Consider the following 138,715-nt stretch of genomic DNA (forward strand, 5'->3'; position numbering starts at 1 on the left):
CCGCCGCTGCCGCCGCCGCTTCGGTTTCACACTTCCTGAGTCACATTTCTCCAAACGGGCGATTCTCAAAGTCTTTCTGAAAAGTTTACGGCCCGACGAGGCTTTTACACGCCATGAACGAGGAGAGGGAACGACATTTCAAACAGGATCATCACATCAAACACCACCAAACCTCTGAGTCTTTACACTGCGTTCACCAAACTGAGAGGAAAGAAGAGACAGACAGACAGGTGGGACACCGAGCAGAAGACTGGTGGCAGGTGAGGAAGGACGCGGCGTCCCTTCCTGTCCTCAAACGCTCACAGGAAGTCTGGACTTCCACTTGATGCAATGAACACTGAAGTGTGGACATGTCTGCAGGAGACACTGAGGCAGACTGAAGGACATGTTTGAAGCTTGCTGTGTTCTGGAAGTCGATGCTGAGACGTTTCTCAGATGTCCAGCTGTGTGAGGACAGATGAGGAGCTGAACTCTGAAGAACCATCATCAACCTCAAACAGGCCAAATATCCCCCGAACACACAAACCCGACAACTGTGCTGGAAACAAATGACCAAAAGACAGTTAGAGATGGATAAAATGACACAAAGGACGAGAGGACAGCACCACAGTCTTCCTCCCTCCTTCATCATTTATTTCAGTTCAAACTGGTTTCTGTTGTTTTTTAATGCAGCAAATCTTTATTTTATGGAATAAATCAAATGATCTTTACCTCGAAGAAGAAAGTAAAACAAGCGAGGAAGACGAACAGAAGGTAAACTGTGGAATCGTGTGTGTGTGTGTGTGCGTGCTCGTCCTCTCAGTCGATTGTCTCCTCAGACTCAGAGACGCCGTCCGTCCTCCTGCTATGACGCTGATGTTTTCCAGCTCCACAAACATCAGATGAGCAAAGAAGCTGCTGAGTTTGCTTTGAGCCGAGGGGAAATGAGACAGAGGAGGAATCTTCTTCTTCTGTTAACCTCAGCGGACCGATGAATTAATCGTTTATTAGTCCTAAACGGAAATTTGTCCACTCCTCTCAACTCTTCCTCTGATTAGATCTTCTTCCTCCATCATCTCATTTCACCCTCTTCAACCTCTAAATCCAAATAAAACCTGTTTGAACAGAAGAACCTGACAGAGATCAAAGTTTACATCCTCAAAAACTGGAATCAGCGTCCAACAGTGACACTGCATTTACATCCACGTCTGTCCACTGAGAGACACGCTGTCTCCACCCAGAGACGGTTTGTCCAGAGGACTGATGGAGAGCTTCAGCGACAATCACCTGAAGATCAACATCAGCTCACAAGAGGACAAATCACGTCTTTAAAACAGTTTGATTCACGCTTGTCTGGAACTTCACTATCATTCATGTGTTCATTCATGTTCCTGCTGGTTCATGTGTTCATTCATGTTCCTGCTGCGTTCATGTGTTCATTCATGTTCCTGTGTGTTCATGTGTTCATTCATGTTCCTGCTGGTTCATGTGTTCATTCACGTTCCTGTTGCGTTCATGTGTTCATTCATGTTCCTGCTGCATTCATGTGTTCATTCATGTTCCTGCTGGTTCATGTGTTCATTCATGTTCCTGCTGCGTTCATGTGTTCATTCATGTTCCTGCTGGTTCATGTGTTCATTCATGTTCCTGTTGCATTCATGTGTTCATTAATGTGCCTGCTGGTTCATGTGTTCATTCACGTTCCTGCTACGTTCATGTGTTCATTCATGTTCCTGCTGGTTCATGTGTTCATTCATGTTCCTGCTGCGTTCATGTGTTCATTCATGTTCCTGCTGGTTCATGTGTTCATTCACGTTCCTGTGCGTTCATGTGTTCATTCATGTGTTCATTCATGTGCCTGCTGGTTCATGTGTTCATTCATGTGCCTGCTGGCTCATGTGTTCATTCACGTTCCTGTTGCGTTCATGTGTTCATTCATGTTCCTGCTGGTTCATGTGTTCATTCATGTTCCTGTTGCGTTCATTCATGTTCCTGTTGTGTTCATGTGTTCATTCATGTTCCTGTCGCGTTCATGTGTTCATTCATGTTCCTGTCGCGTTCATGTGTTCATTCATGTTCCTGTTGCGTTCATTCATGTTCCTGTTGCGTTCATGTGTTCATTCATGTTCCTGTTGTGCTCATTCATGTTCCTGTTGCGTTCACGTGTTCATTCATGTTCCTGTTGCGTTCATGTGTTCATTCATGTTCCTGTTGCGTTCATTCATGTTCCTGTTGCGTTCATGTGTTCATTCATGTTCCTGTTGCGTTCATTCATGTTCCTGTTGCGTTCATGTGTTCATTCATGCTCCTGCTGGTTCATGTGTTCATTCATGTTCCTGCTGGTTCATGTGTTCATTCATGTTCCTGCTGTAGATGTTTCAGCTCACTGAACTCCGATCACGTTTGCAGCGCGGCGTCCTGTGAGAACCACGTATCTCCAAAAAGAACAACAGGCTGTTTTCAGCTCTGTGACGAAGCTTTTTCAGCTGATCAAGAGGCTTTTAAAGAGTTCATCGAGCTGAAGAAGACATGGAGGAACTCTTCATCGTTCAGCTCAAACATGTGGAGATACAAGGTTTTCACTGACAGCAGTGTGAACAGCTGTGATCTGTGAAGCTGACAGACGAATGTAGTGGAGGAGAAACATTTACCTCTGAGATGCTGTGCAGGAGAAAGTTGTATAAAACACAAGTACTCAGTGCAGTACCTGGAGTTTAAAGTACTTGAGTAAATGTACTCAGTTACACTCCACCTCTGGCCAGATGTGCTTCCTGCTGCGGCTACGGCTGCTTTGACCCGTTTGGTGTAAACGCTGCTTTGAGAGCAGGAAGCTGAGCTGTGACGTCGGACTCTGCAGCTCACCTGCTGCTCTCAGCTCAGGCTTCACCTGGAGGCTCCGGCTTCCTGCTCAGTCCCGCTGTAAACACACCTCAGCTCACCTGCTGAGGGACAGCGACACGCTCACACAGGCCACACAGACGACGGCGGTGGTTGTACTTCAGTTTTATTGTTCTCAGAAAATCAACTCCAGGTAAAAAATAAATGACTTCCTTGATTTTATTTGTCAGACGTGTCCTGTCAGAGGCGTACCTGAACGCCTCACAATCGCTGAACTGAAAAGCTTTACAAGATATTTGGGAAAGTTAACGTGTGCTTGAAGCTACATCGCGAGGCTGTTTCAGATAACCGAACTTCCCTTTATGAGACCGATCTGTGAACGAACTCAGACTGATTTCAGCTTCGATTCTGCATAAAACCTGACAAATGAGAGCCGGAGAGGTTCGTCCTGGAACAGGTGGCAGCTTCTGATCAACGTTACAGACGGAGGCGGATCGATGGGAAGGAGGAGGCAAACACAGAGCGGGAAACAATTCATTTTTCACACGACCAGCAGCTTCTGTCATTACAGCAAGAGACCTCACAGCTACAGCTAAACCCACGTCCTAACACAACTCGTCTGTCTGACATCAGCCGTTCCTCTGATCGACCTCAAACAGAGCGACATCAGTTTGAGCTTAACACTGTTACAACACCTGCAAACGAGTCCGTTCAGCGAAAGCTCTGAAGGAAGAACAAACATCTTTAACAGTAAAACGCGTCTATGAGGCTAAACTAAAGGATACATCGCGCTAAATCAACGAAAACATGCAAAACTTTACAGAAACGACTGTTTGTTTGGAAACTACCTGGTTGCAGTTTGGGAGCCTTTGAAGCAAACAGGTGGAGGTAACAGGGGCGCGTACAAGGCTTCAGCAGTGACTGCAGAGCAGGCGCACACAGACAGGTGTGCCGTGAAGCTAACGTTAGCTGCTAGCACGAATAACAGGAAGCGTGCTCAGTCCCTGACAGACGCAGGAAAAGTCAAAGTTTGAGCTACCACTAAATCCTGTAGTGACGACAGTAAAGAGCAGAGAGTGACGCTCCTGGTCGTCTGGTGAAGCTTTGCCTGGTCTGCAGCCACTGTGACGCCGCCGTGGACACACACCTTTAACTGACGGTGGGTGAAATGAGAAGCTCTGTTTTCTGAATGACGACGTTCGCAGCCATGAAGCTGAAGGTGAAAGGAGGATGAAGAGGGATGTGACCCGCAGGCGTCTCTGCGCGTCGATGCTTCGCTGCAGCGTTCGTGTTCTAGCGACAGGTAGGAGGCACTTAACCAACCAGGTAAAAGACAAACAGCAGACGGGACCGGAGACTTTCCTCCGCTCAGATCTGATGACGAGACGCTTGAGAAACTGGACTTTGATGACAGAAGCAGTTAAACTGTTGACGGACAGACGTGAAGTCTGAGCTCCGTCCATTAAACCATCGTCTGAGACAAAAGCAACAGAAACAAATCAACACAAACCTGTTAGCTTGAATTCAATACATGATACCCCCCACCCGCCCCCCCCACGATGTCCATAAGAAATCCTCTACATCAGGCACTTGTTGATTAGTCCATAACAGCTCCAAACCGCCCAATCAGAAACGGCGAGCGGCCCTCCGTCCTCCTCTCACGTCCTCTCATTTAATTAGTCCCGACGGCGTCTTCGCTCCTCTCTTTAGCCTCCTCTTTGGCCCGATTACCTCCTCATCTCCCTTCAGGCCGCGGGCGCTGCGCTGGGACCTCAGGTCGACGTCGTCCAGGCTGAGCGCGGGGTCGTCGGGGGCCACGGGCCGCGGCGCCGGGTAGTTGGGCTGGTAGTAGCGGTACGGGTCGTCCTCCTCCACCTCGCCGTAGTTCTGGAAGACGTTGGACGGCAGTTGGACTGCGGGGACAGCGCCGCCATCAGTGAAATCCTCGCCCTCTGCGATGCCAACCAACCAGGCAGCGAGCCGAGCAGGTGCGCCAGTCACACAGGCAGACAGTCAATGAGCGCCCAAAACAAAGATGGCCGACCCCACCACCACAGGAAGCAAGGTTTTGGATTGGTTTGTCAGGTTTCGATTGGGTTAGCGAGACAGGAAGAGGGGGGCGGGACAAGAAGGAAGAGCAAGAGACACACAGGAACAAGGGTTACCAAGATTACCAAGGGTTGCCACGGGTTACTGAGTCAGGGTTACCAAGGTTACGGACTGAGGGTAGAGTTAGAGGGATGAATTTAAGATTAACAAGGAGAAAAGTTTGAGTTTTATTAGAGAAACCAAACTCTGGAGATTTCAGCAGGAAATTAATTCTCTTTTAATTCACATTCAAACGTCACAATTTAGGCCGTTTTATGGTTTCCACGACATTTTTTGGACACTTAACATTAAAACAACGAGCAGAATGTCTGCCGTCGCACAGGTGAGCGCTAAGGCCTCAAAAAGAGGAGTCAGGGGAGGACGAGCGAGTCAGCAAGAGTCCGTCCAATTCAAAGACACGTCTGACGAAGAGGCTGACGAAGAGTCTGGATTTCTCTCATGAAGAGACCAAAAGGAACAGTGAGGTGGTCGAACTCACACTGGAGTTTATCCTGACTCACTGTGTGAGGGAACGACTGAGGCTTTTACAGGTTTTGGTCTTTTCATGGGAGAAACACGGCAGCTTTGTCCTCTACGGTGTTCGATCGTTAAAGAATATATTAAGAAATATAAAAACTGTGTAAAACTTTACTGTGAAGAAGACGGTACGACTGAGAAACGCCTGAAGAAGACAAGCTACAGAAAATAATGCAGTTTGTTTAATTAAGAAGCAGCGACTTCCTGTTTTTCTGGTCGGTTTCGGGGAAGTCAGTTCAGCCTCGCGTCTGACTTCCTGTGTTTTTCCCTCTAACCCACATTTTGAGATGATGTCATATTGTTAATGTCCATCACGTGAAGGCAAAGCGAGCTGAAGCCGGTCAGCTGATGCAGTGAGCTGCAGCAGTTAGCAGCCTCTGCAGCGGTTAAAGCTAATGATCCCGTCTGTGGTGGCTTTCAGAGGCTCAGTAGTCACTGAAATATGGCGCTGAGGGTGACGAGGAGGAAAAGGTGCGAGGAAGAGGCAAGGACGGACGGACGGACGGACGGACGGACAGACAGACAGACAGACAGGAGAGACAAACACAGACACAGGAGTGATTACAACATGCAGACGTTACTCACGTGACGAGCCTGCAGGCTGCGAGCTGCACAGCACCTTTCAGGCCGCTGCGTGACCTTTAACCTCAGCACACGTCAATGTTAACAGTCATGCACGTCAGGGCTGAAGATGTCTCGTGCAGGGCTTTCATTTCAGCTCATTTCTAGAGTTTAAAGGCTGTTTGCTGCGTTAGCGTGTTCAAACGTAACGTCCCGCACGTCCTTTCCTGTGACGGCTGACGAAAGCTGCCGGCAGCAGACTCAGCAGCTCAACTCTGAGGCGAATCTTGTAATGATGAATGTGTGTGTGTGTGTGTGTGTGTGTGTGTGTGTGTGTGTGTGTGTGTGTGTGTGTGTTTAATATGAACGTGTAGAGGAAAACCCTGCACGCAGCATCTTTCCATCAAACCCACCTCACAACAGAATGATGTGACAGAAGTCATGAAACGTTCAGATGCAGAATTCAGTCTGAGGTGAGCAGCAGACCATCAACCAGATGCTGCAGGAAGACACTGAGCTTAAAGGGCCAGTTCACCCAGTTCACAATGAGAAGACTTTCTCAGTCAGTGGACGATTTCTAATCAGAGACAACACTTAAAAACCCAGTGAGACGAAACATCTTTCAGGGTTTTGTTGAGCGATCCTGCATGAATTCACTTTAATAATAAAAAGCTCATATGTTTAGCCTGTTAGTAACATGTGCTAAGGTGAGCGCAACAAGCTGATTGGTGATTTATCAAATCATTAAGGACGCTAAAGACGATCTGACCCGTCGTTTCACCGGGTCTTGAACAACTCAGCTGTCGTGTCTCTGAACTCACACGTTTACTGGACTGATTTGAAGTGGAAAATATTCACTTATCTTTTCAGTGGTTTGGGTGAAGCGGCCCTTTAATGTGGTGACTTTAAGACCAAAGGTTGAAGGTTTATTCGTTGTTGTTCGGATGTTTACGTTCATGTTCCACCAAAAACAAACTCAAAGTATCAAACGATGGTTGAAATCGTACCAAATTTCAAAATCACAACGCTCAACTTTGAATTTCCTGTTTCTGTGAAGCAGAATCCTGCATCCGAGCGGCGGCTGTATTTCAAGGTGCTCCACCTTCAAATACGCCGTACGAGTGTCTGACGATGGCTTCAGCGACATGCAGCCTGTTCAACTCAGCGGCAGCTTTTCAACATGAAAAGGAACCAGATGAATTAAACATTTCACTCGACGACCTTCAATCCAAAAGACGCCAGAAAGCTTTCATGCTCAGTCACACGGTTCACACACTGAAACAGGCCGATGACTTTAAGTCACGCCAACACGCCGTGCGTGTTGTAATTACATACGAGAAGAAAGATGGAGGCTCAAACGTGATGCGTGATGTTTATGTTAAGAGTTTAAAGTCTGTTTCTTCCTCTGTGGTGTAGCTCAGCAGAACATCTGAGACGATGAATTCAGTTAAAAGGAGTCAAATTCTGTCTCCCAGATCGTCGAACACAGACTGATTAATAATACTGATGACAGTTAAGTCTTCAGATCTCTGTCCTATCAGTGTTTTCACCTGCTGCCGTATTTTAGGAACCTACGTACCTCCGACATTGTAGCCCACGCAGGCGTTCTGGTCGCAGTAGCCGGGAGGCCCAGCGGAGCCGACGGGTCCGGGGACCCCGGGCCGACCGGGGGTGCCGGGATTCCCAGGTCGCCCCGATGAACCCTGGCTGCCAGGTCTGCCCTGCCCCTGAGGACCTGGGTGGAGGAAGAAAAAACGATGAGGAGGAGCAGGTTGAAAACGTCTGTGGAACGGCTCTGCACGGCTCAGACGGGTTAACTCACCGGGGGGGCCTGGAGGTCCTCTGGGGCCCTGGACTCCAACACCTTGAGATCCTTTCTCACCCTTTTCACCGAGTTGACCTGGACACACACACACACACACACACACACACACACACACACACACACACACACACACACACACACACACACACACACACACACACACACACCAGTTGCTCCGTCAGTATCACCACGTGAACCCTCTTCACCACCTGTGATTCTCCGTCCAGTGTCTCTGCTGTCCACTGCTGGTCTTCACCTCTTTCTCCTGGTTGTCCGTTCTGTCCGTTCTGTCCTGGGAAGCCGGGTCTTCCTGGGGGTCCCTGTTCTCCCTGAGGCCCCGGAGATCCCGGTCTGCCGGGCTCTCCCGGGGGTCCCGGCACAGTGCGGATGGAGACCGGTGGACTGGGTGCGTGGTTCAGGATGGTGTTGTAGCGTGCCATGTGGCCTGGAAACAGGAAAAGAGATCAACTTCAGGAAGCTGAACTGGAGGAATTCGAGTTTCCCCATCATGGCGGCGAGGTGTGAAACTGGCTGTGATGGTGATTAAATGAACTCTGTCGGCTTCTTTCAGGAGCTTTTAATTAAGGGGAATTTCTCATTTCAGAGAGTGAAGCTGAGAAATAAACAGGAAGTGATTTTACTCACTCTGAATCAGCTGCTCACACACCTGCCGGGCGATGGCCTGAACGGACGCCGTCGACTGGAGGTCGCCCTGCAGACACACGTTTGATGTAACTACGACCGAGGTGTCGTGAGATACGAGTTTTTAACAGACGCTGACGTACTCTGCAGTTTCATGTCTATGTGAATCAACAGGTCTTAAATCTCTGTCTGTCTGTACAGAGTTTGTTTTAATTAGATAAAAAACATTTCTCTCTGGCACAAATGACTCCTTTTAGTTAAAGTCTGGAGAGCAGAAATGCCTCAGGTGGGATTAACCTCTGACCTCCACTCAGGACACCACGTCCATTATCTCTGAAGCTGTAAATGAAGACCTCACATGTTGTGTCCTGGCTGACGTGTGCAGGCAGCATGAAGCTCAGACCTTTAGTGTCCGTCATCACAGGAGGAAACTGTGTGTGTGACGAGGATCTTTGGTCGCAGGGAAGTGTGTATACAAACGCTTTCATTCACATTTAGATTTCCATTTCACATGCACACAGAAGGTGATAGATGACTGCAGGCTGAGGAAATATCACAAAATATTAACCCCACAACAAAATAAATACCTGAACATGTCTTCAGCAGAGCCTGATGGACACTTACCCGTTCACCTTTGTCCCCTTTGGTTCCCGGAGGACCCTGCAACACAGAACATAACACAGTCTGTCCAGCTCATGGATCGTCTCTCTGAGAGGACGATGAAGACATGAAGGATTCTTCAGTCAGGACAAAGCAGACTGTCCTCTCTCCACCTCTAACAGCCCTACAAGGCTTCGGTTCTCCTTTTTCTGCTTAATTCAGGGTCTCGGGGATGTTCTGTTGGCTCCATAATGAAGGAGCTCTGGATACGACACGCTAAAACATGCAGCCAGCCAGCCGAACTTGACGTCCTGGTCCTGGACTGAAGCACCGTGACCTTCAGCTGAGGTCGTGCCGCCTTCACTGCTTTAAATCAGTGCACTGAATTCAGCCTTCAGCCTCACAGTGAGACGAGTTTTGCCTTCATCAGACAGAATCCAAGCTTGTAAAACACACAACAGATGGTAGAAAAGAAAGAAGTTTCAGCTTTTATCTTAACAAACCTCTCTTTAACGCTGCATTTGAGCCATTAGAGAAACTATCTTCATGCAAACGGCGTCATTACCGAAAAACGAGCTACATTTTCCTCCAGTAAGTTCACATTAAGAGCTGCAACTGACAACAGTGTGGTAATTAGTTAAGGAGGGCTCTTTGCAGTCCACCCACGTCTCTGTAATTACATGCCTGACAACAGTTTTTCACAGCGATGCAAAGTCATTTGTCAGCAGTTTGTTTCACCTCCCACAGAATCTCATTTCTTCTCTGGCGGCACAGTCGAAACGAGATTTACTGTCTGTGAACATTTCATTTAATCAGCAACAAATGCCAAAGCCCGGAGTGGTCACATCCTTAAACACGCCATCAGTACAGAGAACGCACTGCTACACACACACACACACACACACACACAGCACACACACACAGCTTACACACAGCATGCACTAAACCAGAGACCGTACCGTACCGTACTCAAGTACTGCAGTACGAGTCTGAGCTGCTCGTACTTTACTCTGCATGTTCACTTTTCACTGCACTACATTCATCTGACAGCTCGTATCTCCAGATGTTTGTGCTGAGCTGAGTTCCCTCGTGTCTCAATAAACCCTTTGAAAAGCGTCTTGATCGGCTGAGAATACATCATCACAAAGATGTGAATCCACAAACAGCAGAGAGAAACACACTGACAGGAACACTTCGCTGACACACCAGTAGTTTAAGTACTGTAAGTACTTTTAACCGATGGTACTTCAGTAGATGATGTGAACGCGTCCTCCTCATTAAACACACATTCAGTCAGCAGCTCAGAGTTCCCGGCTTGTTCTGGATCTGGTGACGTCTGAATCTTCATCTAAACGTTGAACAGCTGGAGCCACATCTCTCCCTCTTCAGCCTCCTCTGCGATATATAATAACAATGCTAACAATGCTAAAGGCCACAAGGACTCTTCAGCTAATCAGGCATCGAGTCTCTGAAGAGAAAACCATCATGCATCCATGATTCTGTTGTTTGTCCAAACCTCAGCTGATGGACGAGCTAAGATCAGCTGGAAGCTGTAAAAAGCCTCCATGGAGGGACAATCAGACGGACAGACAGGGGAAAGGTGGAGGCAGGAAGGCGGGCTCAAGCTCTGACAGGTGTGTTATTCCCCTTCAATTGGCCTCTCCTCAGTGTGTGTGTGTGTGTGTGTGTGTGTGTGTGTGTGTGTGTGTGTGTGTGTGTGTGCGCGCATGCATCAGGCAGGCCGTGACCCTCAGACCGGACAGGAAGCTATTAATCCTGCCGTCAGTCTCTCTGCTCGCTGACAGACGCCGTTAAGCCTGACTGACACGACTTCCTGCCTCCTCCTGGATGTTTCCACATGCAGCAGCTTTTGACAGACAGGTGAGGAAACACACAAAGCTCCTCCCTCTTACAGGTGCAGGACTGGGCAGGAAGAGGCAGCTCTACTCACCGGTGGTCCCAGCTCTCCCTGTTTTCCTGGAGGGCCGGTGGTACCTGGGGCCCCTGGGGCTCCTGGAGTCCCCTGAGGAGACACGGACAGATATGAGCCAATCAGATTCAATCGATCTTTATTGTCCAGGGGTGCTGACACAGTGACATCAGGACTCACACAGACGTAACCACACAAACACACAGCTGAACCATGTCACCATTCAACAATCACTTACGATGGTCCCCGGGGGACCCTGCCTGCCCGCCGGGCCGTCCTTCCCTGGCAGCCCCTGTGGAGGGAAGAAGACATTTTCGATGCTCATCTTGCTGGTTTGGACTTGATAAACACATTTTGTCACTGAAAACTATTCAGACCGCTAGGAGACGCAGTAGTGGTGTAAAATGAGAGCTAGCAGTGGTAGAGCCAGTGGGAGCGGTGGTTCGCTGTGTGCAGCCATTACTACCACTGCAGCAGTACACAGAGGAGGGGTACTACAGCCCCGCTTCCAAAGGATTTGAGCGCTGTGTAGATAATTAAGATATGTGAATTTGGATATCTGCCCATAGCGAGCACTGATCAGGCCGCAGTGTGAACCTTTTGAATGCAGCGACGAGTTCATGAAGAATTAAAGTTTCAGCGTAAAACATCACAACTGCATCACATGAACAAAATGCTCTCATGCCAGGAAGCCTCGTGTGACGGCGTCCTCTGACCACTGTGGGGCGCTGTAGGTTTGTGGATGTTAATAAAGCACACACGGTGTCTGTAACGTCCCATCTGCTGTGCACAGTGTTAGCATCCTCGGCTAACACATCCACATGTCCCATGCCATCGTCCTGACTTGATGAGACGCTGCTATAAAGTCTAACAGCTCAGTGTCTTCTTGTCCTTCCTGTCCATCCTGCAGCCGGCTGACTGAACGTCTCCATCCAGACACCAAACGGCAGCTCAGCAGTAGATTCAGAGCGTCTGTCTGTCAGTCGTCCTTGCTTCGGCGGCTGGCTTCAGCCTGTCTGAGCTCAGCTACATCAACAGCAGTTTTGTCCTCAAAGGACAAACCTTCTGCTTGTCAAGAGGACAATCTACACTCTAAAAGCATGAAAGAGCAAAGCTACAGAGACGTCCTCTGAGCCGTCTGCCAGCTCTGAAACAAGCTTCTGTGGCCGATCATCCCAAACCTTTCTGATCAGCACTGATTGGCCTGAGTCTTAACGACATCAGGACGTGTGGCGTTACCAGGAGCGCCATCAGTGCTGGTTATTGACGGTAATATTTGAGGGGACTCACTCTGGGTCCTGCGGATCCTTCTCTGCCCTGAGCTCCGGCTCTGCCAGGAACGCCCTGAAACACCAAGAGAGCAGAGGTCAGTGCAGGTCAACGTTCACACCGAGGCGAAGCCATCACAGACTGAGGCGACCACAGAAAGACTTCAGTGACGGGACGCGAGAGGCTGCGTTCACTGCTTCCATTTGTATTTTTCATTATTAACACACACACCCATTATTCAGGGATGCAAACAGAAATAACTCTTCATAGATCATGAATCTGTCACGTCTCTGGTGTGACTCCAGCTGAAGACCTTCGTTGCATCACTTTCCAATGAAGGCAGAAGACAGACATCATGTGACTGTTGTTACACACTGAGCTGCTTTTGCTGCACTGACAGAAATACATCGAAACCACTGAAATCAACCTTTTGCAAATGCCACCATTATTCAAAACCTGTCAACGCTTTGCTTCCAGAAGGTCGCATTAGTCCTGGTCATTTAAAGTCGAGCAGTAATTAATGACGAGAGGCTCTTTTCACGCGGCACAGACACTAAAATGCAGTTCTACGACCCGAACATGGTGGAAACCTGCATCATATAACCAGCAGAATGAAAACCTATCAGCAATGAGAAATAAGCACTGAACGGTAGGCTGAACGCTGCAGTGACACAGAAACCTGCCTGCAATCGACTACAAGGCCTCAAAGGAGGGAAATCTGAGCTTCTGGTCTCGCGCTGTGTGTTTGTACCTGTGTTCCTTGTTGTCCGGCGTCCCCTTTCTGTCCTCTCTCTCCTGGAGAACCCTGCAGACAGACATTAAGACCTGTTTTTCTGTTTGTTTGTATGTTAATATGACATGACAAACTGTGCTGCAGGGAACTGATCTGATCTGAATCACACTGCCAGTGACGTGGACTGAGCTCTGCAGTGACCGTGGTATACTGTGTGTGTGTGTGTGTGTGTGTGTCATACTGGGGGTCCTATGATGGAGCGTCCACTGGGTCCCTGTGGTCCTTGGGGTCCTTGAGGTCCTGGTACACCCGTGTCACCAACTGGACCAGTCGGCCCCTGGAGAGAGACGAGACACAAAAGTGAAACATGAAGAAACGTTAAGTTTTAACAGAAATACTAAAAGCTTCAGCATATCCAGAGCCAGCACTTACTGGTTATTATAAACCAGTACCCATGGCTGCGACTACGAGCCCAGACTGCTGACCGTGTGTTTCTGAATGACCAGTGATGAGACGGCACACACGATGAGCTGCCTTCACCAGCAGCCGTGCTGAACTCAGAGGCTGCAGGGAGGCTCTGGGGTCTCAGAGGGATTTACAAATGCCCTCCCAGCAGAAACTGGTGAAAGCAGTTGGACTGGTTACAGTCTAGCAGGTGAAATAATGTCGTAAGAATCATCAGAAACATCAACTGCGAACACGTCCAACGTGCTTGTTTCACGAGGAGACGTTTGCTTTAACAGAAAACCAAGTTTGGTATATTGGTGCTGCTGTCTGCAACACCTTTTAAATGCTGAATAATGCAATGAAGTTTACAGAGGAAGGACGTGAGGAGCTCTGCTCTTTGACAGGAAGAGGAAGTGCTTTCTGTGATGAGACAGCCTGATGAACGCTGAGTAACACATGCGAACACGCGTCCACACGCCATCCTCCAGCTGCTCTGGCCACAAACGATTCTCTGACAGCAAAAGTAAATGATTTGGTTTGTGAAGCTTCATCAAGCTCAGCTTTGACAGATTTTTCTGATTATGCTCGAGCTCAAATCTGATTTTTCGGAGGCCCGTTTCATCGATCTGATAGCGTGAAAGGATGGCAGTGACGATAAGAAGACGTCACATCCGTCACAAACACTTCACTACAGCATACGTTGCCTCAGGATGTCATGATGGCCCTGAGCTCCAGAAATAAACAGGACGGGACCATTTGATTCATGTGGTGTTTGTGTTCAGAGGTCACACATGAAGTCTGGTTCCTCTGTGGCCTCTTCTGTCAAACCACAGCAGCAGCAGTGACACTTTGACATCGAGCTCAGCGACAAATCAGATTTCTGTGGACGCCTTTGAGCTCGAGCTTCCGAGACAAAGCACAGATCAAGAACAAAGCTGATGGACTCTCAGAAATGTTTGTTTAGTGAAAAACAAAAACAAAAACAAAAACAAATCAAGATTGAAAAAAAATGTAAGTGCCCACTTATTACAGAGGCTGACATACAGAGATGAACGTGTGTGTGTGTGTGTGTGTGTGTGTGTGTGTGTGTGTGTGTGTTTTCCTGCTACTACTTCCTGTCCTGATCAGCACATAAAGAAGCAGAGACAGAGAAACCTTGGCACAAAACACCAGCAGCATCAGAACAGACGACAGTTATATTCAGCTTTAAGAGACGTCTTAAAATGTCGTCCAACGACCACGAAGACCCAAATCTGACAATGAGCGCGAGGGACAGCAAAGACGTCCGAGAGGACGGAGGAGAGCGAGCAGAGAGACTGCTGGACATCAACGACAGCGCCGAGCATCGCGTCGCTGTCTCCACGCGGGACGGAGGTATGAAATGCTGAACATGAGTGGAAACAGCTGAATGAGTGTTTTTGTGCTTTTGGTAACACTTGCTGGCTGCAACGACTTAATTTCTCCGGTGTGGGATCAATGAAGTCTTATCTTCTTTCATGTGTAAACACTGTGTTTGGGGTCGTTTCCTGTAGTCGTCTGCGATGGTGGTGTCACCTCGAACATTGAGCCTGTTCACATGATCTAAACGAGGGAAAGCCCCATGAACATGTGCCCTCTGTGCACTTTTCCTCTGCAGGAGCACACACTCACCTTCCACCGGTTCAAAGAAGCCTTTCATGTGCACTGATCCTGGGTCTGCTGCTCATAGTTGGAGTCACCGTCCTGTCCAGACACTGTGAGGACCTCGTCTTCATTTTAGCGCCACTGAACACCTTTGTCACATGGTTTGATTTCACATCACTGCCCTGTCTCTTTTTGTCGTTTTCACCAGATATTTCACTCATTTTGGAAAAACATCAGCTGAGTAAGGACTATAAGGAGCTGCAGACCAGTTATGAGAACCTGAGCAACGGTTACTGCCAGTCACAGTGGACAGAGGGCCAGACACAGGGCAGCGTCATCCGTGAGAGAGGTATGAAACCAAACAGCAGACTGATGGAGTCTGATCTGAAAGCTGTCACTAAAACTCTGACATTGTTTCTTGAAGGATGGAAGAGATTTCGGTGCAGCTGTTACTACAAATCCACGGAGAGGAGGACCTGGACAGCCAGCAGGAGGTTCTGTCAGAGCAGAGGAGCAGATCTGGTCATAATAAACAGCAAAGAGGAGCACGTGAGTGTTTGAGGCTGAGCGTGGACAGCATTTCTGCTTTGTGTCCTTCAGAGATGAACACAAACAGACTGAATAATGATCTGCTCCTCTGCTCAACCATCAGGACTTTGTCAGGGAGCTGAATGGAGCAGGAGCTTCCTGGATTGGCCTGCAGGCGGTGAAAACAGACGAGTGGCAGCAGGAACTGGAGTGGAAGTGGGTGGACGGGTCAACGCCCACATATCTGTGAGAAACGTCTTTTTAGCCACCACATACCCAGAACATTGTTTTTAGCTAAAGAGTCCCACCAATACTGAATTCCTATTTTATCTGGCCCACGGTTTTCAAATATCAAACTTTTGAGCTGAATATTCTGATCAGATATTAATAATCACTGAAGAATTCAACTGCTGTTAACTTGGTTTGCAGCTGCTGGGCTGAAAATGAAGGTTTCATTTAAATATGAACACATTTTTCTGAATTCCAAACAGCTGGACCTGAAATGTTTTGTACCACCACACTCACAGGCTGAAGCCACTGATCTCAGCTCAGGATCGAGCACTTGCAGTCCACAGCTCTATCACAAGGGGGCACTAACACACTCATATTGATCCCCTCATCACTGAGGACAGAAGAAAACAATAAATCTTCTGGACTTTAAAAAGAAAAGAAAATATATAAGTAAATAAAAAAATTGGAAGTTGGAAGACAAACCACACATGACGCTCTGGAGCAGAGTCAGTCTACAATGAATGTTGTTATGAGAGTTTTCCAAACACAACATCTGCATGAATAACCTCATGATGGCAGCGGCATGTGTTTTGTGGACGTCAGCCATAACAGCGCAGTGCTTGTTGTCCAGGGCCTGGCACGCAGGAGCGGACGTGACGCCTGCGGACGGGGCCACGGCATACATGGATCCACAAGGATCAATCAACCACGACAACAATGGATCCAAACAATGGATCTGTGAGAGCCGGATGTACTGAGAGGTTTCCTCACGCTCCAACATGTAGCGCACCTGTAACTGTGATAAAAGGACCTTTGCTGCAATTTATTTTATAATAAAGGCAAACCTGTCAAAGTGAACTGTACTGCGTTACTCACATTTACACAAAAAGTACAAAAACGCTAAAATGTTCAGGCCTTTACTTTGAAAATAACGCGAAAAGAACAACAAAGGAAGACGATTCTGCTGGAGGAAAGGTCAAAGAGCGTCCAAGCAAAAGAAGGATGAACCTTCAGCGAGGAGCACACACCACGTCTGTGTGTGTGTTTGGTGACCAGCAAGATCTGGCTTGATGTGAGGGTGTCACCGGTCGTTTTCAGGGCAGTCTGCCCCCCAGGGGTGACAGCACAGTACTGTTACTCCATGGCCTGACAGGACGTCTATTTCAACTATTTTCACATTTCACAGGAAAACTTGGTCATCTGTTTCTCTGTGAGGGAACAAAAAAAAGTCACATTCATTTCCTGTTTCAGAGAGTTTTGTTTGTGTGTTCAAAATGACTTTCATTTTCAGAGTTCACTGGATTTACAGTTCAACCAATGGTTTTATTAATCCAAAGATCGAACAACGCCGACTCCAGGACGAAGTTAAGAAAACCAATGAGCTGGAGTTACGAGGTTTTAGTCCAAAACAGTCAAAATGAATAAAAGTGTGCGTGTGTGTGTGTGAGTGTGCGTGTGTGTGTGTGTGTGCGCGCATGTGTGAGTGTGCGCCTTTACATGCTGGTACTTCCTCAATGTCTCGACTGCACCAGACAGACGCTGTGCCAAGTATCACGGAGAGCAGCTTTACTGCAGGATATAATCTCAGATATATCTTAGGAGTACTGCATACTACACTAGTACACGTTAAAGCTTGACGGCAGCGTAGTAACCGGTCCACACGTGCAGCTAGTGTTCAGATATGTCTTCAGATATTTACGCCAGACCAGATCCATCAAAGATGCTAAAATACAAGAGAGGGGACGAGAAAGCAGAGTGGCAGGAACAGGAGGTGGAGATCTACGAGAGCGTCGACGCTGTTGGAGGTGATGACGCTGAACTCGATTCACACGAAGCAGGTACGTGACAAATGATGACTTATAAAAAAGATCATGCTCGTCTCGGCAGTGTGAGCCTCTAAAAGGCGGCAGACCAAAGACTCAAAGCTTCCTCTCAGCTCAGTTTGTTGAAGTCTTTGTTAAAGCTCTTCAGTCTTGTAGTCGGATTACGTTACTTTAAAAATGAACCACAGCTCTCTGCGTCGAGCACTCTGTTATTTTTTAAGGCATAATTTTTCTTAGTGGCTGTGGGAACATTTAAAGGAGCACAGCGTAGGATTCAGGGTGATAAAGTACGTTTTCATCAGTGCTTACGAATACCAGCACCATCATGTTTCTACAGCAGCCCTGAACGGACACACCAAACACAGAGCGCCTTCTGCTTTTTCACATCTGTAGCATCCACTGTTGATTCTCCGACATGCTTGTAAAGGGAGGGGTGAGGCGAGGGGTGTTCAGTTAGTTGCAGTCTGCAACCTCACCACTAGGTGCCACTAAATCCTTGAAGAGCAAAGCACCGTTCCTGCGGTCTTTGCTCTTTGCAAAGGTCTCCTCTGGTAAAGACGGGGTCTGCTGATGGTCTCTACAGATGTGAACAGATGTCGACCGCCTGTGTTCTCCTCATAATGAACCCGCTCTGTGTGTTCTGACACCTCAGGGCTGCACAAACAGAAGCATCCTGCAGACGTCCACAGACGACCTTTCAGCGCCGCTGTGGTGTGTTTAGGAGTGCTGTGCTTCCTGATGCTAACTGGAATCATCCTGTTATCCATACACCGTAAGACCACACACACACACACACACACACACACACACACACACACACACACACACACACACACACACACACACACACACACACACACACACACACACACACACACACACACACACACACACACACACACACACACACACACACAGTACTGAGCCTCTGTCTGACGTTAGAGGAAGTGCTTCCTCCTGTCCATACTGCCTGCTGAGGGGTGTTAAAGAACTCCAGAACTACTCAGAGTGTTTTTAGTTGCAGTAACTGGTTGAGTGGTAATTCAGTGTTCCCGTCCTCGTCTTTGCTGCTGTGTGTGTTCACTGAAGTGCAGGTTTACGCCCTGTCCAGGTCCTCACTCCACTGTGGAACCTCTGGACCATCTGTGGTCTGAGATCACCCCCCCCCCCCATTCACTCCATTTAAGCACAGATAGTAGATGTTGGTGGTCTACTTTTTGGTTGCTGTTCACACTTTTTACTTCAGTGTCATTTATCTTCTAGTTACAACACTTTCTAATGCGCAGCAGGTTACAGGACAGGTGCATCAAAGTCAGTTCTGCACAGAGTGACTGAACTCAGTCTTCAGTTTAAGGGACAATGAGCTGGTCTTGTTGGTCTGTTTCTTCACTCGTTGTGCCTCTCACCAGATATTTCAGTCACTTCAACAAAAGACCAGCTGCAGACCAGTTTCAACAAGCTGAACATCAGTCATATGCAACTCCAGGGAAACCACTCAGGTAAGAACGCTTTCAAACCAGACCACAGGATCCAACTCCACACGGCCTGTGAAGCTCATATAGGGTTAGGACTTGTCCAACTGTTTAACCTGTTGTTGTTGGTCTCAAGGCATGGCACTCAACAACAGTCGTTTACTGAGCAGTTATGAAGCAGTGAGGAAGAACCACAGCCAGCTACAGGAGGAGGTAAAGCAGCTGAAGGGAAAGATTGAAGGTGAGTTTAAGAACTAACAGTTAACACCAGCTTTACACCAACATGCAGGACACAACTTCTTTCATGCTGTTCAACTTGCTTTGTGTGGATATTAAGACATCAGACACTTTCAATGAAGACACAACATCTGAGAGAAGAAGAGAGAGACGTGGGGAGGAAGAAAGACCTCAAACTAAACTATGAAAAAACAAGTCGTACGAATTTGACACAGAACAACAGATTAAAACACCTGCTTGACATTAAGGGAGGAGGTGTCCTGACGGATGGAGGAAATTTGGATGCAGCTGTTACTTTAAATCCAGTCAGAGGAAAACATGGTGGGGGGACAGCAGAAAACAGTGTCAGAAAGACGGAGCAGATCTGGTGGTTATAAACAGCGAAGAGGAACGGGTGAGTGTGTTTGTTCATCAGTGTGTGATCACGCTCACTGTCATGAACAGACAAATGATTATCGTCTCTTGTCAAACACTAGAAATTTGTCATCGAGCTGAGTAAGAACGACGAGTCCTGGATTGGTCTTAGCCAACAATGGAAATCATCACGTCAGGTTTGGGAATGGGTGGACGGATCACCGCTGACACAAACGTGAGACATTTGTTGTTTCCATCACAAAACTTCTTCTGGACTCTGTCAAGCAAATGTGGTTATTACAGCATCTGTCCCGCGGACATATTAAGACAGCTGGACAGTCTCCTGTAGCCAACAGAAATGTGTCCTGACGTCCTGAAGATTTAACATTTGGGAGATTTTCAGACATCTGAGCAGCAGCTTCTGTGTCTTAATGTGTGTGATTTCATTAAAATGTCAAATTTACGGGACGCGGTGCGCCGTCTGGTGTTTGGTATCAGGATACCCATAATCCCTTGTTTTCTGGGGTTGATCCTGTAAAATTCCGCAATTTACTGGAAACCTCAATGAGATCACTGAAAAAATTTGATTATTTAATTGGCATTAAATGAGTCATTAGAAACTTTTCAATTACAAAGAAATATTCAAATTCAACATCTTATTTCAAATTGGAAATAATCAGAACAAAACATTTTCTTTGTCCGACAGGTTCTGGACATCAGGACTGCGGAACGAGAGGGAGGAGTCCGCAATATGCTGTGATCAACAAGGAAAACTGACGCAAAGAACAAATTATGATTATGATTCTAAGAGCTGGATCTGTGAGAAGTAGACTTCAGAGGGGTGTGTAGGTTGTTAGTGTTTGTGCTAAACTATCTGGATCTCACACACACACACACACACACACACACACACACACACACACACACACACACACACACACACACACACACACACACACACACACACACACACACACACACACACACACACTCTGACCATGAAAAGAAAAGCAGAGAAAAGCAGAACTGCTGGTCGTCTTCAGTTGATTAACATGTCTGCGTTCACTTGGAATCGGCCTGCATTCATCGTGTGAAAACAAGTTCAGTTTTCCCAGCGTCCCCTTTGTGTGGCGGCGCTCTCCGCGGTGCTGATGCTGCTGCTGGGAGCAGCTATGGAGCTTCTCCACCCACAGCAGAGGAGAAAGCTTCTACCAGCAGGAACTTCCAGCCAACATCCTTCACGTCTAATCATCGTCTTCACCTCTTTCACAGCCTGAAGACAGCTGAACGCTCCCCTCTTTGACTTTTCTCAATCTTGAATCTGCTTTGTAGCTTATCTTGGTGCTGTTTGTTGTTTAAAGCTCCGCAGTTTGACGGCTGCCAGGTGACCGATGGTTTTGTTGTTTGTGGTGTTTGTTTTTGTTTTAAGAGAATAAAAGTCCTGAGATGCTGCATCAGCTTCCTGCCTCTCTGCTCTCTGTCACAGTGGTCAACAGCTGCTAATCATCACCTGAGAAGCATCACCTGGAGAGAGAGACACACACCTGGAGGTTCATGTTGGGCCTCTTGAGTCTGTGAAATGTGCCCTGGTCCAACTGCCATCAAATAAAGCCAAATAACTGTTTTCAAGGGTCCCAGATCTGGATTGAATCCAGGTGTAATTTAACACAGGTTTGGTGACACCTTGTCACATTATGAGTCTCTGTTAGCCACCTGACAAATCAGGCCTCAGGGTCGGAGCGACCCATTCTTTCACAAATGTTTGTAGCAACAGTCTGCATGTCTTGGTGCTTGATTTTAGACACCAGTGGCCATGGAAGTGATTGGAACACCTGATCAATCCATCCATCCATCCATCCATTATCTATACCGCCTATCCCTTTCGGGGTTGCGGGGGACTGGAGCCTATCCCAGCTACAATGGGCGAGAGGCGGGGTACACCCTGAACCGGTCGCCAGCCGATTGCAGGGCCACATACAAGGACAAACAAACATTCACACTCGCACTCACACCTACGGACAATTTAGAGTCACCAATTAACCTAATGAGCATGTTTTTGGTCTGTGGGAGGAAGCCGGAGTACCCGGAGAGAACCCACGCATGCACGGGAAGAACATGCAAACTTCACACAGAAAGGCCCCGTCTGACCCGGGGATCGAACCGGCAACCTTCTTGCTGTGAGGCACGCGCACTACCTGCTGCGCCACCGTGCAGCCCCCTGATCAATCCACCTTCAATCATTTGGATGGGTGAGTGAATACTTTTGGCAATATAGTGTATGTTTAAGGAGGCTTAACAAGCAGCACTCTATGTAAAAAATGATGCCACTGAATGAAATCTGGTGTCCGACAGACTTGTTCAAAAACAGCATTCAGCCAGAAGACAGAGCTGACTGAAAAGAACTGTCCAGCTACATTACATTTCCTGTTTCAGAGGGGTGTGAGTGTATGTGTGTGTGTGTGTGTGTGTGTGTGTGTGTGTGTGTGTGTGTGTGTGTGTGTGTTGAGTCAAGTTTAAGTTAAGTGGCTCTTTCATGTGTAGCTGTGGTTGTGGTCGGCTCTGTTGCCACTTCCTGTGCTGAAGACTGTCCAACTCAAAGACAAACAGACAAACAGACAGACAGCTGCTGGAGAACAGCTCAGGTTCAGTTTCGGGCTTTTCAACATGTCGGCACGTCATTTCATCGTGAATGTGAGATATACCAGAAAAGTCCAGCAGAACAGAAGAGAGGAAGAGGAGAACCACGGGGAGATCTTAGAGGATGAAGAGCCTCACGCTGATGTTGGGTCACAAACAGCCAGTAAGTCTGAAATAATCGGATGATAATCTGATGAATACTGTGAAAGGCAGCTTCATGTCAAATTACAATTAGATACGAGTGAAAACTCATCAGCTCTTCATCAGGCACCACTGACTTCAGCTCATTATCAGCTGATCTAATCTGGTGCAGGCTGACTAACAAACGCTGCTCGGTTAAAAGCGGCTCCTTCACACCTCAGATAAGCGTGATCAATATGTTTTCTATGTATGTCTGTAGGAGCACACGCTGAGAAGAAACCTGCCAAACCGAGGTGTTTCATAGCCGCTGCGGTGGCCGTTGGAGGGATGTATCTCCTCATATTAGCTGGAATCTTCCTGCGCTGTGAGTTTTTAATCCCAGCTCTCGTGTCTTAACAGGTTTGCAGCTTTTTTCCATTTAGATAACATAATAAACTTCATGCCACTTTCTTCCTGTGATCAGTGACGTCCACACTGGTCCACATCGTAAACCGATGATAGAGGAGGAAGATAAATGCATTTGAAAACACTTCATCATCAACGTAACTCCCAAAGATGTTTGAAATCTTACTGAACGTCACATATCCGTCACTTCCTCCAGGCTGCCGTCACTGTGCACCTCAGTATGTTTTTCTTTGGTAGAAAATGTAAAAAAAAACAATTTCTTAACCACATGATTAAGCCAGCTTTACGAGGAGATCCTTATCCTCAGGAACCAAACTGAACAATGAATACATGAACATGCTTGAAGCAGAGCTGAGCTGATAGAAAGCAACTCATGACTTTGGGTGTGGAGGCAAAAGTACTGTGTAGTTCCACTGAAATGAGGAAAACCAAAAGAGGAAGTCACGTCGGCCACGATCTGAGGCCTGACATCGCAAAGAAACACTTTTCAAAAAAGGAAAATTCTGCAGTCAACACAAGACAACAAAGCAAACTCGCACCGGGTGACTGGCCAGACTACAAGCATGACGCCGATCGACTGTGGCACGTCGTCAGAGGCGTTGTGTGCGATGCCGTGATCTTGTGGACTGAAGGAAAAAATGGCCGTGGATGCGCTATAGCATTAAAATCCAATGCAAGAGGCGAGTAAACTTCAGCCCATTCAGTCATTATTTATACATCGACTGTGTCGCATCCAGATAACGATCAGGACAGGTACAAGTTTCACATGCAGTCATTTTACTTCCAGAGTTATTCATGCTACAAGCAGCAGGACTGGCTGCATCAAACAGGACACTTCAAGGTTTGATCTGGAATTAGTAATCTTGAGCACTTTCCTGCAGTCAGGACCGTGGACAATGTTATGAGCACGCAGCAGCGACTAATGAGGAGCTTCAACTATTTCTCGCCAACATTTGTCTTCTTTTTTGGAATCGGACTTCGTCCCTCGAGGAAACCTCAACTAGGCAGGGGTCCTCTCTTTCATTGTCCCACCTGACAGCAGCAACCTCAGCATCCCTCCTCCTCCTCTTCACCATGTGACCTGATTGGTCAAAGCTCAGAAAGATGTTGTGGGAAATGTCACGCTAGACGAGTCAAGACAAAAAATTCTGACATGCTAGTCTTTGCGTTGGGGTGTCGTGGGGCGTCCCAGAATGCCGCTCGACAGGTCGTTTATAATGTCACACTACACAGGTACAGATGCCCAACTGTTGGTCATGATTGGCCACAATGCTGGTAGTTCCTCAAAGACAAGATAAAGACAAAATCCTCTCAAAGTCTGGCTCGACTCGTCTAGTCTGATCCAAGCGTTAGAGACTTCGGTCGGGGTCGTGAGTTCTTCTTCAAGATATCTTAAAAGTTCTGAAAGACAACTGTCGCCAAAGAAATTAACATATCTTGGGGCTTATTTCTTAGCCACAAATTTTAATCAGGAGCACCATACCAAGAGCCCAGATGAGTCAGAGGAGAGCTGCTGTCAACAGGCGTGGCTGGTAACTGTACTCAACTCGACTCCAGGGCCGTTCAGTCAGGCGCAGCATCAGAGGACGAGGGGTAGGCACCTGGACGTAGGCAGTTACAAGCTAGGCATGTCTCCTCACCACCAGCGGACAGTCCTCAGTTAAAACCTATTAGGGTGAAACTTTTGAGGCCTGAGGATCAGACCCTTTAAACGAGAGCTGGTCCAGTGCCTCCTGCAGAGGATGACCTGGGATCTGACGCAACACCAACAAAAAGGAACAGAGGCAGAATTGCTCTGGATGCTGACAACTGAGGCGTAGAAATGTTCGCTTGAATGGAAAATGTTTCAACTGCAATAACGACTCCATGAAGGCAGGACAAGGTTTTAGAGGAAGGAGACAATACCTGGAGCTCCTGCTACGTTCTGACATCAGTCTGAGACGTCACACTGCTGCTGCTTATTTTCACACCAAATGGAAACGTCGACTGTTTGTGGCCAAAAAATGCAAAGTGAAAAAACACAGCGGTTAAATTGAGACGAAAAACTCACTTTGAATCTACACATCTGACTCAAACTTAATCATCGTGCATGTTGGCAATGTATTTTCCAAGAACTGTAAATCACAGGCAGCAGTTTCTAACTGGCCTGAAACTTCTGTTCCTCGTCTGTGTCTCTCAGTCGATTTCAAGACTCGACTTAAAGACCGAACCTGCTCAGGTGTCTTTTCAGCATTGAGAATGTTTCTGAGCGTACCATTTCTCCATATTTCAAAGTCACAGAATTAAACTGCATTCAGTAGTAGATACATCTTCTGCGCCTCCGTTGTGCCTCTCACCAGATTTGACAGTCACTTCAGAAAGAGACCAGCTGCAGAGAAGCTACGACAGCCTGCGTAACACCTGTATGCAACTCCAGGGAAACCACTCAGGTAAGAACGCTTTCAAACCAGACCACAGGATCCAACTCCACACGGCCTGTGAAGCTCATATAGGGTTAGGACTTGTCCAACTGTTTAACCTGTTGTTGTTGGTCTCAAGGCATGGCACTCAACAACAGTCGTTTACTGAGCAGTTATGAAGCAGTGAGGAAGAACCACAGCCAGCTACAGGAGGAGGTAAAGCAGCTGAAGGGAAAGATTGAAGGTGAGTTTAAGAACTAACAGTTAACACCAGCTTTACACCAACATACAGGACACAACTTCTTTCATGCTGTTCAACTTGCTTTGTGTGGATATTAAGACATCAGACACTTTCAATGAAGATACAACATCTGAGAGAAGAAGAGAGAGACGTGGGGAGGAAGAAAGACCTCAAACTAAACTATGAAAAAACAAGGCGTACGAATTTGACACAGAACAACAGATTAAAACACCTGCTTGACATTAAGGGAGGAGGTGTCCTGACGGATGGAGGAAATTTGGATGCAGCTGTTACTTTAAATCCAGTCAGAGGAAAACATGGTGGGGGGACAGCAGAAAACAGTGTCAGAAAGACGGAGCAGATCTGGTGGTTATAAACAGCGAAGAGGAACGGGTGAGTGTGTTTGTTCATCAGTGTGTGATCACGCTCACTGTCATGAACAGACAAATGATTATCGTCTCTTGTCAAACACTAGAAATTTGTCATCGAGCTGAGTAAAAACGACGAGTCCTGGATTGGTCTTAGCCGACAATGGAAATCATCACGTCAGGTTTGGGAATGGGTGGACGGATCACCGCTGACACAAACGTGAGACATTTGTTGTTTCCATCACAAAACTTCTTCTGGACTCTGTCAAGCAAATGTGGTTATTACAGCATCTGTCCCGCGGACATATTAAGACAGCTGGACAGTCTCCTGTAGCCAACAGAAATGTGTCCTGACGTCCTGAAGATTTAACATTTGGGAGATTTTCAGACATCTGAGCAGCAGCTTCTGTGTCTTAATGTGTGTGATTTCATTAAAATGTCAAATTTACGGGACGCGGTGCGCCGTCTGGTGTTTGGTATCAGGATACCCATAATCCCTTGTTTTCTGGGGTTGATCCTGTAAAATTCCGCAATTTACTGGAAACCTCAATGAGATCACTGAAAAAATTTGATTATTTAATTGGCATTAAACGAGTCATTAGAAACTTTTCAACATCTTATTTCAAATTGGAAATAATCAGAACAAAACATTTTCTTTGTCCGACAGGTTCTGGACATCAGGACTGCGGAACGAGAGGGAGGAGTCCGCAATATGCTGTGATCAACAAGGAAAACTGACGCAAAGAACAAATTATGATTCTAAGAGCTGGATCTGTGAGAAGTAGACTTCAGAGGGGTGTGTAGGTTGTTAGTGTTTGTGCTAAACTATCTGGATCTCTCACACACACACACACACACACACACACACACACACACACACACACACACACACACACACACACACACACACACACACACACACACACACACACACACACACACACACACACTCTGACCATGAAAAGAAAAGCAGAGAAAAGCAGAACTGCTGGTCGTCTTCAGTTGATTAACATGTCTGCGTTCACTTGGAATCGGCCTGCATTCATCGTGTGAAAACAAGTTCAGTTTTCCCAGCGTCCCCTTTGTGTGGCGGCGCTCTCCGCGGTGCTGATGCTGCTGCTGGGAGCAGCTATGGAGCTTCTCCACCCACAGCAGAGGAGAAAGCTTCTACCAGCAGGAACTTCCAGCCAACATCCTCCACGTCTAATCATCGTCTTCACCTCTTTCACAGCCTGAAGACAGCTGAACGCTCCCCTCTTTGACTTTTCTCAATCTTGAATCTGCTTTGTAGCTTATCTTGGTGCTGTTTGTTGTTTAAAGCTCCGCAGTTTGACGGCTGCCAGGTGACCGATGGTTTTGTTGTTTGTGGTGTTTGTTTTTGTTTTAAGAGAATAAAAGTCCTGAGATGCTGCATCAGCTTCCTGCCTCTCTGCTCTCTGTCACAGTGGTCAACAGCTGCTAATCATCACCTGAGAGGCATCACCTGGAGCGAGAGACACACACCTGGAGGTTCATGTGTTGGGCCTCTTGAGTCTGTGAAATGTGCCCTGGTCCAACTGCCATCAAATAAAGCCAAATAACTGTTTTCAAGGGTCCCAGATCTGGATTGAATCCAGGTGTAATTTAACACAGGTTTGGTGACACCTTGTCACATTATGAGTCTCTGTTAGCCACCTGACAAATCAGGCCTCAGGGTCACCCCACACTCCCCCCCCCCCCCCCCCCAAATTGGAATTGTCCAAAATCTCTTGGTATCCTGAAGCATTCAGAGTTCCTCTCACTGGAACTAAGGGGCCAAGCCCAGCTCCTGAAAACAACCCCACACCATAATCCCCCCTCCAACAAACTTTACATTTGGCACAACGCAGTCAGACAAGTACTGTTCTCCTGGCAACCACCAAACCCAGACTCGTCCATCAGATCGCCAGATGGTGAAGCGCGATTCGTCACTCCAGGGAACGCGTCTCCACTGCTCTAAAGTCCAGTGGCGGCGTGCTTTACAGCGCTGCATCCCACGCTTTGCATTGCACTTGGTGATGTCTGGCTTGGATGCAGCTGCTCGGCCACGGAAACCCAATCCATGAAGCTCTCTACGCTCTGTTCTTCAGCTAATCGTCAGTGACCTCTGCGCACGACTGGACTTGTTGCCCAGCGGCATCCTATCACAGTACCAGGCTGGAACTCACTGAGCTCCTGAGAGCGACCCATTCTTTCACAAATGTCGTGCAGTCTGATCCTGGCATTCCTGAACGTTCCACCATGGATCTGATGGAAACCACAGGAGCACGAACAGCAGAGAACTTATTCTGTCTCTTGTCCAACGACCAGGAGTTCGTCAGAGGGCTGAATGAGCCGGGAGCCTTCTGGATTGGTCTAAAGGCTGAGTTCACACACAGAACTACAGGATGGGAGCCAAGCTGGGAATGGGTGGACGGATCGCCTAAGGTAAGACACTTGACACGGCTTGTCTTTAACCTCCTAACGGGGTCAAACGTGTCAAACTCAGCAGGGTACAAAAGAGGGTCCACAGAAGACCGACCTGGACCCAAACGAGATGAGCGGAAACATCTCATTCCCTCATGAAACTGACTGAACTGTGGTTTAAAGCTTCGTGCAGAGTGTGTGAACACCACCTCTCAGCCTTGACCTGAAAGCAAAGCGATCACACACACTGAAGAGGTCTTAACATTTGCTGTTGGACAGATGATTTTAAAGGACAGGCTGATTTAAAATGATGCGATTTTGCTCTGCAGGTTCTGGGAGACAGGCCACTCTCAGAAGACCTGGTTCCAGTACGCAGAGTGCTGCAATAAATGAGGAAAATGGACACAAAGCAGATATTTTGATTCTAACAGCTGGATCTGTGAAAAAACAATGTCTTGTCTTCTCTGTTGATCGAGACGTCCGCATGCAGAAGACACCGTAATGTGACGGACGCCACATTGTCCTCAGTCAACAACCAAAGCATTACTCACCCCTGGTACTAAAACAACAAAACTAGGAAAAAGACTGAAGCTAAAGACATGAAACGGACCATAAAGCTCTGTGAAGCCGACGGGAGTTTCTTTATTTGGACATCGCAGATTCTCCTGAAATCAAACTCTCAGATCCACTTTATCAGCAGGATCACTGTTTCCTGCTCGCTTTCCACCATGTCAGAGCTGCATCACGTTACTGCTGATGCCTTTCCAGCCACCTCAACCTGAACCTGAACCCTGGATCATTCTCTGAGTGACTCGTCCTGTCTGTATTTGGGTCCTTCAGCTGCTGCTTCGCACACCCCCACTTGACAATAACGTCCAGTTCGGTTAGATTTGCTTAGATTTACACGGTGGCAAACACAAATAATGTTCTATAATATTTGTGATGTTCAAGTATCTTGAGACAGTGGTGCAAATGTGATTTTCATTTTGAACCATTAAAGCATGACCTGCTTCCTGCCTCGTTACTAAACTGTTCCAGTGAACGCAACACCAGATCAAAAAGGACAGCTGCCACGGTGCCTCATAGATTTCTATCTATGTATATTTTTGTCACACTGGAACAAATGCGTTGATGGTAAAAGGCATCTGAGGTTTATCTCGCTGCTACTTCCTCGATGCTCAAAGCTGCCTCGCTCAGACAGCGAAGAGCAGGTCACTCCTCTCACCTCGCAGGATGTCCACAGGTGGGAGCCTGAACGTGCGATACAGCAGAGGAGACAGCGCGGACGGAGGCGAATCAGAGGTGGAGATCCTGGTGGAGATCTCTGAGAGTGAAGACACTTTGAATGACAGACAAACTGATCCTGGGTCCCATGAAGTCAGTGAGTATGAAACAACGTCAGCAGTAGACTCTGATGTTTGAGCCTGTTTGATTAAATCCTGAACGATGACACTTTTAATCAGACGATGCAGATGTTTCTGGGATGGTCTGTGCTGTGGACTGAGTTCTTATGAGCAGACGAGATCAACTGAAGGATGAAATAACCCAAACAGCCAGTCCAGACGTGCATCATGAAAAGGTGTTTGACTGTTGTCCGTCTCTGCAGGACCTCTGGGTAAGACCAGCTGTCTCTCGGCCGTCTGCAGAAGCCGTCTCACTCCTGCGAGCGCTGTGGCACTGCTGTGTCTTCTCACGTTGGCGGGGATCTTCACGCGCTGTGAGAACCTGTTTTTCACTCCTCTTGTGTGACGCTCTGTCGGTCAGTGTGGTTTGGTTTCCCCAGCATGGTGCATGGTGCACAGGTGGGCGGAGAACTACGTCGGTTTGGATGACTTTCTGTGGTTCATTGGCTTTCTCTTCTGTTTGTGCTCTCACCAGATATTTTAGTCACGTTGGATAAACAAACCTTGATGGCAGAAAGAGACCAGCTGGACATAAACCTGAACCAGGCACAAACCAGGCTGGACAGTCTCGCTGTGGAGACGCAGAGGCTGCAGACCAGAAACAACATCCTGACGACACTATACAGCCAGGCAGAGAGGAAACAGGCCGAGCTGGAGGCCGAGCTGGCAGGTGAGCCTGGCTGTTAAAAACAAAACATTTTGAAGCTCATCCATCTGACATTCACTCACCTTTTTCCTCTTCTTCTCCCTATTCGGAATAGGCTGTTCCAACCCCCCCACGCGCAGGCCGACGTGAGATAAATCACATACAGTGATGATCAGTGATCGCTTCAATACATACTGTCACTGACTGGATTTCTCAATAAAACCGACTGAGGGTTTCAGAGCGTTTCGTCATGGTTTGGTTTCATTACAGTTAAACTGGCTTGCATCACGTTCTAACGAGGGCGAAACTCAAAAGATGTCATTTCAAACAATAACTGAAAACAGTCATCACTGATTAAAAGCTGCTTCAGCACAACTCTTTCATTCAGATTTGCTCAGACAGCAGCAAACCTGACAACAAGTGCAACACATCCTGATCGTTCTGTCTGTGAATATTCAGCTCGACTCCACGATGATAATCCTGCACTTATCCAACAGACTGAGAACTTTAGAAGAAACTTCTGGAGATTTTGTTTTACTGCAGCTTTTAAATGGAAGAAAACTGCTGCACCTACAATTGCTGCTCGGAGCGGAGAGTAACACTGAAACCATGAGATGATTTTAGAAGAAGTGGAGATATAGAAGAAGAAAACTCAGGACGGCACTTAAAGGTACAAAGCGCTGGGACTGGACACCTGTAGAAGGTCATCGAACAAACAGCAAGCAGCACGTGACCAGAGTGAGCAGACAAAACCGGATCAGGACCGAAGACGACAGCTGAGGGACGCCGTGCCGAGGCCATTTTCAGCGGCTCGGACCTGAGCGTGGAAAAACAGCATCAAGAGCCGCACTACTTTCACATCTAATTCGCAGAACTGAACCAGCATTGGTGAGCGTTGTAACGGTGGAAAGACAAGGCAGATTTGGTGGGTTTTATTCAGTCAAGTTTGAATGAAGAGTGCTTTAAGATGAGTTTGCGAAGTCTAAGTCTAAGCTTGGTGATTACGCTCGTCTTCGTTACACGAGAGGAAGGGTGTAAGGATGTTTCCTTTCTGTTTTAATTTATTTCGTTTATTAATTAGACTAAAAAAAACATGTTTACTGCATACATCTCATCATATACTGTCGGAATATCACCTCTTCAGGTATTCTGATAACTGATTATCAAAATAGCTGAAGATTAATTTTCTTTTGATCCACTCAACGTTTAATGGACACAGACAGACAGACAACAGTGACGCCTGGTCAAAAATAACGTGGTTAACTTTCAGCAAGATGTCCACAAATATCCAAGCTTAAACGCATTTGAGTTTGAATGTGAGGAAGAAGAGCGAGGTGGAGATCCATCCATGAAAAGTGGTAAAGACAAAAATATGCAAAGGCCGAGCAGTGACGGCCCCGATCCTTTTCTCCTCAGCTTTTACATTATTAGAAGTTGAAGTCTATTACTCCTCTGGCCTGCAGACTGAGGCCTGATTTAAGCTTCATAATATGGAGCAGTGCAAATGTCATTATTGTCACTGAGCAGATGAGCTCAACTGCATGAACAAACCCTCAGCAAAGCCACTTCAGACAGGCAGGATAAAAACACACTTTGCCTCTTCAGGTCCACACACTCCCTTCAGAGCGCCTGCAGTGATCCTGTTCACTCTCCTGACGTGGGCTGAAATCTTCATTTGCTGTGAAGAGCCAAGTTTTTATTCCAAAACGGCACATTTAAAGTCCTCTTCCAAACGTGTTTGTGTCTGTCACCTGTTTGTTGGAGAATCTCTGCGTATTTTAACGCCGTCTTTTCTCTCCTGGACGGCCTTCGCATGGATTTTTCTTTCATGTATTTGTGTAACTGTTGTGCAACATGCAGGACGACAAAAGCACAACAAGGCCGCGTCACAAATCCTTGTGAAAACAACTGCAGTCTATGAGTCTTTTTGATTTCTAAAGGCTCATTTGACAAAGAGACCGGCTCAACATTGCATATAACCAGCTGGACGACAGGTGTGTCAACCTCTGCGACAGATACAACCAATCACAGGATGAAGAAAAGCAGCTGAAATGAAAGAGAAGTTTCAAGAAAAAGAGCAAATTCTTTATCTTCAATTTCAACATCGAGTTCTTTCACTGTTGTTGCTGTAACAGCTGGAACACAGCAGAGAAACTGAGCAAGAAGCAAACACGAGTATGACCAGTCTGACGATGAATACTCATACCACTCAGGTGGTACTCAGGAAGGAGGTGACCAGACGGATGAAAGAGATGTGGATGTCACTCTGAGTTCACTGAGATGACAGCAGGAGAAGAGCGCAGAGGAGAAGGTGAGCGTCTGCACTTCAGTGTGTCTTTCACTGCAGTCGATCAGATAAGTGTGGTGACGTTAGTGTGAGTGGAACAAATACCCGCAGCACAAAATGCAGCGTCATCCTCACTGCTGACAAACTGTGTGAGACCGACGCCTCAGTGGCCTCTTCCTGTTTAACCAAACGGCAGCAACTAGAAGAGCAAATTCTCTCTTCAATCTGATCACGTGCCATTTTGCTGACAGGTAGAAATGACATTAGCGGGATGAAACGCGCTCGTGGTTAACCTCCACAGTCACAGAACAGACAACCTATTAATTACTCTCACATGTTCATGGCGCTCAGTGACTGGCCTCTGTGTGTGCTACCAGGAAGTTATTGCAACAGAGTGTTTGGTTCTCAGTGAACGCATGAAAAAAAGAAAGGTGAGGCGGCCTCTGACTGGACGTCCATGACACACAACACACAGACATGAAGGAAGCTGCTGGGGGTCGGCCCTGTCACAGCCTGATGACAGCTGCATCCAGAGAGCAGAGAGTGATGTCACTTCCTGCTGTGCTTGTACCAGAGTGACTTTTCATTCTGTTTCCATTTCTCAGCATCAAAAAGAGACTGACGACTTACCACCGGGCCCGGCTCTCCACGATCACCTCTGGCTCCTCTGATTCCAGGTCCTCCCTGTTTGAGGAGGAGGAGGTGATGAGGAGCAGAATGAACACATTGAAATGGACAGTGTCTCACACAGTGGTGACAGATATGTGCATGTGAACGCAGAGGACACAAATCTGGATCAGGAAGTGCTCTGGTTTCCATTTGAAGTGTGACGACTGGGATTGACCGATCACATCTGAGCTGCCGTTGGCTGCATACAGGTAAACAGTCCACGTGGAGGCAGAATGCACTGTCCAAAATTAAATCTCAAACGATGAAAAGACGTGTTAGTCGTATCGTCTTCATGTCTCTAGCTGCTAATCAAACCGCCGACGGGTGACAGGTTCTCAGATTCTGCCTGCTGAATGAAATCTCACAACCACAAAGCTGAGATAAACGAAACACGAGCTTTAATCTGCCAGACTGAGCAGTGAGGAGAAGGCAGTACTGAACGAGCTCAAACTGTGCATGAAACAGGTGATGTGCAGGTGATCCACCCATGCGACTGCATGCTTGAACGTGTGTGTGAAGCTCAACACATCACATACGCTGACACCCGATGATGCAAAAATGTCACGATATGTAGCATGAAGCAGAAAACAGGTTGAACACTTTAAGTTAAACAGTCAGTTCTTCCAGCGGAAGAGTGCTACAGAAACCTCTGCTTTTTAATTTGAACTCTGGACTCGATGACAGATTTTCGTGAGGTCTGACGAAACATTGGCTTCACTTCAGTTTATTTGCTCTGTGCTCTGAACGCAGCATCGCTGTGCGATGAGACGCTTTAAGCAGGGTCAGGGTCTCGCTGTGAGTGTGTATGTGTCTGATGCATTTGTGTGGGGCTCACTGGTGGTCCAAGAGGGCCGGGGGGGCCTTTGCTGTCCTGGGTGCAGGTGCAGGCTTTGGGCAAGGCCGGGCAGTCTGCCTCCTTCCTCTGGACGAGGGCAGTGCGATGAGGATGACACAGAGACAAAAACAAACGTAAATAAATAAACAAAATGAAAGAAAGACACGGCGATGGCATGAAGTGAGAAAACAAAGCAGTAAAATGGAAGTGTGACGTTTTAATCCCTGTAAGATGTGAATCTCTGACGTGTTCACATTGATGTCATCGTCACTGAAAGTACTTCATAGATAACACTTCTTCAGAGGTACTTCTACTTCAAACAGGAAACAAACAGCTTTAATGGTCTGAGGTGTCATTTCCACTTCTCTGATAGCGACACGATGTTTGCAGGAAGGAAATGTTAAGAAAGTGATGCATTTAAGCAACTTCTGAAGCTGGGTGTGTCACACAGCACACAGAAAAACTGACTGACTACCTCTGAGCACCAGCGTCGGCTCTGCGGTCAGAGTTTAACAGAAACATGATGTGAAAAGCACATTTTAATGCACACAGTACAGACAGAGGAGCGGAGAACAATGAACTTTGACCTCACCAGACCAGGGAGCTCACAGCACTTGTCTCTGTTGGCCCAGGACGTGCTGCAGACGATGTCGAAGATCTGGAGCTGGAACTGCAGGAGGACCACAGGGGACAGGTTTCAATACCACCACCCGATCGGCGACGTGGAGCAAAGCATGCGACGCCATTCTGACGTCGAATGAGACGATTCAGAGGCGGACCGCTTTGGTTTTCAAGGACATGACACTACTGGCCCTGTTTCATTTGTAACTGGCCACTCAGGGATCTTTTCATACAAACACCCGAACGTTTACCCTCCCGTCAGTCTCGGCGCTCACGTCACGACGACAGTTTTCATTTTTACACCAGAGGGCAGGAATAAAATCACTGATGATCTCGGCAGCTGCTGCGAATCACTAGATGTCCTGAGCTATTTCAGTGCTAAGCAAATAAGACTTTTAATCATAATCCTGTCTCTAATGGCAAAAAAAGAGATTACTTCAGGTTTACAGATTTCCTCTGAACCCTTTAGCGAAGGTCTGTGTTTTCAGTTTGGCTAATGAGGCGTGGTGAAATCTGAAGTACAGAATTAGAATATTAGTCAGGGCCGCCGTGTGATTCAGGAGGTTTAAAACACACTGGGAGATTATAGGCTGCGTCTTGCATGAAATTATTCAAAGAACCAAAGTGGAGAGCAAAAGACATACGAAACACCGAAGTATGAAAGCCACTCGTCCTTCATGAGAAACCAAATCTGCTCTCGATGTGCTGAGACGCTGCAAAATCAACAAAAAGAACAACCTCTCAAAGGCCAATATCTGGCCTCAGATCAGTAAAAACACCAACTTGCTGCTCAGTTTTGGCCGCACACACGACTGTGAGCCATGGAGAAAAAGTTCAAAAGTGACACTGGTGAGGATTATTTGACACACGAGTGGAATCCTCCAGCTTCAGAGACGAGTCAATGTCAAGGGTTTCCTCTTCAAAGGGAGATCAAACCAATCAGACTCCCACTCTGACACTCTGCTATTTCTGGAGGAGAGCGACTGGAAATTGATTTGTTTGCATTCATAAAGCTGCTGAAGGACGGGCTTTGATAAAAAACTAAACGGAGAGCAAACCTCTGCAGCAGGGTGAGATCAAATGCTGTCAGTCAGAATTCAGCAGTTCTGAAGAAAACATCAGAGAACATCGGTGGGAACGAGCCAATCAGGTCAATCTGACCGTGATGCTTCTTTCCAAGCAGTCACTGATGCACCACAGCGGTCACAATGAACGTTTAGCTGCTGTTAATTCATGCTTCATCGTGGTGCCCTCTGGGCGCTGTGCTCACCGGGGCAGAGTTGTCCTTGTTCCCTCTGGAGCGGACCATCCTGCCCAGAACTTCCAGTCCGTCTGTGGTGATGTTTCCCGCGGCGTTGATGGTTTTCTCGGCCACCATCTTGCAGTCGATCACCACCCTGGCGCTCGTCTTGCTAACGGCAATGTGGAGCTGCGTGAGAGAAAGCATCCGACATGTTTAAACTCAGATTTAGAGCTTTGAATGCACCTGAAGCTGAGAGGACGGTTTATCACTTTCACCATGTCTGGAGGAGAACTAGCATACATGCTAAACAGAAAAAAATAAGAGGAGAATCAGTGTGCTGCTCTTTCTTCTATTTGCAGCCTTTATCTGCTGTGGTAGAACAGCGCCCTCTACCTGCAGCGCTGGGAGGCTGATGATGGCTGACAGTCCAATTAGACTACATTGTATGAAAAGTGCAAAATGAAAAATGAATAAATTTGATTTGATTTGATTTAAGTGAATATTATTTGTCTGGGGACACTGTTGGATTGATGATAAAGACCTAAAAAGTCATCTTAACACACACAAACTAAACTATTTCAACTGCAAAACAAGTGTGAGTTCGTGCTAAAAACCAGTGTCTGTGCAGTTTTCTGACAGAGCACATTTACAGCTCCACCACCTGCAGCAGAGCTGGAACCAGGACAGAAATCAGGAGAGCACGTGGAAACCAAACTAAACCGCCTCCCTGAGAAACACCATTTCTAATTCCACAAACAGGAAGTGCTGTCAGCATCACGGACGGTCGAGTGCTTCACTGCGAGGCAATGAAACGCCTCCTCGACACCGTGAACGCTGCTCTGCTGCAGCTGGGAGGGAGCAGCTGTCCCTGATGAGGCTTCCTGTTAGCAAAGCTGTGTTTGATGGGAATGAAGAAGAATTTGTGAAAGCTCATCTGTTTGGTGCACAGCTGCTGTGATCACAGAAGAGGCCAGCTCACTTTTCTTGGGTCGTCTGTGTGCGTTGGTCTATTTTATTTAAATCTCCATCTTCAATAGGCTACAATTAAAACTCACTACAGTACAAATTATCCTCTTAAAATGCTCCATGTTTGTCCTGGCAAAATATTCAAAACACACAGCTCTGGGAAAAAAAAAAAAGCCATAAAGCTAAAAGTCCGCTCTCTAATTTTGGTTCTATATTTTCTAGGTTGGCACGCTCACATGTTCCATTCATGCTTCTTTCTTCTCGACGCTGAAATCGAAAAGTTTTTGGACTTTATAAAAATAAATCCAGCGTTCATTTTGGAACCACTGCTCAGCTTCCACAGATGATTCCAGTCTGCACAACGACACCGTCTCACACACGGCCGGACGCTGACGGCTGATACCCCTGAACACTTCATGGCTGTAATCAGCCTGTCAGAGAAGATGTCACACTTTGACGGCTTCATGTCTCCTCTGCTTAACGTTCTGCTGGAGGTACGATCAACATTCAACTAAAATTAACTGACTAACATTAAACTGAGGAGAGACATCGCTGCAGTTCACCTGCAGCCACCTCCTGTGCCACGTTTGATGCACAGGTGATTCACACCTGTACTGAAGACATGTCTTATTTCACCTGTCAGCCAGAGAGAAAAACAAGTACAACTGAAACACATTAATACTATCAAATACTTTACAGCTTGTTAAATAATGCTAAAAAGTCGCAGTAGAGGTCATTTAAACAGCAGTATTAATCGCAAAAGTAGTCAAAGTGTGTTGGAGGTGTTTCAACTGAATCTGTGGAGATAAAACACATTTCATGCACGATATGCAGGAGCAGCAGCAGCACTGGTGGTAGTGGTAGTAGTCTATAAATGTGACATCAAAGTAGTAAATTGAAGTTTACTCCAAAGCTGATGAACATAGTGAAATTTTACTTTTAAACAAGTTATTTCTGTAAAATATACAGAACATGTTCATCTGTATAACAACAGTGTGATCATTACTCACTGGTATTCACACTGGAGACATTAAGCGTAGCAGTATCAGTATTAAGGACGGACGCAGCCGTCGCGTTCAGGTGTATTTGGTCAGTGTGTTGTGTTTAAGTTCACTGCTGCTGTGAAATTTCTAAATGTCAAACTGTGATGAACTGAGACAAACTGAGTACTCACTCACTCACACTCACACACACACACACACACACACACACACACACACACACACACACACACCTGGAGTCACGGAGGTATCCTGTTACATGAAGTTTAAAGGCTGTGATTTGACTGATTTTTGTACAAACATTACTGGTATCCAACACGACTGCAAGCCGGCTGAAACTGGTTGAACTTGGGTTCATTACTGTGATCACAAAGTTGTTGAAAGTCATAAAAAATATAGTTTCTAATTCCTATTTCTGGATGCCTGAGGTCTGTGCTGACATTAACGTTTGGATTAAAGTATATCTATTAGCGCGGCTGCAGCTGAACTCAGCTCAGTGAAATTTTGGAGTTTAAAATAAAATTTAGCTCATTGTGGCTTATTCTGTATCAGGACAGCCAGCTGTAGAGCTGTAATCACCAACTGAGGCTGTAAAGAGCTCTGTGTGTGTGTGTGTGTGTGTGTGTGTGTGTGTGTGTGTGTGTGTGTGTGTGTGTGTGTGTGTGTGTGTGAGTAAACACACACTGTACACATTTACAGGCAGTGCAGACGTCCCTGCGACCTGCATTAGTGCCGCAGAACTGTAATATAAATCCTGTTGAGAGTGTGAAGTGTGAAGTGACACTACTCTATCAGTGTGAAAACCTCGCTAAAGGAAACTTCTACACGCTTCCAAGATGTCAGCTTTTCAGGAACTAAAGGAATATGACAGCCAGTCACATTCAGAGTTTATCTAACAAATGTGAAAAGCGCTAGAAAAGCTGAGGGAAATGTGAACTACAGTAACCCACAGGGACATCTTTAAAGTTAGCTCAGACGTGACAGAGATGGCCATCATAATCCACAATCACATAAACTTATACAAATGTCAGTCCACACACACACACACACACACACACACACACACACACACACACACACACACACACACACACACACACACACACACACACACACACACACACACACACACACACACACACACACACACACACACACACACACACACACACACACACACACACACACAGCAGAACAAAAGGTGGAAAGGTAAGCAGGATAAGCTCTGCTGACAGCCAGCAGACAGAAGTGGCTGCAGATCAGTCAGCGAGTCCCCGAGCGCTGACACACTGACACTAACACAACATGACTGCGAGCAGGTTCAGGATCAGGGCACAACTCAACCAGTCAGCCTGTCAGGATGCCAACCACGGTCTCCCTGCTCAGCCAGGGCTTAGATAAGAGGAGGACGAGTGCGAGGGGGGGGATGAAGAGTCAACTGAGCAAATACATGAACAAATGATCTGATGAACCACTGGACCACCTCGACAACAGAAACATGAGTGAAACAGGTCAGTGAGTGAGTAGATCTGATCAGTAAAACAACAGATAATTAATCAATCAATCGAATCTAAAGGCACAGTCTTCACACTGTATTTAAGCAGCACATCGAGCGTCCAGCAGAGCTTACAGGAGCAGAGCAGCACTCAACACTCGTCAAACTGCTGACTCTGCATCACCGTCCTGGGAAACAGGCTGGAGTGTAAATCGGTCTCTGCCGGTCACCCTGACAGACAATCAGTCAGTCAGCATGTTAGGAATCAGCCCGTCGGCCCGTCAGATCAAACGGGACACGAGCGATTCTGACCTTATGGAAGCTGCCGTAGAAGAGCTTTTTGATTTCCGGCCCTTCGAAGGTCACCGTCTGGAACTCTCCTTTGTAGTCGTTGTTGAAGAACGTCAGAGTTTTTCCTCCATCTGCAGGAAGACAAACAAACTGCACGTCAACAGGACAAAGGAAGTGCAGCACTCACACAGATCATTGCTGAGAAAGTGGCTTTTGTCCAGCACGTTAAAAACTCTTCAGTCTACAGGTGCGAAAAGCAGACTCACTGTCGAGAATGACGCCCACCAGCGGCTCGTTGTTCTTGTTGAGGATCTCCCACAGAGCGAAGGGCTCCTCTGGGGTGTCGGGCAGCAGTCTGAACAGCAGGGTGACGGTGTAGTCGGAGGGCAGCCCTTCAGGGTGGATGTACCTGTGAGCCAGAGCAGACCCGGGTCGGTTATGATCTCTGCTGAGGCCGGACAGCGTGGATGAGGTCAGAAACGTGTGCTCGTACCTGGTTGGCTGTGCCAGGAAAGCGTCACTGTGCAGGTGGAAACAGGGGAAGGTGTTGAAGGTGCCGGGTACCATCGAAACGCCAGAGACACTGCCGTACCGACTCTCCACCAGCCCGAACAGCTCCATCATCCGGAAACCTGATGACAGATGGAAGGAACTTTATCTGCTCAACAGAAAGTAGGAACCTAAATCCAACAATAAGATGAGCTTCTGAGGATGTTTGTTTGTTTGTTTGTTTGTATGTATGAGGGTCACTTCAGGGCGTCCTGCCCGTCCTCGGGGTACAGAGGACTCTTAAACAGTGTGCACGCCATGTGAACACAGCTGATGTTCTCTTTGAGTTGACGCTGAGCTGACGTGTTGGATCTTTACCTGGTGTTGTGCTGCCACTCATCGGCACAGATGGACAAGCTGCGAAGAAAAAGAAGGTTTGTTTGATTAAGTTTCCGTCAAACACACCAGAGCCGTGTAAACACAGTCAGCCATGTTCAGTACTGTCACTAAGAGACATCTCGTTCCAGTGACCTAAGATGACTGAACCTCCAACCACCGACGAGCTCTGGTCACTCACTGGCGGTGGCGGCCTCGCACACGAAGGTCACCAGCTTCTCTTCAATCTTCTTGAAGGCGTCCAGGTCGTCCACGAAGAAGACATGTCTGTCGCTGGGTTTACTGGCGATGCTCACCAGCTCCCCGTAGTCGGCATCAGCGAAGCCGATAGCAAACACAATGTAGCCTTGACAGGAGGACAGAGAGAGAGAGAGAGAGAGGCTGATGGTCAACCAGAGGAAGAGTGTGGACTCTCACCTGTCCTCCGTCAAAGCCACAAACCACGTGTCCTACAACCAGACACAGCTCTGACCTTCCATCTGCATCTCCTTGGAAACCTTGTTGACGTCGTCCTGAGATCGGCCGTCGGTCAGGACCACGAGGACATTGGGGATCCCCCTCCTGACCCCGCCCGCAGCCGTGAAGATGTTTTCCTTCACGTGCTGGATGGCTCGACCTGATTGGACAGAAGAAACAGTCAATCACAAGCCTGTGTTTTCTGTGTTTCAGACGCCGCCTCGCGGGCTGATGAGGCTGTGGGATTGTTACTCGCTGACATTTAAACCGCTGCGTCTGAATTTCACGTGCCAATAAACTCTGCAGTGGGTGGATTTGCGACCTTTGAGTTGCTGTTCTTGGTGTTTGCTGGAAGATCTGTCTGCCCTCCACCTGAAACCAGCCGCCTGCTTTATGGCGCAAAGCAAAGCCTCATTAACAGCTGAACTCCAGGTTTTATACTATCCGCTGCGAGCTGCATGAGAGCGGGCCAGCAGGGGGGCCGCAGGGCCAGCAGCCGACGTCAGAGTCCATATCAAAGACTGACGGCTCGAATGAGGACAGTCTGTCTTCTGTGTCTAAGACGTCAGGAGTCTCAGTACGGAGACGGCGCCTGGGATTACACACTCACTTAAAAATCCAATTCAGCTGTCTTCAGGTGACAGCTGGAATTGAGGACTGATGCTGCTCACGTTGGCAAGTGAAATCTGTTGTTTCTCAAAGAGCAGAGGGAGGAAGAGAAATCAGAAACACCTCCACATCGACATGTGGCGGAGTGTGTCTGGTGCTGCAGCCGTGACACTCACCACCGTGACACAGTGTCGAGGTCTGCGATGAAGAAACCAATGAAGAAGTGTGTTGGACCAAATAAGACATTGGACCTTAAAGACTATATTCTATTCTTTGAAATTCTTTCATTTGCTGCAGGACGGACCACAGAGCGGCTGCACGTCACATTTCAATAAGCAGATCCAATAATGAAATACTCCTCGCGCCTGTGGGGATGCCGGGAGACGGAGTCTTAATTGCAGTGTGTACAGCGAGGTGAGCGAGTGCTCTTAAACTCCCCAAACTGCTGCTTCCTGACAGAAAAGCAGGATTAGTGTTTTACAGTGTGACATTAGCGGAGGGACAATTCCTCCCCAGCAGTGACGCTGTTACAAATCTGTTCTCTGCAGACTCGTCCCTGCAGGAGAAACTGCCTGCGCTGCTTTGTAAACACTGATTAATGACTACACACACACACACACACACACACACACACACACACACACACACACACACACACACACACACACACACACACACACACACACACACACACACACACAGGCTGCTATGCACTTCAGCACGTACAGGACTCTAATGCAAACGTGCACATTATTATGCATGTTTTACATGAATGTATGCATGAGGACAGGTTCAAAGGGACAAGACATCTGATGTGCACGCACAGACAGACAGACAGACAGACAGACAGACAGACAGACAGACAGTGTGTGCGCATGTGTGTGTGTGTGTGTACATGTGAGACTGACTGGCCTCACACAGGTGTCTTTGGGCAGCTGCAGTCACAGAACTTGAACACAGGTGTTTGTGTTACGGTGCTTTCAGGGACACATTCTGAACTTGTGTTCACTGAACTTCACAGCTGTCCTCGTAATGTTGCGCCTGCGTCTTCCTCAGCAGCGTCTGCTGTGGACTCACCCGTCTTGGTGTTTCCTCCCTTGTAGGAGATCTTGTTGATGGCGTCCAGCAGTCGCTCCTTGTCACTGTACGAGTTCAGCTTGAACTCAGTCCGGGCGTCGTCGCTGAACTGGGCGATGGCCACCTGTCAGACGGCACAGGGACATAATTAATCAGTAAAGTACAGTTACAGTAAAGTCAAAGAAAGTAATCAGTAATTAGAGGCTTGTCTCTTTCAGCTTTGTTAATCATATTTCATGTTAGCTGTATGTGTCCAGGTGTGCCAGGGGATTCTGGACAGGTCTCTGTGTGCGCGCCTCAGTCTACATCAGGAAGGTGCAGCATGTGCAGTTTACTTTCAGGGCACAGATCTCAGTCAGTACTGACAGCAGCATCGTAAACACGCCGTGGATTCCCACTGATGCTCTCTTTCTTTTGGTTGCTCCGTCTCTCCCGCCGCAGCGATGAACGCCACGTCGCTGAAACATGAGGCAGCCGCACGCGTGTCAAAGCCGCTGCGCCTCAGGAAAACACCTTTTAACTGGCAGCTTTTTCAAAGAAAACCAGCTTCTCTGTCTCAGCTCACCTGTCTGTCAACAACCTGTCAATCAACCTACCTGTGTGCCATCCGGGCCGATCCGGTCCAGAGCTCCGGTGGTGCTGTACAGGAAGCGGATGATCTTCAGGAAGTTTTCGTCACCGATGCTCCAGGAACCGTCAACCAGGAAGACCAGGTCCGCCCTGGCTGCCTTACAGACTGGAGGAGGAGGAGGAGGAGGTGCAGGTGAAGGAGAGGGAAAAGGACAAAGAAGAACAGGAAGCTGACGTGAGCTTGTGATGCAGCTTTATTATAAATACTTCTCTTAGATTCTTATGTGCCTCTCACTGCTATAAAAGCTTCATGTGTGATGATGTAAATGCTGTTATTCTACATTAAATGATGATGAAATGATGAAGATGCTCTCAGACTCTGGACAGTTGAGGATGATCGTTCAAATTACAGTGGAGCACTTTCTCAAAGCTGTTTCCTGTTTGGTGGACTTGGTTTTGTTTGCCCACAGGAGGATGATTTGAAGTCTCATTTATTTATCATTTTATTTCTCTTTTGGCTTCTTGACTTTGTTTTACAGCTCTGCTTTCATCTCTGCTCAAACAAACAAACTTTCATCTGATTTTGATGGATGACGACTCAGGAATAAAAGAAAACGCGCCGTTGACCGATCGATCAGATCTGAAAACGTCTCGACTGGTAAACTTTGGAAAACGTGTTAAACTTGTTAAATTCGAAACACAAAGCTACCTCCGACGCTATTCGCCAATCACTTCCTCTTTTCTCCTCTAATAAAACACACTTCAGCTGGTGTCGCATTGATCTGCAGACACCTTTAATTCTGCTCTTAATAAACCACAAAAAGGCGAAAACAAACTGACGTTCTTTCACAATAAAAGTCCGCCCAGCAGCTTGCATCAATCATGCGTATATTCAGGCCATCGTGAGGCTGTAATACACCCTTTTTGCACATATTAAACCTGAAACTAACAGCCTATAAGACAGTTTTTATCTCTACAACAATATTAAACATTAAATACATGAAAATCAGCTGCATTCATTTCCTCTGGCTCTGTATGCAGCTCTCCCAGAGTCACAGTGCTTCCTGTCATGGTGTCCTAATGTGCTAATGACTGACAGGGGACAGTGGACCAAGCGTCCGGGCTCAGGATCAGTGTTAGATGCCAGATGACCAGGGAGAAGGTGCTGCTCGAGCATCAGGAACATGCTGATGAGACACGAGGACTGCGTACGCTGCTTCCTGTACTCCGCCTCTCCCCTCACAGACAAACATTGATCGTGTGGTGGAGGCGACAGTATGCGAAGAATGTCAATTACATGTTTGTGGTGACGAGAGCTGCTGTGACAGATCCAGCACTCAGCAGGTTTAATCCTCAGACGTGTACTTCAAATCACCCTCTGTGAAGATTTACCTCTGTAATTGCATGTTTTGTGCGTGTGTGTGATGACTGGAGGTGGAAATTATCGCTCCTTTCTTCACCACATTTAGACATCTTTGAGTCTGTTTTCATATGTCAGAATCAGTGTGTGTTTGTGTGTGAGTGGGAGGAGAACAGTTGAAGCTTATTTACTGTGCTCGTACAGCGTCTGACACTAAACCGCCATCCTCACATGTGCACATCTCAAACTCCACCAGTCGACGAGCGACATGTCACACTTTGTTTAAGAAAACAGTGCGTGGGCGGACAGCGAGCGAAAGTTAGCCGCTGCGTCCGTGAATAAAGAATAAAGTCAGTGCAGTTCGGCTCGGGTCTAAAGATGTCTCTAGCTGGTCGTTGTTGAGGAAACAGCTGATCTGATCCTGTGCTCACACTCTTTGTTCAAAGCTATCACGTGCATTGAATTTGTCTGGTTAATTAACAAAATAATTCACGATTCTCTACTTTTCATGGCTCTGCTGTGATGTTGGCGCGTTGAACGAGCGACAGCTTTGTGTTCATCAAGTGGTCATTTTTATTCTTTCATCCTCAGTCTGAGGATCTCCTGAAGTCTAAATTCAATCTGGATCCTGCTGCAAGCTCCTTTTAAGCTCCACAGCCGATGGACACCTTATCCAAACTTCAGCTGCTCTGTAACTCTGACCTCTTCACCCTGTTTCTGACGCACACAACCCAACCAGTTGTTAGAGGAGGAACACGGCGGACTGCCCTAACTCTTCAAAGCCGAGCAAACACCTGCCCAAGGTAACATTTGAGCGGGTACAAAGGAGGGAACAACAAATAAAGCCACTGTCCAACATGTTTTTCGATATTTTGCGCCTCCTCAGTGTGAAACTGTGTTCTGTGACCATGTTTTTGTTATTTCCACTGTGTTGTTTTTGCATTTCAGTGGTTCAGGTGCTAAATACTGAGTGAAATAAAATCATTTCGATAAGACGATTCTGTCTCTCAGGACAAAACTGCTCACATTGAAGCAAAGGGAAATAATAAAGGCACACATGGCCTCAACTGATCATTCAGTAGATTTTTATCAGTTCAAAGCTGCCATGAGGGTTTTTAAAATGATCCATAACAAGTAAAAGTTATGCATTGGAAAGATAAAATTTATCTGAGTTAGTTTAATTCCCGTGCATCGTACTTTAAATGATGTTCAATTGATTAAAAAGTAAATATGGCTGTCAGTTAGACGTCATGGAGCACAGACCCTCCCTCTAAAGCCCAGTTCCATCAGCAGTGACAGTACACCAGTGTTTCTACTGTGAAACCGAAAACACAGACGTGAACATCAGGAAACAAGGCGACTGAAATCAGCTCTTACCTTCTTTGGCAGCGGGGATTGTGGGTAGCGGCGTGGTGGTGGGGGGCTTGGTGGGCGCCGGGGTCGGGATGGGTACTGCACAGAGAGCGCGCACACACACGCGCACACACACGCGCACACACACGCGCACGCACGCACGCACGCACGCACGCACGCACGCACGCGCACACACACACACACACACACACACACACACACACACACACACACACAGAAATGAAGACCTGGAAACTTAGAATCACAACCACGTTCTTCGTAAACCAATCACCACGCGCTAAATAATCCCTGAATTAAACTCCCCCCCCCCCGGTCAGACACACGACACACAGAATGTGTAAAATAACCACGTACGCTCGGCTCTGTGATTTCAGCTCCTGTGTAATTTAGACTGATCACAGCGTCTGAAAAAACTCCAGCCGTCGCTGCTTTCAACTCCTTACCTTTAGTCTGTGTGGGGGGGCGGGAAACCCAGGCGAACCAGCCGCCCCCTCCCACACACACACAGTTTACTCACTCGGAGCTGTTTAGGCAGTAAATCAGCTACCTGCGGCTGTGATTACTGGTGATGGCAGGTAGGGAGCGTTCAGAGGCGGCTGCCTGCAGCGATGGGGAGAGTCATTTGGAGAAAAGGCTCCGGCTTTCATTTGCATCAAAACAAAGCAATAAATCAGCGTGGAGGCTCTGCAGAGCTGCAGCGCGAAGAGGAGCAGCTTCAAGCAAACAAATACCTGCTCAGGGAACAACAGCCTCTCTTTCATGGCAGCCTTTCACTGCTTCAGCCTGACGTCTCCGCCTCTCTGCCTCCATTCTCACTTCCTGTCTGTCATTTTGTCCCCATCATTTCTCTTGCTGTCCCCCTTTTCTTTGTCCTCACTTCATTAATTTCAGCACACCACGGAAATGAACAAACACACTTGAGAGCTGAATTTGCTCATGAGAGGTAATCCATCTCAGGAAACATTTCGCCTGCTATTATTTCTGTCAGACTTTCATTACAATTGTCTGGCAGAGCAGCACAGACTTTACCATCAGCCTTTACCATCATCAGCGCAGCCGGCTAACGCTAATGACACGCATGCTAACACGTTAACATGCTAACGTGGCTTCTGGTGGTTACTTATCGAGTGACTTGCTTTCTCACATCCTGTCTGCGTGTTTTCTCCATCAATCCTTTCAGCTGATTGTCCAGAGAAGGTGTTATTTCATCATGTACATTGACACTGAAATATAAAGTGACTTCATCAATGAGGTTTTTATCACTATCATCTGCTCCTGATTTAACGCAGCGTCAACAACAACCACAATCATTAGTTCTCGGAGATCTCCAACATGGCCGCCAGGAGGCGCGTTAAACTGAAAACAGCGTGATTCATAGAAGAAGATAAACTCTTTGTGCTGTGACAGTTCACAGCAGGAAGAGAGAGAGGAGTGAGGGAAGCTGGGTTTTACACAGTTTTACATCCCTTGGACATAATAAGACACTCAGGGACGCTGACACTGACTGTCTGAAGTTTGGGTGGCTGGGTTAAACTTCAGTGTCCCCGTCTTTGAGGTGAGTAGAAAATAATCAAAGCTAACAGAGAAACGGCTGAAATACGAGTTAAAAAAAGGGGCAAGTTTACCTTTTAACGCTGAGGATTTCACTGCACGTTAACGATGAAACCTTAAGACAAAGCTGGCCCACCCACCCAAACGCCCCCCCTCCCCTCGCCGTCTCTAGACAGCAGGTCTTGATGAGTGTTCGGGGGCTGCCGGTGCAGAACAAACGCTCGCTCTGAGAGGGAGGACGGGGACTGGGCTCGCACCGCTGCCACCAGGATAAAAGATGCTTTATGCTGGCGATGACGCGGCCGTCCTCCCAGCCTGCAGTGGGCTTCCTTTGTACACAGTGACAGCTGACAGCACTTTCTGTTCCACAGTGTGTGTTTGTCAAGTGTGTGTTTCTGCCATATTGTTATTATGACACGTGTATGGGCGCCTTTAAATGGCAGTTTGGCACGTTGTATGGGGGAGGTAAAGCACTCGAAGCGTCAGCGTCCCGGCGCCTGGAGTCCTCCACCTGTGCTCAGATTACTGTGTGTGTGTGTGTGTGTCAGTCCCTCACTGTGACGCACACACACACGTCCACGCTCGAAGGTGTTCGCTGTGGGTGCGTACTTACGGGTCTTCTCAGTGACGACGACGGCGGGCCCTTCGGTCCCGTCCAGCAGCTGAGCGTACACGCTCATCTTGTACTGCGTGTTGGGCTTCAGGTTGTTGAAGCAGTGCCTGCTGGTGCCGCCGCTCAGCTTGGTCTCCTGTTTCTGACCATCTGCAGCGAAAACACAAACATTGTCACCATTTTCACCTGATCCTGAGTTTGTGCTGCGGAGGAATGTTTCATTTGGACAAACAGAACAAGAGAAGAAACAAAGCTGTGTAGGTGTGTTAGGCTATTTATAGACGTCTCACAATCAAGTCAACAGAACCCTCCCGCCGGCCTCTCATCAAAAACGCCTCGTTTCTGTCTTCGTCTGTCAGCCTCTGAGGTGGATTCTCCCGTCAATGAGTGTTATGTATTTTCAGATCATGTTGCCTCACAACATAAAAAAGAAACTCCTCTGTCGTTCGGTCCACTCTCACATCACAACAGGCTCAACTCCCTCTGCTGAGCGAGTAAAGGCGACTCATGGATTCCTGTTTATTCCAGATGTACCTGATAATCATGTGAGCGTTAAACACAGAAGCATCAGCTGACTCACTGGATCTCTTCAGCATCAGCAGTTTGTATTTCGTCATCCACATTAAACTGTTCACAGTGAATGAGTGATGAACCAAACCCAAACTGAAACAATCAGAATGAGTGTGTCGGGTGGTTACTGGCACCCGTCACACACGTCTCTAAGAAAAACATTTTATCCACAAAACACTCAATCCTACGACTTCATAGCGGAGGGCAGGTGGGACATTTTAATGAGTGGAGGAGCTGGAGCTCTGTGCTGAGTCGATCATTATAGCCGGGCTTTCTAACACACCGCCAACACAAACGGCATCCAAATGGACTCGTTCTGATACCGTGCAGGTATGTGAGCGGACACCGAGCGAGGGGGGTCAGTTTAGCTGCTGCAGGACGGCAGCAGGTTCAGCACCAAATATCGTCCTGATATTTGGTGCTGAAGAAGAATTCAGTCAGGACTCACAGTAAAAGGAGCATTTAATCAGTGATGTGGGAGTAACAGAATACTTTAACTGTGGCAGCCCGAATGTGTGTGTGTGTGTGTGTGTGTGTGTGTGTGTGTGTGTGTGTGTGTGTGTGTGTGTGTGTGTGTGTGTGTGTGTGTGTGTTATGCTGAGGAAGCAGACCTTATTATCCTGCACAGGGAGAGGTCGAGGGTTGATCCGTAAACTTCAATAACAATAACAGACAATAACTGTGTGCTGCAGGAGGATTTCTGAAAATATGCTGTCGACTCTTCGTGTATTGATCTCTTTCCCTCCCCCCTTTATTTCCCACCCATCCACACCGAAAACAGGACAACTGAATCCCTCTCCTCTTCCTCCTGCAGCAAACACACTCCTCAGGTAATTATTTACCAGCTGTGCAAACATAAGTCCTCGTTTAGCTCTGCTGTGTGCTGGGAGAGCCGATAGCTCGCAGCTCCCTGAAGAAACACGGGGGAGCCTCCATAATGTGAGTCTTTTATGTGATGTTAATGATGGCAGTGCTGCTGCTGGAGGCCTGAAGGTGATGAATAACAGCCATTACCTTCCTATGTGGTGGATGACAGCTGTATTAAAAGTCAGTCCTACCTTTGAGGTGGCGACTGAAAGGTGGACGCGTGCGATCGAATCGGGGCCGAACCATCTGCTGTTTGATGTTATTTTGGTGTGTTGTGAGTGTGTCATCAGTTTCAAACAAATGGGAAAATACGCCATTATTTCTGCTGGCACTGATCCAGCTGGCTGCAGAGAATCACAACCAAGAATATAACTGCAGTAACTGCAAGATGTTTTATGGAGGTGACTTTGGATTTCTGACAGCTGAAGATGAATACATCAAAGCACATCAAACACAAATGATTTCATCAGGAGTTTAACACAGACTTTGGAGCTAATTTGAGACAAGCTTAAAGTTTCCTACGGGCTGAAAGAGTCTGCTGTGCGATACCTCTGACTTTTCCCTTCAGCATCAAACATAGAAAGTTTAACCGTTACAGTCACTGAGAGATCCTGAACCAGGATTAAAATCATCGCCAGGCACAAACATCTCCACTGAAACCGAACGTTTGCATTTCAGTGCATCTCCTCTGGATTTCTGTTTGTGGGATTAAATCCATATTTTTACAAGAAGCTGCGAAAAGGAAAGATCGCAGCAGGAAATGATCATTCTGATGGATTAATCACTGACAGCAGATGTGCTAAATCACATTCAGAGTGGACAAACTGAGAGCGTCCACAGTCCTCCACCTGTGACTGTCTCCATCAGAGACACAAATACAGCTGCTGTCCTCACCGCAGAGGTCACTGCAGAAGACATTTAAACAGTAACGTTCAGAGACTTGGGTTTGATTGTCAGACAGCTGCTTCCAGCCTCCACTGATTTTCACACTCTCCCACACACGGCGAACCTCCAATAGAAGCTCGTTCTGCTGTTTCTATGAAACGACGGTCTCGCAGTCAGAGAACGTGCTGCAGGTGCAACCCAAACTTCTGAGAAGAAACTGAGAAGAAACTAACGCTTCTCTGCTGCGAAAAGTTTACCTCTCAGAAGAGACACAGCCAGGCATAATTACTGCCATTCCTGTAGCATCTCATCCCAACGCACTTGGCAGGCATCATACCGACCTTTTGTCTTTTTTCCCTGCGTTTTACCTCACGCAGCAAATGTAAATGTCACCCGGGCTGCGGTCCGTAAGCCTGCCTTGTCTACAGAGCGGCTCAGTGTCTGATCACACAGCTAAACCTTTAAGACTGTCAGCATGTCTCTGAGGGGATACAACAATATCTTTGTCATCTCGGGCTGCTCGAGGATTCAGAAAATTGGACAGTCTCTGCGCTGCATACTCAAACTCCCACTAATGAAAGCATGAGAGTATGCATGAGGCCCCTCCTCCTACCAGCGCAGACATGCAGCATAGGCGTTTGATTGGAGAAGTGAGGAGAACCACAGCTGCATACACAGTAAAATGAATCCTGCTTTTGGGCTGATAGAGAGGTCGTGATGCACAGTCACGTTCAAGAACGACATCAGCCTCCACCAGATAATCCTGCCAGCCGCGACTGTGGCAGGAGAGGCCTGAATATATGCGTGCGTGCATGTTATCTGCATTTGCACGCTTCTTCTCGACACAAAGGTCCAGGTGATCTTCGTCTTCTCAGAAAAAGAGAGCGAGGCCGTTAAAACAACGATCATACACACCAACAAAAACACATCGACTGCAGCAGCGCTTTCTTCAAGGAAACATCTGGGGAAATAAACTTGTTTACCATCTTTCCCAGATTCAGAACTGAAGATCAATATTAGTTTTATCTCTGCGTGCCCACTGCAGACATGGCTCCAGTCAGCTGAGCACAGAGGTTAGAGGCATCATACGTTCAGGAGGTGGAGCAGGCAGAGGGTTGGTGGTCCGATCTCCAGCCCCTGCTGCCTGCATGTCCAACTGTCCTGGGAAAGAGTCTGAATCCCACATTGCTCCTGACGGCGGTGCCACCAGTGTGTGAACGCTGGTTTACGTTGTGAAGCGCTCTGATTGGTTGAAAAATGCCATACAAATGGAGTCCATTTCCCACTGGAGACGCTGCATGCAGCCACGGCCAAGCTGCACCTCCAGTTCAAAAGAGATCCTAAAATCTTTCTGAACAATCAAAATGGGACGAAGCATCAGCTGCACCTCCATCAACAAGACTTCAGCTGGTCCCTGGTCCTCATACAAACTTCACTGCGTGGATCTATTCTCAGGGTTTTCTGACACCAAAGGAGGTTCAGTCACTGAGCTTCAAGTTACAATACTGAAAATTCATTTCAGCACTGTTGAGAATGAGGGAAACATATCAAAAGGAAGAATAACACCTGTGTCACATGGACGGGGTCTGCAGACGAAACACTGAAGCGGACCACGCTGCTGTATGTGTGCATGTGTACTCACTGAGCAGCGACTCGATGACCGCTCTGTAGGTGCTGGCGTGTCGGTGAGGCTGCCACTGGGTACACAAGCTCGTCATCCTCACCTGATACGCATTCAGGTTAGTCACCCCCAGGTACACTGCAGGAAGGAAAGAGAGATCATTCATCAAGTGTTTTTCCTCGAGGAGGACACATTTTCAACAGTCTGCATGTGAGATCATTGTCAACAGTAAACACATTTACATGCAGAAAATTATTGTGGAATCCAGTTGTTGAATTCTCCATCCACAGTGGGTTTAGTCTGAACGGTGAACATATGGCCCTCAATGGCAATGTTAAAGATGAATGCTCCACAAAAGGGACAGTAGGGCTCATACAGTGTAGGGCTGTCAACAAATATTATACATTTCAACTGGGAATAAAAAGCAGCACCACCGCAGCAAAACCAGTTTCTGTTGTCCAGTAATTAACTTTTTGTTTGTTTTTACCAGGAAAATCTATTTCAGTCCCTCATATTTAAATCTGTCCGGTCATCATGTTCTGTGTTTGGTAGATAATATTCTGGTTCAACACACTGCTCCTCTGATGTCCGCTCTCTCTCTCACGATTCGGTGAAATGGGAGTTTATTTCAACCAGTTCAGAGTTAGTGGTGATTGCTGGAACAGTGCAAAGACAAACCAGGAATGTTCTGGTTAGTTTTACTGCGTTTCTGTCCCGTTTGAATGAAGTGCGTTTTACAACAATAAAATTGCTGTTTTTGTGAATGGAGTCTGGTCGCTTTGGCCAGAGTGATTCAACAGCTGCTCCTGGTTAAACAGAAAGGACTTTACTCTTCAAAGGGAAAGTATCTCTGCAGGGATCCTTCCCACAATGTTTTCAGACGCATTTTATAACAATCTGAGTCTGTCAGTGGCAAAAACAAACACTTTTAGAGGTCGTACATTGTCGGTGCGCAAACACCAGGAGGGATGACACGGCGGCCGGTTTCGTGGCTGCCGGCTGGGTGGCACGGTATGTTTGACTTTTCCTCACCGCCTATCACAGTCATCTGCGCTGGCTGCTACGAACACATCCCATTTTATTTCCACCCTGCCTTGGCCAAATGTTGAAATTATGAGCGAAACACTGACAAAAAAAGCATTGAGATGTAAAAGCAAAACCTCAGCTTGTTCTGAACTCTAAAAATATGCATTGGAGAGTTGTAAGCATTCTTCTCTACATCAGATCAGAGGAACCACACGCCATCGTGTTTCCAGATGAGACTTTAAATGTACGACCAGTTGGTTTAAGGACATGAGTTATTTACAGAGAAACGTAACTTCACTGACTCATGCAAATGCAGCTTCTGCACACGCACGCACGCACGCACGCACACACACACACACACACACACACACACACACACACGCACACACGCACACACGCACACACACGCACACACACACTTCATTTATGCAGATAGTATATATTCACTTTTACTGGCCGACTTTGAAAGCATCCCTCGTGCTGAGTTCAAAGACATTAGCATGCATGTCTCTGTGAGCTGGTAATGGCCTTGTACATCACAGCATATTTTACATTCACTCTGACAAAACAGAACATTTTCCAGTTGAGCCAAACATCAAATTTGCATTATTTTGGACTCTGTGGATAAATGCATAATGCATCTCTGCATAATGATCTCCCAATGTGATTTAATTAGAGGACACGAAGGGATTCTTAATGGAGCATCTGAACAGCATAATGCAGACGGCAGGAGAGAAAACATGACGCTGACTGAGGCTGAATACGTTGTTTGGATAATCTGAGTCAAATCTAACTACTGCTGCCCGGTACAACAACAGCAACTCCTTGAGCAAAGTCTTCAGTAAAACTATTATCTTATCTTATCTTGTCTTCACCCACACCCTCTGACAGTCTAACACCTATAATGTGGTGTCCTTAATCATTTTAGTGGCCTCACAATGTTGAATACTGGAAACCTGGAAGAGCTCAAAGCCTCATCAGTTTCTCAGGACCTCAAAGGGCCCACCGGCGCCTGTAAGGACATTTTTTTGTTGTTTATTTTTCTTCCCGTCAGTTGACGCAAACGCAACGTTCACATTTATACTCATATTAACCATAGTTATAAAGCTAATACTGGCATGAGTCGACTTAAGCCATTTCAAGATACAATCACTACAACAGGCTCAATACACGCCAACAGCAGGCAAAATAACGGTTTTTAAAACTGACGCAACTCTGAGGCAACTCATCAATTATGTCTCTCAGTGATCCACAGACTGATAAAACTCCAACAAAAACGGTCCGATAACATCAACGAGCATGCAGAAGATCAACCGCAGTAAAAATATTCAGTCCAAAACATGAGAATAATCCACAAAAAGACATTTTCTCCTTTCAAATTAGCCGTTAGCATGCTAGTCCACTTGTCTTCCGACGTCACAACTTCGAAAAAAAAAAAAAAAAAAAAATAGGCCGACTATTTACGGGCCTGCAGAAACAAAAACACTGAGACATCAGCTCATTCAAAACTCTGCAGCTCGACTATGAAGCAGAACCAGGAGCAGAGAGCACATCGTCCAGTTTCAGCTGCTCTGCACTGACTTCCTGTAACACAAAGACCTGAACGGACCAAGCTACATTGCTAACATTGCTAATATGATTTCTTGGTGGTGTGAAACGAATCGAGGTTATTCTTCTTATTAACGTTCATCCATCGCTGGCTGCTAACCTACGTCCACTCACTCTGAAGCTGGATGCTAATGCTAAGTGAAAAGGTATCACAGGGAAGTCAGTCTCCTTTTTGTCCTCAACAACTGTGGAAGTCGTGCTGGTGTGTGACATTGACGCGTCAGTCCACTCATCTGTGTTTGGTCCATTGGCTTCATTAACATGCTGCTGAGCAGGATGACAGACAGACACTCAACTCCTGGGATCCCACTGGCCTCATATCATTTAACGCTCTTTTACAACTCCACCCATCTCTCCATCTTTCTTCTTACTTTACCCACCTTCTTCAGGTTTATTCCCCATCTTCTCTCCCCTTTTTCTTTGCCCCATCTCCCCCCAAACTTGTCCTTCAAATCAACCAAGAAGTGCTTAATTATCATGCAGGCGAAGAAAGCTGCGGCTGGGATGCGAAGCGACGCCTGCGATCCATTTAAAGCTTCGTGTTCGGGCGTTCGGCTGATACTTGCATCGAGGGCTCTTACCCAGAGAGGAATGAGAACGGATGAAAGGGTTGAGGTTCAGTGTCCTGTTCAAGGACACTTCAAGAGGACATGTTTTTTGTTGGTGGCTTTGGCTGTCATGGAGATCAAACCAGAGACCTTTCAGATTGAAATGGGTCATTTCAGCGAGAGGCCGGCCCGCGGTGAAGTGGTTAATTATCATGCAGAGGAGGGAAATCCAGGCTGCTGCTCAAACGATTGTACTTGGGAAACAGCGATTGATCGAGTGGGGGCCAGACACTCGGAGAGCCTCGGGAAGGGTCCACATCTCCAGCGAGATCTGAGATCTGTTGAATCTGCAGTTCATTCCAGGGTCGGATGTAATTAGGCGAAGCTGCCACTGAAGGTGTGAGACGGATATCAAGATACCGACGTCTGCAGGCATCTGGCTGCTTCTCCCGTTACATCAGAGGAGATCGATCACACGTTACGTGATCGATCAGGTTTAGAAAACGCCAATCAAACAATGAAGTCACTGACAAGAAGAAGTTCAGAGTTAATGTCGTCTGTTTCCCCTGTTGCAGGAAACTTTAATCAATGCTGGCATGAAGAGAAGTAACATCTATTTATTGAGTTGATTTATTTTGGTTAAATTGAAATGAACATCTGAAGATCGTGCTGTGAGGTTTTACTGCTAATTAGAGTAAAAATAGACAGAGACACTTTTAAAGCTGCACAAACACACAGAGCACCTGCTGATGATGGAAAACGAAGAGTTTGTGGAGAAATACACCAACAGTCCAATCCATCCATCATCCAGCAGAACAAAGAGAAATAAAGCGTCGCTAATGAGGCAGCAGCTGAAATCTCCTCCGTCAAAGTATTTTAATCACATGGTCACAATAAAAACTTCAAGTCTCTGTCCTCTAATTAGCATACGAAGGCGTTGACAGCTGAACATCTGTCTCGAAGCAAATCTTTAAAATTTAAAGGACATTTCGCAGTTTCATCCAAAAGTTTGTCTCCAACCGCAGCTGGTGCTGTCACGGAGGTGCAGCCAATAATAATCTTTTTAAAACAAAGGTTAAAATGAGCAACAGCTGGGGAAAAGGAGTTATGATATTATTTGCAGCTCATCTAAATGAGACAAGATGTGCAATTTAGTCATTTAAGTGCGGTTCAAACGGACACAAATTTGGAGTTTCATCTAAATAGAAATGACAGATGAGGTTTGGGTTTATTATTCTCAGATCAAACATGTAGTTACTTCACTGCAAACTAAGCGCTCACTGAGCTGAAGACACAGAGATGCACTTACGGGTCTTGGCCCTCCCTGAAAGGGCCTCGCTGGATCCCGTGGTGTACGAGGCGATGACCTTGACACTGTACTCCGTTCCGCTCAGCAGGTTGACGATCAGCATGGTGTTCACGTCCTCGCCCACGAACGTCTCCAGAGCTGCTCCGGGGGCTGTGGAGGGGCGATAATTGAGGTGAAACGTCAAGGAGGAGCAAATGGTCAGTGGAAGGAAGGAGCGCAGAGGAGCGGGCTCCGACACGATCGTTAGCTTCAATTCCAGTCAGATGGAGAGGATGGAGGACGACATGATGCAGACAGGAAGACAAAACCCTGCAGACTGCAGCCTGACCAGAGGACGCTCTCATTGTTTGGATTCATCAGCATTACGTTCTGGTTAGTTCAGTTTCCTGAAGACGTACCTTCACTGAAACCGCCTCAGTCTTCTGTCATTATTACTGACTGAAACATTCATCTGTGTGTCTGCACGGACTCCAGCTGCAGCTTTGATTTGTTTTTCATCCTTAAACTGAATCAAACGTGAAAAAAAAAAACCTGCCCTTAAAGGCACAAACACAAAATCAACACCAGCTCCAACAGAAAAACGAGTTTGGCTTGAACTCTTGATACAGATATTGATCATCTCGAGGACACATTCAAATCATTGTGTTGTCCCCCGACCTTTAGAGCCACCGTCAGGACACACAGGGAGGAAAGAGGTAGAGGGTGGAAGTAGGTAAAGTGTGTGGATGATTCTTTTCTTTTTAGACACTCATCTATCTTTGCCAATAAGAAGAAAATACGACATCCAACAGATAAACACTGTGTGTAATGAAGGCTCGTCCTCAGGAAACTTTGACTTTCAACTTACTGAAGAAACTGAAAAACAGCTTGATGCAGTCTGTGCGTGTGTGCGTGTGCGTGCGTGTGTGTGTGTGTGTGCGTGTGTGTGTGTGTGTGTAAAGTACCAGACACGGGCTGGTAGACGACTCTGTAGCCCATCGTAGGGGAAGGTGGAGAGTCCCAGCTGATCCTGAAGCGGTTGTACCATTCCTCTGCGACCCGCAGGTTCCTGGGAGCTGAGAGAGGAACTGAGGAGGGAACCAGAGAGGACGAGAACCAACATTCAGAGAGCATTTCAGCTTTTCAATGGATGAGATCCATATGTATCCTGTACTGCTTTTATAAGCCACTATGGAAAAGGGATGAAATCAAATGAAAGTTAAAGAGAAGATGGTTTAAGGAAAGCAAACGGTCATGAATGCGATGAGGGCAAAACAAAAAGACGCTGTGTAACAATGCACTGGAGCACAGTCAGCAGCTATGAGGCAAATCAAATGGAATAAAAGCAAGTCTGCTTTCCAAAAAAGTCATTCTCTGCACGTCACGATGATTAAAAAAGTGCTTTATTAAAGGAAACCGTCATCACAGAGCAGAGGGAGAAAAGTACAGCGAGGAAATGGAAGGACAGAAACTGAGTTGGCAAGAGGAAGATAACGAGGAAGAGTCAAAGCCGGATGAGAGTTTGATAACACTTAATGTAATTTCAACAGTCAGCACGGCCGTTTGAGTCTGTCAGAAAGACACTGAAGCCAGAGGAGTTTTCACTGGGATGGAAAAGAAGAGGAGTTTGGGAGATGAAGCGAACGGCAGGAGAGTTTAGAAAGTTTCTCTCTCTGAGGAGTGTGTGATGACACACACGTCTGTAACCTCTGTGCAGCCCGCTCTGCTCGTCCTGAGCCCTGATAGATTCAAATCCCCCCATTAATGGGAAACCAGAGACTTCCTCAGGTCTAAATCCCCGAGTGATGCAGCCGGCTGTTCTGTTGCACGTTTGAAATGCTAAAAACCTCCGATCGTCTCCGTGTTCCATCAGTCCTCCCTGAGCATCCATCCTTCCCACCGTTTTACCAGCTGAAACCCAGATTATGGCAGCTCTTCTGCCTCATTTTCCCTCTTCGTCTTCCACCGTCGTTCACATTAAATAGCCGATGGTCCTCTCTGCGTCCACCTCGGAGCATGTGCTGCATCCTCATCTGTTCAAATCACTCGTCTCTGCTGGAGCGTTGTCCATCTTTTCTGTGTCTTCACTGGTCCAGAGAAAATCACTACCACGCTCTGAGCTGCCACTCCCCCAGTATGTTGTCACCCTTCAGGCCTCATGCTCAGGAGAAACTGGAGATTTAGTGGTCAGGCCACTGATGGCCAAAGAACAGCACAGGAACATTTTTCAGAACTCGGGTTCTAGCTCTGCGTCTCCTGCTGGGGGAACTTTGGACAGCCGAACAGTTTACAGCATCACAGAGTGTATCGTCTCATCTGTAATTGAAGTCTCAGAGGAGGCAGTCACCCTCTGATCTGACGCTGCACGACACTGGAAAAAACTGACACTGCTGCATAGAAACTGCAGTATGAAAAAACACAGACACATGAGCGCTGAGTGTTACTCCTGCAGATACACAATTGACAAACATTAGCTTCATAATTCACTCTTTAAAGTCTGTCCTCCTCTTACATCTAGCACACATGGTTCAGCCCTCTGCCACCCCTCCAGAAATCAGCGTGGACTGCTTGTGTGATACAAATGAACTTGTGCGTCAGTTGTGTTATTTACATGAAAGCTAACAGTTCAAACCTGCATGGAGAAGATAAACAGGCGTCTCAGCGCAGCTCTGAAACAGCAACACACAGATGTCTCTACATGTCGCTCGGAGGTCAGAGATCGATCTGGATGCTGCTGGTTTTCGTGTGTGCGTTGATTTCTAACACTGGGGCATGAACCAGCACTGGGACCAGGCTGTTAATGGGAACTCTTCCACTCAGAAGCCACCTTCCATTAAAGAACACAGGCAGCATCATCTGTGACAGCAGCTGCATCGAGTGCATGTTTGCATGGCCAGCCGTCAGTTCTCTATATGAACGGCTGCATCAGATCAGTTTATCAAACAGCGAAACAGGCGGGGCTCATTTTCAGGTTGTGGTTGGCAACTGGTGGGACCTGCTGTGGCTTAACTTCCTCTTTCACCACTTAAAATCCTGGTGAGTCTCATCCTCTGCGCATCTTTTTCTGCCATTTCTTCTGCAGAGTTTTCCATCTGAGTCCATACAGAGACCCGAAGTCATAACATCAATGTGACCCTCTGGGTTCTCTTTCAGTGACCCACAGATTCAAACCCTCCAACACCAAGAATCCTGTTTCAGCTCGAACTCCAGTGAGACATCAGATCGTCACAGCTTCAAATCTCCAGATTAAACTGGTCACAATATGTTGAAGGTATGGAAATCAAAGAGCTTCTGGTTCTTATTCGTCCCTCAGCGCTCGACTCATCCGTCATTCAAACTGATTTCTCTGACACGTCTGTGTTTTTACCCTCTCCTTCCTCTCAAAGCTGCTGCGCCTCCTCTCTGTATTCCCCTCACACCTCTCCCAGTGGTCACTCCATCCCTCCGTGGATCAAACTCTCACTTTATTCTGCCTTTTCTGTCACATTATCTATCTTCAGTTTGAGGCTAAAAACCCATCATCCTCTCTGCATTCCTCGTCACGCCTCCCTTAACGGTCACGCCATCTCTCATAGGTTCAAATCCCCAGATTACACCCGCTCCCTTTGTCACATCATCTATCTTCACTCTAAAAAACCCAATCATGCCCTCTCTCTGCGCTCCTCCCCGGGCGATCATCTCATCCCTCACCTGCTAACAGGACCATTCATCTTCAGCGGGCGTCGGAGGCGCCGTCGTTTAAAACCTGGAGAACATCGTTAGCGTCCGTTAATGTGTGTAATGCGCTGCACAGGGACACACGATGAGACGGAAAGGAAAGATGAATGGCTTGAATTTAACGTTTCCTCCTCGCTGAACGTCGAGTGTTCGCACTTGGCAGCAGAGGAAATCATCGGCCTCTGCTGGTGCCTTCACAGCAGCGTTCAGTCACGTTGAACAAAAGGGGAAAGAATGCCTGCGACACGCTCCGTCTTCAGCGCCACGCTGAGGAAAATGGATGGCGAGCAATGAGCCGCCCAGACAGGCTGCTATCTCTTTTAACTTGGCTGAAACTGTCCTGAGTTAATGAGCTGCGCAGAGACACAGGAGACACAGGACAGGTAGAAAGCACCTGAGGACGACATTCAGCAGGTGAGGGAGGTGCTGCAAAGACGTACCAAGAAGTTCTGGTGGGGAAGGTCGCTGCAATTAAGTTTCCTTACAACCATTCAGACTCTTTACAACAGATTTCATGTCGACTTATTGCTTCAGAGCTCCAATTTTCCCGGCAGAATGTCATGTAGTTTGAATTCTTTAAACTCAGCAAAGTTGTTTTTCAGCTGCAGAATGAGGTCTCACATGAACTGGTTTTCCCACGCATTTCTCTGTGGGTTTACAGTCTCACACAAGTGAATCCTTTTCACTGTTACTGGTGACAGGAAGAACTCCCTCTCCATCCGTCTCCACGTCCCCTCTGGCAGCAGCTTTGTTCCACTAACCAGACGTCCTAAAGAAGATGAACAGCTAAAAAGTTTCTGTTCCACTTAAGCTGCCATGTTTGTTTCAGGGTAATGAGAGTTCAGTCTGAGGGGGAAGTCTTCCTTTCATCTTCATCTAACTTCTCTGAGGAGCCCAGCACTCTTTACTCCTGATTCCTGAACCACTTGTTTTCAGTCCCAGAGCGTCAAATACCACCGCTGTCTCATAGAGATGGACAAAGTACTCTGCAGTATCTGTATGAGACACACCGAGCTGTCCAATGTAAAGCCCTCAGAGGTGTGTGACGCTCAGAGCAGCAGCAGCAGCAGCAGCAGCAGCAGCAGCAGCAGCAGCAGCAGCAGCAGCAGCAGCAGCAGCAGCAGCAGCAGCAGCAGCGTTGTGAAACGGCTGCAGTTTGCTGAGGTTCAGGCACCAAAACTTCCTTCAACCAAAAGGAAAAGACTGTTTTGGTGTCTCAGAGGAAACAAAGCCTGGTCTCCTGGGTGAAAGCTGTGTGTCTGTCCGACCCATCATCCACCCCGCCTTCCTCCATGTGCATCACATGGCTCTGAGTGTCTAATGCAGGCGGTTTACAGTGGACTGAGCCTGGATACAGACACTCAACGATACCTCGAGCTTCTGTGCGAGACGCCGATGGGCGGACAAAGTGGGAGTGTTTGACGCTCTGGGATTGAGACCAGGCTCTAGTCCAGTATTTACTCTCTTTACGCTTCAACTCGAAATCCTTTAGAGAATGATTCAGCTCATTGTTCAGCTGACCAGACAGAAACTTTATTGTTTTGGCTGGCTGTAAAAAGCCCCTGTCCACCACCTGCTCAGCAGACAGACACAGTCAGAGACGGGCTGGTGAACACAGTGGAGCATTTAGCAGCTAAAGAGCCTGATATTCCCCTCAGGAGCTGGAGGAGCTGAAATGAATGATGATGATGCTCTGTAACTGCTGGATGTGGAAAAAAAGCAACTGTTTGCAAACAAGTTCAACATAAAAAGGTGACGACACGCAAAAAAATCTCTTCAGTCAAAACAAACTGAACGTCACTTACGCGTTCGTGCCATCCGTGATATTGCCGGTCCGTCTCCATCAGGGTAAACAGGAGTGATGGTGACTTTGTACTCGGTGTCTGACAGCAGGGGCTGCAGGACCAGGCTGTTCTGGATTGTGGGCACGGTCCTCTGCAAACACAAATTCAGTGAGGTTTTCAAACCAAATATTCATTAAAGAAGAAACTGTTAGAAAGTTTGGCATCAACGGTGTAAAACCAGTGTTAGCGACAATCAGCACAAATGTAATGACTTGATCAGGATGTGAGGGCAAACAGAGTGTGTTTAACATGGTCTATGAAGTCTTTATGGGACAGGCTCAGGAGTGGGTCATCCTCTAATCACAGGGTTGGTAGTTCAATGAAGAAGCTGGACCAGCAGGACAGTCTGAGCGCTGGAGTCTGCACTGTGTAGGTCAAACACATGCTGACACCGTTAATAAGATCTTCACTGGCTTCTACATTTTCTCAGGTATTTGGTCAGTTTTTAGGATGAATGAAAATACACAATGACTAAAAAACAAGCGTCCACGTTCCTGCATCCCTGAAGAGAAGCATCTGAAGAAACCTGATTTTGGTGGATTTCCTCTTTAATATCTTTTTTTCCTCTGGGATTCACTCTCAGACCAACTCAAAAAGCAAATTAAAATTTCATTAGTACCACGTACCAAAACTCAACACATGTATTAGCCTGTTAATGGAGGTGAGGCGGGGGGCTGCTGCAACCAGGCTCTGAGCTCTCAGGAGCTGCAGAGGTTAATTGTGTCCAGGTTTCTCCCTCACCTGTCTGTGACCTGTGGCCTTCTGTTAAAACTGATCCCTGTGGCTCATTCGTCAGGTGAGCTGCTGTCCGCATCTGTGTCTTTACCCTGCAGGCTTCTTTCCTCTCCTCTCTTTCTTCTTCTGGTCCTCTGTGTCTTTCTCTGCCTTTGTTTCCCCACACACTGTCTCTCTCTGCATCTGTTCTGAATGAATTACTTCATTATTTCTCTCTATAAATCAGTGTTACAATGAAGCTGTGACAAGACTGTAACTCTGTCTGGAAACTCAACTGAAATAATGTCTGTTTTGGTAAATATACTGAATTCAATAACTGACAAATGAAGGTTCAAACATCAGACCTCAAAACATCTGGAGATGTCTAAGAATGAGATTCATGATCGCTTCCTTGTCTGCTGTCTCTCTCAGTGTTTTGCTTTATATGAATATATTTTAACATATTTGTTTATCCATTTTTATCTTCTCTGTGTGTGGATCTTGTGTGTCTTTTCAAAGCTGCTGTATAAATAAACCTTTCTCTTAACTTTCGAGCATTTCAGCATCCCGTGCTTTTATCGAAAATCTTGGATGTTCGGGGCTTCATACATATGTTTGAGCTGCTTTTGGCTGCTTGATTCCTGTTTTTACCTGCTGATAAATGGTGCCACAGCTGCTTTGTTGTGGGTGGGAGAAATCTCTTAATATGTTAAAGGTTGCATTGGTTGTGTGCATGTCTTTTCATTCCTCTGTCTCTCTACCACCGTCTGTCTGTCTGTCTGTCTGTCTGTCTGTCTGTCTGTCTGTCTGTCTGTCTGTCTGTCTGTCTGTCTGTCTGTCTCCGTCTGTCTCTCTGTCCGTCCGTCCGTCCGTCCGTCTGTCTGTCCGTCTGTCCGTCTCTCTCTCTGTCGGTCTGTCTCTCTGTCCGTCTGTCCGTCCGTCTGTCTGTCCGTCTGTCTGTCTGTCGGTCTGTCTCTCTGTCTGTCTGTCTGTCTGTCCGTCTCTCTGTCTGTCTTTCAGCCCAGTTTGCATTCTGAGCATGTACAGTCTAGTCTGGCTTCATCCGCAAACCCTCTGCTTCCCCCCAAAAACACACTTCCTCAGACGTGTCAGTCAGACAAACACTGTGGGCCTTGACAAATCAATTTCAGCCCAGTCTGATGAAAAAGGCAGCAAGTCTCTAAACTGTCACCAAGCTCCACAGTTGGAAGAAACCACCTTAAGCTACACTCCTTTTACTCCACTCTGTAAATGCAAACATGGTTTCATGAAGTATTTATAGGATCTAGTTTTGACAGAGGCTCTGTGCAGGCCCAGAATATTAAGTCTGATCCACCTGAGACTTTGCTGGAGCTACGACGCTTGGAGGCAAACTGCACGGGGAACACAGCACACAGAGTCAATTTAAGGTGACTGTAGTCGTCGGCAATGTGACAATACATCAGTTAAACTGCAGAGAAGTGCAGCCGAGCAAACGCCGCTCCAGAAAGAAACCTTTAACCCTCCTGACGAACTGGAACCACTTGAAAGAAAACACACCTCATCCAGCAGGTCCAGGTCCAGACCGCTCTCCGGGCCAGTGGTTACAAGGAGCGGATGATGAGAATCGCACGCTGATTTCAGACCAGAACAGGCCCCTAACTCAACAGGGACCACCGGGGGCTTCCCAGTGGAACTCCCTTAAGAGGCCGCCCGCATCACATCACAAGGATTCTGCACTAACCACAAACCAGTTAACAGCACAAGACCTCTGCTGGCCCACCCTGAAGACAGGACCCCTACCATGAGGACTGGAGAGGTCTATGATGGCAATATGCCAGAGTGATAATGAGGGGAACAACAGACCAGCAAACAGCAAGGACCCTCACAGGAGACTAAACGAACACCAGGACACGACCCACACTGGTCACAGAGTCCACATGGACAAGGTCAAAGGTCATCGACTAAGAGCCAGTAGTTAGGACAAGGCGGACGTTCACATCCACGGCCAAAGACCTTCATTAAATAGAGTTCAGGACCCCTGCCCTTTAGGACCACATGTGACAGGATGTCCTGTTCCATGAGAGGAAGAGGAACGTGAGGCGTGTTTGAAAGCTCCAGAAAGCCAGAAGTGGACCCTCGATCTGAGCTGACTTTTCCCAAAGGTGAAGAACGAACGTCCAAATCCAAACACAGATCACAACATGTCGGACAGCTCGGAGCAGATCCTGTGATTTGCGGCTCTTGAGGTTGTGCTGGATCCAGCAGGCTGTAATTAGTGTCCTTGGCAGGTTTATTTGGGGTTTGACACCATCAACAACATTTTTCCTTCACACCTCTGAGACTTCTCCACTTCAGACAATCTGATGAAACTATCTGCGCTGTAATACTTTGACATCATAAATAAGCAAATGTTCTGATTGCTAAGGTCAAAGCCCCAATAAAAAGGGCAATAACATGTTTCACCTGAGCCGCTTAAAGGTAAAAGTAAAACATCATCATCATTCACATGAAGGTTGGCTAAAAAAAAGTCAAACTTTAAGACAGGACCTGGATTCTTTGCCAGAGTCTCTATAAGCTACAGAAAATCTGTGACAGAAGGAAAACCATGACGCCTTAAACTTCCTAATCCTCCCATGACAACATTTTTATCTCCTGGAACAACATTTTGTTGCCGAGCAATAATAGCCAAACTCTGTTTACACACAGTGGAATTGCACTTGATGCCCGGCAGCTTTGCTTTATTGGACGCCGAGCGAAGCAGCTTCACCGAGCTCAGCGTCACAGCTGTCTGTGGACAGATGGCTGCAGAGCCGAGGCGCCCGGCGGATACGGCGCAGACGCTGACATCTGGTGAAACAGTGGCAGAGCGATCTGAGTGGGCACCACCATTGAGTCCTGAGTTTATAAGCCTGTAGAGAGGAATCCGCTCAGTGACAGAGGTAAGTGTGCTCTGAAGCTGCAGTAGCCTCAGAACGTTCTGGATCAGGTTTTAAAAACTCCCACTGGAGTCCTGCTTGCATCCACCTGATGAACATAAAGACGAGCTCAGACTACAGAGTTTTTGGGGTTGGTCTGGGACCTCGGTCAGTGCTGGATTATCAGGTACTGTGAAGGGTTTAAAGCCCAAACTGCCCGCAGACTCATCAGGTTCGATTGTTTGATATTCACGAGTTAAAGTCTGGATGACTAGCTCAGTTCTTTTTTGATCAGGACCACAGTAGACAGTACACATTCTAACCCTTGAGGCTAACGTTAGCTAGCGTACCACTGTTGACAGATATTAAAATCCCACTTCCTGTTCTGGCTGAAGATCAGGCGACCCGTGTTCTGCCTATCGTTTGAAGCAGACAGGAAATGTGCCATAAAACTAAAACTATGAGCCACAGGAGGCCAAAAAGCTCCTGTGAAGCTGCAGAGATGCTAATAATGTTCAGTGGATTTGTCACTACAACAGACCACCTAAATTTACACCAATTACCTCTCAAACGATGTGTTGAAACTTTCAATGAGGAGCACTGACAGGCGACAGGCGCGTCCTCAGGAGACTTAACTGTCTTCAATTCAGGCAGCACTGAGTCGATGTGATGAAATTTAAACAGAATCTGGAATTTTTCAGGTAAATGTGAGCAAAACTATGTGGAACAGCCGGTTGACACAAATCAGGAAGTTTCAGGGATGAACGCAGCGAAGACAGAAATCACAAACTGGTCAGCTCAGAAGAAAAAGCCGATAAGACTGAAACAGAGACGTCCACAGAGAACGTTCTGGACTGAGTCGAGCCGCTGTGCTGTTAGAAAAGGCTCTCAGTGAGCCAACACTCCGTCACTGTCAGGGCCTTTAGCACTCAGGACAGGATGACATGAACACCGAGGGGTCAAAGGTCACATGGAAGCCACAAAAAGCTGCACTTCAAACACCTTGTTTCTCCGTTTATGATGTTTAAGTGTTTCTGCATGCTGAACAAAATGTGCTTTTTGATTAGATTTGGTTACGACTGCTGAGCCAAAGTGAGACTTGGGAGCAGTTTAATGGCAGATTCCATCAGTAGAGATGAAGATCACTGCCAGGCAGAAATGAACCCACCGTGAACAACTTGTTCTTCAGATTCTGTTTCCTTTTTACTCGCTGGTGTCCTCCCCTGGCAGCCCCCCCCCCCAGAAGATAGTCATCTAAATGTTAGCTACTGAGGGCAGCTGGCGCCTCCTCATTGTCGGGATGAAAAGGCTGATGTGGGACCTGTGGCCAGAGTCAGCGACTAACGGTGTGGTGACACCGCAAACCCACAAACACACACCTGACAACTCAGACTGTGTGTAATACAGAGCATCTCTGGAGAGATTTGACGCTTGTTAACCCGACAAACTGTTCACACCCCAGTTTTTAACATGAGTGATGAAGAGCAGGGTAGAACAGGACAGGTTAGCTCCAGCTCAACTTTGAGACATTCTAATAGGACGCCTGTCTTGTCCTCTGGTGTCTCATTTGAGTTACACATCCGTAATAAATCACTGCTAACTGTCATGACAGGAAGTTATCATACGAACATTGACATACTGACACGTGCTCAGAGGAGAAAGTGATTTTCAAAAACAGTTTGGTCTTTGTCTAAACATCCAGATGACAGAAGATATTCTCAGTTTTCAGCCCATCACATCAACGTTTACTGAGCATCTTAATGTCTGTCTGTCAGCCATGTTCACGCACACAAAGTCCATCTCCGCCGTCCTAAAACTGCCTGTTTTTGCATCAGTGTTTGTTTTCTACACACCAGTCTTCTTTATCTGTCTGTCTCTGTCTTTGTCTGTCTGCTGTGGCTCATTAGTGTGAAGACCTGCCATTCTCTCTCTCTCAAACTCTTTGAAGATCTGCCACCGTTTTCATCATCATTATCCTCATCTCCCTCTCTCTTCCTCCCGACTCCACTCTGAAGGCCTGCCATCAGCTTCAACAACATTGTCTTTGTCTCCCTCCCTCTTCCTCTCCACAGAGGACTTTTAATCAGACGGCCTGCCTTCGTCTTCATCAATAATCTCCCTCACTCCGCTGATGATTGACACGTCGAAGCTTTGGCTGTCTTTACCAACATCTTCTTCCTTCTGTTCTTTCCACGACTCCCCAGCCACCTCGAACAGCTCGACACATCGGTCTAACTTCAATACAGGAGCAGCCGAACTCACCAAACCTTCCACAGGCAACACGACTGTCATCACCGCTTCATAAACCAAACCAATAATTACCCCCCTGAGACCATAAAATGGGTTGAAAAGCATCAAACGTCTAAAGGAACATCTAAAACACTTGATGATCCACTTTTTCTCTGCTGCTCTGTATATTCAGGGTGTTCCACACGGCAGTCGCTTTGACCAGAAATCACTTTAAAAGCCAGTTTGGGTGGAGCTTCAGAGCTACAAAGACGTGACAGAGGCACAGCATTTAACCCTGTTATGGAGAAACTACAGCCTGAGCCTTGGGGTCGTACTGAACTCAGAGATGACCGGTGGACCTGAGAAGACTCTGCATCTATACGTGTTTTCCTTCAGAGAATAATCCATGAACATCTAAATGAAGCAGTTTCCTCTGTAGTGGAGCAGATGACTTAAACGACACGTCTAACAGGGATGAAGTCCATCAGAGACTTCCCACACAGCTCGACGTGCCAGCAGCAGATCAGCTCTGCTCATAAACATCACCGTCAATCATCTAAAAGCTATAAAACCAGCGGTCTGAAGGTCTGAGATGATCCATTATCTGATTATATACCAGGTTTGGTTGGGGGGAACAAATCTGAACTAGAATCTGAACCAGAAAAATCAAAGATAAAAGCCCACCATGTGACAGACAGGAGATCTAAGATGAAAGAGAAGAACAAAAAAGCTGTAAAATAAAAGAAAATCTCAAACCAGATGTCCTGACAAACGTCCCTCAGCCTGAAGCTACAAAGCAAACGCTCGCTCTTGTTCTGCCTCACCGTCTCCTCCGCTCGGTCTCCCTTGGAGCTGACGTAGTTCAGCCGATAGTGTCGGACGTTTCTGGAGTCGACAGGCTGCCAGGCCACCCGCATGCTGAAGGTGGTTTCCTCATCGATCCTCATGTTCCTCACCCCGAACCGTGGAGCTGCGAGACGACAAATCACAGATCGGTGAGTTAGTTAGTTAGGACAGAGCGACGTTTTCCATTTTCTATCAGGAGCTCGGATCACATGAGGACGTCACAACTGTCATTTCATTTACTCGCTTCTCCTCTGTCGCTACAAATCTGACCATCTTCATGACGGATGACACAGCATCCACCTAAACACCTGCAAAAGATTCATACACTGTCAGTGAGACTCCGCCAGCAGACCTGCAGTCAGATACTTTCCATCTGATGTTTCCTGAAAACCCTGTTTTTCCTCCACAAACGTTCTAGTTAAAGTATTTAAGTTAAATTATTTTCTGATTCAATTGTTTGATCTGTAAAAATGTGCCCACATCCTTCCTGAGGAGCAGCAGGATTAATCTCAGTGTGTAATTTGGTCGTCCTCATGCAACAAAGTGTGATTTTACTGTGCTCCACCTGCTGGGGAGCAGTCAGACATGAGGAGGAGACAAAGGGAGGAGGAGGGGGAGGAGAAACAAACAGCAGGATGAGTATTTACCTTCTGTGGTGGTGGTGATGGTGGCGACTGTGGTCATCCTTTCAGCTGGAAATCAAAGAAAAACACTGAGTTGATCTGATTGATGAAACATTCACATGAGAGCGGAAAACAAAGGTTTCAGAGAGCTGCTGAAGCAGCCAAACTCTCTCAGACACGAGGATCCGGTTGGCTTTGGACTTACCGGTGGACTCCACGAGGATGACCTCGTCGCTCTCCACCTCGTTACCGTAGATGGCAGCGAGCAGAACCTCGTACTCTGTGGAGGCGCTGAGTCCTTTTATCACGTAGGTGTTAATGTTCCCGTTCACCAGAACCTGAGACGGATGGACAAATGGACAGACAGACGGACGGACGTTTTTATTTGCAGCTAAACACAGCTTCACATTTCAGATGAAAACACAGAAATGAAGCAGCAGATAAACGAGAGGAAAGATAACACACGTCTTGTTTTTGGGATTATCACCTCCCACAGACAGACTCATCACAGAGTTTTATCTTTCAGCGTTCACCTCGACTCTACTTCCTATCTTAACCGAATCTGGAGGTGAGATAAAATGTGGCTCTGTCTTTATCAGGAAGCAGAAGAGAGACGGCGCTCAGTCATACGTGTTTGTACGCTGTAGTTCAGGTCGCTCTGGTTCACTCGTGAGGGCAAACAAACAGACACTGTGGAGAAGATGATTCTGAAGGAGAAGCTCTTGATTTAGCACCTCCTCTTCAAACCAAAAGGAGACAGAAGCCACCAGACAGAGTTTCTTTAGCTGGTTTTAACCGTGTGGCTCTGCGTCCTGTCAGTCGAGGAAATCAACCAATCACGTGGACTGAAGGGCTGAATGATCAGAGTTTGTTTCATGTTAACAGTCAGGGAATATTTCAAAGACTTCTTTCCTGAACTTTCTCAACTTTGTCAAGAATTCTACACCTTCTACATCAGTGATGTCCCCACACACACACACACACACACACACACACACACACACACACACACACACACACACACACACACACACACACACACACACACACACACACACACACACACACACACACACACACACACACACCTCTTCACTGTCTCCTCCATCGGTGGGCATCCAGGTGAGTCGGTACAGCACCACATCAGAGGCCGGGTGCTTCCATGACACCCTGAAGCTGTCTGTTGAGATGTCACTGCTGCTCATGTCCAGCGGGTCTGGAACAGTCTCTGCACACACACACACGCACGCACACGCACGCACGCACGCACGCACGCACGCACGCACACACACACACACACACACACACACACAGATGCTTACGGAGACGACACACCAGTGATACCTGAGCGTTTTTTAATACAGGTCTGTAATTTATTTCTATTATTTATTTCAGTCTTTTATTTTGATAATCTAAGAATGCCTGTGTGTTATAATCCACATCCTACTCGTGCTGAAGCTGTCAGTCACGGCCTCAGCCTGTCCCTCATCGTAGATGGCAAAGACGCCAACTGTGTACTCCGTCAGGGATGTCAGGTTTGTCAGCAGCCAGGTCGTCACACGGCCAACATCCACCTGTGGACACACGAACAAACGTCAAACGTGTGTGTGTGTTCTTCCTGTTGAGCAGCCTGGATTCAGAGGGATCCTCTCACCTCATTGGTCTGGACTCCATTGGTCTTGACGTACATGATGCGGTAGCCTTTCACCTTCCTGGACGTGGACTCCCAGGCGAGCCGAGCGGTGCTGTGGTCCACGTCTGAGAAGCGCAGGTTCCTCGCTGGCGTCAGCGGCACTGAGGCGGAGCAGATGTTAGCACACAGGGCGAACCTCAAACCCAGTCGATGCCGACCGACCGTATTTCTGAATCTTTGAGCCCGAGTAAACTGAACACACAGCCGCTCTGTTTGCTTCATACCACAGAAACAACAGACACGAAGCTTCGTCCAAACATTTGAAAATGAAAAAGTGAGACAGCAGCAGATACGCAGAAAGGGAAAATGATGAGTCATGATTACGATCAAACGCCGCAACAAACAGAAATACTTTTATCAGGGGTCAAAGGTTAGTTGAGTTTTGATGTGGTAAGTGATTTCACACACACTCTCTCTCTCTCTCTCACTCTCACACACACACACACACACACACACACACACACACACACACACACACACACACACACACACACACACACACACACACACACACACACACACACACTCTGATGGGGTCTGAACCAGGGTTATTGGACTCCACTACTTTAATTATAAAGTGGACAGAAGCTCATTACACGACTCGCCCTCCCTCAGGCTTCCTCTCTCTCTTCATTTGTTCTCTCTGTCTCTGGCCCTTGGAGGTACCGCGAAGGGCTGAAGAAGACGAACTTTTTTAATTCAGTCGGGAATCTGATTTACTCTCAGCAGCTCTGAAACTTTTATGCTTAGAATTACGGATCTGTTTCCTTTTTGGAAAAAGTCCTGATAGCGCCCACCGTTGGTTCACCTCAATTATAGCGGGGGGTCAGAGTAAAGAGAAAGCAGCAGAGAGGGAGAGAGGGAGACAGGAAGGAGAGAGAGAGACGGCTTCTGCTTCACTGTGAGTCAGTCAGGGTCAGCGCGGGAGAGAGGATGATGGGAAATTAAAAAGTTTAGAGATAAGGAGTCTGAAGTTTCCAAAGGTATGCGTCCACATGAAAATGTGTTCCTGTGGATCTGAGATGATGCTGAAGATCAAGAGTTCCACAGAAAGTTTAGAAACTGTCTCACTGTGCAGTCAGAGAAGGAAAGTTTTAAGGGAAGGTTTCTGTCTTCGTTCTACCTCCATGTTTTATTCCTCGCTTAAAGAGAGAGACAGAGACGTGTCGTCTGTTGTAGAAGAATCGTGACGTTACGATCCTCCTGTGCTGAGTCAGAGATGGACGCAGCTGCTCAGAGCTGACAGCGCTGTGCTTTAGGCTGACACGTTAAACCTGCTTCTGTAAAATAAACTCTAAATAAACATGACGTCAGACTGAATGATGATACAGAAACATTTTGATCAGACTAATGAAAAAACGAAGAATTCAGGATCTAACAGTCCGTGTTTCTACTGCTTTTAACTGAATGTCTAGAGAGCAGAGCTCAGTCAGACTCTAATCTTGACTCTCCATCATGCTGCTCTTTTTCTAAAGGTCCTTTTCTTTGGAGCTGCAGTGGCCTCGTTTCACCGCAGACATCATTAAAACACATTTTATCTTAACAATCAAAGAGAAAACGGTGAAATAAGTGCACGAAATGAGGGACGGGAGACAGAGACTGGGTCAGACGAACACGCTGGGTGAAAAGCGCATCACGCTAATCTCCCACATGTCCAGATGAGTCACGTGCCGTCGCAGAAGACAAGAAATTTGTGACCACTGGCTGGTGGTTAGCGCCGGACAAATATGAACTCCACAAACGTCTGAATGCTGCCAAACAGAAATAAGATTGTGAGGATCAGAGCAGCACATCTGACTGTCAGAGGTGACGAATGTGGATATTTTCTTTTTGCACTTCATGAATGAATGATTGAAAACACCTAAGGAGAAATGAAAAGGCACGACGGATGATAAAATCTGTCCTTAGTTATTTTACCATGAACAGTCATTTGAGAGACCTCAACCCCCAAAAACAGCCAGCGCTTCCCTTTAACAGCCGCCAGCGTCCTTATCTGACCTGCACTTGAAGCCTGACACGCACCATAAAGATATAAACATGCCTTGACTTAAAGCCGCAAGCCACTGACCTTAAAGGAGACTTCATAAAACGTTAATTAGTGAGCACGCTGGTGGACTGTGGAGGGCAGAGAGGGGAGGCGCTCGTCAAGGCTTCAAAACTCTTCAAAATGAAAGTGAGGTGCAAGAAATAGCGCTGCGAGGGGAAGCTGGAGGCTGACGCTATGTGCTGATTTTGGCATCGCCGGTTTGCAGTTTTGTCGGGGCGGAAAACGTGCCGGGACACGACTCGAACATGCTGCAGCTGTCCTGGAAAAGCCACGTAACTGCGGCAGAAAAAGTCAGAGTAGCTGCAGCAGCTGACTGGAGTGATGAGAGCAACTTCAAGCTGAGTGAGCGCTAATCACAGACATGAGCCGCTGCAGTGTTCGCAGTGAAAAGCTGCTTCCTCTTCCCTGCTCCTTCATGCAGTCCCATGATACTCCAGAGCTTTAGAAACTTCACCGCACAACTTCTAAACCTAAGTGCCCGTCACGCACACACATCCACATCTTTTGGGAGATGTGAGGTTTGCTTCCTGCAGAGCATCAGGAAGCTGTGACTAACATGTGACGAGGATGCTCAGACGTCTGAACCCGTCAGGAGTTCGTAAAGCTTTCGTGGTGATAAGACATTAAGGTTTAGGTTAAAGTCAGATGTGTAGGTGTGATGGTCAAAGGTCAAAGTTCAGGTGTGCCTTTACTTGTAGCTATGAGGAGTTTCTAAACCTGCGTGTTGAAATAATAAAGACTGTGTTTTAACAGGTAAAATGTGAAGTAAATCCAGGTATCTGAGTCCAAATCCACGTTTGATCCAAGAGGGATGGACAGAATGTGGACGGTGGGACCGTCTGAGGGTCTTTTCAGGGTGCAGTCAGGAGTTTAGAGAGCGGGTTAATGACTTTCTCCATGGATTATCAATGAATCGTCTTGTGTGTGAGACTCACATGTGGTCTGCTGGCTGGTCATGGGATCGCTGGCCTCCTCTCCGTACATGGCGTACACCGTCACCGTGTACTCTGTGGCTGGAGTCAATCCCTCGAGCTCCACCTCGTTCACAGAGGCTGCCACCTTCACCTGTGTGCGCACACAGACACACAGTTTGAGACAGTACATGTAGGTATGTGCCGTTAGCAGAAACAGATACATTGCGTTAAGCTGACATCCTCTCTCTCTCTCACCTGTCCACATCTATTACATCATCTACCTCTCTGCATATCTACTCTTCCATCGCGCCTTCATCCGTCCACATTCCTGTCCAGACAAGCAGACGATCAAGCTGTGATCGCCCAATTAGATGTCTGAATGTGGCTGAGCTGTCTGTATTACGTTCAGCAGCTGAGACCCACCAGACTCCTCAAAACCGTGCGCCTCATGTTCTGAGCTGCGACGTCAAAGGACGGTCCTGCGATGATTAACTACGATATTACAGCTGCTAACAAACCTTGAACTTCACCACCTTTCACCTTCTGCCAAAGCAAACAGATGGCAAAAATATATAAGTCTGGCAGAACAGAGGCACTGACGAAAGTTTGCCCATCTGCTCTTCTTGTCGGCTCAGGCCATTAATTAACAGTTTTAAAGACCATTTATGATTTTACTGACCTGATCTGAAGATGCAATGAGTCAGAATTGGCAAGATATCAGCAGAGTGACCACTAACTGCTACTGTGTGGCTATTTTTGGCTGTGACTGCCATTAGCTAGTTAGCTAGTTCGGTTAGCTGTGCAGCAGGACGCCCCATTAGCTGACAGGAGTCTGGCCTGACCGAGAGCTCGGAGCACCGGGGGATTGTTGGTGTTTACACTGCAGCAACAGAACCAGGCTCCCAGTGAACACATCCAGATCAGGATCCGGATCAGGACTGAACACAGCCTCTGAGACTGAAGGAGGTCAGTTTAATAAGGGTCGAGGTAATTTACAGCAGCTCCATCCAGGACATGAAGACATGGCAGGCTGGGACAAGAGCCGTGAACCAGGAGGGTGTTTTATGATGAGTTAACTGGTAATAAAGTTCATCTTAATGCGCTAAAACACTTCAATTCAGGAGTACGGATGTATTTTTCTATCTAACATGAAAATCCATGTTAGAATATTTAAAGTCAAGCTGGACTGGATCTGAATCTGGCTTTGGCCTACACGAGTCTCCACATGGTTCACAAGCGAGCCAGCAGAGCTCTGCCAGCAGAGCCAGGCTCATCCTCACCGCTGCAGAGCATCCTGATCACAATCCCTCCCTAAATTCTCCTCAACGCTTTGTGTCTGGAGGGGAACGTGACGGCTGGATGTGCCCTTCACACCTCTCCTCCTCTACCTCGTCGGTCTCATCGTATCTGCTGATGTCACCTGGACCTGCATGTTTTTATCTTCATGTGGTTTTGATCTGTAGAGGTGTGTTCGTCTTTCTTTTGATCAACACCAGCTGATAGCCTTTCTTTAAGCTTTGCCCTCTGATTGCTCATTTAACAGTTTTCAAACTGAAGCAATGAAATTGCGAGGGTTTCTTTTTCCCTGTTGTTGGTGTTACTGGAGTCTGGCACCACAGGTGTCTGTGTCTGAGATCCTCCACCAATCAGACCAAAGACAAAAAAGTGCAGGTGAAAAAAAAGGAGAGAGAGAAGCATTTACAAGGTCTGCAGTCAGGAAAGAGTAAAATGTTTGCTGACTGAAAAAGAGTCAAAAGTGGCTGAAAAACTTCAGCAAAGCTTCTGCATGATTTTCAAACAAAGAGATAAAAGTGGATGTTCCAGCGCAGCTCATCCCACATCCAGGCCAACGCTGAGCTTCTCTTCACTCAGACACACAAACATCCAGTTTCTGAGGCTCACTCTGACCACTGATGGTGCCTCAAATACTGTTTCTGCCCTCCAGATATTTAGAAAATAAGCGACATTTCCATCCGTTTCTGTAAATGGAGTCTGGTGCCTCAAAACTGAACCAATTTGAAAAATTGTGTCTCCATCAGTCACTTAGACACAAAAACACGGGAACACTAATGCACATTTTCCCATGACTTCCTGTTTGAGCTCATTCGAATCGTTGCTTTTCTGTGAAACTTGGGTCGGTTGTAAAGTTTAATAAGATTGGACGTCTTAATAAATGAAGCAGGAATGATTTATGAAGTACTGAACAGAAAAGAGACTTTTTGTTTGATTAGAAACACACACACACTCCTCACCTCCTTCTCGTCTGCGGGGTCTCCCTCAGTCAGAGGGGCATACAGGATCATGTACCCAGAAGCCCCGGTGGCGGTCCTCCAGCGGACCCTCATTGTGCTGTGAGTGATATCGAACAGCTCCAGGTCGTTGACCATGGGCAGCGCCACTGCACGACACAAACACGGTATTCAGCTTTGAAGGTGACCACAAAGAAATCCTTTAGTTTAGAGGGAGTTCAAAGGTTTAAAAAAATGTTAGTTAACTCTTCACTTAGTACGTTCATTATTTTCCTCTTGTGTTTAACACCTGCTGACACACAGAAAGCACCTCATGTAAAAATCTGTCTGTGTTTAGCGTCACGTTTCCTCTGCTGCCTCAGCCGGTCCACCTCGGCCAGCAGCCGCAGCTAACTGCAGCAACCAAAGCCCATTAACTTTGGTACAAGGTCGACTGGCAGCTTAGCATTCATCCTCTACAGACGGGAGGAATTCCCTGTCATTCATCAGCGAGCGCGGCGCCGAAAGAGGCCGAAGAACCCTGCCGGGCTGCCGTGCTCTGGTTCAGTGTTTCAGACGTCGTGACAGGGCCTCAGGCAACACAACCAGAATTAGAGCTCACCACGGGCGTCCTGTCAGAGGTGGAGGATCGGGGCTCTAATGCATAATGGAACACCTGTGCAGCTCTCACGGCAAATCGCTGTCACTGTTGTAATACGACACATATCTGCTGGTCCCTCAGTGTTTCTATGGAAGATGCTGAAACTGTAATGAACTGCAGACTGTATGCTGTCCTTTCTGTTCCCTTAGAGCAAAGGAAAGAGAGCTAGATCCAAAATAAAACTAAGGTTAAAGAAGGATCTGCTGGGTCACGCTGTGGTTTGTTGTTGTATCTGTCATCCTCCAGTTGGCGCCTGGTCATAAACACGGACAGCCTGGTGTCATGTTCAGGTATTCACTGCAGCTCCAGCAGAGTCTGAAACACTTCAGCTGTCTAAAACACTGATGGGTATTTCTACTCAACAGCAGCAGAAGAAGAAGAATGCAATGCAGAAAATTAGCAGGAGGTCCCAAAAATGCAGAAAATTAGGGAATTATTGAGTGAGCAGACAGTTGAGATGCCCTCCATGAGGTCACTGGACAGTGCTAACAATGCTACGCCATCACTGCAGCCCTGTGAACATAGAAACTTACATGTGGTGGCGCTTCCTCTCAGGGCCTCGCTGGCGGAGCTGCGGTAAATGGCGAAAACAGCCACCTGGTACTCGGTCAGAGAGTTCAGGTAGTTCAGCTCCACGCTGTTCTCTGTCCCACTGACCACCTTAAAGACAGGTCACACCTGGTGTTAGCCTGCAGCGTTAGCCAGCGTTACTTTACATTCAAGTCCAGATTTATTTAGCATTTATGTAAGTCAGCTCAGGTTTCTACCTGAAGCACACCAGGTCTGTTTGTCATGTTCATTACTGTACGTGTGTGCTGGGGGCTCAGTCTCTGACACCATTATTATTCAAAAATAACTTTAATTAGCTGTGATTTTGTGGTCTCAGTCACTTTGTAAGAGACAGCAGCACTTTGCGTGTCACATTAAAACATCCAAAAAGACTGTTTATGAGGCATCCACAGAGCGCACAGCTGAAAACGCACCACATGTTGCTGTAGGCATTCAGCTCTTCTCCAAAGAGATTAAAACTGAGTGTAACTAGATCAGATTAGCTTTGATGAAACCTCAGCTTTCCTTGTGGGGAAACTGGGCCGTTCCAGCTGCAAGTTGCAATAAACATCAAAGAGAGGCTGGATAAAAATAAGAGGGAAGTGTATAAATATAATTACCAGCTGAGAAAATTACAGCACTGCAGGTATAGTATGTGTAGTTATATAGGCAGAGAGACGTCAACCTACAGCACAGGCTGTCAGAAGGTGTTTATCAGCTGTGTCACCTACAGAATACACTCCCAGTTTATCAGGTCCACCCAGATTAGATTAGATTAGATTAGATTAGATTAGATTAGATTAGATTAGACTGGCCTTTGTCGTCTCCCTCAGGACAAATTTGTCTGCCAAGTGTGAGACTCAGTCGAGGCAGCAGCACACACGAACAATCACACCCAGATCTATAAACACCAGATGATACACAACAAGGATGCTGCGCGATGCCCGACACCAGGATGAAGCATGTTTTCCCCTAAAAGAGCTGCAGTGCAACAGCTTTTCTGCAATAAATCCTCCCTTCGTGATGCAGCGCCTGACTCCATGTTGGCAGCTGTGGTGTTTCTTCATGTATTTATATCTTTTCTTCTCCATTATACACGACAGCTATGATCAGAATACACACGGGGATGAAGTAAACACAGATCAGCGTTGCTCCAGTATCCTGGAATCAGTTTCTATTACGCACAGACCATCTGTCAGCCTCCAAGTGTTTACGTTCCCTCTCAAGCCCACCGCCCAAGAAGCACAACGCCGGCTGGCTGAGCAAACTTCCTCCATAGGAAGCTCTTGATCAAAAAAGTAATTCTTAAATGAACTGCCGAGCTACAAACAGCCAGTGAGGTGGGCCACATGTGTCGGTAACACACTGGATCACTTTTACTCCTCCAGAGAACACCTGCACCCTTTGGACACTCAGATCACTGCAGAACACAGCAGCTGAGAGGGGCCGAACCATCCAGGACCACAGCAAGGCCATGGAGTCCAGAAGCACCTGACACGCTTCAGGACAAGAGTCTCTGAGAGGCCCTGAGCAGATGTGTCTCCCTACCAAAACCCTCATAAAGTACAATAACCACAGTCCTGGTTCACCAATCAGCTCAGGGGAGTCAGGTGCCACAAAGAGCAGGCATTCGGGGGGGTGAAACAGACTCATTCAGGCAGACAAAACCTCAGGAAGGAATACAAAACCAGACTGGAGCGTGATTCAAGCCTTAACGGACCTTGCAGCCTTCTGGGACACATTCAGGACAATTACAATCAGAAAAGCCCTGCAATCACCTCAACCCCCCCGAACCAGCTGATGAACTCAAAACCCTTTACACTCAGTTTGAGAAGTCCCCTATCGCCTACAGAGCCAGGCGCTCCATGGCTGATCTGACCACATGCTTCAGCACCTGGACACACCCAGCACCTGTATCACAGCTCTGTTTGTGGGATCCAGCTCAGCCCTTAATGCTATCCTCTGACCGTCCGCTACAGCTGCAGGAACCCTGCCCACCTGCGACTGGATTATAGTCTTCCTCACCAGCAGGAAGCCACGAGTGCAGCTTGGTAGCCACCTGTCTACCCCCCTCACCACCACCCACACCTCCAGCCAACCCTCCATCAGGCTGCTGTGAGGGTGGTGGGCTCATGTCTCTGAGTGAGGAGAAGGTTCACACTCAGTGACGCTCGGTCTTATGGTTTTACTGTTTAATAAGGCATATTATACATTTCATTACTACATTCTCCCACAGCGTGAGGAGATGAATGGCTTAACGGTCGCCTAATTGTAAACTCTGTTGCCATCTATGATGCAAATCACTTTGAGAAATTACTTTAACTTGCAGAAATGACCCTACAAGGATTAGGCCAGCATCCTTAATTAAAGCGCTGCCATTGCATCAGTATTTGAGCCTTTTGTTTGGCCTCTGCTGGGAAATCAGGAACAAGTTCCATCGATTAAGGTGACAAAAGGAAACCCCCTCTTGTCTCGATAAGGAGGCAGAGAAACAGATGAACCACTTAATAACCAGTCGATTGGATTCATTTAAATCTTGTTGGACAGCTCCAATAAAATCATGTATTCCAGTATTACATTCAATGCAGCGAATAACTTCAAGGCAAGTTTCATTCTATTAACAACCAAGAGCAAGACGTGTGAGCGCTGGAGCCAAAGGACACACGCAGACTGCAATGACCTGGTCAGGAAATCTAACAGATTCATTTTCATGCATGTTCTTCTGGTGAAAATCAAATAATCCAGATACCTTTTCATCTGGCTGTCCTCCGCTGGCCGGGTAGTAGACCACGCGGTACTTCTCCACCTGGCCCGGCGCGTGGGTCCACCTCACCCGGAAGCTGCGAGCCGTGATCTCGGATGTGACCAGGTCCCGCGGCGCGGCCACGGAGGTGGTCGGGGGGGCGGGTCCTCCTCCCCCTGGGGTACAGAGAAGGGAAAAGAAAAGACAGGACTCGCTGCATCAATGAAAAAGTTGTCTGAATTCGGCGAACAACCTAGGTGTTTTAACCAATCACTTCTGCAAGTGCAAGTCAAATTCTCTCACTGCCCCATCTCAAAGTTACACTTTGTGTAACTTTGTAATTTCTTGTTCAGAGCAGTCTTGTTAAAAAAAATGACCCCCCCCAGTCAATGGGAATACAAGTTGGACCACAGTATTTGTATTATTCCAGGTTGAAGAGGGCAGTGTGCCATGTCTACAGGGTCTGCCTCACTCTTACTGTACATCCAGTCACAGCGGCAGTACACAGAAAATAAACAGATGACCTGTGAGGAAGCAGAATTGTTTTATTGCGCTTCATCTAGCACACTGTAGGGATTCATTTTTATATGGTTTATACAAGTATGGTAAGTCAGTCACACATTCTCAGCCTACTGACTAAATGCATAGTTCAAAATCCATGACAGTATCATGAAACTGAAAATAAAAGACTAAAATGTGACTTAAACCAACTACAATTTTCAGTCAAGCTACTAAGACTAAAACTAAATGTAAAATTCTTGTCAAAATTAACACTGGAAGTAACCACACATCACTTCACAACTTCAAACTCAACTGCTGTTTTAAGCAGCGTGTGTGCAGGTACATTTCACGACGGAGGGGGAATGTCTCGGCTTAGATGAGACTGCTACATGATATTAGACAGGGACTGGCCTTTTATTGCTCAGGGATCTCCTGCAGTCATAATTATAACCAAAGGCATCAACAGAGTAATCACAGCACAAGCTGTCGGCGGGGTCACGTGACTCCGCTGAAACGAGCCGCCGTTCAAACCTTTCAGCTCCTTGTCGAGCTTCTCCACTCGGTCACAGACGGTCTTGGTGAGACCTTCCACGATGTCGCTCATCACGCCGAAGTCCGCCACGTTATAGACGTGAGTTTCCTCAGGAGGAGAGGCGATGGCCTTCAGCTCGTTCTCATCAGCATTTTTCACGCCTGGAGACAGACAGACAGAGAGAGAGAGAGAGAGAGAGAGAGACAGACAGACAGACAGACAGACAGACAGACAGACAGACAGACAGACAGACAGAAGAACGGACAGACAGAGAGAGAGACAGACAGATGGACAGACAGACAGAGAGAGAGAGAGAGAGAGAGAGACAGACAGACAGACAGACAGACAGACAGACAGAAGAACGGACAGACAGAGAGAAAGACAGACAGATAGAGACAGACAGACAGACAGACAGACAGACAGACAGACAGACAGACAGACAGACAGACAGACAGGAAGTGGTTACATGAAAGGTGTTTGAACAAAGGTTTGGATGATGCAACATAATGAACACATATAGTCTTTAATTTACATCAGAAGGAAAAATAATGTGTCGAGCTGAAATGAGTTCCCTCCAAGCTCATTACTTATTGAAGAAAAAAAATGAGCCAAGCTCTAAACTTGGCTTTCTAAAGGTAATTTTCAAATTAATGTGTCACACTGTGTTGACCTGCGTGCTGACAATTACTGAAAATCCATTTTCAGACTGCCGTGCGTCGCCTGCTGCAGGCTGTGTGCACTGCCAAAAACAACAAACTGACTTCCAAGACATCCTGAAACGCTCAGAAATTAGTCTCTAATTAAGGTTTACCAGCTGAAATGTGTTAAAGACACTGTGGCAAGTTTTAGGCCAATAACTCTAAACAAGCATTTTCACTGCTGACTGTTTTCCACAGATTTCAGACTGATTTCGTCCTTCAGGCAGCCGTTTGTTTCAGCTCATCGCAGTGAAATGTGAAAATCAACTTGTGGAGAACATGCTCTCACCTTTATGTTCTCCAGGGTTGCAGATTGATTAAGCTCTCAATATTGAAAAGGTTCTTTCACATCTTCCCACAGTTCAAAAACAACATCTTCAAACTGCTTGTTTTTACTGATCAACAGACCAAAACCAACTTCCAATCATTCAAACAGCAGCAGATGAGAAGCTGTTTGATGGTGCAGAGGAAGGAGGAACCTCATTGGTGCATTTTCTGCCCCACGATTAATAAACTGACCATCTCAACACTACTGTTACAGGAGAAGAGCGGAGCGTTTGGAAAACCTTGAAATTAGACAGCGACTACACAGGATCAGAAACACGTTTCACTTAATGGATTGCAGCCTTGAAAACTCAGAGCTGTCAACAGACAAATGGAATTATAATCTAGACTGGACTCGTTGTGTGGTTTCAAGCACTGATCTCTAAATACGATGGGTCGAACAATCCGAGCAGTCAGATGGCCGTCTGTGGCTTTTTTAGCATCAGTGATGGCTATAATCCTTCTGAACACACCGCTCCCGTGTTGACGGCATCACTAAACATCTGGATTGTCAGTCGTGTGTTGGTGCATCGTACCGATGGCAAACAGCTCGATCCCAGCGTCCCTCAGGCTCTGGGCCGGGGGTATTACATCATCCTGTGACTTCCCGTCAGTGATCAGGATTCCTATCTTGGGAACGCCGGGCCTGGATCCCGACTCTGGTTTGAAGCTGTTCTCCAGGATGAAGGTCAGAGCCAGACCTGGAAGGACACAAAGACGGGAAACAGTGAACACAGAGTGACGCAGGGTGCAGCTCTGGACTGAAACACTGGTGCTGCTCCTCAGACCTCCACCTCCTCATGATGATGGTCTGACAGCGTAACTGAAGACTGACACAGCAGCTGTCGGTCTTAAGACTACACTCACTCTCATACTTGAGTGTTCAGACTTGAACTGACTTACAAAGACCCTCTGACTCACCGTCTTATCAGCTGAAGGCCTTAAGGTCACACACGTACTTAACACCAAGCTGAAAGGAGCTGCGCTGGAGTGAATTTAATAAGCTGGCTTTGGTCCAAGACAACCCCTGAGCACTATCTGCTAACTGTGATGAGCATGGAGGACCTTAATAAGTGGGGGGAGGCTGGGGCTTTGGCTGGCAGCGCGCCGCACCTGTCAGTGTGTTTCCTCCTTTATACGGCAGGTTCTTCACGGCATCGATCACAGCCTCTTTGGTGGTGTGAGCGTTCAGATGCCACTCGATTCTGGGGTCTCCGCTGTACTGAGCCAGGCCTGCAGACACAGTCAGTCATCGGCTAAACTTCATACAATACAACATGTTCTTCTGACTCATTTTATGCAAACTCAGATCTCGACTATCATTTTAAATAAATTCAATGCATTCAAACTGTGGCTAGACAGCAGATTTGAGTGTGGCTGCAGCTCAGTAAGGTTCTTTAAATGATTATTTAATTAAACAAAACCAGGAATTCAAAACCTCCTCACCAATCCTGGTCTTGTCAAACCCCACATTGAAGGCCCTGACCAGGTTTTCCAGGAACGTCCTGACCAGCCTGAAGTTGATGCGGCCGATGCTCCAGGAGCCGTCCACCAGGATGACGATGTCGGATATGGCCAGGGTCTTACACATGAAGCCCTCTTCAGCTAAAGACAAACAAAGATAAAAACACTCATTTACAGAAAACGGTCCAAAGTCTCCTGGCCTGATGGTGACAGTCTGGGGTGCAGAAACATACTGTAACATGATTAAAAAGAACCTCCATGCTGTAAAGCATGAACCAGATAAAATGGGGTAAAGCCCACAGCTGCACACAGCTGCCGACAGCACACACACAGGATGAATGTGCAGCGGGGAAAGTAGGACAATGTGATGTGCAGCTTCTGTCCCAAAGTATTACAAAGTGTTTCATTAATTCTAATTCAGTTCAACACAGTATAATTAAACCCCGGAGGAGCGAGGTACTTAGTTTTAGCAGATGAAAAATAACAGCCCACTCTGTTGTTGTGTCTCAACAGTTTACTGGGGGATAAAAACAGACCAGACTCTAATGAGGCAACAGCAGTTCATTTACAAAAGCCAGTCCGGCGCACCGCGAGCCAAAGGCCAACCAAATGAGGAAACAACCATATTTCTATCAGCCAATTATCTTTCACACGGAGCTCAGAAATCTCTGTGAGCTTGGGTCTCTGTGGAAAAACAATGGAGTCATTAAGGGCACTGGTTTTAATCCCATTAGGTCCAATAAATACTGCCAAAATGCTGCTGAGCAAGGCACTTCAACTCCCAGCACTAATCTGCTTCAGGGCATTTTATTGAAGTGTAATCAGTGCCCATGAGTCACTTCAGTGCCCATGTTAAATTCTCTCATCCATTTGGGTCAAAATCTCTTTTTTTTTTTTTTTTGCACTTTACACATTCATGTCAAGGACAGTACAGCAGGTAAGAGGTAAGGTCAGCTGGAATCAACCCGAGGACATTACGCTCATGTTGTGTGTGCCTGAAGTGCGACCAATACTTCTTTAAGAGCATGCAGTGTTTGAGTAGGAGAGATACTCTGCCTCTCAGTGGCTCTTGGGTATGAACTGAACTGAACGCCACTATTTCTGCCTTTATTAGACAGCTGATATTCAAGAAAAAGGCAGGACATGAGGAGGGAGAGAGGGAGGGGCATGTCACACCACAAACTATTTTTAAAACGTATTTCATCCCAAGTTTAAAACCTGATTACTCAGCACGTTCGTCTGAGATTCAGAGGCTGTGTGATGTGAAACGGGTCACTCAAAGCAGCAGAATCAACAGCTGTGCAGCTCGACAGAATCTTTGTCCTCTTTTAGCCTCGTTTCGGTTTCACAGCACACTCACTGTACGTTTCGGTCTCATTACACCTCAACAGGAAGCTGTTTTCATGCTCTGATAAACGCCCCGGCAGCACAAACTGAACTTGGCGTTTCATTTTCCTTTCTACTGACGTGCTCCTGAAAGACAAACCCGACGTCAAAGCGGTCAGAAGCCGACAGAAGCCGACAGAAGATGCACTGGGAGATGCTTGGGTGTCGATGCTTTAAAATAAGTGAGGTGGCGCTGAAGAGCCCTGCGTGCCCAGCAACCCTTCCTTGAACAAACAAAGCTTAAGAAAACACACACACAGACTTAGACACGAAGCCATGAGGCAGTAATGAAGACAATAAAGAGAAAAGCCCGATGGTTTACCTTCACACTGGATTAAGCCAAAGCTGTCAGAATAACACTTTATTGGTAGGACGCTCTGCATTAAGCTTCAGCTTCAGCTCAGACGTGACACATACTTGGCCCGGCGCTGCCACGGTCTGACGTGTGAGACCCGCCAGCACACAATTTCTTATCCTCCAGATGTATAAGACAGAATATTTCTTTCAGGTTGCAGCATGTTCGAACATCTCGGGAGGCTGAAAGGGTTGTGTGTTTGAAGGGGTGGCGAGGGCATTCTTCAGCAGTCATTTCATTCATCATTGACAGGAACTAAGAAGTGTATCACTCCTTACAAGTCTCTACAGTGTCGGAATTTAGCCTCCTCCTCGGTCGACCGGGTCTCGGAACCGCTACCCAACGCCACTTCAGTGGGCAGATAAAAGCTGCGACACGTCACGCACAGTCACTTCAGCGCTCTGGAAAGAGCTCGGCCTGAGCTCGGCTGTGATGACCGGCTGCTGAGCGGTGAATTGATGAGAAACTGAAGTCACTTTTTCTCAGCATGTTGGTGATACACAACGTTCCCGCATGTGTGTTTGGTGTCTTACGCTGAGGAATAGTTGCAGGCATCAAACCACAACAGCAAACGTCACCTACGAATTAAAGCAGTAAAATGAGGCAGTGCTGCAGACAGCTGGTGGAAGAGTCCTGATTTGTCTGATCGTTGGCTTTACTGTGATTTACAGGAGGAAACTGTAGAGAGCATTAGCTTCCAGCTGACAGATTTATGTCACCAAACAGCCGTAAACTGCTTAATATCACTATTATAATGTAGCTTTGTGAGGGAGAACTGAACTGAACGATCCTGAGAGGTTTCACAAGACTGAAGTTTATATAATTAACTTTTAGTTTCACAAACAAGTCAAAGCTCAAATCAGACTAAAATTGTCCTTTCAGCTTCCTTTTCTGCGTCTGCACCTTCTGAAGGACACATCATGCACGTTTCTGTCTGCTCGTGGTATCTATTAAAGTTATTTTCCTCATTAATTATGACATACATGACAGACTTATCCGTAAATAATCAATTAAGCACTTTTGACATGAGGACGTGAACTCTAAGATATTCAATAATACAATATTTGCAGTAGAGCGCAGTACAAGGACACCTTGTTTGTGGCACATTCTGTGTGTACTGCAAGTGTGTACCACTAAATGTCTGCAGGTTGTCCGCTGATATCTGTATTCACGCCATTACTGCATGTTCCTTGGAACTCAGAGATGCAGGTGACAAACCCTGAATGATGGATTTTGTGAAGGGGAAGGGTTTAGTGGATTTAAGGACGGAGAGGAAGGATGGTTCTCAGTCAATACAGGAAGTGAAACTGAAGGGCAAAACGGTGCCTTTGAGCGGCGAGGGAGGCAGAACCGGCTTCCTTTTAATAGCACGTCGGGGAGAATAGCAGCACCTGGACAGATGGCAAAAAAGGAAAAAGGACAGAGACAGAAGAAGAGGCAGCAAAGGAAAAGGCTGTAACTGATGCATATTAAAGGCTGTAACTGCACAAGTGAGTCTGCAGCGAATACCAATGTTGTGTTTCTTTCTGCTTGATTTCCTAATCTTCCCCTTGGCATTTGTTTTCTTTTATTTCTTATTCTCTGTGAGCTCTCCTTCCTGGTTCTTTTGGTTTCATATTATCTCCAGCACTGCTCCGTTTTATTACTTATTTATGCTGCAATTGCAATATGTGTCTGTTTTCACTTAACGGCCACACATAGTAATTATACAAGGGTAAAAGAAACAAGATAAAAGTAAACAGGATAATGAGGAAGAATAGAAATAATGGAACGGGGATGCTGGAAAGGAAAGAAAAGACAGAGAGAGAGAGATAAGAAAAAGAGATCAGCTCAGCTCAGCGGTGAGCTAAACCAGAGGGTGTGGTCCACTAAGACAACAATGGTCCCACTCAAAGACGTGATCCCCATAATTTCTGTGCATTTTAATGTCCATGTTGTGATCCTACATGACTTCTGCACAGGAAGTGATGGCTTTGATTTGTGGTTTGCTTGAAATAACAGAGCAAAGACAGTGACCTAAGAAAACCAAAGAAGAGCCCAGAGAAGAGGCGACTGGAGGACGATGCAAAGGGACGAAACCACTTCAGTCCAGAATCTCAGTGACAAGCAGAAAATCTCCAAATAAACCCCAAAAAATCAAGACTGACAAAGACTCCCACTGACGGCCCTGTCCATGTTTCTTTGTGCATCATCACGCAAGAATTTAAGAAGTCATGGATTGCAATGGCGTAGCAGACACACCACACAGAGGTCAGTTTTAATCATTTTTCTGAAGACCAAAGACACATTCGAATATAACACAGCTTTATGGACTTTCGTAATATGAGTGTGGGGTTAAGTGATGTGTTTGAAATGTACAGTATATCACAGGACTGCATGCAAAATTATATCAATCTACTCTTCAAACAAGCTTCAAATAAATCAAAAACTTTAGTCATGAGCTTTATTTAGCTACAAGTTTACAAACATTTGTAAAAAATAATTTGACATTATCATATAATGGACGTTTGATTCCACTGAAAGAAAAGTTGAATTCCTGGAGCTGTTGATTACCAAACGTGACCGCTGTGACCCAATATGAAAAGGATTCATTCATTGACTGGTTCAGCTGTTGAGCCATCGGTTGTCAGCTGACAGTGCTCGCTTATGGAGATTAGCTTAGTGCTAACCAATAGGGCTAACTAACATCACAACTCAGCTGAGGAAGACGCTCTTAATGTTTACATTCAGCACGAGCCCGTCGTCCACAAGTCGTCGTACAGCTGGCTGGTGTGCTTCGGTTAAATTCAATTTTTGCACATCCAAATGCTTAGTATATGTATATATATTTGTTTTATTGCTGTACATTTTATTTTATTGTGTTGTACATTTCTTATTTACATATATCCTTAGTATTAATACTCTTTTTTTATATTGCCTTTACATATATATATATATATATATATATTCCTTCTTGTTCTTCTTTCTAATTCTATTCTAATCTATAATTCTATTTTGTATGGAGCACTGCTACAAAAAACAATTTCCCCTCTGGGATCAATAAAGGAACTCTGAATCTGAATCTGAAAAGAAAGGTTTCTACAGGAAACTGGTCACAACGGGGCCTGATGGTTTGATGTTCCATCTAGTTCCATTAAAGTCGAGACGAGGCAGACATCTCCACAGCCCATATCTCCAGAACTCAGCCTCTCACACCAAAACAATGTATAGGTCTACAGCGAAGAGGAAAAACTCCTACCTGAGCTGTCCTCTAATATGTAAGAGTAAGAAACTTCTCAGATGTGATCTGAAAGGTCCAGATGAGAGACAAAGTGGACGGATGTTCAAAGCATTGACGAACTAAGACAGAGGACTCGAAACACCTCAACACTTCTACCACGTCCATGTCCTAAATTGGTGCGAATTGCCCTCTGGAGGCCACAAAGTCTTAAGACAGGAGGGATGAAATGCGTGTGAGGGAGGCGAGGAAAGAGTAAAGGGAGAGAACAGGAGGGAGGGAACAAAAACTTACAAAAGAGAGGTTTGTTGACAGATTCTTCAACCACATAGCTATTAGCAGAGAGGCCCCTCAGGCAAAGTGTTTCTCCACAGGTCGAAAAGTCAAAGCGGCGCAGGTCTGAGACACATCCCGAGACAGCGAGGGTCAAGACTATCAAACAGAGGATGTGACCCAAGTCGGCTAAAGGTAAACATTATAATGAATCCTCTCTGTTTGCTGACATCCTCATACATATTCATGACTGCAGGCAGGGCCCACAGGTTGATGCAGGCTGTGCTCAGCCAGGATCCTGAATGCCCAAATATACAGAGCCAGGTAGCAACTGTGGAATACACTATTTCTCAAGTATGTGCTCACATTGAATCTTTACATTCAGCCGTGAATCACTGCTGAAAAGAAGTGCAATGGGCCCACAGCTGTAAACTGGCCATCACCCACATTTTTCTTATTGTATGACAGAAACAACCCGAACACAGTGTGGAAATTTACTATGCTGAAATTATCAAAATTCTACCAATTAACACTGCAAAAGGCAAAGGTCACAGAAAACAATCCTCAGTTTTGTTGGGATAAATAAGGCAAGCTACCAAACATTTCACTTTCTAATAAAGGACGGTTACAAAGATGCAATCAGAAGACCTCCAACGAAACGTCCAGCAGTCAGAGGAAGGTCAGGGCTGAGCCAACAGCCTGCAGCAATGAGGTCAGATCTGCAACTGCACGGCCAATACCTGCTGTGTCAAAGGTGAGCGCTTCAGGGCTTCACGTGATAGATATATCTACGCTCGGCTAATTTACCTGCCAGGAGCAGACAGGTCAGCTGCCTGTGATTCCACCGCGCCACCACAGCTTGTGAAGCAAAATTCATGTCCAGCTCATGTGGATTCCACAAAGTCATCTGTGTGGAAAGCTTTCAGCTGTCACATGTACAGAAGTCAACATGTTTTTCCAGACGCCTGTGTGTCTAACCTAAAGCTGTTTACCTGTAAATCACACCTGTCTGCTTCTATTTATTCATGGAATTTCAAAGAAAGCAGGGTTTACTCACCCTGGTCAGCTAACAAGTGTCCATCTTCAAATGCAATTTGCTGAGTTTGGTGTGACTCAAAATTTGAACCTTGACCTTATTAACCAAAAATAAAATAAAGTCAAATAGGTCAAAATTGATTATATATTTTGGGACGAGGCAAGTTCTCCATAAAGGTTCAGAGTTATGGCTAATGTTGGTGCTAAGGTTTCAAACTTTCCGGGTTTTGCTCCACATCTTCTCCAGAGAGAATCAAAGAGGTTTTAAACAGCTTCCCACCGACAAAAGGACACCCTGTGACTTGATGGCAAATCCAGGGCTTTCTACACTTCAGCATGTTAAAAAAGAGGGCGATCGGCACCTCGAGGTAAGAGCAGCGAGCTAGACTAGGATGCAGCTCCAGGTTCCTCTGAGCCCCAGACGACGTCTCTGATCTCATGTGTCTCCTGTCACCCTGCTCACATGACATCTCTTAACCTGAGGCAAACACCGTTGGCAAATTCTTCAAGTGCAGAGGAAGCTCTTCTTCCAGTGCTGTGACCCGTGTTCAGAACACAGTGGTCTGAAGAGACATTCACAAGCACAGTGGAAATACAAAGAGTGTCACAGACTTCAGGCAACTCCATCAAAAACAAAGCAATGGAAATGTGAACAGGGAAAGTGAGTATGACCAGCACACGCTCTCTTTAATCAGCTGTCACTGAGGAACCCATGAGCAAGGCGCTGAGTTTGGTATTGCACCAATGAAGCTTCTCAGGGACTGAGTGTTCTGCTCACAGGTGTGAAGGTGTCCAACGAAATAAATGCGAAGCAGGAAGTTTGGTTACTCAGCACAAAGAGTGTCCCTGAGACCATAAAAGTTGGACGTAAACACAAAGTTTGCAGTTTGCAAAAAATAAGTGTTGCCATGCTACAAATCTATAAGCAGTTCCTCTGAGTAGGCCTATCGGCACCAGGCCAGAGGACCATTTTTCACACGCAGGACGCCTCTTGTTTGTTGTGGAGCCAGTTCGGTTCCTCAGTTCCTCTGCAGCATGCACAAATGATCCGGCTGGATGAGCCACAGTCGCAGCGGATCAATGCACCTCATCACTGTCAAAGTAAATCTAGACAAAGACAGCAACGTTTGTGAATCACAGCTCATCTTAGAGTGAGAAATAAATGGCTCTACAGTTCAGAAGAAGTTCAGAAGCTCTTTATCGGACGGGTCTCTATAGTCGCCTCTCTGAAGAAGGCTTTCAAGCTCCTTTGAAATTTAATTTATAGTAAGATTGAGCCAAAACTACAAACAGATTTGTCTTCATTAGGCTGTAAAACTTCCTTAAATGTTCGACTCTACATGTCTCCAAGGCATTCTTAAAGACCAACTGTCTGTGCTCCTGCTCTGCTGCTACAGTATCTTTATTGCTATTCCCATTTACTGACGCTATTACAGGCCTCAGCATGGAGAGGGTGAATGAAACAGCTGGCTTTCAGGGTTTAGGTCGCTAAATCCAACATTGCAGTAAAAAATTAGTCAGGTAAATGTCCGAAAAGCAAGAAAACCTGAATGCATCAAGTGACCGAGAGTAAATCTTTCAGGGTAACTGCAAACGATTTTTGCCGGCCTAATTCTTTTCTCCACTGTCAGCACACTTTGTCATGCGATATCAGCGATGTCTGATAGCATCTCCAGCCTGTAGAGAGAATATCGCAAACAGCTGGGCGGTTCAAGCCTAATCAGAGTGTATCCGACATCACACCGAGATGTACTGAAGCTGTGTGTTGCCCTGCTGTAATGAGACGCTCATCCAAAGACTGGTTTGTGCAGAAGACACTCTAAATGAATCCACGACGACACAGGAACGGCTCAGTGTGACATGCGAAGCACTGGGCAGTGAGACGAGCGCAGCAGCAGCAGGGCCTCCACCAAGCAGATGAGCAGTGATTCTGACACATGTAGAGATGGAAATGTGACTCTTCCTCGGATTCATCAACTCTCACGCAGGAGGGAAAACTGCAATTATGCACCACAGGAACTGTTCAGTGTCAAATCCTTCCCATCGTAATGAAGCGTTAACATAACCTGGATAACATACCCACATCGTAACGCAATTCCCAAATGATTAAAGCTTCTTTGTAAAATCATTCTAAATGCGTGACAACATTGTGGAGCTGACAGGAGGGTTCAGCTTAGACTCCCCCCCCCCACCCACCCACCCAATCCTCGTCCTCTGAGGAGAATAAACGCATTGAGTGTGTAATTTTCCACCAGCCTTTCAAAAATCAATCAGCATCACTCAAACAAATCCTCAGCTCTGAAAGGTCAGCTTTGTTTGGTTTGGTCTCAGCGGCCTCGTTCCACTCTGTGCCATAAAGGTAAGAAGGTGTTGCTGATTTATGTAAAATAAAGGATGATGCAGCCTACGTGCAGCTCTTAACACACCAAAGTGTGTTTTGCACTTCCGCTAACTACAATCACCTGCTAACACCACAGAAGAAGAAACGAGCTATAACTCCATATAACTCCACACCGCTGAAGGTGATTTTACGTGCAACACTTTTTATTTGAGTTTCCAAACCCTCCCGAAAACTGTTGAAAGAGTTTTTTTTTGTTGGCTTCGGAGCTGTGATCCATCGCTGAGACAGACTGCACGTCACCTCAGAGGCAGAGCTGTATCATCTTTGGACCAGGAAACTACTACTTGTCAAAAATATAAAATTATAATGTGCACATCAGTGAGCCAGCTGCACCTCAGGGCTAAAATCTCCACCAGCCCAGCAGTAAACGCTGATGAGACTCAGCGGCAGATGAATCACCACCTGCCACACTTTTTCACACAAGATAACGTCCACACACTCCTTTAGACAGTGAGTCAATCAAATCAAAGCTAATCTATAAACTGGGTGAATCGGAGACCCTCCCACTGATTAAAGATGCAAAGTTATTTCTGCAGTAAAGCTCCATTTGCTCATTCACACTGGAAGAAATACTGCTAATGCCACTACTACTACTACTCTGCTAGTACTACCACCTGTGCAAATAATATTACTCAAGATATTACTACTATTAGTGATATTTAGTCAAATTCTATCACTAAGGTAAATAATGATTAACAGTAGCTGCATTCCAACACTGAGCAGATTTGAAGCAAAACGTTTAGATCGAGCAAAACAAAAACTCAACAGAACATTATTGGAACGATTATTTGTTTTTTTTAACAGTAAATCTGTCTTTCTGCCTTCTTTAGATAATTCATGTGCTGTTCTCCTTGAGAAAAAACACAGTACATTTATTCTTCTGGATTTCTTTCAAGGTTTTGTTCACTGTGAAGGAACTGACATCTGAACCAGATGAGCTAATTTTAGAGGCTGTCTGAAGAAAAAGTCACAGTGGTGTTGAAAAAGGTGAAGGTGATGTAACTTTGTCATGAGGGGATATTAAAACTGCCCCCACACCCCCACCCCCCACCCCCGTGTCACACAGGTCGTGGTAGTGACAACACACCTGTCAGCAAAGTGCTGCTGCGAGCTCTTGTTGACATTATTTTCACAGGTATGGCGACACCTCTGGGGACTGAGTTCACACTGTTTTCAAGCCAGAGCTGTGAAGAGGCACTGAGAGAGTGTATGTGTGTGTGTGTGTGTGTGTGTGTGTGTGTGTGTGTGTGTGCGAGTGAGAGAGAGAGAGAGAGAGACAGTGCGAGACAGACAGACAAAAGAGGGAGAGTAAAGAAAACTTTTTCATATTCTTTAATGAGAAGACTCACAAGACAAAGAAAAAACTAAAGTCTGACAGGTCTGTGTACATGCACGCGCACACGTGCGCACACACACAGCAGCAACAGAAAGAACAAAACTGACCAACTACAGTGAAACTTGCATGTAGAGAAAGAGACAGACAGACAGACAGACAGACAGACAGACAGACAGACAGACAGACAGACAGACAGACAGCGGCACAGAAAAACCCAGTGAGGACAAAGTTGAAGAAAGATGGATAGAGGGTGGGAGAAAAGGACAAAGAGCAGTGCAACAGAAAAAAGGAAGAAATAAAAAAGAGACAAAAGAGCGAGACTGACACAAAAGACAGTCTGACACAAAGGATAAAGAAGGGTGATGACGAGAAGAAAAGAGACGAGATGGAAAGAACCAGAACGTGTGAGAGAGAAGGAGAGACGAGGTGTCTTTTCTCTCTCTGTCGAATCTGCAGCAAAAAAAGGGCGACAGTCATCTCTGAAAACCTCGAGGGAGCCGACCAGATATTTACAGCACAACAACAAAGACTAAAACAAACAAACTCACAGAGAAAAGGGGAAACAATGGCAGCCATGGACAGATACACTGGATGGTATTTCCACGATGGAGGAGAGAAGATGGAGAACATGAAGAGAGGAGAAGAAAGCATAAATCCATTGGTCGAAAGCACGAAGGAACAAAGACAGAAGACAAAACTAATGACATTTAAGGAGGTGCTGAATGAGATACTGACAGAGAGGTTTCAAACACTCATCCAAACACTGGCAGAAGAATTATTAGAATTAAATGAATGAACAGTCCATGTCATGTTTGTGTACAGCTCACACCATGAAACCTGCTCAGATCAACTCTGCGCTGAAGGTGAAAAGCATGCATGACCATCAGAAACCATGCATCCCACAATCAGCAGCTGTCTCAGACGTTTCAGCCTCATCTTGACAGTCTGGACAAGATCAGTCCGTCCCTGACCGTGCAGCACATCCCTCAGTGAGGTATCTCTCAGCTCATTAAAGTGACTTCATGAACGAACCCTGTATGTTCAGCAGCCTGCAGATCTGACCAAATCAAACACCAGAGACAGCGCTGAGCGTCTCCATGCAGCTGGCTTCAGACTGTCTCCTGCTCCCCATCTGTCTCACCGCATCCGCTCATTTCTCACGTCTAAACGAGGTTGTCACACTGTCAAATAGAAGGTGATGGAGCGTCAGCTGCACTGAAACCCCTCCACCCCGCCTCCGTCTCTCCTTCTGATTTCACTAAATCAACATCTTTTCTCATCTCTGGCCTTCCCGGCACCCTGCACAGATGAGTTATGGGTTCATCATTCATTCTTGTTAGTGGCTTAGCAGATTGACATCACATTGAGATGCTGATGCATCTTCGTCTTCATCTGCCACCTGTTATAGGACAGCGAAGGCTTTCCAATAGCTCAAGCATTTGTTTTAAGTCTCTAATTCCAGCCGGTCGGCCACCAAGTGCTCAGCCAGCCGGACCAAACACCTGAGCTGAGCACCTGGTCAGAAAGAAACAGGCCCTCATCACAGAGGACACTGTAACCCTGAACATCAGGTCTCTCTCATAAAGCCCCTCTAGACACATAAAACACATTGAAAATGAATTCTGTCTGTTAACTTTAATACAGGAAGTGAAAGAGTCTGCACGCCAACACCTGCTATTTACGCAATTTGTTTGTTACCCTTTGAGCTGAGTATGATCTTACTCCCTTATGATGGACGATAAAGCTTTACCTGTGCTGAGAGGTGAGAAGGGTTTAGCAGAGCGTCCCTGCACATCCCGTATGCTTTTGAGAAAGCACGCAATTTATTAAACCATGAAAAACATACATGTGAACAATCGCATCAAACCTCACATGACGGATATTCACAGCTAACACATGCTGCTTCCTGTCTACACGTCAACATTTGGCAGAAAAAGCACTAAATTCAGTGTGTACAGCACCATTCTGTGTACACCAGAAAAAAACACAAACAAATAGGCATCAGCATGTCAAAGTATTGACACACGCAGCAGTCCAAATCCACGTCCTGACTGTCCTCGTGCTCAGCCGACACACTGCCGGTGCTGAAGAGTTTACCCGAGCTGCACTCTGCTTCACACGCTCGCCACAGAGAAACCAAATGTCCAAGTCACAAAAGAAAAGCAGATGAATCATGTGAAACCTCAGTATTTCTTCACTCTCGTAGTGTATGAGAGAAGAAACGTCTCAGCTGCTTCGCTGAAGACGCTTATTACCGAAAACTATCCAGAGTTTTCACAGGACTTCTGAAGCTGGATTTCTAAGATGCATTTTGATGAGCATCATTCTACCTACCACAGTCTGACTGGAACCAATCCCAATCCACCTCATTTAGGCAGACTACTTAGAGACTCTCTTTTTCCTCCAAAGCCACATGCAGGTTTGGAAAAAGCTTTCATATTTCTACACTTCTGGGCAAACTCAGACCACACAACCAGCGTGGAAGCGCCTGATTATGAGCACAGGAATGTAAAGTAGAGTCGTCTTGAACAAACAACAAGGAGAGAACTACCTCTGGATAAATACAGGTTAGAAAAGTACACATTTCATTCCCCACATAGTTGCGGGGAAACCTAAATTAAGCGTGCGCCTCAATCTTATGTCACACATGTTGTGTTTCGCCCTCTTCTCTCAAACACACGCTGCCCTGATGAATGAACATGAGGTCCAAGCTGTGATTTCATTATTCCTGCTTGTCCTCTCCTGACACGGTCTAATTATCGTGGCCTGAACAAATGGACCAGGAATTAGACCTCAATAAATGGGTCGTGTCAGTGCTGCACACACGCAGACTGGCCTTGTGATCAGTGTCTCTACAGCTGAAAGGCTGAGTCCAAAGTCCAGGCAGAGACCACGTCTTTGACCACAGCACACGGCACTGAACGTCCAGCTGAGAGGAAAACTCTGCAGCTCATATGTGGAGGTAAAAGATGGAGCAGGTGCTGTCAGCACATGTTCAAAACTGAGTCCATCGCTGTGACGTAAGCAGTCAGATCGACATGAAGAGCTTTAGATTGGAAATGGATTGAACAGCTGAACACACACACACCAATGGTGGGGTAGCCATCATTGTAGCCATCACAAGCAATGGGAGTTCTTGCTCAAGGACACTTTGACATGAGGACTGCAGGAGCTGGGGATGGAACCAACAACCCTGCATTCAATGGAAGACCTGCTTTACCCCCTGACCCAAAACAGCAGCCTCCAGGTTCAGCTTTTACCAACCAGACAGGCATGTGGGTGTGCCGTCTGTCATTTTCACATCTAAATACGTGGTTGTGATGATTCAGTTAAACTGGAACATAGATTAGCACCTGAATGTCTGATCAATGGGACGGCTGAGTCCAAAATGTATGAAAATAACAGCCCGGTTCTTCCGGTATTTGTTGCTCACTAAGGCAGCTGAATGGCTGCACAGGTGCAGTAACACTGCAAACGCTGCGACTGATAATTTGTTTATTTGTGCATTTTAAGGCTGCTATCCAGTGACGAGTCTTCAGTTTCTCAGAAACATGCATAAATCTCACAAGAGTCAACACTAGAACGTCACTATTACACAACAATTATAACTTAGACAAAAGAGGTGACAGAAAGTTCATTGTGATGGATCACTAAGTGAAGAAAGCTTCAAGTCCGTGCAAGTTGATCTTCACAGTGCAGAGCCGATGGCTGTCCGCATGGCAGAAAGTCTAATATGATCTACAAAGTTTGATTTTTAAAAAGGTACGCAGCATTGTGGCATTAAAGGATTTACAGAAAAAGAAGAAAGTGAATGGCACTTTCACCTCCAGCTAACCTCAGCGTTATGTCCTTGTGAAGATATCTGCTGCACATGCAGAAGGTTCAGGAATGTAAGGACACACACATACTTTCCAGTGTCAATTATGCGCACCGGTGAGTAGACAAGACAGTGATGTAACTCAGACCGACAGCGCCGACACATACGGACAGCGTGCGCTAATTCAGATGGATCACAGAAACATGCCCCTGAATTACTGGGATTCCAGTTGGATAAGACAGTGTATCGGGATATAAGTGTAATGTTACATAAGCAAGCCCACACTTGCCTGCCTGTGCTGATATGTAACACCGAGTTCCTGCAAGATTGTACAATCCCGAGAAAGGTCAAAGCAAAGCGCAGCTTTTAAAACGGTTTGAGCAAAGCAAGGAGAGTAAAACGGGACTACGATTCCTGATTTAGCTACGTTCAAAGTATCCAGATACACACCTGTCGACCAAACGCTTTATTTAAGTGTCCTTAAGAAGTTTTTAGGATGTTGACAAAAATACATCTTTAACTTCAAGCACAAGGAACGAAGTGTCAGTCAAGCTTCAGCCGAAACTCAGACGCCCAACAAATATCGACAAACCACCCGCCTTTACACAATAAATGCTGCCATGGAAACTAGTGTGTGTGTGTGTGTGTGTGTGTGTGTGTGTGTGTGTGTGTGTGTGTGTGTGTGTGTGTGTGTGTGTGTGTGTGTGTGTGTAAAGTCTCCACCGTTTGTTCTATAAGAGAATAAAAAGCCTCTGGCAGCTCGGATGAGGGAGAGTCAGATAAAGTCATTATCTGCCGATGACATCTGAGGGTTCCCAGATGTTCAGGTGAGGCACTGCTCGCTGAAAACCTAAGTTTCACTGCTCGGTTAGCAATATTCAACAATGCAGCTGCCAAATCTCACATTTTAAAGCCATCTGTTCCACCTCAAATCTGTGAAAATTAAAGTTCAGACGACTGCCGCAAGTCAAAAACACAAACAGCATGTTCATGTGTTTTATAGCTGGACAACACGCCTCAGCGAGTGTGCTGACGTTTGAGATGGTTTGAGGACTAATCAAAACAGATTTTGAAATACAAAACTTATTCAAATTCATGCAGCGGCACAAAGAAAACCGAATAAGCCCTATTAAAATGGCCGGTGCTTTGAACACAGTGCTAAAAAGCCTGTTTGATGAAAGGAGATCTGGCTCAGAGGAGCAGTGAAGGTCTGATCTTTATCACAGAACAGGAGCTGATGTTGCTCCTCCTGCCGTTGTCTGAGGGGACACGCGTCCACATGACAGGCTGGCCTGGTTGTTTAAGGACAGTTTGAAGTGTGAGAACATCCCCTTACACATGTTTCAGTCGTGATATTTCTGAAAAACATCCTGAAGGGCCGACAGGAGGATTGGTGATGTTTAAATGGCAGCCGTGTGCTGCATGCTGAGTTTGTGCATACATGTTCGTCCTCTGGCTGTTTGGAAAGCAAACACAGCTTTCTTTCATTTAAAATCCAGTCAATATCAACTACAAAGCGCCTTCAACAGCTTCTTCACAGGGAGCAAAGGGTGGCAATGAAACAAAAACAGCATCTGAAGGCCAAAGACAGCAAACATCTAAGACCCTTCTGGAGTTGAATTCATGAACAATTTAAATAAAATTAACATTTCTTTTAACTAAACACGATGATCAAACTGTGATAAGACTAGAAGAATGACATCGTAATTTTAACTATTAAGGAAAACAGAAAAACACTTTTTCACACTTGGTGAAGATGTGAAGTCCTGAACTGTTCGTCCACATGGAACAGAAGACACCTGCATACAGGTAATTAGCAAAAACGAAGTCCTTTATATCTGCCTTCATTACAGAAAGTTGATGAATTTTACTCTTCTTCCTCATTAACAGTAAGCAGTTACTGGACTAGAGCTGCATTTGAACATCTGCAACATGCAGCTATGCTAACACGCTAACTGCATGAGCAACTAACTGAAGCTGTGCATTATCACATTCTGACCAAAACATAAGTATTATAAAACCTGGATGGACAAAAGGGAATGATAACACCGAAGCTGGCATCACCGTTTGGATCCGCAGTAACTGCTGTGAGTCCAAGCTAACTTTTTAGAGCTACCTTTGGAGCATCGCTTTAAGATTTGAATTGTAAAGCCTGGCAGCCGTCCGAGCACATCAGTATCTATGTGACCTGCAGAGACAAGCATGCAGAAAAGCAGACATGCAAAACAACACCAGCAGACAAATAAGCAGCTAAATCTCCAGACTGACAGCCATGCAGGCAGGCAGGCAGGCAGGCAGGCAACTGTTAAAGGCCTGATCAGCAGCAAGGCAGCCCAAGAACAGGCCTGGGAGGCTATAGGTGAGGTATTCAGCAAGTGTGGGCAAGGAGCAGACTGTCAACTACAGTATGAGCACAGAAAAACAGACGGAGAGAGGAGAAGCTGTAAGAAAGCAGGGAGAGGTGGAGGGAAGGCATCGAAATGGACAGGGCTGAACGGGAAAACTGAGGGGAAGGGAGGAAAACAAGGGGACGGTCTGATCATGATGAGCAACATTTTCATCCACCTTTGTGTTTACGTGAATTTAACTTTCAGAAAATGTGATACAGTTTATATCCTCATCACCCGCAGAGAAACAACTCGATTACAGCAGGCAGAAGAAGAAAGAAGACAGATCAATGACCCGCTCTTCTTCCAGAGCTGAGGCCAACGGATAAATAAACCTTTCAATCAATCAACGTCTGTTTTCATATCCTGGGGGGAAGGATTGCTCTAATATCAAGCTTAAGACTGATGCTGAAGTCAGAGTCCAGGTATCATGGCAACAAAAGAAAAGACAGACAACAGGGAGGATAAAATTGGAAACGTTGGAGGAAGTGCATCTAAAATCAGTCAACACTCGCACTACACAGAGTGTGACATAATGCTCTAATAAAGAGGAAAATGAAGGGAATGACGGAGACAAACAGTGTCGAGAGACGAGTAATGAGAAAAATGATGGACAGAACAAAAAAAGGTTCAGAGAGAGAAAAGCTGATGAGAAAAGAGAGCTAGAGGGGATGACAATGGGGCTGCGCTGGAGGAGCGCGTGTGTGTGTGTGTGTGTGTGTGAGGCAGGGGGTGGAGGCAGGCGGGTTCAATAAGGCAGGCAAAGAAGGTGGTGGTGGGGTGGAGTCAAATAAAAAAAAAAAAAGCGTTTTATCACTGGTCTGCTGCTCTCTCTCCCCCATCTGTCAGCCAGTCAGAGCAGTTTGGACAAATAGCAGGTCACACACACACACACACACGCGCACACACACAGTATCTATGGTATAAATGGCTGATGGTGAGATTCACCGCTCAGCTCTTCTTTGTTGGTGTCAAACCTGAAAAGAATTCGTCAAACAGCTTCCTGCGGTTTGCTAAAACAACACAAACTCTCCATGAACTCAGAGGCAAACAACCCAACACAAGTCAGTCATGTCGGGTTGAACAACAACTAGCAGCATTCATCAGCCGTGAAAATAAAAGCCTTTTCATCAGCGGAGTGTTATTTCACAGTGAACACAAGCAGTTAAAAAATCGTGAAAGCGAAATCTACAAAGACCTGACGCCATACATAACACATGACTCTGCAGTCTTAAGATCAGAGAGGAGAACCTACAGAACAGCTGAGTAAACATCAACAAAAATCACTAAACAACCCTTAAAGTGCACGAGAAGCCTGAACCATTGATCAGAAACATTTTGCTTTGCTAATTCATGCTGCAGTGAGATGAGGGAGAGACAACGAGGGCTGATCACTCGTTAAAACTTCATTTAATGTGAACGCTCTCCCAGTTTGCCTCTCCCTCCTCTTTTTACTCCTCCTGAGTATTTTGGACATTTTGTGACTCTGGCCAAACGCCAGCTCTCACTGCCAAAGCCTCGGCAGAGGCCACACGACATGACGGACCATGGGATCTCTGACGAACATCACCAACTGTTACTATACTGGTCCCAGTCTGACCAGCCCTCACTCTTCCACTGATGGTCTGCCTCCTCCAGTGACAGCTTCTGCTGCTCGACCCATTTATATTCACAGGTAACGCTGGGTAACTGGAGGCGACAGATGAACAAACAAAAGCTGTTTTATCTTACTAAATTAAATATTTTTCCATTTTCTGATGTATAAGATTTGTGTTACCATGACTGTTTGCTAACATTTAGGCAGTACAGGCAGATATTTTCAATTGAAATGAAATGAATCTTCCAACATAAAAACTGGCGGATTTGCATGTCAGCGACAGAAGTTAAGAGTGCTTTCTGCAGAAAATGTACGTTTGTCGTAGTAAACATGCAAAAACACAGTTATTAGACTGACGCACAGAGAGAGGAAACTGATGCAGAGCAGCAATCTTGCAACACCCAAGCAGCAGTAACGAGTCAAAAAAAGGATTTTATGGAAGTCGTAGCTGTAATTATCTCAGCGTTTTGGATCAGATCCTTTTGGACGCGCTGCTCGCCTCCTCCCTCCCTCCCTCCAGTCTGCCATCGCTCCCTCTGCTTTGGAAAGACAGCCGGTGAAGTCTAGCACCCATTTGAAAACATCTGTCGAGCCGCCAGAGAAACGGCTGACATCAGGTCTGCCACGCTGGCAAAAGCCTCGCTCGGACATCTTGAACATCACTAAAGTGTTGATGCATTGCAGAGGCCGTCTCTATTCTGCACAAAAAACGGGAAGAAAGGGTGTTTAGTTAAGACTTTTTCCACTTAAATTTAGTTTGACTGAATTTGAAAAATCTTTCTCTTCTTCAAGGCTGCTGCAAACAAGCTGGAGAAATGCATCACTGTTGCACTCAATCCTGACTGGCTGTCTTCAGTTAAGAACCATCCAATCACTGGGCTGCAGCATGTGAACTGGACAGACATGAAGCATCCTAAAGGACATTATTCTGATTCTGACCAGAAAACCTTTGATTCTGTGGCATCAGCCTGCTAACTGTCACCCCAAAACACCTCGTGACAACTAAAACTCATCTTTAGTCTTCTTACGTTTGCTGCTGCTACACCTGAACTTCCCCACGAGACCAATAAAGTTAAATCTGATCTCAGATCTGACGCCGCCACACGGCTCAGAGGAAAATCAATGACTGCACGGAACCTCAGACAGGAATAAAATGACCGCAGGACGTCGTAGTCGACTCAGTGTACTGTAGGCTAAGTAATTTCAGGTGGAGGCAGAGAAGTGTGTGCCATCTGGAGGAAAGAAGAAATCACCAATCACCAAACCTCTTCTGGCGAGGTCTGGTGCTGCTGAGAGAAGAATAAAATCCCCATTTAGAGGATTCAGGCTGTAATTACATGGGAAGAGCTGAGGTGATGAAGTGAAATGAGGTTTGCTCGAGTTCTGTTGCATACACTGAGTCCTTTTTCATTTTCACTCTGAACACAGACAAAAGCAGAAGAGTGACAACTTCATCAAAAGAAAATTCAACAAAAACGTGACAGTGAAAGTCGTAATAAATGTGCCGAGGCTGACTGAGATGCACTGATAAGTAGATTCAGATACCATAAAAAAGATTTGAACTGCGGAGTATTTATCCCATTGTGACGATTTTCAGAGCAGAAGCTGTAATTTGGGTTTGAGACGGCAGCTAACCGTCTGCCAAAAGTCCCATCTGCACCATCATTAACACCATTCCTCCGTTTCAAGGCTTCGAAACACAAACGCACTCACACAAAGGGACACATCGCATTTTCTGAAGCTGCAAAGGAACGCGACACGGCGTCGGATTCTGTCAGCAGAGTGCGGCAGACAGACATCCTGCGCTCACGCTGCTCAGCTCTTTCAACAACATGCTTATTGGATTCTTCTCGGTGGGGATGGAGACATTGATCAAGGCTGCTTTTCAGAGGTGTTTCCAATGTTTTGCCCACTGCTTTCCTGAGGTACTTCGTTATAATTAAAACGCGATTAGCGGAGCAGCGCGGTGCTGCTGTGCTTTGTAGTATGACAGACAGATAACAGATTTGGACTTACCTGTTTGCTTCCTCGCTTCCTGTGTCTCCTCTCTGTATCTGATTGTGCACCTCAGCGTGGGCGCTTACAATCACTTTTCCAAATCATAATAGGCTTGTTTACCACACTCGTCTCTCCGCTCATTTCCTGATTGTTGCAGGCTCTCGCTTGAACTCCCTTTTTGCAGCATTTCATTTCCTTTCCCTCCATTTTCTCTGGAACGAGGCTCAATGATAATCGGCGGGTAAGGGCGGGAATATTACGTTCACAGGCCGTCTTCCTTCTTCAAGTTGTGGCGATCGTGAGACATCATGAAACGGTTGTGTTTCCAGAGAGGACAGATGTAACAGGACAAACTGTCTTTGATTCACAGGGTGACTCAGTCGTCCACCGGCGCTGAATGCTGCCATTTGTGACCAAACTCAGAGGCCTCTTCAGCTTCCACTTACCTGCTCTTATTGTGCCATTAGTGTTTTCCCTCAGTGAAGCTCAGCGCGAAAAAGGTCAGGACAGTAAAAATGACGGCTTCATGCGTCCCTTTAAAACTTGTTCTTCATAAAAACAGAAGCGTCTGGAGGACTGAGCTGAGGACAGTTCAGCGCTGTCTTCTTGGTTACAGGCCCTTGATGAAGGACAGGTGGTCTTCCTGACATGGCGACTGACAACAGACGGATCACTCTTTCCCGTTTCCGTGTTTCCGCTCACCGGCTTTGCCTCCTGCTTCCCTGCTGTGGATCTTACCTTCTGAGATCTCGTTGTTCTCCTCGGTGACACGGCTGTCCTGTATCCTCTGGGACTGAACTACCTCGACCCCTAAGCGCTGACCTGGTGGAAATAACGAGAATAAACATTAACGATGGCTGGTTGGAATGTACATCAATCAATTCAAATCAATGACTCAGTCAATAAAACAGAAAACAGACATAAAGAACTAATATAACAAGTATTAAACTGAGCAGAACTGACGCCTACATACATTAAACTATAACAACATCAGGAAATATGAGCTTATAGAACTCTTATGTAAGTGGCATCAATTTAAAAAACAGCATCAAATTGAACTTTGATCAATTAGGCACACCGGTTAAAGTCCTGATGAGCCTGAGAAAGGCGGCTCCTCGTTATCTTAGATTTATACATTTGCTTGTCATAATCAGTCAATCACTCTGATGAACCGTCAGAGGGCTTTTCCACCCAGACATGAATAAAGGTGAATAAGTGTACCTGTGGATTTTTGTCTGAAAGGTCTCTGTGTAACACGTCTTTTTTCAAGAAGCACAGTCCAACATGTAAATACCAGCAGCTTGTTGAACGTCGGAGACTGAAACATAAACAACTCTGCATATTTTCATTCACGACCGCAGCGCTGAACTGAGGCGCGCTCTTGTTGTTGTTTGTGTTGCTGCCGTTTGATTTCGTTCCCGCTTTGCTCAACACTCCTCCACCGACCACAAAGCGAAAACATCAGCCAAACAAACAGCCAAGGCGGCGCTGAACAATGGAGGTCAGCACTGAGGACAACAGAGAGTAAATCCAACGCTTCATAACCAACTGAATGTGTTGCTCTCATCGTACTGCTCTTGCGGCCACACCCCCCATCAGTGATGTCACCGCAGGTATTCTGCCAATGACAGGTGATGAAAAATGCCAGCTGTGACATCACTGATTGGAGCCAGAAGTGCAGCTTGATGTCAGGTCAGCAGCAGTTTTCTGTCATGTGTGATTCAACTTGAATTTTACACCAGAATGTCTGAAGGTCGTTAAAGTCGGATTTAATTCTACAACATTTTACAACAACTTTTAATTGTACGCTGCCACTTCTGTAAGCCCCCCAGCCCCCAGCAGCATCACTCTAACGCTGCTGGGGGGGGCTCAATGAAAGTCCCTTACCTTCATGTTTGGCCTGAAGCGGTTTGCTCTGCTGTCTTCCACGGACTGCAATGATCTTAAAGTTGTATTCTTTAGAGGGATCAAAGTCCTCGATGAGCAGCTTTGCTTCCTGCTTCGCCACCTGAACCTCCTTCTGCTCTCCACCTGTTCGGGCGCAGGAGAAGAAACAAACACTCAGCTGAAGTCTGGTGATCAGAGAGACGACGCAGGACTGGCCAGCGAGACGAACAACGAGAATGTTGCAAAGCTGACACCCCCTGAAAAGTCTTGTTTTTGCTGACCTCCAGTGGTTTAGCTTCTCACCTTGCCAAGACCCTGTGACATCACTGTTAGGTGTGCTTCCAGGTGCAACTGAGCACACTTCAGACCCCACCCCGCCTTTCCAGCAGAGTGAGCAGGAAAACAAGGCTTTTCACTCTGGTATTGAGTTACTGTTCAAAAGACTTTTGCTTCCTTTTAGCATCAACAACCCCCCCCCCCCCCCCCCCAAGAAACCAAAACCAACAATGAATTCATCCTGCTAACTGATTGTAGTGAGGAAACGTGTCACCCAGTGCAAAGTACGGCTCTGTCAGGTTTTTCTGTGCAGCTTTGGAACAACAGTGGAGCTCCAGGGCACAGAAGAATGAGATGGAAGTGCTGCTCATAACAAAAGATAAAATGAACACTAACCGTCTGCTTCAGGTATCGTTGGATAAACAAACACAAAGCATCAACTATTTACTCCATAGTGCAAAATTTCATTGTCTTTTTTTCTTCTTCCACTGTAGCTTTGTCCTTGAAATGAAAATAGCTGCTTCGGGATAATTCACATTGTCTGGCAAAGTTTTAAATGTCAAATCACTTTGCAGGGATCTTAACGATGCGTGTAATCATGTAATTATGTTCAAGTCGTCCAATACAGGCACCTGTTTCAGCAGCATAACGATCTGCAGACGGCAAACAAGAAATTCAAACTCTAACAACAAAACTTTTCATTCCCGAAGGAGCAATTAAACCAGCAGACTGAACTCTTTTCGTTTGTCTTCAGGAGACGGAGGCCTTCCCCCGCCGCAGATCTGATGTTACAGACTTCTGTTATACGGAAATATCAATCTGAAAGGCATCCACACTGTGAATCCTGGACTTTTGGGAATAAGTCTTTCTAACATCTGAGCTGGATTTAAACTTTGCTGGCCTGGAAGCACACAAGGATCAATAGGAGGACAAAACAAAAGACAGACTGGACAAGTGTTAGGAGCTGCAAAAACAGCAAAGGAAAGAAAGAAAGAAGTGAAGGAAGGCAGAAAGATGCATCTATAACATTTAAGTGACAGAGAAGTCACTTTAGTTTTAATTCTGCTTTAAATCAGTATTTTAACACAACCTCATCTCAAATCTAAATTCCAGATTCGGTCGAGTAACAACCTCCCAAAGCTCGTCTTTTTGCACCTCACATAGAGCCCAGTACACGTATGACGAGTGACTCGAAGCGTGTTTGTGCCAAGTCAAATGTGTTGCACGTCGAGGAGCATGCATGTTCAACCTACAGGAAGGGTTGTCTCCTGACTCACACTGACGACAGACACACATCTGCAGGTGCATGATTCACTGCCTGCTGTGCTATGATTAGACAGCAAGAAAGCACTAAAAGGCTTCTGCAGAGGCTCTTTAAATAGGTAGGACTGGTTTTAGGCAGCGATCAGTGGCTAAAAACAGCTTGTATCCGTTAGCGCTATCAGGCATTTATGTGGTGCTTTAATTGAAATACTCAAACGCATTTTCCTCTCATTCAGCTACTAACACCTGATGGGCGTCTTGCTAAAGGACACTTATGGACAGGAAGAGACGTGGAACAAACGGCCAGTCCTGCTTATTACTCGCTGAGCCACAGCCGCCACTCTGTAAGTACACACCAACAAAGTATACTTTGATGTATTTGACTCTAAGAGATATTAGTTTTAAGTGGCAATTTACTCCATAGTGCAAATTTTTGTCTTAATCGAGGACGCTTCAGCAGAGCAAACGGCTGACAGAGAACCATTATTGACCTCCAGTTATAGTCAAAGCACTGCACCACACTATGGTTATACACGTGAAGTACACACATGACTACACACCTCTCTGCAGTCTCACACAGCCTCGAACGATTTCCAAATATGGGAAAATGTCTTCAGTTGTATCTGGAAGTGACACGATTGCTTAAAATGCCCAGAAAAGAAAATGAATGTTTAGAAGCCCTCCGGCATCACAAAGTGAGGAGAGGAAAGATTAACTTTATTAACGCCTGAGGTGGCGACAGCTCGTCACAGCTGGAGAGACTGGGAGGAAAACAAATACAAACAGCAAAATCCACAAACCAAGAGCAGAAATGCAATGAGATAAATAAATAAAAATCTAATGAATCAATCAAATTAATGAATTCAGCATCTAATCCTGCCAAATCTGCCTTGCTGTTGGAGCAGCAGGTTTGGCAAGTCAGCGGTTTACAGGCTGACTGAGGAGCGTAGGTTTGCATTTCCTGGCTTTGAGTCTGTCATGTCCACACATTTTAACTAAGACGTCCAAGATCATCACATGCAAATTACTTTAAGAGTTTGTGATGAAGGAAAAACATGAATCCTGTCTTTGCTGTTTTGATGCACATCTTCTGTTTATTGTGTAAGATTATAAGTCGTGACTTCAAGCAGAAAAGCGCCACAAAAACTCCCCGCTATTAGAGAAAATTAATGCACCACTCCGTCACTGCTTCTCCACCTTCATTACACTCACGCTGATGCCAACGGCCTCCAGCGAGAAGACCACTGTGCACGTCATTCACCTCCCTCGCTCGGCCCAGGAGGCGCGTAGCTGTCCCTGCCCTCCCAGCTACTTTTTAAAATCTGATTTTTTTTTTCTCCTCTTCTTCAAAACCAAGTGCTACCCAAAGGCAGCATGTTGCAAAGTGAGTTGTGTGGGCATGTCTCAGAAATGAGGCCATCGTGCTTCGGTGAAAATGTCAAGCCATTTTAAATATCTGGGAGAGTACGAAACAGGCGGCGAGGCTTTCGAGCACATGCGAGGCTACGGCGCTCGTTAGCGTTAAACTGTTTATGTCATGTGACAAAAGAGGAAGGTTTCCACTGTACAGCTACACTGAAGCAAACCTTTAATTTCACAGATAAAGAAGGAAAGCAGAGCAACATGTTTGTGTTCTTTGGCAGAAGCTGCAGATGATCAGACTTTGGATCTGTCACTATCCCCCTGCTTTACCTTTCATTTATCTATATCCAACATCCCTCTTTCCATTTACTCTCCCTCAACGCCTCTCCAGCTCCATCTTTCATCTTGCCCTCGAGGATCTCCCTCTTTTTATATTCCTGTCATCCCCTCCATCCATTCGACTCTCCCTCGCGGTGTCAGGGGACGGCTGCCTGTGCTTACTGCATTTTATCTGACATTTTCTCCATTACTGTGATCAAACACACACCCAAGCCATACCAAAAGCTACAGGCTCACTGCGCCACTGGCTGAAAGCAGCACCACGGGCTCGGTGGGAAGGTTGACTTCACCTTCAAACTTCAGGCCACAGTGGATTGGATCCAACAGCGTACAGGTAAATAAGAGATAAACACCTGACCAGCTGCATCTCTGGTAAAATGTCATGTTCCCAGTTATTGATGGTCTCAAGAGGAAAAGGTGCCAGCACACTAAACAGACGTCCTCAGAAAGATTATTATGTGGAGAAAAATGTTTAAGAATGATTCATCAAGAAATGATCGACACAGATTTCACCTGATTCAAGCCAGGTGTGTCTCACAAGTCCAGCCAATCAGCTATGTCAATATGTACACATCAAATTCTAAGAGGTGAAGAGAGGCGGGTCTTCTCTGTGTAAACCGGTCCCTCCCAGTTTCTGAGTAAGATGTTGTCTGCTACGTTAATTCTATTTGCTGGTTCCATAACTACATTCACATGGTCCTTCTTTCAGGGGTCCAGCATGGGATTGTTTGTTTTGTAAATAATTAGCTGTGTACGTATTGTTACAACTGATGGGCTCGACTGGGTCACATGTTGGATATTATCTGATGCCTAGTTACCTAATGTCAAAACATCATTATTGAGATTAATTCATCATTTTTTCGAGCATCCATTCAGTATGGAGGCACTTTCTCTTGGTTGGATGTGCAGAGATTACCCAGAGGCACCTGGTCAGAAACAGCTCAGAACTGAACCGTTCAGTTCAACAACCACCTCCTGAAGATGTTCTGTGTAGTTTTTGAGCACTAGTGATGCTGTGCAGTCACATCCCTGCACTGGGAAAACAAGAGTGACTGTACTAAATTGTAGAAAGGCGCTGACAGCGTTTGGACAGCGAGGACAAATATTTCCTTCCTATCTTTGAATTTCCAAACAGTCTGAGCTCATTTCTTATACAGTTATGTGAAATAAAAGTTAAATTTAAGAGTATCTCCACAGACCCACTGAGGGCCCCCTGCTGGGCCTCACATCTTACTTTGGAAATCTTTTTAACCGTGTTATAATTACGTCCTCAACAGAATGAATTCTTGAGGCTTTCCGTCATACATAACAGTAACAAGACTAAAGGACAGTTTTACTGCAGTACACGCAGCTGCACCTTTTCCTACTGCAATAAAATATCTCCTTGCACTCATGATGTCTTCGTCAGCGGGAAAAATAACCAGAACAGAAAGGAAAGCGGTGAAGGAATGATAAGAAAAGCCCGTCTGCACAGCCTGTACACATAATCTGCAGTACTCCTGTGAGGCAAACTGACTACTGGGTAACAGTTCAAGCTGATAATAACTAAATATCTGACTCATGTCATCATAACAATAAAACCACAAAGAACGCCAACAAACATGTTCCAGTCTTTACAGCGGTGCATGTCTGTGCATCAGCTTCTCAGACTGCAATGAAAACCTGCACATACCTGAACTATAACAACACTGTCTGCATCCTCTGTACTTCATCTCCTCTGTTTCATCTCCCTGTATCCATTTTTAACTTCTATACGCAAATGACAACACCTAAAATTAACCTAAATCAGGAGGAGTCGCCATTTACCTGTCAGCACTGTGAGTTAAATTAGACGACTGAGCGAGCTTTGAAGTCCGGTGATATTACATAAATAAAAATAAGACTATAAGACTTGAGGTACAACTTTGAATGAAAGCCTGTCAAAACCCACTGAGCATTTTATGTCGCTGGCAGAAAAAACAACAAATATTTACAGCATACACAGACTTCTTCAGCCGCTGCTGCTGGGGCCCAAATTAAAAGATTTCTACTGTTTGTGTTAGCGACCACGCCGCCATGCTGGAAGACTGCGAGAAAGCGAAGGTTATCCTCTTCTTAAAACCAAAAACCTGCTATTTGAGGTGGTGAAAGTTAAACGCTCAAATTACACTGTAACAGCAGTGAAAAGGTCATAAAGAGATAATTATTGTTATATTTACTCCCAACATGGCAGCCTGCGCCGCGCTGACGTTCAGCCACAGCTCCGATGTGACATGATGCACTTTGGGGATTAATCACACTGTAAGATGAAGGCTTATGGCTCTGCATCCCATTCACAAACAATAAAAACACCAGCAGTGCACCTGTTTTCACACACTGCGATGAAACACTTTCGCTCACTGTTATCAAGCTGAATAATACAACGTTCTGTGAGGCAGACTGATGAGGAAGCTGACGAGGAGTTGTGGTGTCAGTTTACACTCAGCTAGCAGTGGTACTCAGCAGGCGAGCCCTTGGCTTTCTGAAGGTTATGGTGATATATGTGTTGAAACAGTTTCAGAGAGCAGCTGACTTAACTCTGAATTCATTTCGAGGCTGTGCTTTGTGCTCCATTTGAAGAAGCACCTGAGGTAAATCCAATCATTTTCAAAATAACTTAATGCCCTTTAACCACACTCCACGCCCAAGCTGAGCTCCACGCTGACGTGCCGAGCCTTGCCACACCAACATCCAAACAAACCAAAAAAAAGGGGAAAAACTTGTTGAAACCGTCATCCATGACTACAAAGATGTCTGCAACAATCGGCCACTGGTTTCCACAGCGGCTTCCTGAACAGCTCTGGTGTCAGTTCCACCGGATCTGTGTGTGGTTACATGTCTGCTCCTCTGCATGCAGGTGAAACCCACATAAAAAGGTTGATTTGTTGTCCCTCAGGGGAAGAGGTCCAACTACTGTGCTCCTCTGTGCATAACTAGAATTTTTGTCCCATCAGGAAAAGACGAACGGCACGCAGTTAAAGTGATTTGTGGACGGACAGAAACTGTATTAACCTGCATTCTGTTTGTCATTTCAGACAAATCTCTGGGTCCCACATCAACAAACGGTCTTTAACTACAAGCACTTAAGGAGGCTCCTCTTTAATGATGCATCATCCTGTGTCAATTACTGCCGAGGAGCCCTTGAGCAAGGTATTAGACAACCAATCCATCACGGAGTTTGTACTGCTCGGCTTCCAGGTGTGAATTTAACTGCACGAACACATCAAGTTTAAACTGGAAGGTTTCTGCAGAGTCAAAGCTGCACCAGCTCTGAGCAATCGTCCCGCTGGCTCGAACGTCTTCAGAATCTCACAGATCGTCACGCTGTCAAACTACAACTAAATCTGAAACATTTTCAGGGCTCAAACTACAAAACAAAGTAGGCATAAATGATGAGGGGAGGCCGGCTGAGTGTTTTTCAGGCCACTTCTTCAGCTCAGCCATGGCTCTTACCTGGCAGGGTGGTGTAAACGACCTTGTAGCTCTCAAACTCTCCTTTCGGCTCTTTCCACGACACATGGAGCTTGGTGGGGCTCAGGATTTTGGCACGAAATCGGCGTGGTGATGAAACTGGACAGAGGAAGGACAAAATAAACAGCTTTACGCGATAACTGTCACTTTGAAACACACTGTAAATATGTGAACGAACAAATGAATGAATGAATGAATAAAAGATCCCTGTCATGCACCGTCCTTCTCCAATATTTTCATCTCAATATTAGAGAAACTGCTGCTGTGAGTGTGTATTAGTGGATAACATCCATAACAATGGATGGAGTTCAATTCTGCTCAACAGTTGATGATAAAAAGACCAATTTCACGCTGAGGTTAATAAATGTGACTGATGATTGGCTGTTTAACGTCCAGATATGTGGCTGCTTTCACCTCCACATGTGTTAAAAACACTAAAGGCTGCGTGAAACTGCTGAGAAAACTGCACTTTTAACAGAGGGTGCTCTCCTTATGTTTTACTCCTGTGCAGTTGTTCATCCGCGAAGCTCGAAGCTCAACTGTGACCGAGCTCGGCTGCATTGAACTCCCTCCAGAGTTACGGCAGCGTACAAGCAGCCGCTCCATCTGTGTTTTCAACAGTTAGGAAAGGGAAAAAAAATTAGGGATAAATTGTATCTCGTCCAGGCGGGAGGATGCACATCAGAGAAATTAGCTTGCACAGATGTCACATTAAAAAGCGAAGTCCCATTCTCCTCCTCATCCTCATCTTCCTCGTGTATTGACGAGGCTGCATTGTGCTCGTCTCTGTGGGGATACGACAGGCCTTCTTCTGTGTTCCACTTACTGTCAGCATCAAAGCGACGCCCCTGCCTCTCATCCTGAGTAGTTGTTGGCCCTGTCAGACGCCTGGAGGCCTACCCCCCCCCCCCTCCTCCCTGTATCCTTTCCTTATATTCATTTTCTCCAGCTCACATTCTCTCGCCATCTCCTCATCTTTCCCTTCCCGTCTGATCCCTCCCAGTCCCGATCTCATTTTCTTTTCTTTCTGCATCTCTGCGCTTTGAAACTGTCGTCAGGTGAAAGAAGAGGATGAGGGAAAAGGTGAATGTGACTTCCTTTTAACTGCAAGGAGAAAAAAGAACAAAGGGCACCAAAGGGAAAGGCGCTGGAATAGCATCTGTTTGCTATTCCTCTCCTGTCCGAAGCAGGAGTGTTTAGATGTACAACACAAAGTGACTTCATCCACTGAGCTGCACAATAGCCAAATACACTTTTCAACGGCCTTGACCAGAGTAAAACCCCTCAGAAAAGGCAGCAACATTGTGTCAGAGCAGCTTTCTTCCCAGCACACGGGAGCATGGTCACATTTCACTGAGCTGCCGCACAGTGTTGCTGTTCACCGTGCGACAAAGGTTAAAACACTGGATCAAGGCCATTGTAAAGCACTGCAATGCCAAAAACCACATTTCCAGGGTCAACAAACACAACACCCCATCATTTTCACACCGGCAGAGCCAAATCCCATACAATAAATACGTAACTGGATGCAACACATTCCCCAGTGTAATTTGGTTAACTATGAAAAAAAAAGCCAGGGGATGGAGAATAAAACGTGAAACCCACAAACTCGTTCATGTGTTTGTGTTCTCATTATGAGGTGAGCCATCTGCTGCCGCCGACTTCTTTAAATACCTACACTATGACTGACGCCTGCTAGAGCTCTGATGCTCGGGCGTGCAATAAACAAGAGGCTCAAAGGGATGGTTCACCCGAAACAAGAATGAGAAAAGCATATTGACTTTGGAAAATGCACCTTTTAGGAGGATTTCTTACTGCTGTGTGCCTGTTTGGGACCAAATGCATACATGTTGTTTGCCCATATGACACATGGTAATAACAATATGTATGGACGTTTAGACATTAGGATTAGTGCTTTGTAAAGTGCCGCCATGGTAAAAAGACAGCTTTGCTGAAAACAGCACAAATTTGGAGAGAAAGTGCCTGAGAACTGCCTCTTTATGCATGTCATTATCTGCAGAGGGCTACTTATGTAGGTATGCAAAGAAACTTGAGTTCAGCACAGGAAGGATAATCCTGATTTCAGTGGAGAGAACGTGAAGCCGGTGCATTCAACAGCAGGCAAATATATTTATACACAAACACACATAAGGAATACTGTACCAATTATCTCACCAACCTGGGGATGAGAATGAGGGCTGCATGGGATTTCGGCTCAGGATTTAGCTCTCTGTCTCGGAAACAAAGGACATTCTCTCGTCTGGAGAGAGCTGCTCAAATCCCAAATGATTCGAGAAGCAGATTTCGCACCTCTCTGTTTGCAGTGTGCTTGAAATGTGTTTATTGTGTGGTTGAGTGTGTTGCATGTGAGCACATCCACGTGTGCATGTGTACGCATGAATTATGCATGTTTGTCCGCGACAGGAAGCAGGCGTATTCTGGAGTATGCACAGAAAAATCGAAGTGAATCTTATTCCACGTTTGTGTTTCACGGCTCTTAAGAAAACCTGCCGGTTCCTTTGCAGCGCCACACACACACATACACACTTGCTCGCTCACAGAAACTCATGGATGTCACGCAGAGACAAGTACTGGATGCTGAGAAAACAGTCTGGTGAAGACGAAAGGCCTCGGCTGTAGATACGGGAATTTAATACTCATTCATTTTTCATGGAGAATCTTGTGCAAACAGCAGAGCCGACTGCTGCCGAGGGCGGAGGTGTCCGTCACACCCGCCTGGAAGTTGTGCAGCAAAAAGTTTTGAGTGCATTTTAAATTACTGGTGAGAGCAGGAGAGTCCAGGGGACGTTAGGTGAAGGGACAGCGCCGAGCTGAGTAACTCATCTGTGAATAGGAAGCTTTTAGTTGGCAAACATATCTTTTATAAAGGAAGACTCCAAGACCTACGCTGCCTCTTACAGATGCTACGCAGACCAATAAAAGAATGAATTATTAATCACGTTAAATTTCAGAGATCAGTATATTTGCTGCACTGCATTATTCCCACACACATTGTCCTTCCAGAGTGAACTAGAGCTAAAGCTTTCAGAGCATCTGGTGATGGAGGACGGTAAAAGGAAGCAAACCGGTGTAATTTGGAGATTCAATTTTAGCTCCACCGCCGTCCTTACAGTTTCTGATTATGTTCACTGGCATGCCGGCGGCCCTCTAAATGAAACATGTCGCCTAGAAAGAGTACCACTGAAGAACAATGACCACATTCCCCTCGCCCGTCTCCCCTCCAGGTACCTGCACGTATTTCTTCCACGATATCACAGCTACATAATTACTTGATAACAACCGTAGCTCACTTTCCTGTATGGCTCAAGGATATTTCATAAACAGAACAGACGGCAATAAAGAAGAACGTTTCTTTGTTTCCCATCTCTGGACTGGACTTGCTGTCAAAGGGCTGAGCTCGTAGATCAGCTCTCATGGTGCCTGCTGTGATGCTAATGGAGGCCACAGAGCTGAGGAGTTTCTCAGTGGAAGTTCTCCAAGCCGATCGTAACTCCTCGGCTCTTCCTGGGTCACTGGTGTAGCCCAGGCTCGTCCACTATGGCCTCTCCCCTGAGGAATGCTGTGGTTGCTTTCAGGCACTCCGGCCAAAACCTAGCAAGAGTCCTTCCTGTGACAGATTTATTCTGTTGCCTAAGCGTTCGGCTGTACCTTCACTGGTCGTTGTTGGGCAAAACAAGCCATTTAAAGACATCGTCTTGGGCTATGGGAAATTGTGATGACCATTTTTCTCAATGAACAAAATGATGACTGAATTAAGAAATAACTGGCAGGTCTATGAATGGTTGCAAGAGAAGGCCCTTCGAGGGAGGTGGCAGTGGCAAGAAGAGAGAGGGTGAACAAAACTTAGCTTGCCATGTCATCATCAACAGCAACAATGACCACACTGAGATTTAAATGATATCCGAGAAGCCTAATTTTGCAGCACTGCACAATGAACTGTAAAAAAAAACTCAGCTTCAAAGACCAATCAAACAGCAAGAACAGTGGGCAGCAGACACACGCAAGCTCCTCACTGTATGAAAGCAACATATGGTAAAGCTGTCCAGGTTAGCTAATTAGCTAGCATCCTGACAGTCCAAACCCCTAATCTGCTATTATGGTATGGCACAGTGTCAGCGCATCCAATGACTTTGTGGTTATGGCATTATGTCAGCGGACTTTGGTTCTCCTCCGCACTGCACCGCTGGTTTAGTCCTGTTTCAAGCTCAATGTTGCCAACAACCTTTAAAAGTTGGCAGATGCTAAATGTGTTCGTGTGCAGCTTAAGTAACTGCGCTCAAAGCAAAACGTCAGTCTTTTAGTGTAACCGCCCCCCAGCACATTAAGATTTACAGCAGATACAAAACCTTATCTTAGATCCACGGTCAGGTCATCTGTTTAATATATGAGGGAAAAACTCCCTCAGCAGAGCTAATTAAAGACACATCATGAATATGAATCCATCACTGGCGGTCGTAGAGAGAACGTCTACTTGGTAAAAAGAGTGTGTAAGATTGTTAATGACGATAATGGTGTTAAGGAGGCCGATCCCTCTTGGTTAATGAGTTAAGGAGGGAGGTTATGTGTTAATTGTGGAATAAGCTAAATGAGTTAAATAGGGTGAGAGACGATGTCAGAGGAAATGTAATTACATGAGGAGCGCTTGTCTTACAGACAGTGAGGAGCTGTGTTAAAACACCGAAATGCTGTCAAGTTAAAAGATGTATAAGAGCAAAGAGAAGTTCATCAAAAACTGCTCTACGCAAAGTTAGGCTGCTATACAGAAATCTGCCCTCTGAACACCCAAATGAATAACTAAATACATTAAAGACGTGTTTAATCACAAAGGTGGCAGAATGTGACAGAAAACCCGTTTTGTCAAACGTTTTCTCAGTATGATTTTGGCATCAAGGCTTTTCCCTTTGAGACAAACACACAGGTGGGAGAAGGCACAGTGAAAGCACAATTAAACCAACACTTCAAGTCAGTTTCTCCAGAGCGAAGCTGCACATCAGAATTAACCTGCTGAATGAAACAGTGAGTGAAAAGGATGATACCTGCATTTCCACAGCGGGGCCGCGCTGAGCCTTAGCGAGCCAGCGCTGAGCTTACAGTGATTATCATAAGGCTGAAAGCAGATAAGCAGTGAATGATCTCTGGCCCTATTTGGCATCATTGTGGTTGCTGGTCATAGTCTTGGCTGATCCTGATATGAGCAGATTGGTGCTGTATTACACCTAAATGGGAAGCCTTAAGAAGACCCCACTAAACACCGTGATGGGAAGCCCTGTTTGGCTCTGTGATAGAAAGCCCTCAGAGCTGAAGGCCCCACGCTGCTGCTGCTGAAGAAAACTGTGTTCATCACGGAAACAACCACTAAAACCTGTCCTTCAATGAGGAAAACGCTGGCCCTGAGGGGATCCCTGGTATTCTCTTTTGACATTCAGCACCATTGTAGAAAGCCTTGCATTGCCCAGTTATCCCTGTTCAGGTACAGAACCAGCTAGGCCAGTTTCTCACACTACATGGTAGAGAGTCCTGACAGTTTAGCTCCAGTTTTGAAAGCTTTGTCTTGCCCTGTGGGGTATCATCAGAAGACACTGCAATTAGCCCTGCTGGCCATGTCTGGTCCCATGTGGCTGGGTTTTAATCCTCTATTGGCCTTGTTGACCTCGTTGGCCCTTGAGCGGAAAGCAGGTGAATGGAAGTACTTACCTTGACCCCGCGCTGGCTGAGGGGACAGAGAGACGAGAAGGAGGCCCAGCAGGCAGAGGCTCAGTCTGACCGAGAACTGCATCCTGGCAGCAGCAAACAGGAGGACGCAACACACCTGATGGAGAGGGAGGAGGACAGGAAGTCAAAAAACATAGGAGACAGGAGGGTGGAACAGACAGGCGAGGGAGGAAAAACAGGAGGAGGAACAACAGATAAGACAAAGAGAGTCAGAGAGGAGAGGAGGCAGATGAGAAGAGGAGAGTGAAGAATGTGCGAGAGAGAGAGAGGAAGACAGGAAAGAGGAGGAAGGTGAGCGATGAGCGAGCAGGTGACAAGGCAAGAGGGAAAGGAGGAAGAGGAGGAAATGAAGGGATTTAACAGTGTGAGAGAGGCACTTTATAAGCATGTCATCCTGGATTATGAGGCAATATTGTGGCATTTAGATTTGAGTCAACTTGAACTGAATCTGTTCATGTTCGTGTGGACGCAGACAAAGCTAAAATTTCTTGTATTTCAGAGCTGTGAATCCTATCAGACGGATGGGATTTCATCAAGGCATAGATTTATTTCAAAGACTGGTGAGTGGAGACAGAAATTCATCTCCAGCAGATGAAGCACCGCTCGATGATGATGACCAGAGATCGACCATAACGACAGTCTGGAGCAGGAAGAAGCTGATGGTGAATTAATCCGCCCAGAGTCTAATGTGTTAATGAAGCCATCCTATAACCAACAACCTGACCGTACTTATAGTTTACAAAAGAGCTGTTACATGACGTCAACTTTCATTTGAATATAAATTATCTCAGGCACACGATGACATTACCTTGACTTGCAGCGATTAATCAGTCGACCTCTACTTACAGCAAAGCCCCACCCACCCGACACCCTGCCCCGCCCATCAAATCTCTTCATAACTGAGGAAACATCTTTCAAATCAGAATCAAATATATTGTTATAACGACATGCAATTTCCTGTGTGAGAGAAAAAAGGAAAGACAGAGTGTTATGGCTGTCACAGAGACAGAAAGCAGGTTAATCCCTGCAGGTGCACTGAGTAACAGAGCTGCCACCGACAATGCCTCTGTTTTCTCAGACTTGTTCAAGAAACAGGACAGGGGACATTAACACAAAGCAAAGATGTATTTTCTCAGACCTGGAGGCAGCTGTTCATCAGAACACCTGCATCTACTGCACCTCAGAAAAACAACCTGCATCTGTGAGGTTCTGCACAGCCAGCCTTTTGTTCCCAACCACTGCTGCAGCCAACTTTTAATTTCAGGCAATTTTCCATAATTTATTGATATGACTGACTATTCCAACCTGCGCTTTCACCGTGTCAGTGTTAAGACATGCCGTACCAGTGGTAATAAAAACAGAGTTAGAATAACAGGTCTTTAGAGAGCAGCCTCGCCTCAGAGCACCCTGAGAAAAATCACAACAATCTCCGTGAAATCCTCCCTCGGGGACTTGCAGCGTGGCTGCAGTGAGTTTATGTCGATATTAAAACACCTGACTATTTAATGTCCATTTCCTGCTGTAAACTTGCAGTGCATGAGCTGCTTCTTAGTTCAGAGCACATACTGCATGCTTCCAGCGTGCACTGTGGCATCACCGAGGTGCCACCCGACCAATCAGCCTCACTGTAAGAACTGTCAATACAGTAAGCATCGCCTGTTGCACAAAGAGAGCACATAACATACATCATCACCAAACCACGCTCAGTTTAGCTTAAAAGGAGCCGAAGTTTTCCTTAATTGACGTGAGCACAGGTGAGCTCTGCACGGTGCGCCATCAGCGGCACGCGGAGCGGTGAGAGGTGGAGGAAAAAGGTTCGCGGATGTAAAAGCTGGTTCAGTGCAGAGCGTGAGGAAAGAGCGGTGACAGGCTACCTTCTCAGATCACACGCTTCCAGGCTCCGCAGCTCTCCTCCGGGCAGCTCAATGAGAAGCTCACTCGTCCCCAAAGCGACTCCGATCCACTCTGTCCACCAACTCTCCGCTCCCTGACGAACAGGAGACAAGTTCAACCGAACGACGCACGGAACTACAGGCCAGGATTTTCAAAATAAAGTCCCCACGTTTCAGTAACTGCAGTCACGGTCAAACTCCAAATCAGCGTTCACGAGAAAATTAGAATAAGAGTCAGTAATTTAGTGTTTTCTTCTGTTTTTATCTAAGATATTTCAAACTAGTTTGATATTTTTGGTGTCAGCGACCAAGAGCAGTTGAAAGGCTCTTAGCATTTTTACTCAACAAAATAATTATTATCATCATTATAGGAAATGGATGGATTATTATTATTATTAATACACCCACTTGAAGCGTGCTTAAACCCTTACTACTCACTTCCCACCTGTTCAGCTGACACTGCCAACGCCACTACATTAACATTAATACACTCGAGTCAAACTTTCTCATTCAGTTACGTCACAAAGTGGTCAAAACTCATTTACAACATGTAAATCTACTTCAAAACTACCTACCATCTTCCTCGCTTTCCTGGTCGAAAGGGAAAATATTTGGCTAGCTGAGGGAAAATGACGGTTATGGAAGCGTACAAACTACAGCTTGCTAGCTAGCTTTTACGTTACTATCCATTTAGCTAGTAAGTTTACGAAATTAGCTTACTACGTAAACTAAAAAGCTTTAAGATTTTCAAACATTATTCATGTCTTCAAGGCTGAATGAAAATAGTCGTGGCCGTTTGCTGTTTTGAATATAATTTCCTTTTTCCAACGTTTACCTGCTTCAAACTGTCCATTTTTTCGGCCAAACGAACGGTTTTAGCTCCTCCCATTGCGGATTAATTCATCCAATCAGATGCTCCCTGCCTCGTAACTGTAAGAAATGTCGTTTTCGCCCCCTAGTGGCAGGGATGCCACCAGAGACTAGTCGTTTATGCCGAAATGTCCTAAATCAGTTGACAAAGTGATCGATAATTGATAAGCTACCACCACGAATTATGTGTTTATAGTGAAAAGAGACAAGACACAATATTAAACAGCAAAGTTTTGCACATGCTCATCCTTTGAGGGAATATTTCTGTTCTGTCAAACTTTGTTTTGGTGTTTCTTACACCTTCAATTGAATATGTTACAAACAAGTTGTCTTCAATATAAGGCATCAATCAAAAGTTAGAAAACATTGCCTTTAAGGACCCAACAGCCCAAATCTCTCATTGCACAAATGAGTTAAATATACAGTAGATTAAGGTGATTTTTTTTTTTCTTTTAATTTGAAAACTTCCGGTGTCTCCATAGCTGTCTCTGGCTAGCTTGACGCTGCTGATGGGTCGCCTCTCAGTTGAGACTTGCAGAGGACTGATGGGTGTTTCCCGCCTCATTCACCATCCCAGCCTGCAGCTATTCATTCCTTTTAGCTACTTTAATGCGAGGCGAGGCAGCAGAAAAATGTGTGAGCGGCAGGAGAGGCTGAGGGGACAAAATGTGGGTTTTTGTGACCTCTGGCTACGTGCGGCATGACTCCTCAGGGCTCCTTTTTATGGAGCTCTCTGTGTTGAGGGCAGGTGGCTGGCTGTAAAAACGTAAAGTGAGCATCATGGAAGAAGAATGGGAACACTCTAACATATAATTGTTAGTGACAACTTTCCTTCAAGTTCATGGTTGGGTTACGTAAGGCCATGGCAGAGAAAACACATGAAGTCCTGCTCAGTTTAATGCACTTTTTTTTTGTACCACTTTATATTTTCATGTTAGTCAAAAAAAAAAATCAAAGTTGGGTCACAAACAGGAAGACTTTGCTTTCCTGAGCTGCAGCTTTGGATGTGCAGGTGTTCTCACCTTGGACGCAGTCGCAGAGCCTTGAATGAGTAAAAGCCTTCGGTTACTGCGGTTTGTTGTAGCCGTTAACCAACAGCTGAATCTGAGGTCTCTGAAGTCTCCTGTATTATCATAATCATGAATATTTAACAGTAAAATGCTGCGCTGCCTTCAGACTCTGAGCTTCGTGGCTTGTCAGCCTGAGTTTCCCTGTGTTTGTACTGGGTAATGCACCTCAGTGCTCCTCCTCAAACTCACACTGACAAAACTGAATCGTTCATCTGTTTACATCAGTTCAAGCACAGAAGCAAAAAACTGATGATTTTCAAAGCTGATTTTTGCCTAAAAATAAGTTCTGGACAAAATGTGATGATGGTGATGGTAAACTGTTTATATGGAAGTTTTCAAATCAGAAGGTTTTCATGGTGTGACAGTAAAAGCGCCCCTGAAACAACAGAAAAAAAAACTTTAAAAGCAGCCAATCAGAAATAAACACCCTGCTGTTGCCGGCCTGAAGGTGAATCATGTATGAGCTGCTGTTAAAGTCATGACTCATCTTGAATCCTCTGCTTGTTAAACAGGTTTCATCTCCTGAAAAGGGGAAATTAACTGTGCTTTTGGAAATTCTGCCTCCGTCCTGGTGCCAACATGTTCTGCGTGATAGCAAAGAAAATGTTTTTCAATCAAACCGTATGAACGAACCACAGAGCTCGATTATGTTACAGGAAAACCCAAATGAACTGGAAACGCACCCGTTCACATGCAGAGCTTCTGAGGCGCACTCGCACAACACACAACACAGGGAAAACACTGATGTGTGTGTGTGTGTGTGTGTGTGTGTGTGTGTGTGTGTGTGTGTGTGTGTGTGTGTGTGTGTGTGTGTTTGTGTGTGTGAGACCCCTCAAATGAAACAGATGGTTGCGGGGAGCAAATTGAAAACCCTGAAAAAAGACGCGTTTTAGAGGGATACACCTGAATATATTTCATCGGAGCGTCTCTCCTTTGATCTCTCCATTCATTGTGTGGAAGGTGGATGTGAAGCAGATCACATGACGTGTGATGGACTGCTGTGGCGTTCCTAACTCCTGAAGGAGGATGGGGCATCCTGCCAGAAGGAGATCTCGCTCCACTGACTTCAGTTAAAGTCAGACAGGTCCTTCAAACTGATGTAACTCAGGATTTCTAATGCGGCCATTAATGTCTTCCTCTCTTTTCCATCTTTATTGCATTTTCCAGGTTTGTGCTGCTGTTGAGAACACATCATTACCACCTGAGTGTAATGAGGTAAACCCACTGAAACAACCACAAATGTTTAATGCTGCCTTCAAGTGCTCCTCGTAAAACCCTCATCTAATCACGCTTTTAATCGCCGTGTGGCCCCCGCTCTGCTGCAGAGGTTTTATGGGTGGACGTTTACACACAGGGTGGTGTTCCTGGGTTCTACCAGTAGGAGGCGGTATAAGAAAAGCTCTGACTCCTCAGCCTCACAAACTGTGTCAACAGGAGTCAAGAACTCTGCTGATGATCATGGTCCTCCTCCAATCAGGAGGAGCTATCAGCAGCTCCTTCTCTTAGATAAAACTGTTCTTTACATTAAAGGTAAACACACATGTAACACAACAGTCTGTCAGCCTGGAACTATTTTGGACATTTTGTTGATTTGCTGCACAGTGAATCAGTCCAAACAGTCCAAACAGGGTTTGCAGCACAGGTGTTTAAAGAGGAAATGCATGATTTTCACTGAGCTCACTGTGGCGTATTGGTCAGAACGCACTGCAGGAGTCTTCAGGTTGTTCTCGACCAGAAGGCCGCGCAGGTTTGTTTGCAGGTGACGTCACGTCACTCTTCTGTTTGTGGCGCAAACTGCAGATGGAGGGCAGGAAGTGATTTTCTGCACAGGAAGCACAGGATAACAACGTTTTAAATCGTTTTTGGTCGCTCACATCGATCAAACCGAGAAACCACAGGGAGCTTTTATCCAGTACCAAAAGTTGTTGTTCACAAGAGTGAAAAATGCAATAAAACTGACTGAAAAAATATGGAAAACATGTATGCTAACTGCTATGCTAACTGTCCTAAGTGGAAGCTGCCCAGCACACTTGCTCAGAGGCATCTCAGGGGTGTTTTTGTGGGCTCAGCAACAGATTTTCTGGTTTTTGGGATTCAACACACTCACTGCTGCAGCCACATTCATTTACTGTGCCGTCCGCCACAATCACAGCACGGCGAGCTGACGTTAGAGCGAACAGAATCATTCCTGAAGCTCAGCTTTGCAGCGACGGCTGCGGCGCCATGCACCATTTCATCTCTGTCATCGAGCGCCTCTGTCACGACTCGAGCGGCGTGCTGGTGAATGGACCGTCCTGAATGTTGATTTAGTTTTCTTTGACACATTGTCTGAAGGCATGTGACCAGAGCCGCTGGGTCTTTGATAGAACCTGAGCCATCACGGCGGGAAACGTCCTGGCTGGCACATGACCGTCACCCAGAGGACCCACGAGCCAGAGATACTTCGCCACAGACTGATCGTCTGCTGTCGCTTCTGATTTGCATGAGGGTCCGTGTCTCGGCCGTCTGAAGGCCTGAAAACCCTCCGCTGACCTTCCCGTCCTTTCATTTGCATTTTCTCTTCATTTAATGAGTCAGATTAATAATAGATCAAAGCTCTGACCTTCCCAGAGAGCACCAGAAGAATCCTCACAGATTAAAAAACATGAGAAATTATCATAACCTGTTCTTACTATGAGCTCTTTTTGTTTACAGTGGTTTCCATTTCAAGCTGCATTCACGAGCTGGTTATAATGGTTTCCAGTATAAGGCACACTGGTTTCTAAATTGTGGTGGTTTGTCTTGGTTCCTAATGGCTTCCATGGCGCCGTCTGATGGTTTCAATGCTTCGTTGACAGATGTTTGATGGTGGTTAATGGTTTCCATTGCAGTGTGTGATGGCTTGTACTGGTTTCTGCTGTAATGTTTCTAATGCTGCAGTCTTTAATAGTGTCTGGTGGTGTGTGATGGTCTCTTATGGCGTCTCTTGTTCGATGTCTCTGAGGTTTGGGCTGCTTGCTGATGGTGTAATGGTTGTCTTTGACACATTGACTCCACAGCCGTCCTCTCAGGTAGTTTTCTGCCTCAGTTTGCCATCCATAAAGGAGCAGATCTTCCTGAAGTCGCCCTCTGTTATGGAACATGATGTTGCTGGGAGATCACAGCAAACACGGCTGCACGTCGTAATGCTGAGCCTCTCCGTTGTCCGTCTTCTTCTCTGTTTGTGTTGAATGTGTCTCTACAAGCTCGCAGTGGAAAGCCGCTCACCTGGAATCCTCTAAAATCCCCTTGAATCTTCAGGAATGCCATCCCGTCCCACTGGCTGAGACCAGAGGGGAGGATGTGATCATGGCAGAGGCATGGGAGGAAGTGTGAGCTGGTTGGTGAGGAGCGGACCCTCCCCCTGCTGCTGCTGTGGAGCAGCTCACGGAGGTCGGAGCTGTGGAGGTAAACTCCTTCCTAAACTCCTCCATCAGCGACGTCCAGTGAAGAAAAGCTGAAGTGAGAGATATTATAACCTGCACACAGACGTTCGTCCTGCACTCCACCAGCCTTCAGCTGCAGCACTTTATGTTGTTGACCCTCACCGATGACCTCCTGACTCTGTGAACTTTGACCTTTTTTATGAACTTAATCATCACCATCAATCACTGAGAGGCTTGTTGACATGAGGGAATCTCAGTAATGACAGCAATTTTCCTTTTTTTTGGGGGGGGGGGGGGGGTATTTCATAGACTGAAAGCCAAGTTCAGCACAACCTGATGTTACGTCCTGTCATCTGAGGCAGCTTTGCTTCATCTCTGTCAACAGCTTAAAGCAATCCAGTGGGTCACTGGTCTGTCTGCAGCTCGCTTCTGTTGCACCCAAATGACCAGCAATCAGTTCATGCAGGCTGAAAGGCCCTGCATGTGGGATCTGACCCAGGAACAGCGAAAGTGAACAGCAACACATTTCACTGGGATTGCCTCATTTTCTGCTGTCTAAAACTTGATTTATCGGAATAATTCAAAGAAGCTCCAGTCAGATCATATTTGCACACAGAGGACCTTTAGACTGTCTGGACGGTCTGTCTGCAGGTGGAATAAGTTTCTACATGATGCGAGGAAGTAGGTGTTTAATGTTCCTGTTGATACCTGATGAACAGCAGACTGAGCACATAACGCACACCTGTGCTGCCACCAACTGGTGGAACTGCAAACCGCCTCGTGTTTTCATCACGTCTGGAGCTGAATTGTACTTAAACCCTCCACATGTCCAGCTGACTGTCCAATCTGAGCTTTCTGCAAACTGAGGAGGATTTCCTGAATCCACAGAGGAGGTCAATCAATCAATCAATCAATCAATCAATCAATCAATCAATCAATCAATCAATCAATCAATCAATCAATCAATCAATCAAAGTCAAGTCTTTGTTTACATTTTATTTGTTTTGTGCATGAGAAATGAAGCATAAATTAGTTTCACTTTTAAAATCAAACAAGTTCATATTGAGTGAAGAAAGTAAAAGTAAAAGGTCAAATTTATTGAACATTTTCAATATTGATAAGCTTCTACTTCTGCATCGCACACGTGAGACCTGTTTCTGAAGAGGACATCTAGTTTCTTAATAACATCCAGTGTTTTAAAACAATGTCCAACCATAGTTCTGCCTCCAGACGCTTCACTGTGATCCAACCCAGAGTCGACTGCACGCACACAAACCAGCAGAGACTCGAAAACAAAGCACTCGAGCTGAAGTCTGCCTCCTCTCACAGCTGCCGATCCACCTCACACTCCTCACTTCCTTTCTGGGAATCAGACGTCGCAAGGAGTGGATGGAAAAGTCAACACAGCGCGTGTGTGTGTGTGTGTGTGTGTGTGTGTGTGTGTGTGTGTGTGTGTGTGTGTGTGTGTGTGTGTGTGTGTGTGATACATGCAGGTAATGTGTTTGTGTGTGGAGGAGGCAGCGAGGTGGCACACGGGGTTAAAAGTCCAACATGAAGGAGGGATGTGAGCAGCACGATGACTTCCAGGGTCAGTTTCTATGATGGCAGCATGCAGCCGGGTCTCAAACCAACCATGTTCCTCCTGTTTGTGACCGCTGAGGGAGGAACTTCACTGTTTTCTGTCAGACATTTAGCTTAGAGTGAAGTTTGTTTGGAATAACTAAAAGAAGACAAAGAACCAGAAACTCAAACTTCTTCCTCAGCTGGACTGATGCTGTGGAGCTGGAGCTCAGGTGAGATAATGCACCTGAGAGCTGATGTACCTGTCCTCTCTTCAAGCCTTTCGGCATCATTAACGTCTCAACAGAGAAGATGAAGCCTTTCTCAGTACCTTCTCTGATTTTTTGCTGCATTGAGCCTGCAGGAACAGCTGAGAGTCACCTGGATATTTTGGCATACCTGTGAGTCACATGACCATTAAAACACAAACAGAAACACGTCTGACTCATCACGATTTGAACCCAGAATCACATCAACATGTTATTTTTCTGCCACAGCCAGCGGCTCGGCTGGAGAAAGATGACCATGATGATGCGTTCAGGGACAGTGTGTCACTCCCAAACTGCAACCAAGCCTCAAGCTACTCTTAAATAACTGCTCCACCTTGTTAACTAAGCAGCTCTTTTATGTACACAAACGATAGCGTCGCTGTTAGACGACGCAGTGCTGACAGGTGTCTGCAAGTCATGTCCGACTCTGAAGTCTGCTGGATTCAAGCTGATTTTTTGGGGCCGCTTCACAACGTTATTCATAACTCAACACGCTCTTTATTCAGAGGGTGCGGCCGCCATTCAACACAGGGGCTGATCTTTAAGTTCTGTCTTCAGCAGCCCATCTGTAAAGATGTGCCGTCAGCTCAACAATAACTCAAAAACAGTGTTTCCTACAAGGTCGTCTCCCGTTTCATCATCGCGTTCAGTCCTTTGGAGAAAACCTCACGCAGCACAGTAACTGTTCCAGAGATCCAGGACATTGACGAGGTGTTCTCAGCTTGTACTGTGCTGTCCATCCATCAGGGGGTTTTGGCTCAGTGTTCCGTCTCCTCCATCACCTCCATCACCACCGTTCTGGGTCCTGTTAGGATCAGGTGGCTCACGGTCCGGTAGTCCAGGTTAAGGACATTGAGGCCGTTGACTGAAACCACAAACTGACAAACCTGCAGGTGAAGACGAGAGGGAAGAAATGATTCAGCTCATTTCTGCCTGTAAAAGCCTCTGATAGTTCCTCTCAACTACATTTCCCATGATTCCTACCTTCATGCCGGCAGCAGCGGCCGGGCCGCAGGGCTCCACAGCCTGGATGTGACACGGCCTGTTCCCTCTCACCACGAACCCCCAACCCACCGCGTCGCCCACAATCTGGAATACGTCAGTCAGACATCAGCTAAACGAGCTCTTTAAATACCTGCTCTTGTATCTACGGCGGTGCAGTGTAGACACTCAGCTCACATACATGTACAGTATGTCATTTTGAATTTCAGCCGGATGGAGATGCATTTCTTTTTTTGTGAAAGTGAAAATCTGTCATCTCTCCTCAGGAAACGTTTTTTCTGCAAAGTGCTCAGAGGTTCAGCTGCTGACGCACCGTAAAGGTCTTCTTGATGTAGGGTCCTCCTGGTCTCTGCAGCTCCTCTGTGCTCACTGGTCTTTTCAACACTAAACATGGAACAAGAGAGAAAATGTCAAACGTACGACATTAAACTGCCATATCATTTCTACACCGGCTCTGTGACTGACAGCTCCTCGGGCCTGTCATTGGTTTGTCACTTTTAAAGTCTACCTGAAACACCTGCATAACTTCAAAGCGTCTCCTCCGCTTGTGCTGATGTGTGTTTTCTCACCTGATTTGGGGTTGAAGAGCACTGGAGAGGAGGAGGAGGAGGAGGAGGAGGAGGAGGAGGAGGAGGAGGAGTTGTTGCTGGGTAGGCCGACTCCTCTCCTGCTGTACCTGCTGCCGTCACTGCTGCTCCTCAGCCGGGCTCCTCCCTGACCTCCACATCCTCCTCCTGCGACCGCCTTCACCGCCTTAGAAGGAGCCACTGATGGAGAAAGAGGAAGAGCTCCATGACAACAATCAGAACGAGATTTGACCCAGTTTTGTGTTTGACTTCCTCAATTCGAGCTGCCGTGATTCTGTTTATGTGCAAACGTGCCTCGATAGCAGCCGACGCCTCCTTCAACAGCAGAGACAAGAAGGACACACACAGAGGTCACGGTGTCAGCCGGGGGTGTCGACCCGTGCCCTCTTTGCTCTGAGCTGCCCCCCCCCCCCCCCACACCTCTAAATGCCCTCCTGTGATCTGAAGACGTGCATGTTTTGACCGCCGTCTAAAAATCCTCCGTGTTTTCTCCACCTTTGTTCTGCTTCTGTTTCGTTGCTTTCTGTGTGTGTGTTTCTGCTCTGGGTTTGTGAAGGTGTGTCAAAGCTGTATTTGTTCATTTTGTTCGTGTTGTGTCCTTTTTCACCGCTCTCACGGCTTTGGTTTGTTTACTGCGTTCATGGAGGAGAGAGTCTCTTTTTCATTCATTCATCCATTCATCACGCACACACACGCACACACACACATTTCTGACTGGGTCACTGTATGACAGGATGACAGTCGTTGGAGGAGCTGACCTCATACCCAGATGATAAAACGATAATAAAATGATAAAGTTTGTTTGTTTTCTGTTTGATGAACCATGTCACGGCCTTTGGCCCGGAGACATCACACTTCCTGTTTGGGATAATCATTAATCCACCGCTTCCTCTTGTAGCCACGGTTACTGTACCTGCACAAACATGCCCAAAATCATTTCTTAAAAAATGTGTTAACTTGATTCTCTCGTAACTGTCTGCTCATCGTAAACTGCATTTGTGTTTTGTGTCTTTGTAGTGTCCTGATCGATCAGTCAGTTTCAGGTAAACACACACCTGTTCGTGCAGTTTTAAAACAGTTTTCTCAGACTTTCACACGAGGTGTTTAAACTTTCTATTCAAGCAACAGAAATGTGGAAAAAAACGACAAATCTCAGCTGAACATGTGGCCATTTACCAACAAAAGCATCACTTCATGTTTGCAAATGTCTCACGATGTGAAGTCAGCTTGTCTCAGATTACTGTTTCTTGCTGTGTGAATGGATGACATTCACCCACATTCACACTTTCATTTGGTATGAAGCTGCTGATGCTGACTGTCACCACACAGAGAAACAACTGAAGTCAGCTAAAACAGCACTGCACATCCTTTTAATTACTGTTACTATAATAAACTTCATTTGTGTCTTTCATACATACATAAGAACTGCAGCTCAAAGGGACTCACATGTAAACAGGGTTAGAAAATGAATGTAAAACCAGAAGGAGAGGAAAACCAACTTAACACTAAGGATGAAAATAGAAACATCAACATCTTTAAACCAATGGCGGTCAGCAGTTTAACACTTACAGGTGAGGAATCAAAATGTATTGTGTGCTCACTCAACCAATCAACACCTCTGAAGCAAAGCATAACGGGGCCTCCCAAACCCCCAGTGGGCACACATTCACCGGCGGTCTTGATTAACTATAAGCCGCTGGTTTGACCTCGCTGTGGGTATTTCCTGTGTCAGGCACAGCTCTGTGGTGCTGTGGGGGTTAAAACACACACACCTCTGTCTTTTATAAGGTGAATGAATAACTTAAGATAGAAAATTAAATCCTCTGAATCGTGGTAATAAAATAAAGTTTAAACAGCACAAAGTGTGTTTTGTTTACAGAAACGGCTTCTTTTAAACTGATCACCAAAAAGAAAAACCAATTGAGCGAGTCCTTCGTTATCAACTCGTCCCCCAGACTTCTCAGTCCATTTTCAGTCAGCTAAAGTCAGACAGTAACAACACAACAGGTGACTCTGTGGGTCAGCGGTGTCAGGAGCTGCACTGGCTAACTGCACTGATCTGGGTGAGGATGTCTGTTGAGCAAATGAGCAAGTGCCTTTCATAATGACTTCATAATGAAGTTAGCATCTTCCACAGCAGCTTAAACAGTGTTGTCAGTGAAAAACAAGGCTGCATTGTGCAGAGGCGGATAAAAAAGAGCCCAGCAGAGTTTAAAAGATGAAGCCAGAGTGTGAGTGTGTTCAAGCATCCGCAGATTTCTGAAGTCGTATCTGAATATCTGCTGAGGGCTCTGACTGCTCTGTCAGCTGCTGGTGGTGTCAGTGATGTGAGGAGAAACGCTTCCAGTGTCCAGCAGGTCTTACCTGCTGTGCGAGGTCCCATCTCTCCTTTATCCAGCTGCTGAGGAGGAATCCAGAGGAGGAAGGTGTTCACACGAGCAGACAAGCAGACAGAGGGACAGAGAGACGGACACTCGGTCAGTCCTCAGCAGCTCTCTGCTGTTAAATAAGTGTCTGCACAGGCAGAAATCAGCTGGTCAGTAATCTGTCTGTGTGTGTGTTTACAGATCTGAAAGCGAGGGTAGTCATTCAGTCAGAAAAAAGTGTGTGTGTGTGTGTGTGTGTGTGTGTGTGTGTGTGTGTGTGTGTGTGTGTGTGTGTGTGTGTGTGTGAGCTAAATATTAAACCATTGAACAAACACACTGACCCTCAGCAGAAAGGAGGAGGAGACTCATGTCAAAGAGATGTTTTCCTCTTTGAAATAGTGAAGTAACATGAACAATAAGACACAATGTGTGCGTCAAATCCTGCGCACATCAACCTAGAAAAAGAGTTAGACAGGAAATAAAAGCTTTTGCTAGAAGGAAAAGCTTTTGCTTCCATGGTTGAACCTGAAGACGCTGCACATGAAGTGAAGCTTTAAACAAATAATACAACAAAATAAAACAATTTAAACAAACAAACAAATCAAATTCAGTGCATTATTAAAGAAATCAGGCCTGAGAATCTGATGTGTTTGAGCCAAAAATATTGCAGTTAATGAGTTCAAGCAGTCGTTCTGGTTTCTGGTTTGAGAATCGTTTCCTCAGCTTCAGCCGTGAGGAAACTCAACGAGCCACATGCGTGAGGATGTGTGCTTTCTGATTTTAATATGTGAACCAGGACTCGCTGTTCCAGAGACGGCTGAATGACATCAATAATATCTGTGTTTAACTGTTTGCTCCATCCGTTCTGTGGGCTGCAGCTTGTGTGAGCAGCGGATTTCGCCATAAAAATCTTACATTGAGCAACTTTGGGAAAAAGGTCTCATGCAGAGAGAGTTCAGCAGCTCTGCAGCAAAGAACACGTTGAAAAGCCAGGTGGACGTGCTTCTGAGCGCACCTGAGCGGTTGCCATGCCGGCTGCAGGTGGAGAGGAAAAGGAAACACAAAGATGATTTCTGCTCCGATGGACGGAGGAGAATCAGGACGGAGACAAAAGCAGCAGAGCTTTCCATCAGTCGATAGAGTCCACAGAGGCGAGCGCAGACTTATCTAAGTTATTGTTTGATCAAACATTTCCAGCTGTTACATAAAGGTACGCTCAAACGAGGAAAGGAAGTCGGAAACTCAGCTCTATTTTTCTGTTTCTCACTCCTCATTTTTACATGGATGCGTTTAAACAGTCACATCTTTCTCCAGCTCTTATTAACACGCCTGAACCCGTCAGCTGAGTCCTTTGGACAACGTGGCCGAGAAGGACAACAATGAAATGTGTCGCAGACAGAGCAAACACACTTCTGATAAGTCCACATTCTGTTCTGTCTGCAGGAGGAACATTCCTGAGTCTTTAGGTCAGAGCCGATCACTGATCAATCAGTGCTGCTGTTCCAGTTCCTGATCATGAGTCAAGCTGCCAACACGGCCTCTTAAAAAGGAGATAACAGAGATACGACAACAGATGATGACAGCAGGACACACAAACAAAGATCCTGCAACACCTTTGCTCAGTAAATGCACCTCTTTGTGTTCACACATTGATAGATACTGTTAGCATCCTGCTAACAGTCGAAGTGCAGGCGTGGTAATTATGCAGGCTGGTTATTAATGTAACACTGGCTGCCATTTAATATGTGCTGGTTCTTATATATTGAGTCAGTTACACTCACAGGGTCCTTGAGGGGTTTATGGAGGGTTTAAAGGGTCCAGTTTACAGAACCAGAGCAGTCTAATGTCCTTGGTACACAACACTTAAAGCTAAAAACTCAAAGCGTCTGAGCTCGTATCGTTTGGGTCCTGATTTATTCAACAGGCTGCACCGTCAACCAAAAACAAACTGCAGTCTGTTAACCTTTGACACAGTGATCAGAGAGCTCTGACGATCCCCTGTCAACACACCCGAATGTCCACGTCACTTCATTTATTTGTTTATTTGCCTGTCGGAGGCAAATAAATTCACCAGGAGAGGCAGTCATAAAGTGAATGACTCTGTAGAGTCCAGGGCTCAAGTGAGGCGCTGAGATTACTGTCATCCATTAACAAAAGCATTTACTGTCAGGTCACATCTCTCCTGCTTGGACTTCATCGTTTTCATTGGTGCTCTAACTGATCACATATTCTCACTTCACACACAAACTGTCCTCCTGCACAGTTATCCTGCATAACCAGCGACCGAATGGAGGGAAGGTAGTGATGGGAAAGATTCCCGTGTTTACAACTTGGATGCAGCTTGGATGTAAACAACGATACTACTAGTTAAAACTGTTTCTATGGTTAGCTGTTTTCCAGCGAATAAGTACCAGATATGGTCATCTGAAAGAATTTAATTCCCAAAAAAATCAGGTGAAAAAAAACTTCAGTGTGTTCAGTCTTCTGTTACTCAGCGCTTACTGTGACTCTGGAGTCCATGGCGCAGATTAGTGACTGTTTCTCTACTTTAACAACAGGTAATTGAACTTACACTGATGTGTAATCGTGGTCAATTAATTACAGGATTAATTGATTGATAGATTGAGTCAGAATCAGAGGAGCCAGTCCCTGAACTCTCCCCTTAGTGGAAATGCCCTTGAGAAAGCTCGTTGAACCTGCAGCTGCTCCAGTGAAGCTGCTCCCTCACTGAGATATTTTCATACTTTACATTTTGAGGTCAGTCTGCTCACTGAACCTCGGCTTCAAGCTGACGTGTGAGCTGAAAAGCGAGGCTCTGAGGATTTGCTGTGACTTTTCAGTCACTGATGATGTAATATCGTTCCCATAAACTCGGCAGCTTGATGATCTAATGCTGCTGCTTCGCATTGATTTCTTGGATCAATAAGCTCACAGGCTGCAGGACTGAGCGCGGTCAATACTCACTGTGTGATACAGAACCTTCAGCACGATGTCTTTGTTTTTCAGCATTGACTCAGTGTGTATTTAAGCATGTCACACCTGGAGGTTTCAGAGGTGACTCTCACATATGGAGGATCACACACGTAACACAGGTGTAGAGCTGCAGGTGTCTGCTGAACGATTGATTATCTTAGAGACATTTTAGTACATGCACAGTATCTAGTTGTAGTATTTTGCAGACATTTATGTGCTTTCGCAGCCTTTGTTTCTTGTGCCTGGCTCACGGCCTTTCTGTCTTTACCTCCATCTCTTGCCTCCTGTTGATCATTACAGAGAAAATGCTGCCCTCTGCTGGAGAAAAGCTTCTAGCACGTTCAAAGTTGACAGTTAAATTGCTTTACCTTGCTCTATTTCCTTCCTTTCTTTGTCTTCTTCTTCTTCAGTCAATATTTCTTCTAGCCTGAAATGCAATATGGACTAAAGTCATTAGAAAAATAACAATAACTGCTCATAAACAACTTGTCAGTCTATTATACACTGTGCTGTATTTTTGCCCTTTGCTTTATTACCTGTTGGACCAACAGGGAGCGCCAGCGTTAAGGCAGTAAAACAGCTTTTGTAGTGCAGAAGACTCGTCAATATTTATTCTGAAAAAGAGACCAAACTGCTTTCAGTTCTCCTCACCAGCTGTACACTGACGTACAAAGATGAGATTCACATCTGAGGAACTGAGGTTTCATGGATTATACTGAACGTGATGAGAACTGTAAATGTGAACAAACCGTCCATACAGAGCTCAGGAGTAAAACTGTTCATCTCCAACCTATTTCACTTCCTGTGTCACCCAAATCTTTCCTCTGTTAAGGACAAAGGGACAAGAGGAATCAAAACAAGGACGAGACATTAACACACAGAGGAAACCGTGAGTGCGAGCCGCCTCAGCTGTCAGCAAAGAGAGCTTACAACATGAGAGACATCAGAGCCAAGAGACCATCTTCATCTTCCCAACCTCATCCAGGTCCTCCTCCTGGAGTGCACCGTCCAGATGAAAGAGCTGGTCCACACACAACCAAGTGAACACACTGGATTTGGTTACTGGCGAGGCTGTTGATATTTCTATTGCTGTTTTTGGGGATGTAGGCCTCTCTGAGAATTTCTGTGGTTTCACTGATATGTTGGTTTCCAGATCAGTTCACTGAAATCACTGAAAACTACTTGTGTGAATCATCACAGCCCTGAGACTGCACTGACAAAGGTGTTAAAGGACATTTGTCTGAATATCGACTCAGGTAAAACAGTTTTGGTGCTGCTTGATCTTGGTGGGAATCCTCAGTTAAATCAGATGGATGTCTGAAAGTCGGGGTGGATCACTATGACGGGTGGCGTCCCACAGGGTTCAATTCTTGGGCCACTAGAGTTCGACCTGCATGTGCTCCCTGCAGCTTAAATCCTACATGACGGTAACGTTGCTTCATACAGTTGTGCAGGCGACACATTATGGTCCCTTAGACTCACAGTAACAGTGGTTACATTCATCGAACAGTTAAAAACATTATTCAGTTTACTTCAATTAAACGAGAACAAGGCTGAATCCTTATTACCTCACTCATGCCTTCATTTCTGTATGAATACAGCTGACTTGCCTCGCTTTGCCTGATTCACTTCCTTTTCCTCTCTCTCTGAATTCTTCAGAACAACATCTGCTCGTGGAAGTCATTCTCGAAGATGAAGGTTAGAGTTTTCTCACTAACCCTATCGATCTACCATCCGAAAGTTTCTAAATGTGCCGGAAAACACTTTGACTTTACACACACTTTTGTTTAAATGCCAAAAATATTGAAACTCAGGACGATGAGCCTGAAGAGATCGTCTGGAAGCACTCATGATGTGCACAAACGTTGTACTGTGTGGACATTTATATTAATTGTCACATCTGAACATTGGAACTGCCTGTTCGTGTGTGTGTGTGTGTGTGTGTGTGTGAGTGTGTGTGTGAGTGAGTGAGTGTGTGTGTGGGTGTGTGTTTGAGCATAGTGAGGCAAATATTAACTTTGTCCAAAGTACATTACAGTTCCTGAATTACGACGCACAAATGTCAGCAGAGTTAATGTATTTGTGTGTGATTCTGCTCTGAACTTCAAACTCTCTGCAGGAGCATGTATGTATGTGTGTGTGTGTGTGTGTGTGTGTGTGTGTGTGTGTGTGTGTGTGCAGAAACATGCACTCATCACGCTGTGTGTGAGGACGAAAGCAGGAAAACTTCTGCTGAGCCCAAACAAGAGCTAGAAGAAGAGTGATCAGTGGACCTGCACTCATCACAAACATGGCGCTGAACTGATGATTCGACTGGACGTTGAAGAAGGCACTCACAGCTTCTCGAGGCCACAGTGGTGCGTTTAAAGCTTGGTGTGGTCTTCTCCTCCCCCAGGTGGCCATAAACGCAATTAAAGCAGCCGTTAACGAGTGTTTGGGATGAGCGGCCCTTTGCTCCGCTCACCTGTAACATCTGGCAGACTTAGAGTTTCTGACTCCAGCCTCTTTTCACTGAGTCTTCTGCTAATGGGAGAACTTTGACCTCTGCGATCAGATGCTTCTTGCTGCTCTTTGGGACTCATTGTGGACGTCTTTTGTCCCAGTGCTTCGACTGGGTTTGAATCCAACTGACTTTCAGTCTAAACCTTGACAGCTGCCTCCAGACTGGCGGTCCAGTCAGCTCACAAAGTCCAGATGACAAATAAAAAACGTCTTTCTTCTGAAACCCCACTTTGCTAACTTCTTCTTCTTCTCCTGCCTTTTCTTCCTCAGACAGTCTGACCTAACGGTAATTAAATTCCTGCTGAGTTTGACTCTTTTCTTGTGGTCACTGACTGTGGAGCGTCTTCTTTTAAGCTGAGCGGCAGCGTTTTAAAAACACCATGACATTATGTTTCTCACTGTCATTGACTTCACTCACACATTCTGAGTAACTTCACTCTGTTGCTGGTTCAGTGCAAACTATGCACATGTAAGCACTGTTCAGAAAAAACAGCTCAGCATCTGTTATTGCATCACGGCCGTTTCCGCTTTTCACCCGTTTCCAGCGTCCGACCAGGAAATAACATACTGTATGGTGAGCTGACAGCAGGGCTTTTAGTCTGGGTCTGTGATCCCGTCAGTGACTGATGAGTCGGCACAATCGCTGAATGACTCGCTGTCACAGATTTGTGTGGAAGGGACTTTTTCACTTCAGCTCATGGAACCACTGTCGAATCAATATTCTGGAGTTTAGAGAAAACTATTGGAGAATGTGGTCTGAAAAGTGCACAAAGAGATGTATTAACATCTAAGCATTGTTATTAAGACTGTTTGTAAAGTGACTGCCAGCAGTTCCACATGCGGTTTGTCCCAGCGGTGTTGCCGTACCCCGGCAGGAGCCTCCACTGCTGTGAGTCAGTACAATCAGCGTCAAACACTCTGTTTGAATCATGTCCATTCGATTCAAACGTTACGCTTTATCACTTTTTGTGACAGTATTATGAAAGTGATGATTTTCTGAATGGTTATCAAAACGTCTCCAAACGTCACATAGCTATCTCCATTTTCCTGCATCAGACGGTGAACTGTTCATCCACTCTGAGCATTGTCATTGCTTTGCCTGAAGTTTGGAGTCTGTTAGCGTTCCCATCAGCTGTTGGTGGGACACATATTACTGTAACACCACATCAGTAATCCTCAGCATCTGGCTCCGAAGCTTCATTCTCCTCATCATCGTTGATCCAAGAACGTGCCGTGCTTTTTGTATTCGTGGGTGGTTTATTTTGAACTACTGTGTCCATGTATAATACTACGAGAAAATGAAATGTTTCAACACTGAAAAAATATGGAAACAGATTTGAAATAAAACTTGTGGTTCAGCTCATGCAGCTCGGAGCACTTTCAGATGTGTTCAGAGCACCTTTGCAAGAGCACAACCGTCTGAAAACCCTTCAGAAAAGCAGCCGGAGGTGAAAACCTGAGATGTTTTCTCTGACTCCTTTGTTCTGAGTGTGGATGTTGATGAACGCCCGCTGGACCGTACCTGTCCACATCCTGCTCATAGTCTGACCCACATGGATGCAGAGTCCAGGTGCACTGAAACTCAAGCTGCAGCATGACTTCCTGCAGGATCAGTCAGCTAAGCACGGCCTCAGGTGATGGGGACACATCGGCCAATCGGGTTGCTTTGTGGCTCCTGGCAGGTAATCTGTGCCAGGGGCAGAGTGTGTGTCTGTGTTCCTTCACCTTCACGCACGGCTCGGCAGGCCTCTGAAGCTGCTTCAGATCCCTCAAAACGTTTTGTATCTTCAGCTCGTGTCTGTGAATCTCTTTGCAGCACTTCCTGTGTGTGCGTGTGTGTGTGTGCGTGCATGTGTGTGTGTGCGTGTGTGTGCGTGCCCGTGCATAAGTGAATGTTTATCTTTGTGTGTGGTCTTTGTAAGATGAGGATGTTTTCCCCGAGGTGGTGGATGTACAGATCACTTTCAAAGCCGACAGCTTTGCTCCCCCCGTGAACACAATGTTCCCGGCAGAGTGCAGGCTGGCAGCGACAGCAGAGCCTCTCAAAAGCCCCGATGTGTTTTGATAGCGGCGCCGTGAAAAGAGGCGTAATGCTGCGGCTTTCTGCGGCATTCATCCAGAATCACAGAGCAGACGAACACAATACGG

At 46.2% G+C, this 138,715-nt stretch overlaps 3 protein-coding genes across 5 annotated transcripts; 2 read left to right on the top strand and 1 right to left on the bottom strand.

The window, feature by feature from the left end:
* Positions 1–2,967: 2,967 nt before the first annotated feature.
* LOC139345930 (collagen alpha-1(XIV) chain-like) lies at positions 2,968–120,045 on the bottom strand. 3 transcript variants are annotated; one of them, XM_070984814.1, is made up of 48 exons: positions 119,947–120,045; positions 118,055–118,169; positions 112,322–112,438; positions 105,611–105,754; positions 104,462–104,545; positions 83,904–84,062; positions 83,571–83,690; positions 82,994–83,158; positions 81,435–81,596; positions 80,409–80,578; positions 77,644–77,770; positions 76,474–76,619; positions 74,243–74,372; positions 71,222–71,361; positions 71,015–71,141; positions 70,656–70,795; positions 69,773–69,905; positions 69,592–69,636; positions 68,923–69,068; positions 62,220–62,349; positions 57,663–57,785; positions 56,719–56,868; positions 52,249–52,365; positions 48,285–48,434; positions 46,124–46,198; positions 43,413–43,552; positions 42,817–42,940; positions 41,147–41,290; positions 40,856–41,020; positions 40,657–40,695; positions 40,283–40,421; positions 40,056–40,198; positions 39,811–39,920; positions 36,064–36,222; positions 34,765–34,842; positions 34,173–34,259; positions 33,299–33,352; positions 13,244–13,339; positions 13,021–13,074; positions 12,291–12,344; positions 11,239–11,292; positions 11,022–11,093; positions 9,095–9,130; positions 8,474–8,540; positions 8,085–8,273; positions 7,826–7,903; positions 7,583–7,738; positions 2,968–4,730 (listed from the first exon to the last, which is right to left on the bottom strand). In XM_070984814.1, exons 2-48 carry the CDS (start codon positions 118,134–118,136, stop codon positions 4,486–4,488), a joined length of 5,565 nt encoding a protein of 1,854 aa, XP_070840915.1. In that variant the 5' UTR covers positions 118,137–118,169; positions 119,947–120,045; the 3' UTR covers positions 2,968–4,485. The 3 variants fall into 3 exon arrangements, with proteins under 3 accessions (XP_070840915.1, XP_070840914.1, XP_070840916.1); XM_070984813.1 differs by having other exon boundaries at positions 2,968–4,769; XM_070984815.1 differs by lacking the exon at positions 2,968–4,730 and adding an exon at positions 5,669–5,890.
* LOC139346036 (CD209 antigen-like protein D) lies at positions 14,673–16,589 on the top strand. Its single transcript, XM_070984942.1, has 6 exons — positions 14,673–14,823; positions 15,086–15,184; positions 15,281–15,421; positions 15,497–15,621; positions 15,725–15,846; positions 16,463–16,589. Exons 1-6 carry the CDS (start codon positions 14,673–14,675, stop codon positions 16,587–16,589), a joined length of 765 nt encoding a protein of 254 aa, XP_070841043.1.
* Positions 17,337–21,173, top strand: LOC139345931 (CD209 antigen-like protein E). The gene is made up of 7 exons (XM_070984817.1): positions 17,337–17,669; positions 18,307–18,426; positions 19,064–19,153; positions 19,263–19,367; positions 19,612–19,757; positions 19,840–19,952; positions 20,424–21,173. Exons 1-7 carry the CDS (start codon positions 17,513–17,515, stop codon positions 20,545–20,547), a joined length of 855 nt encoding a protein of 284 aa, XP_070840918.1. The 5' UTR covers positions 17,337–17,512; the 3' UTR covers positions 20,548–21,173.
* Positions 120,046–138,715: the final 18,670 nt, after the last annotated feature.

This window comes from Chaetodon trifascialis, chromosome 17 (assembly GCF_039877785.1).
Source record: "Chaetodon trifascialis isolate fChaTrf1 chromosome 17, fChaTrf1.hap1, whole genome shotgun sequence".
NCBI lineage: Eukaryota > Metazoa > Chordata > Actinopteri > Chaetodontiformes > Chaetodontidae > Chaetodon > Chaetodon trifascialis.

Coding starts and splice junctions, on each gene's coding strand:
- LOC139345931 (XM_070984817.1), top strand. CDS start 17,513: ATGTCTTCAGATATTTACGCCAGACCAGATCCATCAAAGATGCTAAAA. Junction 18,427..19,063: donor CATCCTGTTATCCATACACC/GTAAGACCACAC, acceptor GCCTCTCACCAG/ATATTTCAGTCACTTCAACA. Junction 19,953..20,423: donor GGATCACCGCTGACACAAAC/GTGAGACATTTG, acceptor TTTGTCCGACAG/GTTCTGGACATCAGGACTGC.
- LOC139345930 (XM_070984813.1), bottom strand. CDS start 118,136: ATGCAGTTCTCGGTCAGACTGAGCCTCTGCCTGCTGGGCCTCCTTCTC. Junction 39,921..40,055: donor GGTGGGCGTCATTCTCGACA/GTGAGTCTGCTT, acceptor GTCTTCCTGCAG/ATGGAGGAAAAACTCTGACG. Junction 33,353..34,172: donor CCGGCCCTCTTGGACCACCA/GTGAGCCCCACA, acceptor CTCCTCAAACAG/GGAGGACCTGGAATCAGAGG.
- LOC139346036 (XM_070984942.1), top strand. CDS start 14,673: ATGTCGTCCAACGACCACGAAGACCCAAATCTGACAATGAGCGCGAGG. Junction 15,622..15,724: donor TAAACAGCAAAGAGGAGCAC/GTGAGTGTTTGA, acceptor CTCAACCATCAG/GACTTTGTCAGGGAGCTGAA. Junction 15,847..16,462: donor GGGTCAACGCCCACATATCT/GTGAGAAACGTC, acceptor CTTGTTGTCCAG/GGCCTGGCACGCAGGAGCGG.